The 144179-nt window shown below is 35.8% G+C and overlaps 1 protein-coding gene across 2 annotated transcripts; it reads left to right on the top strand.

Moving 5' to 3' along the window:
• Positions 1 to 36888: 36888 nt before the first annotated feature.
• MANEA (mannosidase endo-alpha) lies at positions 36889 to 106798 on the top strand. 2 transcript variants are annotated; one of them, XM_025925389.2, is made up of 5 exons: positions 36889 to 37044; positions 51638 to 52216; positions 74401 to 74510; positions 99901 to 99977; positions 100753 to 106798. In XM_025925389.2, exons 2-5 carry the CDS (start codon positions 51676 to 51678, stop codon positions 101408 to 101410), a joined length of 1386 nt encoding a protein of 461 aa, XP_025781174.2. In that variant the 5' UTR covers positions 36889 to 37044; positions 51638 to 51675; the 3' UTR covers positions 101411 to 106798. The 2 variants fall into 2 exon arrangements, with proteins under 2 accessions (XP_025781174.2, XP_086563562.1); XM_086707436.1 differs by lacking the exon at positions 36889 to 37044 and adding an exon at positions 37118 to 37265.
• Positions 106799 to 144179: the final 37381 nt, after the last annotated feature.

Genomic DNA, 144179 nt, shown 5'->3' on the forward strand with positions numbered 1-144179 from the left:
TTTCATGGACTATGACTTCACTAGATTTATTGCTAGTGCTTTGTAAAACATACATCTTATTTTAAATTTAGCGGATATATACATTAAAAATGAATTATAATAATCAATTTCACAAATAAAATTGTATTTTGATAGTACTCAATGTAGTTCTGGATACTAACATTATTTTATTTTGCTTCCTTCATCCCTCCTTCACTTCACTGTTGGATAATATGGGAGTGTTATAATCTGGAATTTGAGGTCCAGATTGTTATTGTTATTTATACATTTTATATATACAATTTCAAGAATTACTTGTATTTTTTACGTGTATTTTTTCTCATGACCTGTTTATAACATCTAATTCAACATATTCTGTATCACTGTTTTGAATGCCTAATACTATGTATTCTTTAGTCTTTCACTTGAACTCATTTCTTAGCTGCATTTATGCATGTTTTTAGTAATTTTTTTTCATGGAGAGTCTGTGTTACTGCATGTTTTGCTTTTAATGTCTTCTTTCCTCTCAATTAATGTACTTTTCTTGTCAATCTATTGCATTTTCACTTCATATTTGTACCTTATAAATCAGAGTCCTTGTTTTCTTAAATTGTATTAAGGACACAAACCAGATGCTTTAAGAAAAAGTGCTTTACCCAAGAATCATAAAATACCTAGGAATAAACCTAACCAAAGATATAAAAGATCTGTATACTGAAAACTATAGAAAGCTTATGAAGGAAATTGAAGAAGATATAAGGAAATGGAAAAACATCCCATGCTCATGGGTTGGAAGAACAAATATTGTTAAAATGTCAATACTACCCAAAGCTATCTACACATTCAATGCAATCCCAATCAAAATGGCACCATCATTCTTCTCAAAGCTAGAACAAGCAATCCTAAAATTTGTATGGAACCACAAAAGACCCCGGATAGCCAAAGTAATTTTGAAGAAGAAGACCAAAGCAGGAGGCATCACAATCCCAGACTTTAGCCTCTACTACAAAGCTGTAATCATCAAGACAGCATGGCATTGGAACAAAAACAGACACATAGACCAATGGAATAGAATAGAAACCCCAGAACTAGACCCACAAAAGTATGGCCAACTAATCTTTGACAAAGCAGGAAAGAATATCCAATGGAATAAAAGCAGTCTCTTTAACAAATGGAGCCGGGAGAACTGGACAACAACATGCAGAAGAATGAAACTAGACCACTTTCTTACACCATTCACAAAAATAAACTCAAAATGGATAAAGGACCTGAACGTGAGACTGGAAACCATCAAAACCCTAGAGGGAAAAGCAGAAAAAAAAAAAAAAAAAAACCTCTCTGACCTCAGCCGCAGCAATTTCTTACTTGACAAAGGCAAGGGAATTAAAAGCAAAAATGAACTATTGGGACCTCATGAAGATAAAAAGCTTCTGCACTGCAAAGGAAACCATCAACAAAACTAAAAGGCAACCAAGGGAATGGGAAAAAATATTTGCAAATGACATATCAGACAAAGGGCTAGTATCCAAAATCTATAAAGAACTCACCAAACTCCACACCCTAAAAACAAATAATCCAGTGAAGAAATGGGCAGAAAACATGAATAGACACTTTTCTAAAGAAGACATCCAGATGGCCAATGGGCACATGAAAAGATGCTCAACATTGCTTCTCATCAGGGAAATACAAATCAAAACCACACTCAGATATCACCTCACGCCAGTCGGAGTGGCCAAAATGAACAAATCAGGAGACTATAGAATGATGCTGGTGAGGATGTGGAGAAAAGGGAACCTCTTGCACTGTTGGTGGGAATGCAAACTGGTGCAGCCGCTCTGGAAAACAGTGTGGAGGTTCCTCAAAAAATTAACAATAGATCTACCCTATGACCCAGCAGTAGCACTGCTAGGAATTTACCCAAGGGATATAGGAGTGCTGATGCATAGGGGCACTTGTACCCCAATGTTTATAGCAACACTTTCAACAAAAGCCAAATTATGGAAAGAGCCTAAATGTCCATCAACTGATGAATGGATAAAGAAGATGTAGTTTATATATACAATGGAATGCTACTTGGCAATGAGAAAGAATGAAATCTGGCCGTTTGTAGCAACATGAATGGAACTGGAGAGTGTTATGCTAAGTGAAGTAAGTCATGCAGAGAAAGACAGATACCATATGTTTTCACTCCTATGTGGATCCTGAGAAACTTAACAGAAGACCATGGGGGAGGGGAAGAAAACAAAAAAAGGTTAGAGATGGAGGGAGGCAAAACATAAGAGACTCTTAAAAACTTAGAACAAACTGAGGGTTTTGGGGGGTGGGAGGGAGGGGAAGGTGGCTGTGGGGTATCGAAGAGGGCACCCGTTGGGATGAATACTGGGTGTTGCATGGAAACCAATTTGACAATAAATTTCATATTAAAAAAAAGTGTTTTACATTTCTGATAGTAAACTTTTTCTGAAAATATATCCTTGCAACTTAAACACCATTATACTTCTTTTATGTTGGTTTGCTGAAATACCAATATCTCTTTTATATCATCCTTTTCTGATAAGGAAGACTGTATCCAAACATATTATTTGTCCATATACTGTGGGTAAATTCATGGGCCATCCGACTTTATTATAACCTTCCTCAGATGGATTTTAAGCCACAGAGTTTATGTGCAGAACCTCTATCAAAATTTCTTATGTTCAAAAGACATTTATTGTTTGTAGCTCTCTGGTGGTCATTTAAAAAGGATCACATGTGCCTTAGCGATTGAAAATGTTCTTTGGGGTGCCCGGGTGGTTCAGTTGGCTAAGCATCCAACTTTTGATTTCTTCTCAGGCCATGATCCCAGGGTCATGGGATCAAGCACAGCATTGGGCTCTTTGCTGAGTATGGAGCTCACTGGGGATTCACTCTCCCTCTCTCGCTTTCCTCTCCGCACTCACTCTCTTTCTCTCTCAAAATAAAAATTAAAGAAAATATTCTTTTGATCTTCCCTCACTAGACAGCAACAACAACAACGCACACGGCACACCCTGCTCCATGGCCTCCCATCACAATCCTTCCCTACTGGCACTTCCACATCCCTAATGAGCACCGACACTTTCTGTGTCTGCCTCTGGATAACATAGAATTGTTCCCTGGGAACTACAAGAAGTGGGAGAAATTGGAGGATTGCGTGATCTTGTGTGTTTTAGAAAGCAGCTCTTTCCTCCACGTTAGAGGAAAACAAGTTTCATGTGTCATTGGTAGACACTGAGCTCTGAGGCCAAGAGCTTACCTGTGGCAGAACAGTGAAGATGAATGATCTTTAGGTTTACCCATTTGCTATCTCTTGTGATAGTTAATTTCATGTGTCAACCTGACTGGAGATGCTTGGATTTCTGGTTAAACATTATTTATTTCTGGATGTGTTTGTCTGTTTGTCGGGTTGTTTCCAGGTGGAATTAGCATTTGAATCTGTGAACTCAGTAAAGCAGATGGCCCTCCCCAAAGTGGGCATCCTCTAACCTATTGGAGGCCTGAGTAGAACAAAAAAGAGGAAAGAGACATATGTACCTTTTCTGCCTTACTCTGGAGCTGGGACATTTCATCTCATCTTCTATTCTTGGGCTGGGATTTAACATCATCAATTCCCCTGGTTCTCAGGACATCAGACTTAGACTGAATCATAACACCAACTTTTTGAGTCTCCACCTTGAAGATGGCATATTGTGAGATTTCTCAGCCTCCAACATCACATGAGCCAATTCTTCACAATAAATCTATATCTAAATCTATATCATCTTTATATTACCTATCTACTTCTATCTAACCTATTGGTTCTGTTTCTCTGGACAATACATCCCTCAAAAAGGCCAGGTATGTGTCAGTATCACCCATTAATTATAGTCTCTCATTCAGTTTAAAGAAAATTGTAATTTGTGTAGATAATATCAGTTGTATTGATTTGGGGGGTGAAAGAATGTTTATGTCTTAACATTTTTTCATAGATATTATAGTCAGAAGTTGGGAATGACTTGATCAAGCACTGCTAACTGAGGTGATTTTGTTGCTTTTACTCTCACTTTAAATGTGCCGCACACATTCTTAGCACATTTTAGGTTTTTGTAGTGACATTTATTCTATAATGCGCACTGTATGTACCATATCATCCAGTGATTTAAAACAGAATGTATTTGGGGCGCCTGGGTGGCGCAGTCGGTTAAGCGTCCGACTTCAGCCAGGTCACGATCTCGCGGTCCGGGAGTTCGAGCCCCGCGTCGGGCTCTGGGCTGATGGCTCAGAGCCTGGAGCCTGTTTCCGATTCTGTGTCTCCCTCTCTCTCTGCCCCTCCCCCGTTCATGCTCTGTCTCTCTCTGTCCCAAAAATAAATAAAAGTTGAAAAAAAAATTAAAAAAAAAAAAAAACAGAATGTATTTTTTACCTGGAGGTACCTACCAGCCTCTGGTCCCTGATCTACAACTGGAGTTTCCTAAACCTCAGCTAGTGCTGCAGGTTCTAGGACAAGACTGGCCTAATGACTTCTAGCCCAACCTTCTGACACTAAGCCTTGTCACCGGTGCCACTGGTCTTGCTATAGTTTTGAAACTTTTGCATTGGTTTCATTCAAACATGTGGGTTCTGAAAACTGAGCTCTGCCTTTTCCTCTGTGGGTTCAAATCGCTCTCTTGGTTACCTATCCAGTACTTTAAGTCCTCTGGGCTTACTTATCTCCTGTTAACAAAGTGAGGAATTGTAATCCTGCCCTGAAGTTCAAAGCTTGCTGCTCAATCTGAGGAGAACATCAGCTGCTGTCTGGCTGCCTTTCTGCATCTGCAGAATGCCTTTTGGAATGTCTAAACCCGTTCCTCTCACTAGGCTCCCTCGGATACCAAAGAGCTAACAGAAGTTTTTCAACATGGTACTCTACTTCCTGAAATGCATTTGTCCTAGCTCCTGGCAGCAAGTTTTATTTCACCATTATGGTGAGCCTAGTGCTAGGTCAACATTTCTCCAGGATTAACCAAACCCTATTTCCTAGCCCATACATGGTCAAACTCAAAAATGCGAAAATGTCATACGAGCAAGATCTCCTTGTCTCCAAGTTAGCTTGGTATTTCCTTTCCTTTCATTCCAGCCAACCCCACAGCTAACCCACATGCAAAATATATTTTAAAGCTAACCAATTCTCACTAATTTCACTAAGTGACTTTAAACAAGTCATCATTATCTTTTACCCAGAATAAAATAGCCTCTAATGTTCTGTTCTCCTCTTGTTTACTCTAATGTTTACATCCCTTCTCCATGGAGGGAGCTAAGAGGATCCAGTGACTCCCCTGCTTCAGACCCTTCAGGGGCTGACCATTGCTTTAGAATAAGCTTTTAAGTTTTTGTTTTCACTCCTGCCTTCACCTTCAGCATCTTTTCCAGCTACTCTCCCTCTATCCATCATTATGTTCCAGCCACACTGGACTGCTTTCTGGATTTTGAAGATACTATTTATCCTCTCCTCTGTCTGGAACACTTTCACTTTCACCGTGTGGACAAATGCTAATGAATTTAGGCCCCAGCACCTCCTCAAATAGGACACCTCCAAGAGGTCCTTACTGACCTCCCTATTAGATTACTGTGTTAATTCATTTAATTACTGTGCTAATCACTTTATTATATTCTCTGAGAGCACCCTATACTTTTTGTTGCTAGCATTTTTGACTTTTTCAAAACGTTATTTGTTTGAGGGGCACGTTTGTAGCTGAGTCGGTTCAGCATCAGACTCTTGGTTGTGGCTCAGGTCGTGATCTCACAGTCGTGAGACTGAGGCCTGCATTGGGCTCTGCACTGGGCATGGAGCCTGCTTGAGATTCTCTCTCCTTCTCTCCCTCTGTCTTTTCCCTGCTCGTACACTATCTCTCTCTCTAAAACAAACAAAAAACAAAACCCACATTTGTTTCAATACTTCTCTGATGTTTCTTTCCCGTTACCCTGTAAACTTCATGATGGTATCTATTTGGTATATCACTTCCTGAATAGGGCCTAGCAGTGACTTGTCTTAAGTAGAGACTCAAACGTATTTGATTAATGAATTAAAAAAAAAAAAGCTGAACGCAAAACATAAATTGATTTGTTAGCAATTTACCAACCATGCTAAATATTCCTTAATAATAAATGATATGCCTCGTGACAATGCTAAGTATTTTATTAAAATAGTCTATAAGGAAGTCTATCAATATTTTCTTCATATATAGAAAGAAGAGAGGAAGAAAGGGGATGGGATATATTTCAGTGAAAGGACAAAACTTGATTTAGTGACAACTAGTGGGCCTGGTTAAGAGAGCATCAGTTCTATGGACATACCAACACGCTTTGAAACATTTAATTGTTCACATAAATATTTATATGGTGTAGGAAGGGTGCATCCATTATTTTTAATTTTTTATACCTGGTGACAACATAGATGTAAAAATGTGTGTGTGTTTTTCCCCAAAATTCATACAGCAGGTAGGAAGTACACATTTCTTAACTTTTCATTCCTAAGTTTTGTCTGCAAAACCACTGATACAGCAGGTTTATGCACCCTCCACAGTCACTCTATTCTGTGCACCTGGCTCTCCTGACATCTGTCTTCCTAATGCAAATTCCAAGAACCTACAGTTTTCCTCTGCAGCTCATGAGACCTGTGAAGACAGCTGCTCTCCAAGAACCAACTAGTGGCCCTTGTCTGGCTACCCATGATTTTCCTTTTCTCCTCCTGCAGATTCTTGCCTCTCACCCTGTAAGCAGTGACTTAGAGAACTTAATTGTACAAGACTTCTTAAAGGCTTTGGTAAGGTTTTGGCAAAAATGCACATTCCTGAGTTTTACCTCAGGAATTTGGATTTGGTCATTATAAACCAGGGCTATATATCTGAAGTTTTAAAAAGCACGGCCGGTACTCCTTCTGTGGATGGTCTACAGAAAACAGGTTGAAACAGTGACTTGCTATTTTGTTGTTTTTCATCTGGTCACCTATTGTTGGAAGTAGACACGAGCATTCTATTGTTTAAGGTGGCCAAATTTTGTCACTAAAGCATTTGCTACTGTGTAGGGTGAGACTTCTTTAAATGAAACAATGTTTTCCATAAATTGGCATTCATTAATTTAGCATTACTTTTGACAACTCATAATATATGCATTTTTAGGTAACGTTTAGAAAGGTATGAGCCCTTCAATTCTTTCATTTTATCCATCTACCAATATAATGAATATAGGCAATACGGATTCAGTTTTTGAATTTTTATGTAATTTTTCTTATTCTACCTCTTTGATAGTATAGGCTTAAAGGTTTCCAAAGACTGAAAAAAGAAATTACTTAATAAACTTCAAGTGAATTTGACAAAAGTAAACATCTATTAATTAAGTTCTTTAAGTTTTAACTGCTCAACAATACAGATAAAATTAGCATTATGTTACCTTTCAGTTTGACTATCACATTGTGCTGGATTACTTCCAAAAATCCCCTTTCCAATCAAAAATGATGATAGAAATGTGATGTTTTACTTCAGACACTTGACTAAAATATCTCTACTCATCAGACTTCTAAGAGTAAAACTGCAGGTGGTCCTGAATTTATTTTAAATGTCTGCTATTTTCCTCCACTTAAAATCTCTTTCAAGTAAAACAACTTAAAGGAATATCAGGAAGCAATTTATTGGAGATTATGTATTTATTTTAATCAACATAGAGAATTAACTCAATGACTGTAATACATCATCTGGATTCAGCTACACTCTGTGTGTTTTCTTTTTAGATGAAAGACTGAAATTTTCTTCGGTTCATTAAGTGTGGTATGGTTTCCTCTCTTTTTAATTAAATTTGAATCCAAGTCAATTATTATTTTTCACATTAAGTACTATTCTTCTCTCCGACTCAAGATATATTAACGTATGCCCTACCTCATAATTCTGTACTGTCTGGCATAGTTTTTCATGCTTCTAAAACTCCTTGTAAATTCTACTACATTTATACTTTGCAAAAAACGAATTTAAAACTATACTTCTTTAATTATTTATGTCAGAACTGAAGCAGGATGTATTTATTTGCTTCCTTTTAAGATGAAAAAATCAGCATACTTGTGGTTCCACCTTCCAGTTTTTAGTTGTATAATCTGCATGTTTGAAACAGCTTGCCGTAACTTTTAAACATTGTTGTTTCTTTTCTTTCAGGAATTTTATGTCATTTGCCTTATTTTATGCCAAATTAAAGTTATTTTTGCAACTACATACAGGCAGTCCCCAACTTAACAATGGTTACACTTACAATTTTTCAGAATCATGTATTCAGTAAAACTGTACTTTAGAGTTTAAATTTTGATCTTTTCCCAGGCTAGTGCTGTGTGGTAGATACTCTCTCCTGACTCGGGGCAGCGGCAGCCATGTGATCACGAAGGTAAACAGCCAATACACTTATACCATTCTGTACCCAGACAACCATTTTCTTTCTCACTTTCAGTACAGTGTTCAATAAATTACATGAGATTTTTTTTGGGTGCCTGGGTGGCTCAGTCGGTTAAGCATCCGACTTCCGCTCAGGTCATGATCTCAGGTCCGTGAGTTTGAGCCCTGCGACAGGCTCTGTGCTGACAGCTCAGAGCCTGGAGCCTGTTTCAGATTGTGTGTCTGCCTCTCTCTCTGCCACTCCCCTGTTCATGCTGTGTCTCTCTCTGTGTCAAAAATAAATAAACGTTAAAAAAAATTTTTAAAAATTGCATGAGATTTTCAACATTTTATGAAATAGGTGGTATGTTCGATAATCTTACCCAACTGTAAGCTAATGCAAGTTTTCTGAGCACGTTTAAGTTAGGCTAGGTTAAGTGATGTTTAGTCAGTTAGATGTATTATGTGCTTTCAATCCATGATACTTTTTTTTTTAAGTTTACGTTTTTATTTGGAGAGAGAGAGGACAGAGAGCATGCAAGCTCAGGAGGGGCAGAGAGAGAGAGAGAGACAGAGAATCTCAAGCAGGCTCTGCACTGTCAGCACAGAGCCTGATGCAGGGCTCAAACTCAATGAACCGTGAGATCATGATCTGAGCCGAAATCAAGACACAGATACTTACCTGACTGAGCCACCCAAGCACCCCCATCAACTTATGATGTGTTTATTGGCATGTAATCCCGTTTTAAGATGAGGAAGACCTATATTTCAGTATCTTGATGATCACAGACACAATTAAATAGATGAATTCTTATTCATTTAAAATGAGATGTTTTTTTCTTGATCATAATAGGAATAAAAGGTCATTGTTGACAAAAAGAGTATCAAAAAATATAACAACAAAATGGAAGTTTTCTGTAATCCAGACAATAATATCTTCATATTTTTCTTTTCCGATATTTTTTATGCATATATGCAGAAAGTTTTCTACAGTTACCTGAAGCATTTCACCTTCCTTGTTATATAGCCTGCTTTACTTGGCAGTAGATCATTGATATCTTTCCATATCACTCTATATATTTATATATAGCCTATATATAAATATATATATAGATATGTATATATAGCCTATATATATATATATATATAGCGCCTATATATATATATCTATATATATATAGGCTATATATATATCTATATATATATTTATATATAGATATATATATTTTATATATAGATATATATATTTATATATAGATAAATATATTTATATATATTTATGTATATATATATAGCCTATATATATATATATATATATAGGCTATATATATATAGCCTATAGATATATATTTGTATATATCTTTTTATGTGTATATTAAATTTATATAACATTTCAAGTTAAAGTATAATTGCAGCTATATAAATATATCTTTCAATTGTTTTATGAACATTTAGATTGGTTGAGAGTTTTTGCTATTATAAACAATGCTGTGATATATATCCTTATTTGTATCTGTTGGTTCAGCTAGATCCTGTAGATCTATTTCTGGAGGAAAAATGGCTGGATCACTATGAGTTTTGGTATATGATTCTGGAGTGTTTCCAAGTGGCTGAACTAAATTATGTATAAGAGTTCTGCCTTATCTACACTCTATGATATCATCAACTTTGTTCTCTTTTTCAATCTGAAAAAAATTTAAAAATTCAAGTTGGATTTGTATTTCATAAGTGACTTATGTGCTGTAAGAATTTGGGTTGAATTCTCCTTAAGTCTTCTTCCATTTACTGGGCCTCACTTGATCATTGACAAAGAACTTAAGTTTAAGGGATTGACAGAATGTAAGGTTTTATTACCTATTCAAATGTTTAGTTGCCTGAAGAGAAGAGAGTGAGAGGAGCTACACTCTCAGGTCACCAAAACCAAAGAATTTTTATTTTTAATTTTTTTATGTTTATTTATTTTTTGAGAGGGTGAGAGAGAGAGAGAGACAAAGGTGAGTTGGGGACGAACTGAGAGAGAAGGAAACACAGAATTTGAAGCAGGCTACAGGCTCTGAGCTGTCAACACAGAGCCTGACACGGGGCTCGAACTCACGAACCTTGAGATCATAACCCGAGCCCAAGTCGGACACTTAACCAACTGAGCCACCCAGGTGCCCCAAAGAATTTTTATTTCTATAATTAATTTATCATGTACTATATCCATCACCTGTTGCAAGAGTGTGTTTTATAGATTGTTCTGCTTCGTTGTGAACTTGCCACATTGATAAGAATTTTGAAGAGATTAAAAAAAAATTCTCCAATGGCTTTGTCTTTGATGCATGGATGCATAGTTTCTCTACATTTGTACCTCTTCACCTATAGGCCTCCATTTATGATATTTGGTCTAAGCAACTTGTGTGTACCTCACATCCAGGCTTTATACATCCATCATCTAGTGAACACTTTGCTATTAGCCAACTTCCAGTAAGAAAAGCATAACAAAAAGTATCCCTCAGGGTACTTTTCTTTCTAGCTGCCTTTAACTATCTGAGGTCAATAGTCTCTTATAATTAACACGTGGCAGGGAATGAGGTCTCAATTACGGCACACATCTTCAGTCCAAATTCCTTGAAACTAAGTGATAGTAATGGTTGTTACAAGATTCAAACTTAGTATTCTGATTATCATTTCATCTTATGTTTTTTGCTTCAAGAGTTTGTGTGAAAAGAATAAGAGTTTATGTTAATTCTGTTGATTGAATAGACACTTTTATTTTTTAACCTCACTTGACCAATTAATAAGATGTTATTTTAGTAACTTTCTAAATATAAAAATATAATTCCACTGTAGAGATGAATTAAATATGTTGTGGTGTATTATTTTTTGATGTACTACTAATTTCTTTTTGCAAATTTATGTATTTATTTATTTTAAGGTATAATTGACATATAACATTATATTAGCTTCAGATGTACAACATAATTTGATATTTGTATATATTGCAAAATGATCGCCACAAAAAGTCCAATTAACATTTCTCATCATAAATAGTTACACATATTTTATTGTGATAAGAACTTTGAAGGTCCATTTTCCTGGTTACTTTAAAATATGCAATACAGTTTTATTAACTATAGTCACCATGCTGTACATCATATCTCTATGACTTATTCATTTTATAACTTAAATCTGTGCCTTTTGACCCCCTGCACCCTTTTTCCCCACCCACCTCAGTCAACCACCAATCTGTATTCTATATCCCTAAGCAAAAATTTTGTTTTTGCTTTTTTGGGTTTTTTTGTCTTTAGATTGCACATATAAGTGATATCATGCAGTAGATATCTTTTTATGAGACACACACATTAAAACAAATTTTGTTTTTCAGGGAAGGTGTCTTTTTCAAGAAGAATTTTTAGTGTTGGATTCTATTCTTTTTATTAAAACAAACAATTTTAATTTTCTTCATTCTGTTTTCTTATTCTTTAATGTAGAGAGATCGTTTATGATCCAGTATTTGTCTAAGCAGCTCATGGAAGGATACATTTTGGTGTCTTTAATTGTACACTTCATGTATTTTTCAGAATATTTTTCTAATTTTTAAACTAGAAAGGCAGTTAACATAAATTTAGTAATCCACCATTCTAAAAAGAATTGGAAGGATGCTGAGACATAGATAGGCCTAGTGGGATAAATTAATTTGTGCATAATTTCCTCTCTATAATTTATGAGGCTAGTATTCCAGGGACTAGCTTTCCCTGTCTCGTTTTCCATTTACCCCAGTCTTAAATTTACAGTTATTATGCATCTTGTTGTCTCTCCTGTATTACCACCACCCAAATCATTGGGAAGAATCAGAGTGGATCAGAGAGAAAACCACCATCTGCTGGCTTCCTTCTTGAGTAGCTTATATTCTTATAAGTCTCCCAGTGCGGGTAATTCAGAATTCTGTTGATCAGAGCAAGTAAAGGGATCTTAGAGAGGTTCTTCTGCTTATTTTATGCTGTGCCCTTGCTTTTATCCCTCTCTGATGGAAATTGTGAATGCCAGAATCTCATACATTTGTTTCCTATAATGTTACACGACGCTCTCAGGATGAAGAAGCAATGAGTTCTTGATTTGTTTCCAGAAAACTAACTCAGTTTGAGGTCTATTGATTAGTCATGTTTCCTAATACTACACAGACTTTTTACTGTTTTTCTATTTCTTCGGGGATTTTGTTATTAATTACTAGGTAGATGAGAATATTAGGTTGACAAAGATGCTACGTTTACCAATACTTAGGCATTTAGTTATCTGGTATTAAGCACCAATATCTTCTCATTCACAAATGTAAATCCTCATCAAATTGTATTTGTTTGGAGTCCTTAAAGGAGTTTTACACACCGGACTTCAGGTGCATTGTGCTTTCATCTAAAAATAAATATAGATCTTCATTAATGTTTTATCTTCAGTCCTTCTCTCTTTTTTCTGTATTTTCTATATACAGTTTCAGCTAGTTTTGTGGCTTCTGTTATCTCTACTTTGTGGACCACCCTCAGATCCTACTACTCACATTTGTATTTTCCATGAACTCTGGTTTAACCGTCCAAAGGAACTCCTGCTCCTGCCTTAGATGTTATGATGTCACTTCAAGTTTTTAAAGCGACATGTCCAAAACTGAGTTCATCATTTTCTACCTTCCCAAATCTATTTCTTTACTTGTCCATTCATCTGTTCATTTATAGATTCATTCATTGTGTATTTACTGAATGCTTTCTTTGTGTCAGTTTCTGTTGCTGAATGTATATTGGTGAAAAGAGTAGACAAGGACTCTTCTCTGCGGGAGTTTACACAGAATTAAGGGACATGCATGTGCACAGGTTAGAAGAAAAATATGAGGTGGGATGATAAGTGCCAAGTTGTGATAAGCTTGTGGTAAGATGAAAGAACAAAGGGGGTACCCTATCCTGACTTGGTGTCAGAGAAAGCTTTTTAAAGGAAGTAACATCTAAGCTGAATGTTAAAACTTGAGTAGTAATTTAGCCATGTAAAGTGGAGAAGGAGAGAGTATTACACGTAGAAAGAATTTTAAGTATGAAAGTAAGAAAGAACATGGCATACATCAAGCCTAGGAATAGAAAATAGTTTATTACAGCTAGACTACAGGTGGTATAAAGTATTGAGTTTTCAGACTGGAAAGGTAATCAATAGCCAAATTCTTTAGGGCTCTTTAAGTTGTGTGACAGAGTCTACTTTATTTCCTGAGAGAGAGAGAAAGTATTGGAAATTCATAATGAAGGAAGTTACATGATCAAATTTGAATTTTAGAAAGATCATTTTGACTGCAGTGTGGAGGTTGCATTGAAAGGCCAAAGGCAGGGGAAAGATCAATTAGAATCAAATGAGAAGTGATGAAATTTTTGATTAAGGTAGTGACATTAGAGATGGAGAAAGCTAAGAGTTTTAAAATATACTTTGAGAGATTTAGTGACTTATTTGATTGGGGCCCTAGAAGAGAAAAGAGACAAAGATTTCCAGCTTGAGTAATGGGGTGAATAAAGGTACCTTTGTGGGTTGTTTTTTTTTTTTTTTTTAACTCTTGACACTAACCAATTCTGACACTAACAGGGTGTCCTACAATTCAGTTAAATTCTGACAGTACCTACCCTGCAGGTAGCAACAGACTCCACAGTTTTAAGGGCTCTATAAGACTATAAGTCTATAAGACTGCTCTCATTTCAGATGCTAGTTGCAGGTTTTGAGTCACAAGATTGTCTGCAGTTCTGTTCCACTAAGCTAGAAAGTTCCGCTAAGCTGGTAAGGGTTCCCACACCCCCTACCCCCTCCAGTTTTCAGGTTTGAGAATTTGTTACAGTGACTCACAAGGCTCAGGAGAATATTTTACGTACATTACTGCTTTATTATAATGGATATAACTCAGGAATAGCCAAATGGAAGAGAGACATAGGTTAAGGTACAGGGGAGAAACAGGGAGCTTCCATTCCCTCTTTGAGTGCACCTCCCTCCCAGCCTCGGTGTGTTCATCAACCCAGTATCTCCCTGACATTCTCGATTAGGGGTTTTTATGGGGGTTTCATCCAAGTCACCTCAAAGAACAAAAGATGCTCCTATAACCCTTATCACAGAGAAAATGTCCAGGTTTTTAGGAGCTGTGTGCTGGAGACTGGGGACAAATACCAAGCATTTATCTTTTATTATACTGCAACCTTCCACTGAGAAAGGGAGCAGAAGAAGAGGAGCAGGTTAAAGAGGAAAACTTTGTTCCATCTCGGACAGGTTGCATTTGAGTTTTCTAAAGTATTTATAAGCATAAATAGTCAAAAAGAAGTCAATGTGTCTGCAGTTTAGTAGAAAAATCTGAACTAGAAAATTTGCTTTGGTGATTCTTAGGATACTAAGGATTATGAAAGCCAGAAGACTGGAGATTGCCGACAGTGAGTACATGACATGAGAAGAGAGAGGACCCAGAAAGAGAAGAGAAAGAGAAGAGAAGCCTACAAGGGAGACTGTGGGGTCATCAAGAAGGTAATAGGAATAATCACAGGACTGAGATAAAATATTTTGAGCATGTGTGTGCACTAACCATTGAGAGCAGTAAGCACTTTGCATGAATTGCCTTATGTAAAACTGGAGAGTGTGGAGTCAAGAAAGTCAAGAAAAAGAAAATGTTCAAGACAGACGGAGCTGACTATAGAGCTGAATGCAGCCAATAAATTAAATACGGTATAGACTAAAATCTGTTGTTATATTTAAAGAAGAAAATCACTGGAGACCTTGAAAAAAGCAATTCCTGAGGAGTATTGGAAGCAGTAGCCATTGTACAACAGGCTCAGGAAGGAATGAAAGGTGAGGAAAGGTTTCTGTAGAGTCTTCTTTGATTCTTTTCGCTCATTTGTCTTCAGATGTTAATTCTAATTGCACAATGACTCTTGCTTCTCTCTTGCTTCTCCTTGTCATTGCTTTTAGTAGGACCACTCTTTTTCAATCTTGGGCTTATACTTCAGTTCCTGTTTTGGGAAAATCATACTATATGTATTATTTAAGGCCTAATCCAAATACTGCCTGTTTGATTGAATTTCCCTAATGATCTCATACTCAAGCAATCTGCTTGTCCTAAAGTCTTATAACACTTCATTGGTACTCTTTTGATAATATTTATGACTTTCTGCCTTGAGTAGGCATGTGTGTCTTACCACTCTTTCTAGACTGCTAATTTCATTAGGTAAGAAATTATATTTATTTTTACATTATACATAGTTCCCAAAATGGAACATCTAAGTACTTATTTTGTACTGTAATTTTGAATTATTAGAACTTTACAAAGTTTTACCTAGGCCTTTTGAATATTTTCCCTTCCAAAAAGTGATGATAATATTATCTGTTCTGCCCAATGAACATTATAGAATACTTTTTAGAATTAAAAAAAAAAAAGGCATTTGAAAATGTAGCATATAGGGGCACCTGAGTGGCTCAGTTGGTTAAGCATTCAACTCTTGATTTCAGCTCAGGTCATGACCTCACGATTTATGTGAGTTCAAGCCCCACATTTGGCTCTGCACTGACAGTGTGGAGCTTGCCTGGTATTCTCTCTCTCCCTTTCTCTCTGCCCTACCTCTGCTTTCTCTCTCTCTCTCTCTGTCTCTCTCTCTCTCTCTCAAAATAAATAAACTTAAAAAAAAGATGTAGCATATAAATCACTGAAATATGGAACAAGTTATTCTTTGCCTTATTATTACCATTACAGGAGTAGTTAGTGTTGTTAGTAGTAATACTAAGAATATTTAGATATGCAGCAAATCAGCCAATTACTAGTTTAAAGCTAATCTCTTCAATTCAGAGCATATAAAACCTATGGTGAAGTGTCTGCCAATTTATTTTGATGAATAATTGAAGGAGCATAGATTTTACTTAGAGACTGTTTCTTTCCCTAAGGGTTCATATTAGGAGATGTAGCAAGTGATTTAGATCAAGTGTCTCAAGGCCAATTGATCAATTTATTTATTATTTTTTTAGTTTTTTTCAGTGCAAAATTAATGTGTGCTTATTATATAAATGCAAACCACTCATAAATATAAATATAGAAACCGAAACCCCAATTCCCAGAAATAACCAACTAAAAGTGTTTGGTATATTTATTTCTAAAAATTTGTTCTACATGAATACATATTTATCTTTTGTTGCTGTCCATATTGTCCTCCCTCTGTCTCTCTCTCTTTCCTCACCTCTGGAGAATGTATATAAATATATGCATAGATATGCACACTAAAGAATTTATATATGTACATGCATTCACACACATATATAATGCACATATAGATATAGTGGTAGGTAGACTAATGAGCCTACTAAATGTGGACTAAAGATGTTACATCCTATTCCCCAGAACCTGTGACTATGTTAGCTTACGTGACAAAAGTGCACATGAAATTAAGGTTAAGGATCTTGAGATGGGGAGATTATCCTGAGTTATTTACTTGGGCCAACTATGATCTCATGAGTCCTTAAAAGTGGGAAGGGAAATCAGAAAAATGGGTCAGATGAATGTGACATGAGAAGGACTTGACGTGCCTTTGCTGGCTTTGACAATGGACGAAGAGTGTCATGAGCCATAAAATGCCATGGCGTCTAGAAGCTGGCACCTGCCCTAAGTTTACAGCCAGCAGAAAAATGCATACCTCAAGTCATTCATCAATGAGACACTGAATTCTGCCAACAATTGAATAAGGAAGAAAACTTAATCTCTCCTAAAGCCTCCAGTAAGGAAGGCAGTCCTGCTGACACCTTGACTTTACCCTAAGGAGACCCAAGTCTGACTTCTAACATACAGAAACATGCAATAATAAAATTGTGTTGTTTAAACCACTAAATTTGTGGTAATTTGATAAGATAGTGACAGAAAAATATACAGATATAAATGCATTTCTATAGTCATCTACATAGCCTGGCAGCTTCATTTTTCTTAAAAAAAATATACATGGACGTCTTTTCATACCATTTGCTATGTGTATATCTCACACATTATGGGTGTAATTTTGTAGGAGAAACTTCTAAAAATAGAATGGCTCACACAAAGAATAAACTTTACCAGATGTACCCAAATTAGCCTTTGGGAAGGTTCTCTCAACAAATATTTCCACCAATAATATATAGAGTGTCCATATTCTATGTCCTTGCCTGAACTGGATATTATCAATCATTTTAATGCCATGGCCTTTGACTTTTACAGGAACGAAAATTGCTTTTGTGATTATTGACTTCCATTATTTATTCTTTGTCTGAATCTCACATGGATTCCAAAGTGACACATTATGATTTTATAAGAATGGCCTATTGACCTAGTAGATTTTCTTAGTGTCTATGATGAATTGGCAGTATAAAATTAGTTATTAACTAGGAAAATATTTAGACAATTTTGAATAAAAGACCCATACTCCTGAGTCCCAAAGATTTGTGTTTGGACTTATCTGACTGGGTAGCTAACTATTCACATTCAGTCAGGTACTTCATATATCTCAGTTGACGATGTTAGTAACACTTACCCAAATTCCAATGCCACTCTCCAGTCTCTTCCTACCATCATGATCCTTCCCACTCCAAGTTCTGAGAGTATTAGTTCCTAAGTAACTTAATTAAAAACATAGGAAGTGTCTTAGGATATTTTCTGAATGAATAACAGCTTATATGCAGCGAGTTAAGGTAAATCTTTGATCAATGGGGGACTCACAAGAAAATAGAATACCTCAGACAAAGAGTAGATACACTTTATCAGAGAAGACTTTTGTGAAGACTTTATTTCAAATTACACTTGCTTAGGGAGGCAGGGAAGATGGCAAAGTCCTAAAATGGTCCTAAGTTCACCTTGTCCCATGGATACAACTAGATAACAGTCACATAACCTAGAAATATGACCTGAAGACTGGCAGAACAAACTACCCAACCAAAGGTAGGGAAGATGAGATATCAAAGAAGATAAGAAGTGTGAAGACACTGGGAGAGAAGAGTACCATGACCATCCATGGTGGGGAGGGAGCTGGTGGTGTGCAGAAGGGTAGAAAACAAACTATCCCACCAGGGACCCCACATGGGGGAAACAAATCCCCCTAACATTTGGCTTTGAAAGCAAGGAGGCCAAATCTTCTGAATTCTTAACCACTAGCTGGACTTAAAACCTGGAAATTTAAAGATTAGCAGGACTGGCTCTGAGAGAGCCTGGAGGGCATTAGGAAGTGCCTAAGATACAGCATAACAAAAGGTCTGCAGGGATAAAGCCTGGAAGCAGCAGTCTGGAAAATGCCAAGGGCAAATGGGAGGGAAGTTATTTACTCATCTCCAGCTTGGCCCAGTGAGGCAGAGATCATGAGGAGACCTTCCAGGAACAAAGGAGTTGTAGGTGCCCTTTCCCTCCCTTGTCTCCTAGCATAAACACATAGCCACCTGTGAGAACCAGTGCAGATTCCACACTTGTTACCTAACTTGCTTCTACCACCTCCTCCAACCTTGCTTTGGCAGGTCCATCCTTCCCAGTCATGCCTACTTCAGTCCAGGCAGTGTGGGGCACATCCCCAGAAAACTGCTGAAATGTCACCAACACCTCATTTCTCAAACTGCATGCTTTGTGGGACCTCGGTTCCAGTAGTGGTGGCAGTGGCACGGCAGGTCTCATTTTGCAAGCAGACCAATGCACACCTTGTTAAAAAGCACCCCACCTGGCCAGGGACCAAACACTGCCCATAACAGGCAAAGAGAGCCTCTGCAAGCAACTGGACTGAAGGAAAAAATGGCCAGGACTCAACAGCATGGCACATGTAACATACAGAAGAGACACTCCTGGAAGCCACAGGTTCTGGTGAGCAGGGGACACTGCACTGCAGGACACTATAGGACCTCTTCTTCATAAAATCATTATCTTCAAGAGCAGAAGATGTCAGCAGGCTGACTTTCCTACCACATATTAAAAAACACATAAAGTTACACAAAATGAGGAGACAGAGGACTATCTTGCAACTGAAAGAACAGGAACAAACCACAGCAAGAGATCTATGTGAAATGGAAATAAGTAATATGCCAGAGAATTTAAAGTAATTTTAGTATTTAAAGTAATTAAATCATTTGAAGTAATGATCATAAAGATACTCACTGGGCTTGAGAAAAGAGTGGAGGACATCCATGAGACCCTCAACCATGAGATAACTGGCCTCTGGGTGGCTCAGTCAGTTAAGTGCCTGACTTTGACTCAGTTCATGATCTCACAATTTGTGAGTTCGAGCCCCACATCACGCTCTGTGCTGACAGTTTGGAGCCTGGAGCCTACTTTGGATTCTGTGTGTCCCTCTCTCTGACCCTCCCCCATTCTGCTCTGTCTCTCTCTCAAAATAAATATTAAAATTTTTTTTTGGAAAAACCAATGAGATAAGAAAGAGCCATTAAGAGATAAAAAAAAACACAATAAATGCAATTAAAAATACCTTTGATAAGGGGCACCCGGATGTCTCAGTCAGTTAAGCGTTCGACTCTTGACTTTAGCTCAAGTCATGATCTCACAGTCGTGATATCAAGCCCTGTGTGATGCTCTGCACTAGGTGTGGAGCTTGCTTGAGATCCCCCTCTCTCTCTCCCTCTGCTCCTCTCCTCAACTCACACACACTCTCGCTCTCTCTCTCAAAAAAAAAAAAAAAAAATTGATAGAATAAATAGTATGCTTGAGGAAGCAGAAGAATGAATTAATGACCTGGAAGACAGAGTAATGGAAAGCAATCAAGCTGCATATATGAGAGAAAAAAGAATTATCCAAAATAAGAATAGACTTACAGAACTCGGTGACTCCATCAAGCATAATGACATTTGCATTATAGGGATTCCAGAAGATGAAGAGAGAAAAAAGGGGGCAGAAAATTTATCTGAAGAAATAATAGCTGAAAAATTCCCTAATCTGGAAAAGGAAACATATATCCATATCCAGGAGGCACAGAGATCAACCAACAAAACCAAATGAAGGATGTCCACAGAAACCATATCATAATTAAAATGTCAAAAAAATGATAAAGAAAAAAAAAACTTAAAGGAGCAAGAGAAAAGAAAAGAAGACAGTTGTATACAAGGAAACCCAATAAGGCTATCAGCAGAATTTCAACAGAAATTTTTTAGGCCAAAAGGGAGTGACACGATATATTCAAACTGCTAAAAGGAAAAAATCTGCAGCCAAGAATATTCAGCAAGGCTATCATTTAGAATAAAAAGAGAACTAAAGAGTTTCTCAAACAAAAAGTAAAGGAGTTCATGACCACTAATGCAGTCCTACAAGAAATGTTAAAGGGGACTCTGAGAGGAACGGGAAGACCATAAGTGAGAGTATAAAAAAGTTGGAAGCACAAAACCAGTAAAAATAAGTATATCTGTAAAAATCAGTAAAGGGATTCACAAGATAAAAGAATGTAAAATATGACACTATATGCCTAAAATATGGGGGTGGGGCTAGTAATGCATGGGTTCAAACTTAAGTGATCATCAGCTTCATATAGACTATTATATGCAGAAGATGTTATACACAAACCTAAAGGTAACCACAAAGCAAAAACATATTTTTACATATGTAATACATATGCAAATAATAAGGAAAAAGAAATTAGAGTATACCAGTAAAGAAAGCCACCAAAGTATGAAAGAGAGAAAAGAGAGAAAGAATCTGAGAAAACTACAAAAACAACCACAAGTAACAAAATAGCAATAAATACATGTCTATCAATAACTACTTTGAATGTAAATGGATCAAATGCTCAGATCAAAAGACATAGGGTGACAGAGTGGATAAAAAAATAAGACTCATCTACACACTGCCAACAACAGATTCATTTCAGATCTAAAACACCTGCAGGTTGAAAGTAAAGGTGTGGAGAAACATTTATCATGCATATAGGATGTCAAAAGAAAGCTGGAGTAGCTATACTCACATTGGACAAAATAGACTTTAAAACAAAGACTGTCACAAGAGACAAAGGACACTATATAATTATTCAGGGGACAATGCAACAAAAGGATATAACAATTGTAAATATTTATCCACCCAGCATGGGAACACCCAAATATATAAAATGGCTAATAACAAACAAAAAAGAAGTAATTTATAGTAATACAACAATAGTAGGAGCCTTTAACACCCAACTTACATCAATGATGAGACCTTCCAGGGGCGCCTGGGTGGCGCAGTCGGTTAAGCGTCCGACTTCAGCCAGGTCACGATCTCGCGGTTCGTGAGTTCGAGCCCCGCATCAGGCTCTGGGCTGATGGCTCAGAGCCTGGAGCCTGTTTCCGATTCTGTGTCTCCCTCTCTCTCTGCCCCTCCCCCGTTCATGCTCTGTCTCTCTCTGTCCCAAAAATAAATAAAAAACGTTGAAAAAAAAAATTTAAAAAAAAAAAAAAAATGATGAGACCTTCCAAACAGAAAATCAGCAAGGAAACAGTGGCTTTCAATGACATACTGGACCAGATGGATATATTCAGAACATTCCATCTTAAAACACCAGACTACACATTCTTTTAGAGTACACATGGAACATTCTTCATAATTGGCTACGTATTAGGCCACAAAACAAGTCTCAATAAATTCAAAAATATAGATGTCATATGATGCATCTTTTATGGCTACAATGCCATGTAACTAGAAATCAATGCCCAGAAAAAAATCTAAAAAGAGCACAAATGCATGGAGGTTAAATAATGTTCTACTAAACAATGAATGGGTCAAACAAGAAATCAAAGAAGGAATAAAAAAAAAATACATGGAAACAAATAAAAAAGAAAATACAACAATCTAAAAATCTTTGGGATGTAGCAAAAGCAGGTCTAAGAGGGAAGTTTACAGCAATACAGGACTACCTCAAAAAGCAAGAAAAATCTGAAATAAACAACCTAACCTTACAAATAAAGGAGCTACAAAAAGAACAAACAGAAGCCAAACCCAGCAAAAGGAAAGAAATAATAAAGATTAGAGCAGAAATAAATGACAAAGAAACTAAAACAGAACAAAACAAAACGAAACATGAACAGATCAATGAAACTAGGAAGTTTCTTTGAAAATATCAACAAAATCGAAAAACCTCTAGCGAGACTTCTGAAAAGGAGAAAACTCAAACAAAATCACAAATGAAAGAGGAGAAATAACAACCAACACCACAGAAATAGAAACAATTATAAGATAAAATTATGAAAAACTATATGCCAACAAATTAGACAACTTAGAAGAAATGGATAAATTCCTAGAAACATATAACTTACCAAAATGGAAGCAGGAAGAAATACAATATTTGAATAGACTGGTTACTAGCAATGAAATTGAATCAATAATCAAAAAATTCCCAACAAATCAAAGTCTAGGACCAGATAGCTTCACAGGAAAATTCTACCAAACATTTAAAGAAGAGTAAATACTCATTCTTCTCAAGCTATTCCAAAAAAAATAGGACAACTTCCAAATTCATTCTGAGGCCAGTATTACCCTGATACCAAAGCAGATAAAGACACCACAAAAAAAAAAAAAAAAAAAAAGAGAAATATAAGCCAATATTTCTGATGAATATAAATGCAAAAATCCTCAAAAAAATACTAGGAAACTGAATCCAATAATAAAAGAAACTCAATCACCATGATCAAGAGGGATTTATTCCTGTGATATAAGTGTGAGTAATATTCATAAGTCAATCAATGTAATATATCACATCACTAGGAGAAAGGATTAAAAACCATATAATCATTTTGATAGATGCAGAAAAAGCATTTGACAAAGGACATCTATTCATGATAAAAATCTTCAACAAAGTGAATTTAGAGGAAATATACCTCAGCATTACAAAGCCCATATATGAAAACCTCACAGCTAACATCATGTTTAGTGGTGAAAAACTAACAGCTTTTCCCCTAAGATTGGGAATAAGGTAAGGATGTCCACTTTCACCACCTTTATTTAATATAGTCCTGGAAGTCCAAGGCATGGCGATCAAACAACAAAAAAATACAAAGGCATCCAAACTGATAAGAAGGTAGTAAAACTTTCTATTTGCACATGACATGATACTCTATATACAAAACCCAAACACTCTACCTCAATACTACTATGGCTCATAAATGAATTCAGTAATGTTGCAGAATATAAAAACAATGTACAGAAATCTGTTGAATTCCTGTACACTAATAATGAAGCAGCAGGAAGATAAATTAGGAAAGCAATCCCATGTACAATTCCACCAAAGATAATAAAATACTTAGGAATAAACTTAAGCAAAGAAGTGAAAGACCTATACTCTGAGAACTATAGAACGTTAATGAAACAAAATTGAAGACAACACAAAGAAATGGAAAGACATTCCATGTTCATGAGTTGGGAGAACAAATATTGTTAAAATGTCTATACTACCCAAAGCAATCTACAGATTTAATATAACCACTATCAAAATACCAAAAGCATTTTTCACAGAACTAGAAAAAACAATCCTAAAATTTGTATGGAACCACAAAAAAATCCTGAATAGCTAAAGCAATTTTGAAAAAGAAAAACAAAATTGGAAGTATCACAATTCCAGATTTCAACTTATATTACAAAGCTGTAGTAATCAAAACAGTATGGTACTGGCACTAAAATAGACACATAGATCAATGTAATAGAATAGATAGACCAGAAATAAATCACAAATACATGGCCAATTAATCTTTGATGAAAGAAGTGATAATATGCAATGGGAAAAAGACAGTGTCTTAAACAAATGGTGTTGGGAAAACTGGACAGCTACCTGCAAAAGAATGAAACTAAACCACTTTCTTAAGCCATGCAGAAAAATAAACTCAAAATGGATTAAAGACAAAAATGTGAGATCCTAAACCATAAAAACCCTAGAAGAAAGTACAGGCAATAATTTCTCTGACATCAGCCTTAACAACATCTTTCTAGATATGTCTCCTGAGGCAAAGGAAACAAAAGCAAAAATAAAGTATTGGGACTGCATCAAAATAAATAGCTTCTGTATAGCAAAGGAAACTATCAACCAAACTAAAAGACAATCTAGGAATGGGAGAAGATATTTGCAAATGGCATATTCCATAAAGAGTACTAAAAATATATAAAGAACTTATATAATTGAACACCCAAAAAACAAATAATCCAATTAAAACAAAGTGGACAGAAGACATGAACAGACGTTTCTCTTAAGAAGACATATCAATGGTCAACAGACACATGAAAAGATGCTCAACATCACTCATCATCAAGGAAATACAAATCAAAACCACACACCTTGTGTATCACTTCACACCTGTCATAATCGCTAAAATCAACAACACAAGAAACAAGTGTTGGTGAGGATGTGGAGAAATAGGAACCCTAGTGAACTGCTGGTGGGAATGCAAACTGTGCAGCCACTCTGGGAAACTGGATGGAGTTTCCTCAAAAAGTTAAAAATAGAACGACCCTATGATCCAGTAATCGAAATACTATTTAACCCCAAGATACAAAAACACTAATTCAAAGTGATTTATGCACCCCTATGTTTATTGCAGCATTATTTACAATTGCAAATTATGGAAACAACCCAAATTTTCATCAATAAATGAAGGGATAAACAAAGTGTGGTATATATATATATATATATATATGCACATATATATACACAATGGAATATTATTCAGCCATAAAAAACGAAGTCTTGCCATTTTTAACAACATGGATGGAGCTAGAGAGTATAATGTTAAGTGAAATAAGTCAATCAGAAAAAGACGAATAGGATGTGATCTCATTCATATGTGGAATTTAAGAAACAAAACAAAGAGTGAAGGAGAAAAAAGAGAGAGAGGAACCAGCAAACAGACTCTGAAAACAGATACTTGCCAGAGGAGAGGTGGGTGGGGGGATGGGTAAACTAGGTGAAGGGGATTAAGAGTATACCTATCATGCTAAACACCTAGTAATGTATAGAATTGTTGACTTACTATATTATATGCTTGAAACTATTATAACACTGTTAACTCTACTGGAATTAGAATTAAAAACTTAAAAAATAAAAAGTAATTTAAATAAAACTACACTCGCTTACCAAGTGACCCCAGATTCCTCTGAGATTTTCCTTAGTTGTTTTCGTTTTCTTTTGAAGTGTTTCAAGTATATTTAACATTTTAAATGACTGTACAAACTCATTTTCATATAAAGCACAGCACGAAAAAAGTGCAAAATGTTTACCATAAACATATGGTTTTGAAACTGAATACCCACAGTGGTTGCATCATCAATCCAAGTAGGCCCTTTTGCTCATTTTAAGAAACCACAGCTTTTTTCTGAAAATTTCTTGGACATTAACAGCTGCTACATCTTTGTTCACCTACTCTCTTCTGATCTGGTTCAGTTTGCTTGGCACACATTCACACGGTGTTAAGAAAGTTGTAAAAATCAGCATGAGTGCAACAGTCCTATCCACAATTTGAGGAATGGGAGGTGGCAGACTGTGGGTGCATGCATTTCATATTATTAAGTACAGTAAACATATATCCTTAATGTTTTATGTTATAAAATATTTCCATATGCTCAAAACTATGAAATGCATGTAACCACCATCCATTAAAAATTCATTCATATTTGCCTGAGTCTTGTCTTTTTTCCTTGTTTCTTTGAACAGTTTTCAGTAGATTTTCTAAAATAGTCTGTGCCTACTGGGTGGTTGCTGTTACTCATTATATTGTTGCCTTTGTTGTTTGGGTTCAAATTCTCTTTGTTTTTGACCCTTAAAAGTATTCTCTCTCTCTCTCTCTCTCTCTCTCTCTGCTCTGATATATATTAAAACCAAACAGTTCGGAATTCCATTTCTATGTTGTATGGGAAGGGGGCTATCTACATTGGTTAGTTCACCCAGCATTGTGTTCACCAGAAACTTGATATTTAAAGAAGGTGATGTGAAGAATTAGAGATTTTTTTCTTTCCTCTAGATACTGACAACTCAGGATAAGTGAGAAAAGGATACTTTCCAAAAAAGAGTATATTCTTTACTGGCAACTTAATTCTTTATTCTGCTACAAAGTCACAGAGGATTTTTAAAGGGGTCAAATGCTCCTGTCTAAAAATTTGGACAGAAAATTAGAAACATATTCATTTATTTTTAGGGCTTTCTTCTAGAAGAGAGATTATAGTATTTTCTGCAGCTCCATAAAAAGAGCTAGGATTAGGGCATCTGGGTGCCTGACTCTTGATTTTCACTTAGGTCATGATCTCACAGTTCATGAGTTTGAGCCCTACATTGGGCTCTGCACTGGCAGTGTGGAGCTTGTTTGGGATTCTCTCTCTCTCTCTCTCTCTCTCTCTCTGCCTCTCTCTCTTTCTTTCCCTCTCTCAAAATAAATAAATAAACTTAAAAAAAAAAAAAAAAAGGCCTAGGATCAATGTATGGAAGGGATAGACTTCGTTTAGACTTTGAGGGAAAATTTGCAGCAAGTTGTCCTGACTTTGTGGGAGTCTGTTGCTTTCCAAGCAAAGTATAGTTACCATGTGTTTGGAGTGTTGTAGAAGAGATTGTTCTACTAAAAACCTGCTGTCCAGCTGACTTCTGGTATCCTCTCACACTCACCAGTAGATGCACCAGTAGATGCAAGTCTGGTGTAATCAAAGGGAGAGCTAATGAGCCTAAGCCAGGTACCCCCAGTCAGAATGTTCAGAACTGCAGATTAGTTTAGGTGGGAAATATCACAGGGCTTCCCACAGCAAGAACTGGAGGGAATAGAAATCTCAGGCCTGGAGCAAAAATACCACAGGGAGAACTAGGAAGATAAGAATCATCTGGGGAGTTTGAACACATATAGGAGAAAATCAAAATCGAAAGGGAAATTTTGGAGAAAAATATTGGGGAAGCCAACGTATTATGTTCCTTGGTAAACCCAATTAAAAATTTCTTTATCTTGTTTTTTTAAATGCACTAAATATCATTGGTACTCACTTGAAAAATAGTTTTTGAAGTCTGTACTTTCTAATTCGTTTGATATTTTCTTCTATACTTTTATGAACAAGTTGTACAAAATAGAAAAGTTAATGTTGCAAAATAAAGATATTTTATACTTTGAAATGAATTTTAAACATATAAAAGCAGTTAAAATATATGTGTAAAACTATGTTTCTAATCTTTCTGGGAGCATATTATATTTTTCTAATGAATCATGAAATATTAAGAGAGTGTTTAGAGAATACATGTTTATTTGTTTTATTTGCTGTGGGATCATAAATGGTAATTTGGTAAGTTCTGCCTTTGTTTTTGCACTTTTTTAATTCCAAAAGATGATTAAACATCATACTCAAATAACTTACTTCGAAAGAAGCAGGAACATAAAAATGTTACTACCAAGTTTTTATCATACACATGAATAAATAAATGCGTGTGCTGTGTGCTTTGTTTTTTACTGAGTCATAGAGAATGAATTTCTGGCCATTAATTTCTTTTCAATTAAAAAAACATGTTTTAAGACTTGCTATCTGAAAGGCATTGAGTTAGGTGCTATAAAAATAGACAGATGAATGAAGGAAAGCCCGCCTTATAGGAGCACAAACTCTTGAAAGTATAGACATTGGGGTGCCTGGGTGGCTAATCAGTTAAGTGTTGGACTTCAGCTCAGGGCACGATGTCATGGTTCGTGGGTTCAAGCCCCATGTCCAGCTCTGCACTGACAGCTAGGAGCCTGGAGCCTGCTTCAGATTCTCTGTCTCCTTCTCTCTCTCTGCCCCTTCCCTTCTTGCACTTTCTCTCTCAAAAATAAATAAATAAATGATTTAAAAAAAGAAAATATAGACATCTACAAATATAATTGAAGTAGCCCATAGAGTGGTAAGAGGATAATTAATATAAACCACATGCTGTGTGTCTCTGTATCTTCTAGACAGCAAGTTCCTAGAAGGCAGATGTTTCTTCTGAACTGATGAATTCTGACAGTAGGCACCACCATCCCCAAAGCTGTGAATAATTGCATATTTAAATAAAATCAATTATTATAAAACTAACATACTGAGGAATCTCAACAAAATAAAACAGCCAAAACAACCGGAATAAGATTCCGGTTCGATGAATCAAAACCCCAAGTTAGATCAGTGTGATTAACTTTAACTCTGTACATACATTTGACAGATAATTCTCTCACATCCAAAACAGCATTTTAACGTCCACAATAAAAAGAAGAGTAAACAATACATCTACTGTTTTTCTTCTCACACACCATTTTTATACCAACCGGGGTATCTTATAATTAATATAATATTTACTGAATCCTCACTGTATATTGTTTTATTTATTCAACACATTTATTGAACACTGTATTAGTTTCCTTTGCTTGCTGGAACCATTTAGTACAAACTTGGTAGCTTAAAAAAAAAACATTCATTTTATTTTCTTGCAGTTCTGGAATTCAGAATTCTGAAGTCAGTTCCACTGGGCTGAAAGCCAAGGTGTTGGCTTGGTCACTTTCCCTTTGAAGGCTCAGGGAAGTATCTGTTTTTTGTTTTTGTGTTTTGTTTGCTTGCTTGTTTTTGTTTTGTTTGTTTTGTTTTGTTTTGTTTTGTTTTGTTTTTGCCTTTTCCAGATTCTAGAGCTGCCTTCCTTTCCTTCCTTCCCTTGCAGCTCCTTCCCCAATCTTTAAAGCTGGCAGCGTGGCATTTTGCTCAGGAGCCACATTGCCTTCTCGGTCAAATTTTCCTTTCCCTGACTCTGAAAAGGACACTTGTGATAGTTAGGGCCCACACAGACAGTCTTCATCTCAAGCTACTTAATCACATCTGCAAAATCTTTTTTGCCATATAAAGTCACATTCATAGGTTCAGAGGATTTGGACCTAGATCTCTTTGGGGACCATTACTCATCCTACCACATGCACCTGCTACATGCTGGATATTGGAGACCCAGCAGTGAATTAGACATCTTTGCATCTGTGCTCAAGGAGCTTGACATTGTGGGAGGCAGAAAAGATGTACAAGGCACAGACCTGCTTTTTAATTGCGTTCTCTAATAGAGGAATATTTTATCAGAGAATAAATGCATGTTCTTTCTTTTACTCTTTTAGCAAGAGAAATTGCCAGCTACTTCTTAGAATAAGCAGGCACAGAAAATCACCTTGCAGCAGACACTGCTGAGAAAAATGACTTGTGTTCTCTCTTATATAAATAGAGGATGAGTGGGCTCATCTATCTTAAGAAATAACAAGCCTTTTTTTTTCCCTTTAGTGACTTTGCAGACTGCTCCTTTTTTTTTTTTTTTAATCAGGAGATTGTGGTTTTCTGGCAGAAGAAAGGTTAGGTCGATGTGGTTTAGGAATCTATGGTATCCCGGAAAGGTAAAGAAAAACCCAAACCCTAATGCCTTAGAAAAGAACTCTGTAAAATCTGGACTATAAGTAGTACAACATTTGGGGATTTGCTAGTTAGGGTATAAAACTAACGCTCAATCACAACACATGAAACTCCTTCCCTTAAAACACTGACAGGCTCTGTACCAAGCTATATGGAGTAGTTTCCCCACTCAGGAAGTGCTGTTACCCCTTTGTCGACTCAGCTTTCAACTAAAGACATGCGTCTGTCTCAACTGCCATTTGGAATAGTGTCTTGCCAGCAGAGATGGCCCATACCCAGTCAGTACTGCATTCAATTCAGCAGCATCAATCGACCAGAAGTGAATGTTCTACTACCTCTGTATGGAAGGTAATGACACGGGAACTCTCCCATCTCCATCACTTGGAGTGCTATGACCTGGTCAAGTGCTGAAATCAGAAATGAAAAGAGTTTTGTCAAAAGGACTTAGCCTATTTAATTGGTTTCTTAGTCTGTTTAGGGATGTTATAACAAAATATGATAACCTGATGATTTATAAACATCAGGCATTTATTTTTCACAGTTCTGGAGGCTGGAAGTTCAAGATTAGGGTGTATGGTCAGGTGAAAGCCCTCTTCTGGGTCATATACTTCTTATTTTATCCTCATATGGCAGAAAGGGGCAAGGGGTCTCTCTGGATCCTCTTTTATAAGGCACTATAGCCATTCATTAGGGCTCTTCTTTCATGACCTAAGCACCTCCAAAGTCTTCACTTCCACAAGTCATCACCTCCTGGTAGCATCACCTGAGGAATTTGGTTTCAACATATTTTGAAAGGACATAAGCATTGAGAACATAGCAGTTGAGTTTAATACTGGGGTGTGAATCAATCCTAGAAGAACCTCTACTAATGAGTAAAGAAGGCACCTTAGCCCCTGTGGCCACTACAAGGTCAGGAAATTGACACAGCTCTGAGTTACAGACATGACCTTTCAAGGCCAGTTTCTTCTTTGACCTGTGTCACAATTCAGGAATTTATGTGAGAGAGTTAGACTGGATTCTTTGTTGTCAAGACTGGTAGGTACTCAAGATCTCAGGATGCACATGGTGAAATATTAGAGCACTAGGGTGATGGATAAGAGTTTAGATCTCTGAATTGCCTGCTGCCATCAGCTGGTGGAGGCTTTGGTCCTCTATTCAGGGGACTTCTTGGGAGTTATATTCTTTGCATCCCAAATGGTGTCAAGATCCTAGTTAAACCTTTATAAAGCAAAATGTGATGTAAATAATGGCACGACAATTTAATTAATAAATTATTGGTGTGTTTCATAGTACTGCCTATAAATGTAATAGAGATTAAAAATGGACCATTCAGTGTGACACAACAGTCATGGAGAAGGTAGACTTTACATGAACATTGAAGTATAACATAATAAATAATTGAACTTTTTGTTTTGGGATTAATTGCATTTGTTTGTTTATTAGGATCCAAAAATCCTTCTGGTTTTGGAGGAATACTATAGTGTGTGTCTTGTGCCCCACTTCCCATTAAGGAAGTCAAAAGAACTGCCTTCCATTCAAGGAAGCTGAGAAGATACAGACATATAGCCTAGGCTCAGCTAATCAGATTTTTCCCAACAAAGACTTGAATCTTGAATAAATAAGGCAAATAATGCAGGCAGAATTGAGAAATTCTTCATGGTGGTGTCAATGATATTGAGAGGTCAGTGCGCACTTGAAAACATCAGTGCCTTAATCTGTACTGTTTTGTCAGGCTGTGCTCCCAATAGTCCAGTGCTTCTGGGTTCCCACCCATTGCCTAATTTCCTGTCTTTACCTTCCTGCTGTATTCTATTTGAGCTTTAGTTTGCCAGATTCAGTTTCTCTTGCTTGCAAAAAAGAAATCTAACATTGAGAAGAGAGGATGTGGACAAGAACTGAGAAGAAATGTCAGGTAAGTGGAGTGATGAACAAAGGGATAAAATGACATAATACATCTAGCAGATTCTAATGAAACTTCAAGGACTGGAGGGGAAAAAGACATTAAGTATTCAGGTGACACACAGTAAAGACAGTTCTAGGACTAGAGCAAACAGTATATCTCAGAAAGTAGGATTAAATAATAATGAGTAAGTAACCTCTTAGTCTTTTCTTCTTTTATCCCCAGAATAAATTATTTGTTGTATTCTTGTTATATGTCAATAACTATTGTGGCTCTGGACATATAAAAAGGGCAAAATCCATGCTGTCAAGGAGACAGTAGTCTTTTATAGTGCAGTAAGGGATTCAAATTCCCTTTTCCCAAATTTCAGGATACAAATTCCTTTCTTGTTTCAATTTAAACACTTAGATAACTCTCTCTCTCTCTCTCTAATTATTGCCACCAATTTATCAATTTTAAAAATTGATACAAGTAGAAATTCTAAAGCAACTTAGAATCCTAGTAAATCAAAGTAAGAGAGTGTCAGTCCTGAGGGCAGCATTCTCTGTTTTAAGGCCACATACCTATTTGCTAGTTATGGTTAATGATAAATTCATGAGTTTACCATGAAATAACATAGTACAGAAAAGAGGGGAGTGGAAAATCTACATATGAAAGCAGAAAGACCGGTGAGACATTCTGCCCCACTAGTTACAACTTGACCCAGCTGCCGTTATGCACTTAATCAACTTGCACTCTCAGAAAGCCCTTCTTCCTGGAATATACAGATCTGGATTTAAATTCTATTACTACAATTCTGATAGTCCTCTTGTGACTGTAATAAAACAGAATATAGAGTTTAAAGCATGAAGTGGTGTACTTTCACTAGCCAAACATAAAAGAGACATGTCAAAACTTCTTTCTCATGGTCAAAAGGACATTGATGTCTCACCTTTTTCCATATCCCCCATTACTTCAACAGAAAAAAACAACTAGAAAGACATGCACCAGGCTATAAGATAAAATTACAAGATGCAGAACTGAGTAATAATCCTAGTCTATGGAAGACTTATACAGCACTGATAAGGAGATTGTCCAAACTTAGTCCTCTCCCTTAATGGATGACTTCTCACACTATCCACAAGCCACAGGAGCATGCACTGTGTCTTCCATCATCCCATCAGCATACTTGCTGGAACCCCAGTTCCCTGAAGACTCCTTATGTGGTGATGTGTTGTGGTGAAGTGAATTTAATTAGCTAGGGAAGAGCTTCTCATTCAGGGAGCCAATAATGTGTTACACGTATGCAGGATATTGACCTCCTTAACACCTTAGAAATTACCACATAGGGTCTGGGATAGTCACAACCACAGGGCCCACAATGTACACTCCAAGCAGGCTATTTAGTTCAGTTTTATGAAATATTTTCTCTGTTTTACAAATGTGAACTGTTATTTTAGTATTCTGTTTTATGCAACTAAAGCGTGTCTTAACTGGTATACCTCCTCACACACTGTATATTTTGTGTATTTCTGAGGCTCACTGAAATTGAGACAGGGAAAAGGATGACTGTAGGTATACAAGTTTGTACAAGCCTGGGAAATAAGGAGAAGGATCTTTACTGCTAATGCCAAAAGATAAATGGATGCTGTTTCACTAGTAGCAAGATAAGATCAACCCCGAGGATCTTGTCAGGTAGAGACTATTATAATAATAAATAGTAATTCAGAGAAGCCAAAAGCTACTATTAGTTTAATGTGTTAGAATAGTTCTCAACAAGAATTTGATAAGGAAAATTTGGATTATTTTCTCCCCATTTTTCCCGACCACCCTGATGCAATACATTTAAAATGTCACTTTACTACACAAAATCAATTTACATGCAGCTCTCATGTTTTTCCTTCTGGGAATCCATCTTTAAATGAATGGCATATTTTCCAGTGCTACTTTTTTTAGTTAAAGTATATATGAAAAATAGACAATTGAACTTGGCAGGAATTATAGCCATCCTATATTTGAGAAATTCAAGACTTATCACGTAAAAATATATGTGATCATTACGACAAAATATTGTTACCATACCTCCCAATAAGTAATCTACACAATAATATTTTGAAAAAAAAAGTGATGTGAAAAAAAAGGATAACATTGTCTCTATAAGTGATATTTCAACATTTCTTGCCATTAGCAAGGGATAAGGGACCAATAGAACAGTAAGACTTATAGGATGGGGCATTAGCTGTGATCCCAATCCAATTTATAAATATTGTTATACATTGAAACTGATGGGTAGAAAAAGTGATGCAATGAGAATCTATTTACCCTAATTTATTTATGGTGGCAGGCATAATCAAACCATTTTTAAGAAGTAGGCATGCATTGGATATATTTATAAAATAAAATAACCTTTCTTTTATTCAACATCAGAATATTAATATAATAACTCCCATAAAAATATTAGAGGAGGGAATAATTATTTCAAAACATGAAGAAAAAATCAATAAAATAACCATTCTTGATTTTAAAAATTAGCAACTATAAATAGAAACCTTAGTAAACCTGATAAAGTATCTACCAAAAGCCCATAGCAAGCATTATTTCATGATAAAATTTTAGAAACACTTCAGTAAAGTCAGGGACAAGATAAAAGATGCTATCATTATTTCCATTAACGTTGTATGGGACATCTGGGTGGCTCAGTTGGTTAAGCATCTGACTCTTGATTTTGGCTCAGGTCATGATCTCACGGTTGGGTTCGTGAGTTTGAGACCCACATCAGGCTCTGTACTAACAATAAGGAGCCTGCTTGGGATAGTTTCTTTCTCTTCTTCTGTCTCTCCCCTAAAAAAAAAAAAAAAAGTTTAAAATATTGTACTGAAGGTCCTGTTAATACAAAAGAAAAGAAAAATGAATAAGTGGTTTAAGAAATGAAAAAGAAGGGGGGCACCTGGGTGGCGCAGTCGGTTGAGCGTCCGACTTCAGCCAGGTCACGATCTCGCGGTCCGGGAGTTCGAGCCCCGCGTCAGGATCTGGGCTGATGGCTCGGAGCCTGGAGCCTGTTTCCGATTCTGTGTCTCCCTCTCTCTCTGCCCCTCCCCTGTTCATGCTCTGTCTCTGTCTGTCCCATAAATAAATAAAAACGTTGAAAAAAAAAATTTAAAAAAAAAAAAAAAGAAAAAAAAAAGAAATGAAAAAGAAGGAAAAGAATTACCCTTATTTATACATGACATGGTTATTTACATAAAATATCCAGAGAGGTAACAAAGTAACAAAGCAAACACAAAAAATTCAGCAAAATTTTGTGGATATGAGACCAATGTACAAAAATTGGTGCCCTTTTTATAAACCATTAATAGCCAATTAGAAAATGTAACTTAAAGAAGGATAGCTCCAATTTTAGGAAGAAAATCTAAGACCCTGTGTAATGAAAGTTGTTTAAAATTTTAATGAAATACAAAGCATTACAGGCTGTAAAAGACCTGAATAAATGGATAATTGTCCCATGTTCACTGATAAGACATTTTTTGCTAAGTTACTCTATAAAGTCAATTCCATTCCAATCAAAATCCAAATAGGGTTTTTTATGGATCTTAATGGACTCATCCTAAAGTTTATATGAGAGAGCAAAGAGCCAAGAGTAGCTAAGGCAATTTTAAAGAAGAATCATAAGAAAGAGGGGCTTGAAAAAATTTTCATTATGTAGAGTGCATGGGTGTTCACTATGTTATCTGTATTTTTCTGTGTCTGAAAATATTTCATAATTGAACTTCAAAAATGTAGAAAACAAAAGAGAATATCTCATGGTCTAAGGTTGGGAAGCCTCTTGTAAACACGAAAGCAAAAAGCATGAAATTATAATGTACAATTTGTTATCAGCTAGCAGTACCTTAAAATATACAGCTTTTGTTCATCAAAAGAGACCATAGAAAGTTAAAATACAATCCACAAACTGAGAGAAGCTATTTGAAACACATATAACTAACAACAGAGAAGTATTTAAGCTTTAAAAATATATAAAGATTATCTACAAATTAATTTTTTTAACAAATTAATTTTCAAAAGCAACAAGCCTATAAAAAGTGAGTCAAAATTGAGAACAGGCATTCCACAGAAACCCAAATAGCCACTAAGCATTTATAAGCTGCACAACTTCATTGGCAAGGGGTTAATGTAAATTCAAAGAGCAAATTAAAAGAGGATATTACCAGGCAAAAAATTTTAAACTCTAAAAATAACAGGTGTTATGGATAATCATGTGCCAGTCTAGTCCATGTGAAATGTATCTGTGTATAGATGAATCTCAAAACCCAAATGTGTAGTGACAAAAGAAGTTAGAGGGGGAAAATGCTGTATGATTCATTATAAAATCTACATCACCAGGATAACTATATTTTTAGGGAATTATACACATAAAACTATATTCAAAAATGCAAGGAAATAAGTAATACAATATTTAGCATAATGTTTATTTCTGTCTGGGAGGGAGATGGAAAGGGACTTCCGAGGTCTCAGAAATACTGGTATTCTGCATCTTTAGCTCTGTAGTGAGTAGCAGGGTATTCTTTTTATTATTCTTTAAAATGTGCACATACGGGATACATTCATATATGCATATTTCACAATGAACATTCCTTTTAAAAAATCTAGTCTGACTTTAAAGATAGCCCTTACAAAATTGTTCACATCAGTAAGTTCTAGACTGTGAGTCAGGATTTCCTTGTTACCATGTCACCAAACAAAATACGGTATTCTCTTGGCTTCTGAGGCTGATGTAAGATGGAAACCTTCAGCTGTAACCTGTCTCCAAAGTACTTGTTCTTCCCACCGGCCTCATTGTTTTCAATCATTTCTCTACTTCAGAACAAATGTGACTTTATACAATATATTTGCAAATTAAATGTCATCTTTGATTCTCTACTTAGGGCCTTTAAGAAAAGTTCTAGTTTTTTAAAAAAAGACAAAAAACGGTTCCTTAATTTAAAGAGCATGAAAACAACCGGTGTACATCAGTTAATGCAACTTTGGAAGGCCACATCAAGACCAGCTGCCCTCGATCAGTGGATCAGTGAGACTTTCTCAGAGAAACCTCAGAAGACCTGTTTTTAAGAGAGGGGTGGGTCATCTCTTGTTGGAGGGGGAGGTTGGGAGTTCGGCTAGAACCCGCTCCACCCCTTTTCTCCACCCGCACAGAACGCCCAGAAAAGCTCTCCCCTCATTCGTCCACGCCCCTCAGGCCCTGACGGATAAGAGGAGCCCCTGCGGGGGAAGCCTGCACCTCGCTGGCTCGCGGAGCCCGGCGTCAAAGCCCCGCCCCCTCGGGGTTGCAGGAACGCTCAGCGCGCGTCTTTGGGGAGGCGGGGCTGGATGGGCGCGCTGACGGGAGGCCGCGGGTTCTCTGCACCCGCTCTCCCTCTTCTCTCTACCCTCACGGCTCTGGCTGGATCGTCTGCTGGTGGCCGGATTCCCTGGTGAGTAGCTGGAAGATTCAGGGCCCCGCAGACGCGGCTGCGGCGGGTACGGGACCTACCCCGGGCGCCTGCGCGCTCTTCCGCCAGCCAATGTGCTCGCAGCTTCTGCGGGTGGCCTTTGACCCCGCGCCCCTCCGGCGAGCGAGAGGTGTCGCGTTGCGTGCTTCGGCACCCCCCCGGGGCAACTCACTCTGTCACTCTTAGCCCTTCTTTGTGTCTGGGTTAGTTTTATTGCCTTTTATTGCCTGCTGTTTCCCGATCCTGCCGGCCTTGTGTCCGCCACTTCTTCGGAGAGGACCCTCCCGTCGCCTCTGTTTTCTCTTCTCTCCCCCAGCAAGTTGGGAATTCCGGCAGTGACGGAAGCTGTTCTAGGCCCGGTCCTTTTGTATGCAAACCTCAGCTAAGCCTTGAGCCTGCGGGGAGAGTGGGGGGATCGAGGCCTATCGGGCTCCGGGTGTTGGCGGAAGGTCGCGGCCACCAACCTCCTGGAGCCTTTGGGCCACCGCAGCGGTGGTTTTTCCATTTGTTTGTTAAAACACTTTTGGCTCTATCTTCGTAGACTATTATCTTTTGTTAAGTTTCAGGATGCAGCTATGCCGGACTATGTCTTGTTACATTTTCTAAAGGAGCAAATTGAACTTCAGGCGTTTAGGACAGTTTTAGTTGTATTATTGTAAGACCCTCTGGATAAGTGTTAAGGGAAAACCTCGAAGTGTTTAAAGACAAATAAGGGAGAATAATAGGATATGATGTTAAAAAAGACGAATAGGACTGGAATGGGTTTATGTTCAAGTATTTTAGACAGTTTGAGAGAAAAATACAAAATAAAATCTAGGTATTGGTAATATTGCCACATTGCTTACTGGTCACTTTCACGACAATACGTTATTTCCTCCTTCTTGAGCTATATGTAAACTCCTAAAACCGGTGTAGTGCTGTGAATTTTGTGGATTTTCAGGCTCTATCTATGCATAAAACATTACCAGTGATGTTGCTGTTAGTCACGTGGTTAACAGTAAGTGTATGATCAGAAAGTAAACGGTCTTCAGATTAAATTTGAGCTGCAATTTATGAGTAGGTAACAGATAATCTTGTTTTCTAAGACCATACTACTTATTTCTTTACAATTTAAAGTTTATTAGAGAGTGAGTGAGCCAGGAAGGTGCGGGGGGGGGGGGGGGAGAATCCTAAGCAGGCTTTGCTATGACAACGGGACTCTGGCTGGAACCTTCAGAAACATGACCTCATGACCTGAGCTGAAACCAAGAGTGGGAGCTTAGCCCACTTAGCCACCCAGGCACCCCTAAGACCGTACTATTTAAATGAAAACTTGGCCACATGTTGGCAGTTTTCATCTGTGTCAAAAAATTTTTAAACTTAATTTGTCTAGTATGTTGTAGGATGGTGGAATAGAAGGCTAGAGCTTGAATTCTAGAGCCAAATTTGCCCTGTTTCTTGCTAGTTGCTTAACCTCGGACATGTTACTTAGCTCTTCACTAGCCCACAGACTGAAAAGTTACCAATTGGTTTGTACCTCTACTGTGTCATCTGTAAAATGGCGTTAAAAAAGTTTTACTTCCTAGGTCGTCGTGAAGGTTAAAGTGGAGGGATGAAATTATGCTTAACTGAATTTCTGTTAACCAGCAGGTGTGTTTCATTAAAACTGGGGTAAGGAAGCTTGGTATAGAAACTGGTTTTGAAAGTTCCAGGTGTGTTTTCTAGTATTATTTTTTATTTACAATGGCTTCTTAGAAAATGAAATTAGAAAACAATACTAAAAAGAAAAAGCACTAGAAGCCTGTAAAATTTAGTAATAGGGTAGTTAAAAGGTGTTTCTAACTGGATTGACAGCACTTTTTGAAATAATAGTTGATCTCACATTGTTCTGTGTCTGTTAGGCCTCACTAGACCTCTAAGTCAAAACCTAGAATTTCCAGAAGATGAAAAGCATAAGACACAAAAGTACAAATGATAGAGTATCTAAAAGATATTATTAGGTATAACTTCTGTGTATTATGTAATGTAAACTGTCCTTTCAGCCTTCAATAGCCAATACCTTGAGTAGATTCCTGGTTTGGGTGTCCATACATCTTCAGTTGTGATTTTATTATTTTCTCAGGAGACTTGTGAAATTTCTTGCCTTTGTTGAAGCAATATAAGTAGTTCTCCACTCTTTCCTTGCTAGATAATTAGACCCTGGGCATCTCAAGGGTCATTGTGGTTTTGCTATCTTGAACTTGGCAATTTATTAAAATGGATTTTTAAAATTATTGGATCTAGGTTTCTTCCTATGTAATATGTTCAATATAGACTATAAAGAAGTCAACTATCTGTATAGTCAGTAGAACCTATTTATACACATACTGCGCAAATATATATCAATGTCAAAAACAGAAGGGCCTGACATTAAGTTGTTTAAGCTAAACACTTAATGGTCACTGGCTGTGTATAAGATATATGGGGCTCTACTGCAGTGTAAAGAGAAGGATTCCATTTTTGGAACTTAAAAGCAATCTAGTGGATACAATATATGTAAATAGCATAATACAACACATAAATGCCACTTTAAAAAGTAGGTAATGCTGTAACAATAGAATATTTGAGAAAATGAGTACTTTTCACTGTGGAATCATTAGGGAAGGTGTCAAGAAGAGGCAACATGTCAGCGTTGTCTTGAAGGAGGAGTAGCATTTTATTTTTATTTATTTATTTTTTTTCAACGTTTTTATTTATTTTGGGGACAGAGAGAGACAGAGCATGAACGGGGGAGGGGCAGAGAGAGAGGGAGACACAGAATCAGAAACAGGCTCCAGGCTCTGAGCCATCAGCCCAGAGCCTGACGCGGGGCTCGAACTCACGGACCGCGAGATCGTGACCTGGCTGAAGTCGGACGCTTAAGCGACTGCGCCACCCAGGCGCCCCAGGAGTAGCATTTTAAAAGTGAGTCCTGTAGAGAGAGAATGGACCTTTAGAGAGAATTAACTGTGTGTTAGTTATTAATTGCTTGCTAGATGCCTGTCTTTAATCATCATCCTCATCACCATCACTCTAAACAGGAAATTATTCTAGAAGTTTTATAATACCAACTTATTTCATGCCTACAAATCTGTGAATGAGGTAATAACATTGTATAGATAAGAAAAGAAGCACAGAAAGATCAGGTCATTTGATGAGTGAAATAGCTGAAAAACAAAAAACAAAACAGCTGGGGGATACTTGCTTTTAATCACAGTGATCTGCCTTTTGTTTGAGGTGACTTACTGTTAATTGTGATGTGGAGGTTGGGAAGAACCATCTATAATGATGTAATAAATGAACATTTAAATGAGTGAAATAAGTAATGTAAAAAGAGAGGGACCAACTTAAAATTACATTTACAGGCAAAGGTGGGGAATCAACCAGGCAACTTCCATAAATGGACGGTTTATGTTTTGTGTTCTTCTGTAGATCTGAGAAACGAATCTGAGAAATGAATCTAACAAATGTACAAAAGTTTCAGAGTTGTTCAGAACTGTATTTTTTTATATTCATTTTGCACTTATTTTTTTTTAAATGTTTATTTTTGAGAGAGAGACAGAGCGTGAGTGGGGGATGGGCAGAGAGAGAGGGACACACAGAACCCCAAGCAGGCTCCAGGCTCTGAGCTGTCAGTACAGAGCTCCACACAGGACTCCAACTCATGAACTGTGGGATCATGACCTGAGCCGAAGTCGGACGCTTAACCGACTGAGCCACTCAGGTGCTCCAATTTTGCACTTATTCTTAAATCCAGTTGGTAAAATATTACCCTCTTCCACTTCTTTTGCAAACATCATCTTGCATAAGACACAGAACTACTTTGTCAGAAAACACACCTAATGTGTTCTTTCTTTAAAAAGAGATTAGGGGTGCTTGGGTGGCTCAGTCGGTTGAGCGTCCGACTTCGGCTCAGGTCATGATCTCGCAGTTTGTGGGTTCAAGCCCCGCATCAGGCTCTGTGCTGACTGCTTGCTCAGAGCCTGGAGCTTGCTTCAGATTCTGTCTCCTTCTCTCTCTGCCCCTCCCCCACTCACACTTTGTCTCTGTTTCTCAAAAATAAATAAAATGTAAAAAAAAAAATTTAAAAAGAGATTAAATGATTTAGTGAGGGTCCCACAAGGGGATCAACCTAGCTGATTGGGCTTTGGTTTTAGATGGCAAGATCAGTTTTCTGTTACATATCCTGACTCTTCTACCTACTTCACCACCACTCAACTGGTCAGTCTCTGAAAAACCAATGTCTTACTAATTAATGCTGTAGTTATTGCTCCCATTCTCTGTGACTTAGCAATATTCATTACCATTATTTCCTAAAATTTTCTTTCTTAGGAAGTATTAAGTTCTAATTTTAGAAGGTAGAGTAAGAAAATATCACTATTATGTTATCACCCAGAGGTAATCATTATTTATGTTCTCCTTTGTATATCTTCAGTATTGTTGAGATATTATGTTCATAATTGTTTTTTCTACTTCATTGCTTGTCAGATTTCTCACTATCTTTAAGGGAAGGATTTTTTTATTATCAGTTATCTTGATAATTTGTAAATTTCAGTAAAACAAATCCCTATATACTTCCCCTGCATTTCACCAAATGGTAATATCTTAACTGTATTTGCTTTATCATTATATGCATGTACACACTTCTGTATTATGTTGTACATAATTATATACATTACATGTAACATGTATGTGTACATAGGTGTATATATATGTATGTAATGTATGTATGTATGGAGATGTGTGTGTCTAATGTCTGATGTTTCCTCATGATTAGATCCAAATTAAATTTTGACAGGAATACCATAGCAGTGATTGTTTCCTTTTTAGGGCATCCTCTCAGGAAACTTCTATCTACCTAGCCAGAATTAACTGATGAAGTTCAGTTTGATCACTCGTTTAAGGTGGTGTCTGCTAGGTTTTGCACTGAGTTACTGTTGTTCCCTTTGTAGTTAATTAGGTGTCTTTTGGAGAGCTAGTTTGCCAATATATGGATATCCTGTTTCTCATCAAACTTTTATTTCCTCATTTAAAATCTGTTGATGATTTTGCCTAATAATAGTTGTTATTATGGTGGTTGCCAAATAGTGGTATTCCATTATTCTATCTAAATTTATTAGTTGCGGGGGTGCCTGGGTGGCTCAGTCAGTTAAGCGTCCAACTTCTGCTCAGGTCATGATCTCACGGTTCATGAGTTGGAGCCCCGCGTGGGGCTCTGTACTGACAGCTCGGAGCTTGGAACCTACTTTGGATTCTGTGTCTCCTTCTCTCTCTGCCCCTTCCCAACTTGTACTCTGTCTCTCTATGTCTCTCAAAAAATAAATAAATGTAAAACAAATTTTTTTATTAGTTGGCATTCTAATATGAGTCTTCTCTAATCCTTTTATTTATTTTTGCATTTTAAACATCAGTATGAAAATAAAAAAAATCAAAAATATCAGCATGGATTCATGAATTCTTATTTTAATACGTATCATTTATTACTTATTCCCTATTTTGGTGCTGAAATTGTCCTGGATTTAGCCAGTGATTGCCCCTCAGTCTGGCTTTTGTGTCCAATGGACATATCCCCAACACTTCTTGAGTACTTTACTTTCTGGTAAGATGATCAAGGCTCATTTTGTACTTTCTCAGCCACAGTCTGGGAATCCACATTTCTCCAAGGTAACTACTGCTGCTTCTAAGTAGAGAAGGAATATTTAAAAATCAAGAATCTTAGCATCAGATGTGTTCATTGCTGCTGGGGTTTCTTTGGTCCTAGACTGCCAGTGGGCAGAACTAGGAAATAATGTGGTTATGTTAATGTGTATATACACACTTCCCCCATTTACTGATAAAAAACACACATCCATACTAATACTGCTAATTACTGTCTGATAACACAAGTTTCTTTCTAGCCTTCACTTTATACATAACTCAACTTTTTTGTCAGTGAAAAACCTGGGCCCCAGGTTCCAGCATATATTGTTTGTTGGCTTACTTGTAGAATACACATTAAGTGTTAAGAATTGCTAACCTGTACCAATGCAAAAACAACTTACTAACTGGAGTTTAACATTTTATATTTGTTAGAGTGTGTGAAATATAACATGGCTCAAAAAAGAACTATACAAAAAGAGAAGTCACTTCCATCCTCCAATTCTTCTACCCATTCTCATTCCCCTTTATTCTGTCCTGTTTCTCCTTACCCCCATACGTAATCCACATCATTATCTAATGTTTATTCTGTTTCTTTGCTCACTTGAAAAATGTATATTTCCTTATTTCCATTTTCCTTTTTTCACTTAAGAATATATCCAGAAAATCAGTTTGTCATTTCCAAGATCTCTTCCTCATTCAGCTGAACACTCCAGCATTTTACAGTTACAAATGGTGCTGTATATGGATTTATGTACTGTTCATGTGGTTTTGTATTTTTTGTGTATGTTGTGTATTTTTAAGGTAATTTCCATGAAGTAGGACTGAGTCCAAAGGTAAATGTATATGTAATTTTGTTAGTGCCAAATTCACAAAAAGGCTGTACCAATTTGCATTCACTAGCAGTGTTTGGAAGTGCTTGTTTTCCCAGTTTTACCAACAGCATATATTTGTGTTTTTGTTTTGCCAGTCTCCTAGATAAGAAATGATTTTATTTGTGTGTAGTTTTTTTTTTTTTTTTAATTTTTTTTTTCAACGTTTATTTATTTTTGGGACAGAGAGAGACAGAGCATGAACGGGGGAGGGGCAGAGAGAGAGGGAGACACAGAATCGGAAACAGGCTCCAGGCTCTGAGCCATCAGCCCAGAGCCTGACGCGGGGCTCGAACTCACGGACCGCGAGATCGTGACCTGGCTGAAGTCGGACGCCTAACCAACTGCACCACCCAGGCGCCCCTATTTGTGTGTAGTTTTAATTTGCATTTTTAAAATTTTATTTTGAGAGCGCAAGATTGGGAGTGTGTAAGCGCACATGGGGCACGGGCAGAGAGAGAAAGAGAAAGAATCCCAAGTATGCTCTACACCATCAGCGCAGAGCCTGATGCAGCGTTTGATCTAACAACCATGAGAGCTCATGACTTGAGCGAAAATCAAGAGTCGGATGCTTAACCACTGAGCCACCCAGGTGCCCTTAATTTTCATTTTTAAAAATTTTGAATGAGGTAGAATATCTTGGTATTTTCAGTTTGTCAGTTGTCCTTTGTTGACTGTATGTTCTGATATGCATATTTTAAAAGTTATGGTTAATGAAAAGACAAATTATGACTTCTATTGAATCTGAATTTTGAGTCCCTTCTAAAGCGTTTCATTACGCTCAGGTTATAAGGAAATTCAGGTGGAATTACTTATTTCAATGGCTCTGAGCCCTACATCATGCATTATTCTTTGGGAGATTGTGGGGGAGATAGGAAGGGTTATTCAAAATCCCTCATTTGAAAGTAGCAGAGAAGCTAAACATATAGAAAATAGAAAGTTGAAGGATCTTGGTAAAACCCATGCCTTTAATTTCAGTACCCATATGTGTAAAGGAATAAGGATTAATTAGAAATAGTCCAAATAGTCACAAGGACTTAAACCCAGTTTTGAAGATTTTGCTCTTACTAGATTCAGATAATCTTCCTCTTCACATTTCATACACAAGGGCTGGCATTCAATAATAAATTAACCCACCTTACAGAAAGACTGTGACTGTCCAGGTACTAAGCAAGAACAAAACAACAAAAGACGGGCAATAGAAACAGAATCCCTAAGGTCTAATTCAGGTTATTAGAGGTGGACTTTAATAAATGGGATTAACACATTCAAGGAATTAGAGAAGGAAAATTTTAACAGAAAACTGATACCTTTGAAAAGAGTCAAATGGAAATTCTAAGAGTAAAATTATAACTGAAATTAAGAAATGACAGCTGAAGAGAAATAGGAAACTAGAAGATATTTCAGAAGTACAGAGGCATGGAGAGATATGGAGGGAAAGTTTAAAAAAATGTTATAAATACATAGGATATAGAATTCTAACATGTGTAATGTATTCCAAAATGAGCAAGAAGGCAATAATGGAGCAAAAGCAATATTTGAAGAGATTGTGGTCAAGAATTTTACAAGGCTAAGGAATGCTATTAACCCCAGATTGAAGAAGCACTTTGGACCAAAAGCAGGATAAGTATTAAGAAAACCATATTCCATGTGTATTATTCCATAGGGAAACTGCTGAAAACCAAAGAAAAAGAGAAAAGTATTAAAAGAAACCAGAGGAAAAAAATACCTTTAAAAATCCTTAAAATCAAAGAGAAAAGAAAAAACAGTGGTTGAGTTTTCAACAGAAACAAAGGCAGAAGATAATAGTTTGTGCTGAAAGAAAATAATTGCCAATATAGAAGTCTATGTATACATGTTAAGTTGAAGGTCACATATATTTTCAAACAAACTAATATGGAGTTTATGAGCAGCAGACTAATACCAAAATCCCTGTTAAAGGGAATTGTTTTTTCACCATGAGGAAAATTAGTTTGAATGGAAGTAGGCGAATGCAAGAGGAACTAAAGAGGAAAGAAAAGGGTAAATGCAATAATGTTGACTGTATAAAATGATATCCTAGGGGTGCCTGGGTGGCTCAGTCAGTTAAGCCCTGGACTCTTGATTTCGACTCTGGTCATGATCTTGAAGTTTGTGAGATTGGGCCCCCCCAGCTGGTTCTGTGCTGACAGCATGGTGCCTGCTTGGGATTCTCTCTCTCCCTCTGTCTCTACCCCTCCCCCCTCTCAAAATAAATATTAAAAAAAAATGATATCTGGTGGGGTTTAAGATAATGTGTAAAAAAAAAATAATCTACACCAAAATAGGAGCTCAAAGTTGGGGCAGGGATAAAGGAACTAAAGTCTTCTAAGTGTGCTTTTATTGTTTGAGAAATAGTAAAGTTCTAATTCATACCAGTTTTTGAGAAGAATGCATGCTCTTAATTGCACCGAGAATGCATAATAGAGAAAAATGAAACCATTAAAAAGATAAGAGAGAGGGGGGAAAAAAAAGGAAGAGAGAAAATGGAGCTTGTAAGAAGGCCAAAAGGAAAAACAAGGGCAAGAATTAGATTTAAATATCCATATTTATAGAACTGTAAATGTAGTGTATACTACAACTATTAGACAAAGACTCTCAGGTTAAAAACAGCAATAATGTCTTATTTCAAAAATAACCATTTAAGGTGACAATAAAATGATGAAAATGATACTCTGTTCCAGTGTCAACCAAATGAAATCTGTTGTAGCTATATTAATATTAGGTTTTGTCTTACACTGTACTCTATCAGAGAAGAAAAGGAACATTTCATATAAAATAAGATTTAATATTTCAGGAAAATCTAGCAGTCTCAAATTTGTCTCTACATAATACCATCAATTAAAATTATATAATATAAACATGTAGATCTAAATATAGGGGATTTTTAATACTGATGATATGAACGATATAAACAAGATAGCATATTTGGTACGTAGATCTTGTAACCACTAGCTGCAGAATATGCTTTCCTGATGTATATGGGACACTTAATGAGATTGATCATAGGCTGAGCCTTAAAGCAAGTCTCCACATATTTCAAAGGACTGAAACCATGCAGGCGATGTTTTCAATGGATTCACACTATAAATCAATAACAACAACAACAAAAAACTAGGAAATCTCCCAAATATAATACATCTATAAATAAGTTCTCATGGGAGAAATAATGGAAATTTGAATATATTTTGAACTCAGTGGTCATAAAAGTACAGAATACAGAACTTCTAAGATACTGCTAAAGATGTAATTAGCAGTAGAGTTATGGTATTAACACATTTTAAGGAAAGTACAAAGAGTTGAGGAGTGATGGCAACAGCTTTGGTATAATGTTTAAATTATCCTGAAATCATAAAAGCAGACCAGTAAATAGTAAAACCAAAACAAATAATCTGTAACAAAACTGAAAGACAAGTTATCCCCCATGGACTCAAAGTATGAGTGGAAGGGGACAGCTCTCTAATAACTATAAGACTTGTTTTCTAACTCTGTGCAGGAGGAAACCGAGGAAAGCAGTAGTGCATCTGCTTGAACTGAAGACAGGAACATTTCTAACCATAGATATTAATTGAAAGAGTGACAGCCCACTTTGAGAATAGTAGCTGCAACGGGGGAGGGAGACTTTGAAGCCTAACATCTGAAGGGGCTACAACATATTGGTTTTCAGGACAAAACCCCATATTGAAGAGTAACTTCTGGAAATAGCTTTCAAATTGAGCAGGGTAATAATAGCATACAAGCCAAGGAAATAAAAAATGTCAGATAAATGTGGGAATGGAGAAGAACCCAGCTGATCTCAGAAAGACATTCAAAGCCATTGTAAGATTTCCCCAAAACAGCTTAAGTTCTATAGAGCATGAATCTAGAAAAACTATCATGATAAAGCATTCACTTCCAAAAATTGAGAGAAAATTATTTCATGTAATATTTGTCGATAGAAAAAGATCAGTCAGGTTCCATACAAAGTCCTTATAAGCAAAGAAGTGAACATACTTGTAGATACTGAAAGCATGCCAGAGAGACATGTTCATAAAATATATGACAACCATAACCTAATATTTTAATAGAAATAATTAAAATAGCTATATGAGATTTGGATGAATAAGCAAATTATGACTATGAAAAGTGAAAAATGAGCAAATTTTATAAATGAAGATTACAAGACAAACACAATAGATAATGCCCTATGAAATGTAAAGGGTACAAAAACTTAAAAATTGAAGAGATAATACAGTTGTAAAAGTTGAGCAAAATTGAATAAAAGTAATAGAGCTTTGTATAGAAGAAAATCAAAGGAGTGAAACAACAAATATTAAAATTGGAAACCTTTGCTGACAATAAAAACAAGTTGATATTAAAGTTAATTTCTTGGGGCGCCTGGGTGGCGCAGTCGGTTGAGCGTCCGACTTCAGCCAGGTCACGATCTCGCGGTCCGTGGGTTCGAGCCCCGCGTCGGGCTCTGGGCTGATGGCTCAGAGCCTGGAGCCTGTTTCCGATTCTGTGTCCCCCTCTCTCTCTGCCCCTCCCCCGTTCATGCTCTGTCTCTCTCTGTCCCAAAAATAAAAAAAAAAAAATAAAAAAAAAAAATAAAGTTAATTTCTTAATGGGAAGATAAGGGAGTTTGTGTAAAATTATTTTTGTTTATGAAGTACTGTTGACCCTTGAACACTGGAGGTTAGGGGTGCTGATTCCTATGCAGTTGGAAATCTTCCTGTAACTTTGGACTCTCAAAAACTTAACTACTAATTACCTACTGTTGACTGGAAGCCTTCCTGATAACACACACAGTTCATTAACATATGTTATTTATATATGTCCTTTATATGATATTTGTATTCTTACAATAATGTAAGCTAGAGAAAAAATGGTATTAAGAAAATCACAAGAGAAAATGCATTTTTAGTACTGCACTATATTTATTGAAAAATGCACATATTAATGAACCTGCATAGTTCAAACCCGCATTGTTCAAGGGTCAGCTGGATAAGACATAGATATCTGAAGATAATAAAGGAAGTTGGTGATGTAGCCGTAGGTTTGATGAAAAACAAAAATGAATAAAGTAATTCTGAGGTTAGAAAAGTGAACATACTGGAGTTTAGTGACAGGATTGTTAAGCATCTTGAGTATGAATTCATAGTGAAAGGTCAACATGGTTGTGTGTTTTGTCCAGTATAATTCTGTGGTTCTGGATCAAGGTCAAGGCACACATCATTTATTTGGGGTTTTACCAGTATGTATTAAGAAAGGAGAGAAGTGAGGAATTATAATGTTGGACAATGGACTATAAACTGTCACTAGAGGGGCGCCTGGGTGGCGCAGTCGGTTAAGCGTCCGACTTCAGCCAGGTCACGATCTTGCGGTACGTGAGTTCGAGCCCCGCGTCAGGCTCTGGGCTGATGGCTCAGAGCCTGGAGCCTGTTTCCGATTCTGTGTCTCCCTCTCTCTCTGCCCCTCCCCCGTTCATGCTCTGTCTCTCTCTGTCCCAAAAATAAATGTTGAAAAAAAAAAATTTTTTTTAAACTGTCACTAGAGACAAAACATGAAGAAAAGGAAATATAGCAAAAAAGCAGTGGACTCAGTGGATTGGACATCTCAATAAGGTCAAGGAATTGCCAGAATGAGAATACTAAACTAGAGGGGCTCAAGGCACGGAAGGTTATGTTTGGAAATGGGAAAAAAAAAATAAAGATTTTGGAGTAATAAATGTTTGACAATGTCAGGATCAAGAGTAGGAGTATGACACCTGAGTTAGTGAAATGGAGTGAAAGAAAGAACAGATCTTTAGAAGTGAGGCAAAGAGTTGGGGCGGCTAAACTACGGGACTGGATCATCCATATTGGTGGAGTCACTAAAAATAGTAATAGAAGTAGGAAAGGAGTAAGTTGTTAAAATGATCAGTGAATGGGAGATTATTAGATTCAGAAAATTGTGGAGTTTGATGCCTTGAACATTATTTTTTTATAAGGGCTCCATTCTTCTAATCTGAACTCTTATTATGCCAATATTTTGTTTACAAGCCTTTAGTGGTCCCTTGTTTACCAGAAAAGTTTTCTTTCTTTGGTGTAGTATGGTTCCAACATAGCACTATAGCTTTATTTTTCCTCCTTATCTTTTACTGGCTGCAGCCTACAGAGGCCTTTGTGTTTCACAATGTGTCTTTCATGTCCGGTATATCTTTGGGCACATCCTTTCTCTGACACTAGGGACATTCTTTTTTTTTTTTTTTTTTCCTTCTCTTTTCCACCAGCCTATGCATATTGTACTCCTTCTTCTAAGATTTTACATTTTTTTTCATAAAGAGTTTTTTTCAACTCCTTAATTTATATGGTATTTTATTGCTTTATATATGCCTTTCACTTCTCTTTTAGCACTTTTTTTCTTTGAGTTATAGTTTATTTGCATACGTGTCTTCTGCCTTCCTTGGGGACTCCAAGCATCTTGAACATAAGAACTGTGTCTTACTAATCAATCTGTTTCATGTGGCGCTTAGCATACTATTTTTACACAATTTAGTTGCTCAATTAAACTGAGTCTAGAATTTGTTTTGATATTCCAACCAAATGAAACATATTTTTGTTCCTTGAACAACAGTAAGGATTCACCTGTTTCTCATCTAAAAGTCAACTATTTCTACTTTCATAATGCTTGTTTTAGTTTATGTCTAGTGTTAATTGGTTACATGATCTACGTTAATGAGTCCAGCTTGTTGGTGTGGTCATAGTGTATCCGTGTAATAATATTAAAATATTATAACTTGGGGGGGGTGTCCCTAAATTAGTCTTAGGAACAATAAAGTGTTAACTTTTTACTTCCAAAAGTTTAAGAAGGAGAATATTTGACATGAAAGCATTTTCATAAAACCAGTGGATTATTATAGTTGTAAAACAAAATCTCCAGACCTATCTGCCTATGCCTTTCCATTTTCATGACTTTTTTTATGAGAGGAAGAACTGATGCAAATTAGAACATAGGGATGGAAAAGAGGTAGGATACCATGTAAAGTGTCAGAGAAGGTTTAATAAAGTTTCTCAATATTTTTGTGTAACTTCTGTACATCTAATTATATATGTAATTATACATATTTATAGTATATCTAAGTATATGGAAGGCATACACATATATTTGTATAAGATTAATATGCATATTCTCTATTTGTATGTATGTACATATCGATAATACCATATCTACTTAAGTAAAATTTTGAAATGGGCAAAACAAAATGAATATTGGTTAGATACATGTATGTTTTAGAAAACCTACCAAGAAAGGTGAGGGGATGGTAAATACAAAAGGCAAGTGGTTATTGTTAAGGAGAAGGGGCAGGGCTGGTGATTGGCAAGGGTCACAAAAGGTGGAGATGAATTTTTAAGCTGGCAGCCTCCGTTTTGAATGTTTATATGTTTCAACCTAGATGTATGTCTTTTATATTAATCCTTAGGTATGTTATATTTCACAATTAAACTTTACTTTGAGAAGACTGATTTTAGCCCTAAAAGAAATATGCTTGCTCATCTTAGTAATTCTTGCATATATGCATAATGGAAGTAACAGTTTATAGAAAGTATTTGTGTATGTGTGAGACAGAATTACTTGCTGATTATGTTTAACTTGTCTGTCTTTTCTATCAGGATTAGTTGTTATGAACTTAATTCTTTGGAATAACAACAGCATGATTTATCATAGAAAGTCGTATTTTATAAATCAATGTCAACTTTTCCCCAAGCCAGAAATTTGTACATAAAGATATTTTATTCATATGTGTGTATATACCTATGTACATATACACACATACCTATACATATATGTATATACATACTTAAACATAAAAACATAAAATGTAATTGTGATATTTCCAAATAAATACTGCTATTTAATCTAGCCATATATAGACTATTTTGTAGATCTCAGTTTTTGATTATACAACTAATATGATGAACTTTTAAAATCTTTCAATGTAATGAACTTTACAGATTTTTGTTTTCATTTTGAATACATTGGGTAATATTGTCAATACTACTTACTAATTACCACTTTTCAATAAATTACAGCTAAACACTTACCATTTTGGAGTTTAAAGTATGTCATCATGGCAAAATTTCGAAGAAGGACTTGCATCATTTTGTCACTTTTTATTCTGTTTATTTTCTCCCTGATGATGGGTTTAAAAATGCTGAGACCAAATAAAGCTACTTTTGGAGATCCTTTTGGACTTGAACTTCTTCCAGAACTTCATCAACAAACTCACTTAGGGAAAAACCTTGATTCCCAAAACAATGACAAAATCAACAGTGAAACAAGTATCAAGAATTTAAAAAGTGTCGAAATCACTCTGAAACCTTCCAAAGCCTCTGAACCTTACGTGGAAGAGCTGCGACCTCTGAATTATTATTTGCATGTCTTTTATTACAGTTGGTATGGAAATCCGCAATTTGATGGTAAATATATACATTGGAACCATCCAATCCTGAAGCATTGGGACCCTAGAATAACCAAGAATTATCCACAAGGGAAACATAATCCCCCGGATGACATTGGCTCCAGCTTTTACCCTGAGTTGGGAATTTACAGCTCTCGGGATCCTTCTGTCATTGAAACTCACATGAAACAAATGTACTCAGCTTCAATTGGTAATTACTTTATGTGTGTGTGTTTAGGCATGTGATTGTGTGTATGTATAAATAATTTTTTGTAGAATATTTAAGTTACTGATTAGTCTTCACATTGTTGTTAATTATAATTTTAAACATGGATTCTAAATTAAGCTGTATATACATACATATGTTCTTAAACATCTGATAAACCACCTTTTAACACTACTCTAAACTGTGTTTAATTTCTAACTTTTGGAACATTTCTGGATATAGTTTTGATTCCTAATTTAACATTCTTAATTTTATTAAATTATGGTTAACATAAGATGGCAATGAATTCTCCCACTTTATGTATATAGTTCAGTGATATTTCTCTAAGGTATACAACTGTTTAAATATTACCCCAACATGAAGTAAAATATTCTATAGCCCAGAAACTTTTGTCATGCTTCCCTTATGCACACCCACATTCCTCCCCAGGAAACTAAATCTAATTTCTATCACCGTAGAATAATTGTGAATGTTCTACCTATGACTCTATGAAATAGAATCAGCCAGTGCGCACATGTGTGTGTGTGTGTGTGTGTGTGTGAACTTTTGCCTAGCACATCATTTTGAAATTTACTCATGCTGTTAACTGTATCAGTAGTTGAGTCATTATTGCTGAGTAGTATTCCATTGTATGATTGTGGCAGTTTGTTTCTGCATTCATCTTGATGGACATTTGTACTGTTTCAAATTTCAGACATGTAGTATACAATTTGGTCTCGTTTTTCTGTTTTTTAAAACTAGCCTAACAATCTCTTTTTAACTTTCTGTGTTTATTTCTATTTCATGTAATAGTGATATGGTTAATTATGCTTTCTTTGCTATTTTGTATGTCTATTCCATCTGTTTTGTTCCTTTTTCCTCTTTTTCTGCCTTCTTTTGTATAAAATATGTTTATTGCATTTTATTTTTTCTTCTGACTTACTAGATGTCCCTTCATTTTATTTATTGTATGATTGCTTTAAAATTTACAATATACACTTTAACTTAACTGATAAGAAGTCTGTAGTTATTTGTATTGTTTTTTCCCTGCAGCTTTTTCTTCCTTCTAACTTCTGGCACTCCAGTTGCACACATTTACATAGAGTCAGATTATCTCACAAGTAATTCATAAGAAAAAATTAAAATGGGATGCCTGAGAATTCTTCAATTTGTTAATCTACCCTTAAAAAAAGACAAAAACAAAAAACAAAACTTCTCTGTTATGTTTCCTGTGTCTTCCCAGTCTCCATAGCACTGGGACCACAAGAACAGATTGAGTGTTTTCACATTTTTATAGCTGTACAAAAGGCACAAACTTATTGAGCTGAAACGTATATGGAGATGTGCAAGGCTTTTTCATGAGCATAACAATGTAGAATTCTGTGAATCTGCATCAACTGTGTGCAAGATGACTTTCTTCTGTAATTGATTTTTTTTCCAACTGGTTTTAAAAAATCTAGCTTTCTGGCCAGCTCCAGTTTCTGTGTTCTAGGATATAAAATATGACATAAAATAGGATTGGTACATTCAGACAGCATTGACTGCTATCTCTGCTTACAATTTACTTTTGTGGAGAGGATCTTGCAAATGACTTTTTAACTATTTTGTGCAAAGAATTTATGTCACACTTGAGGCTTTTTTGTTATTACAATGTTGATTTGTTTATGACTATACTAGTAGTTCTTGACAAAAAATTGATATCCGTGGAAGTTTCAAGGTTTTTTTCATGCAAACTGAACAGAACGCAATGAGTGTTTTTCCCCCCAGATACTTTTCATATAAAGAAATAATATATAAATGACATACTTTGTATGTTATAATTTAATTGTGATTAGGAAGAAAACTTTCAGTTTATATTTAGTTTTATGCCTATCTTAAGTTTATGAAGACCTTTTTTCCCCGTATATTATTTTACTACTACGTAATATGTGTGAACATGAATTGTTTCAAAACAAAAGTCAGTACAATTAATCTTAATTATAAATGTTCACAGTTTCACTATTGATGCAAATCCTTTTTTTCTTTGGTAGATTTTCTGGGAAAAAAAAATCATTTGATAGTAATAAAAGTGACATCATAATCCATCTGTAAATAAATTATTTTCTTATCAGTTAAATTATTTTCTTATCTTGAATTATAGTCTTTGTTATTGAAATATTATTGACATTTAACATGCTGTAAGTTAAAGATACATAGCACATTGATTTGATATACATGTTTTCATACGATTACCGTTGAGGCATTAGCAAACCTTTCTATCACATCTCGTAATTATCATTTCTTCTAGTGGTGGAAAAATTAAGATCTAGTCTGTTAGCAAGTTTAATGTCTTTAATACAGTTTTGCTGTCTGTAATCACTGTATGCGTATGAGATCCCCATGTCTTATTCATGTACTAGTTGCAAGCATGTACCCTGAACAACATCTCTTCCATTTGTCCACTCCTGAGCCCCTGGCAGGTACCATTTTACTGTGTCTTCATTTGTTTTGTTTTGTTTACCTTTCACATATAGGAGGTGTCTGGCAGTATTTGTCTTATCTTAACATAATGTCCTCAAGATCCATCCATGTTGCTGCAAATGGCAGGATTTCCCTTTTTCTTGTGGCTGAAGAGTATTGTTTTATTTATATACACACACATATATGTATATATGTATAATTCTGTTTTATGTATATGAATGTGATATGAATGTAAATAAAATGTGATCTGTCACACTTTATTTATATATTTGTATGTGTGTGTCACCATGTCTTTGTCCGTTCACTTGTTGATGGACACAGTTTGGCTGTTGTGTTAATGCTGCAGTATACAGTGTATATCTTTGATAATTTTAAATTCCTTTTGATTTATACACAGAATTGTGATTACTGGATCATATGGTAGTTCTATTCTTAACTTTTTTGGGGGAAACTATGCAGTTCTCCATCGTGGCTGAACCAATTTCATTCCCACCAACAGTGCCAATACTTGTTATCTCTTGTTTTCTTGATAATAGCTATTGTTACAAGTGTGAAATGATATCTCATTGTGGTTTTGACTTGTATTAGTGATGTTGAGCACCTTTTCATGTATCTATTGGCATGTCATCTTTGGAAAAGTACCTCTTCAGTTCCTTTGCCCATTTTCTAATTGGATTCTTTGTGGGTTTTTTGTTTGTTTGTTTGTTTGTTACTGAGTTCTAGGAATTCTATGTATATTTTGGATATTAACCCATTATCCATTTGTCTTTTATTTACCAATAATTCATTTGCGTTTTCATTTTCTTAATTTCTTCATTTTCTTAATTTCTTAATTCTTCTGCAGTGTAGAAGCTTTTAAGTTTGATGTAGTCCCACTTAAGTTTTGTTTTGTTTTGTTTTGTTTTACATTTGTGCTTTGGATATCCTATCCAAATGTTTAAGTCTGATCCATTTCTAGGTGATTTTTGCGGGTGGTGTAAGTAGGGGTCCAATTTTCTTTGCATGGGTTTATCGAGTTTTCCCAGCATCATATATTGAAAAGCTATCCTTTCCCTATTGACTGTTCTTAGATCCCTTATCATTTATTAGTTGACAGTATATGTGGGAGTTTAATTCTGGGTACTGTATTTTGTTCTGTTGACCTAAGTACCTGTTTTTAGGCCAGGGTTGTACTATTTAACTAGTATAGCTTTGTAGTATACTTTGAAATCAGTAAGTATGATGGTTCCACTTTTGATTTTCTTTATCATCATTGCTTTGGCTATAAAGGGATCTTTTGTTGTTCCATACAAATTTGAGGATTGATTTTTCTATTGTGAGAAATGCTGGGGCACCTGGGTGGCTCAGTCAGTTAAGGGTCTGACTTCAGCTCAGGTCATAAACTCATGTTTCATGAGTTCCGTCCCTGTTTTGGGCTCTGTGCTGACAGCTCAGAGCATGGAGCCTGCTTTGGATTCTGTGTCTCCCTCTGTCCCTCCTCTACTCGCACTCTGTCTCTTAAAAAATAAAAAAAAAGATTTAAAAAAAATTTTTAATTAAAAAATAAAAAATAAATTTAAAAAATGCCATAGGAATTTTGATAGTGATTGTGTTGAATCTATAAATGGCTTTGGTAGCATGGACCTTTTAACAATATTAACTCTTCAAATCCTTGACATGGGATATCCTTCCAATTTTTTTATGCCATTTAGAAAAGCCTTGTAGTTTTCATAGATCTTTTACTTGATTAAATTTCTTCCTAGGTATTTTATTATTTGTGTTGCTAGTGTGAATGGGATAGTTTTTTTTTTTTTTTAATTTTTTCCAGATGCATTATGGTTAGTGTATGGAAAACAACTAATATCTGTGTTGTGATTTTATATCCTTTAATTTTATTGTATTCATTGATTAGACCCAACCATTTTTTTATTTCAGTATATCATGTCACATCATCTGCAAATAGCAACAATTTTAATTCTTCCTTTCCTATTTGGATGCTTTTTCTTTGTCCTGCCTGACTGTCCTAGGTAAGACTCACAGTATGTTGAATAAGAGTGGTGACAGTGGCACCTTTGTATTGTTCTTGATCTTACAGAAACAGCTTTCCATTTTTTCCATTGAGTATGCTGTTACCTGTGTGTTTGTTGTATATTACTTTTATTATATTGAGGTATGTTCTGTATGTACTCAATCTATTGAGGAATTTTATCATGAAAGAATGTTGTATTTTGTCAAATGTGTTTTTTTGTTACATCTTTTGAGATGATCATATGATTTTTATTTTTCATTCTATTAATCTGGTGTATCACATTTATTGATTCATATATTGTTGAACCATCCTTGAATCCTAGGGATAAATCCCACATGGTCATGATATAATCCTTTCAATGAATTCTTGAATTTGGTTTGCTAATATTTTGTTTAGAATTGTTGCATCTGTGTCCATCAGGGACATTGGTCTGTATACAGTTTTTTATTCTTGTAGGATCCTTATCTGACTTTGTCATCAGAGTATTGTTTACCTCATTAAATAACTTTTTAAGTGTTTCCTTCTCTCCAACTTTATGGAAGAGTTTGAGAATAATTGGCTTTAATTCTTCTTTAAATGTTTGCAAAAATTTACCCGGGAAACTATCTGGTCTGGATATTTTTGTGTTGGGAGGTTTTTGATTACTGATTCATTCTCCTTACATGTTATCATTCTGTTCAGACTCTATTTCTTCCTGGTTCAGTTTTGGAAGGTTATGGGATTGTAGGAATTTACTCATTTCTTCTGGGTTCTATAATTTGCTGGCATGTACATGTTTATAGTAGTCTCTTATGAGTCTATGTATTTCTATAGTCAATTGCACTTTCTACTCATCCATTTCTGATTTTATTTATTCGAGTCTTTTCTGTCATAAGTACTCGCTAAAGGGTTGTCAGTTTTGTTTATTTTTCAAAGAAAATAGCTCTTTGTTTTGTTGATTTTTTTTCTATTTTTCTGGTCTTTTCCACTTTGAACTTTATTATTTCCTTCCTTCTACTAACTGCGGTCTTGGTTTGTTCTGTTTATTCTACTTCTTTGAGGTATAAGATTATGATGTTTATTTGCAATCTTTCTTAGTTCTTAATGTATGCATATGTTGCCATAAATTTCTGTCTCAACTGTTTTTGCAGCATCTCAGTGGTTTTGGTATGTTTTGTTTCTGTTTTCATTTGTTTCAAGATATTCTTTGATTCCCTTTTTGATTTATTCTTTCGCTTATTGGTTGTTCAGGAGTTTGTTTAGATTCTACATATTTCCAAATTTTCTAACTGTTTTGATACAAGTATGGCTATCCCTACTTCTGTTTGGTTTCCACTTGTATAGAATATCTTTTTATCCTTTTACTTGGAGTCTTCTGTGCATCCTTAAAGCTGAAGTGGATCTCTTATTGGCACCGCATAACTGGGTCTTATTTTTTATCCATCTAGCTACTTGCATGCCTTTTGATTGGTGAACTCCATTCATTTACATTTAGAGCAATTATTAATATGTAAGGACTTACTAGTGACATCTTGTTAATTGCTTTCTGGTTTTATTTTTCTGTTTCTGCCTACCTTTATAAATTATTTTCCATGGTGGTATGTCAGTTTCCACCTTTTTTTCTCTTTTGTGAATCTGCTCTAGGTTTTTCTCTTGTGGTTACTCTTGGGCTTACATAAAACATCTTACAAACACATGCATTTTAGGTTGAGAGTAACTTATCACTGATTGCCTGTAAATTTCTCCATCCTTTTTCTCCTACCTTTTATATTGGTATTACAGTTTATCTACTTTTTGTTGTGTATTTGTTAATTTATAGTAGCTATAGTTTTCCAGCTTTCTGTTAGCCTTGGTGCTATAGTTGAGTATTAATGCATCATTCTAATACAGAGTTAGAGTTTTCTACATCTGACTGTATAATTTTCAGCTTTACCAGCATGTTGTGTGCTTTCATATGTTTTTATGAGGCTGATTACCCTGTTTTCATTTCAGCTTGAAGAACTCCTTTCAGTATTTCTTGCAAGACAGATCTAGTGATGGTGAGCTCCTTCCGATTTTGTTTGAGAAAACCTTTACTTGTCCGTCATATCTAAGGGATAACTGTTGGAGATGTTCTTGGCTGGCCATTTTTATCTTTAAGCTCTTTGAATATGTCATTCCATTCTCCACTGCCATGTAGAGTTTCTGCAGACAAATCCACTAATAGCCTAATGGTGTTTCCATTTTAGGTTACATTTTTTCCCCCTGTGTCTTTCCTTGTGGCCCTTGATTTCTTTTAGCAATATTTTGTGTTTCTCATTGTACAAATCTGTCACCTCCTTAGTTAATTCCTAAATATTTTATTCTTTTTGATGCTATTGGAATTATTTTTGCAATATCCTTTTCAGATTTTTCATTGTTAGTATAGAAATGCAACCAATTTTTGTATGTTGACTTGATGTCCTGCTACTTTGCTGAAATTACTTATTCTTTTTTCTTTTTAGTACAACCTTGAAAGTTTTCTATATATAAGATCACTTCATTTGCAAACAGATAATTTTACTTCTTTCCAACTTGGATGTCTTTTCCTTTCCTTTCTTAATTGCTCTGTCTAGATCTTTCAATGCTATGTTAAATAGAAGTGGTATAAGGGCCATCCTGTCTTGATTTTCTAGGAAAATCTTTAAATCTCACTGTTGGCACTGTGGGTTGTGTGAGGTGTGTGTGTGTGTGTGTGTGTGTGTGTGTAGTTTTTGTTGTGTTGTGGTAGTTTCCTTCTAAGTTTTTGAGTATTTTTATCATGAAGAGTCGAATTTTGTCAGATGCTTTTTCTGTATCAACTGAGATCATTTTTCCCCCTTCATCTGTTAATGTGCATACGATTTCCACATATTATATCATCCTCGCATTCCAGGAATAAACTCCACTTAATCATTGTGTGTAATCCTTTTACTATGCTACTGTATTTGTTTGGTAATAACAGATCTTCCTTATCTTAGGACGGGTTTATTTCCTGATAAACCCATAGTAAGTTGAAAATATCATGAGCCGAAAATGCATTTAATACACCTCACGTACCAAACATTGTAGCTTATTCTAGCCTACCTTAAATGTGCTCAGGACACTTAAATTAGCCAACAGTTGGGCAAAATCATCTTATAGGAAGCCTATTTTATACTAAAGTGTTAGAAGTCTATGTAACTAACTGAATACTGTATTGCAAGTGTACATTGTATATTACATATACATTGTAAATGTATTGGTTTTTTACCTTTATGATTGCCTGGCTGACTAGGAGCTGCAGCTCACTACTGCTGCCCATCATCAAAAGAAAGTATGTTACCACGTATTGCTAGCCTGGGAAAATTTCAAAATTCAAAGTATGGTTTCTACTGAATGCCTATCACTTTCACACCATCTTAAAGATGAAATATCTTAACTTGAACCATCTTATGTCTGGTACCATCTGTATTTTGTTGAGCATTTTTACATCAGTGTTCATTTGCGATAGTGCTCTAGTTTTTTTGTGTCTTTGTCTGCTTTGGTATTAAGGTAATGCTGACCTTAAAATGAGTTAGAAAGTATTCCCTCTTCCTTAATTTTTTGGAATAGTTTGAGAAGAATTGGTTTAATTCTTTATGTATTTGATAGAATTCACTTACAAAGCCATTGGGTCTAGGGCTTTTCTTTTTTGGGAGGTTTTTGATTACTTATTCATTTTCCTTACTAGTTACAAGTCTATTCTGTTTATTTCTTCATAATATAGTCTTGGTAGCATTTGGGCATCTAGAATTTTTTTTTAAATTTTTTTTTAACATTTATTTTTGAGAGAGAGACACACAGTGTGAGTGGGAGAGAGAGAGAGAGGGATACACAGAATCTGAAGCAGGGTCCTGGATCTGAGCTGTCAGCACAGACCCTGAGGCGGGGCTTGAACTCACAGTCTGTAAGATCATGATCTGATCTGAAGTCAGTCACTTTACTCACTGAGCCACTCCAGGTGCCCCTGGGCTTCTAGAATTTGTACATTTCAACCTGGGTATCCAATATTTTGCCATGTATTTGTTCATAGTACTCTCTGATAATCATTATTTTTGTAGAAATTATTAGTAATGTCCCCACTTTCATTTCTGATTTTAGTAATTTGTATCTTCTTTTTTCTTAGTCCATCTTGCTAAAGGTTTATTAGTTTTGTTCATTTCTTCGAAGGGCCAACCTTTAGTTTCATTGATTTTTCTCGGTTGTTTTTTAATTGCCTATTTTATTTATCTCTGCTCTAATCTTTATTATTTCCTTCTTTCTGCAAGCCTTAGGATTAGTTTTTTTCTTCTTGTTCTAGTTCTTTAAGTTATAAAGTTAAGTTGATGAGATCATTCTTTTCTTTTTTTTAATGTAAAGCATTTATAGCTGTCAGTTTACTCCCTTAGCACTATTTTATCCATATGCCATAAATTTTGGTATGTCATGTTTTTGTTTTAGTCATTTCTAAATGTTTAGAAACATTTCCCTCATGATTTCTTCTTTTATCTATTGGTTGTTTAATCATTTAGTCTCTAATAGGTTGACTTATGTTGATTTATTTTCAGATACCGACTGTTATTTTTCATTACTGGAATAAACTCCATTTGTTGTTGGCTTATTATTTTGTTCATATATTACTAAATTCTATTTGCTAATCTTTTAAGAAAGATTTTGTATCCATGTTCAGCTGGTATACTGATCTGTAGTTTTTCTTTTCTTGAGATGTCTTTTGTCTTTTTGTTATTAAAGTAGTGCTGGCCTCATAAAATGATTTAAGAAAACCTCCCTCTTTTTTTTTTTTTTTTTCTGGAAGAGATTGAGTAGAGTTGGCATTATTTCCTATTATGTATTTGATAGAATTTATCAGTAAAACTATCTTGCCTTGGTGGTTTCATTATTTAATTATAAATTCAGTTTCATTATTAGGACTATTCAGGTCATCAGTTTTTTTTAGCAGAAAAAAAGCATATATATTTATTTAATATTTTCGATGCTTATATGAAAGTCCTCAGAAGAGAAATGAAGACCTGAAGAAGATGGTAGGCTTAAAAGTTGATGGACCTTTTTAAACAAAGAACAATAAATTGTGGGGATGTGACCAGACAAAGGGGTTTGGGCTCAGGGCAGTAGATTGTGGGACAGTGAACAGGAAATGTAGGAGGGAAGCTAATAGAAGTTCAAGGGTTATTTTAGTAGGTTTGTTTTTGCAGGTCCATTGCAGGGTTGACTCCCAGTCTCAGGAGATAAGATACTCTCTTTCTGGTACAGGGACGGCAACTTTCTCATGGGAAATTTTATGATCAACCTGCTTTTAGGTAGAAAGGGGAAAGTCAGCCCTTCTGCATCTGCAGTTTCTCAAGTACCTTCAGCTCAAAATAGTCAATATGCCAGAGCGGCATATTTTGGGATGGCATGTTCTGATCCCCTTTACTACCTTTTTTCTTTCCTCTTTTTTTTTGAAGCTGTGCTAGCAGAACATGGTTCAGCCAGTTATGTTTGATTACAAATAAGTAAAACAATGGTCAATTCAGGGTTTCAGCAGAATATTTTAAAAGGCAAGCAAATAAAGAAAGCTAGCCTGCTTATTAGCTTTGCCAGGTGTTCCCTCCCCCTCTTTTTTTCTTCCAAGAACATTTTTATTTTTATTGATTGATTTCAGGAATAGAGTTGAGTGATTCAACACTTACATATAATACCCGATGCTCATTTCAACAAGTGCCTTCCTTAATGCCCATCACCCATTTTGCCCATCTCCCCACACATCCCCACTCAGCAACCCTCAGTTCTCTTTATTGAAGAGTCTTAATGGTTTGCCTCCCTCTCTTTTTATCTTATTTTCCTTCACTTCCCCTATGTTCATTTATTTCTTCTTGAGTGAGTTTTGGTCCTTATATTTTGTAAATAACTGGTCAGTGTCATCATATTTGTCAGTTTTATGAGCAGAGTTGCTTGTGTTATCCCTTTATTATGATTTTAAAGTGTACGAAGTCTGTATGTTCTGTATGTTTTACCTCTTTCATCCATGCTTTTGCTAATATTTTTCTCCTTTTTTTCTTGGTCAATATATCTAATTAATATTTAATATTGATCCTTTCAGTAAATGAACAGTTGGTTTCATTATCTGAAAAAGGTTGTTGTGCTGCTGTTGGATTGTCTTATAAATGTCAGTTAAAGTTCTTGATAGTATTCAAGTCTTCTGTATCCTTGCCAATTATCTACCTGTTCTATCAATTATTGATAAAGCAGTGTTAATCTGTCTTCAAGTATAATTGTAGATTTATTTATTTCCCCTTTCAAGTCTGCCATTTTTTGCTTTCTATATTTTGAAGGTCTTTTGTTAGGTACACAAACATTTAGGACTGTTATTTAGACAGAGTCCTTTATTATTATGAAGTATCTCTCTTTAGTGCTGGTAATATTCTTTGTTCTGAAATCAACTTTGATGTTAATATAAGCAATTCCAGCTCTCTTTGATTAGCGTTTGCCTGGTGAATCTTTTTTCATTATTTTACTTTTAACGTATCTGTTGTGTGTGTGCAAGGAAATAATTCTTTTGTCAGGTCTTGATTTTTTTTTTTTAATCCAATTTGAAAATTTTGTCCTTAAAATAGTATGCTTAGACTGTTTGCACTCAGTGTGATTATTTTTATGATTATATTGATTGAAATCTGCTTTATTAGCCACTTCCTATTTACTCAATTTCTTTGTTCTCCTGTTTTGTTTTTTTTTTTTTTTCTGTATTCTTTTGGGTTAGTTGAACATTTTTTATGATTCCATGTACTCCACATTTGCTTAGTGTTACTTCTTATCTCTTTAGTTGTTGACATAAGATTTACCAAATAAACCTTTATATGATCAGGGTACTTGCAAATAATATATACTTCATATGTAGCAGAAGGACCTCTCCACATATTATTCCTGGTTTTTTCCTCCCATATCTTTTGCTGTTATCATTCTAGTATATAAAATGGTGTACATTACTGTTCTTTTTCTTGTAGACCAGATATTGGTTAACATCTTCTGTAAAGGACCAGCAATATTTTTGGTTTTGTGGCCCATATTATCTCTTTACAACCACTCAACTATGCCATTATCGTGTAAAAGTTGCCATATGTAGACAAATGTATACAAGACTTACAGAGGGCAAGATTTGGCTCATGGACAATAGCTTGTTGATGACAATTTTAAGCAGTCATTCATCTTATAAAGTAATTAAGGAACCAATATTAATCTTTCAAGTATTGTTTATATCCTTTGTTTTGAATGTCTCCTTTGCTATACAATTGTCAGCAGGAAGAGTTTTGTAGGTTTATGTTTTCTTTTGGAACTTTAAAAATGCTGCTCCATTGTCTTCTATCATGGTTTCTGATGAGAAGTATACTGTAAGTTTTACAAAACTTTTTATATCTTTACGTCCTGTATGTTTCCTTTTTGCACTGATTTTAAAATGTTTTTTCTTTGTTTATGAATTTTAGTAGTTTAAACGTGTGTATCTGTTGGTTTTGGTATTTATTCTGCTTGATATTCCCTGAGCCTCTTGAATTTGTTGTTTTGTGTCTGTCATCAACTTTGCATAATTAGCAATTATTTTGACATATATACCTTCTACCTCTTCTGAGTTTTCAGTTACATGTGTGTTTTACCTTAGTCTTATTATATTTTAATGTAATTTTATGTGACTGGAAATTGACCCTTTCCTCAGCTCTGTTCAGTCCTTTCATGAGTTTGTTGAAGATATTCCTCATCTTTTAACATGTTTTTCATTTCCAGTATTTCTATTTGATTCTTCTTTTTATTGAAGTGTAATTAACATCCAGTGGTGTATTAGTTTCATGTGTACAACATACTGGTTCAACAAATCTTATATATTACTCAGTGCTACTATAACTGTAGTCACCATCTGTCATCTTACAATGTTATTACTATATTATTGATGATTTTCTCCATACTATACCTTTCATCTCTGTGACTTATTTATTTCTTAACTGTAAATTTGTACTTAATCTCCTTTATCTATTTCACCCATTCCCCCCACATCCCTCCCTTCAGGCAACCACCAGTTCTCTATATTTTGGGGTTTGTTTCTTCTTTGTTCATTTATTTTTTAGGTTCCACACATAAGTGAAATTTTATGGTATTTGTCTGCCTGACTTATTTCACTTAATATAATACCCTCTAGGTCCATCCATGTTGTTGCAAATGGCAATACCTCATTCTTTGTATAGCTGAATAATATTACATTGTGTGTGTATACACATGTATACACCATAAGATTCTTTAGTGATTCATCTGTTGATGGACATTTGGTGTGCCTCCATATTTTGGCTATTGTAAATAATGCTGCAATAAACATAGGGTGCATATGTCTTTTTGAATTAGAGTTTTCATTTTCTGTGGGTAAATACCCAGTAGTAGAATTACTGGATCATTAGGTATTTCTTTTTTTTAAGTTTTTAAGGAACTTCCATACTGTTTTCCACAGTGGCTGCATCAATTTACAGCCCCACCAACAGTGAACAAGAATTCTTTTGTTTCCACATCCATGCCAAGACTTGTTACTTCCTGTCTTTGATTCTAGCCGTTCTCACAATAGTAAAGTGATATCTCATGGTTTAAAGTTGCAATTCCCTGATGATTAGTGGTGTTGAACATCTTTTCATATTTTGGCCATCTGTGTGTCTTCTTTGGAAAAGATATCTACTCAAGTCTTCTGCCCATTTTTTAACTAAATTATTTTTTTGTCAGGTTTTTTTTTTGTTGTTGGTTCTGGTATTGAGTTGTAAAAGTTATTTGTAGTTTGAATACTAAACCCTTATATGATGCATGATTTACACATGTCTTCTATCAGTAGGTTGCCTTTTCATTTTGTTCATGGTTTCCTTCACTGTGCAAAAACTTGTTGTTGTTGTTGTTGTTGTTGTTGTTTTGGTATACTCCTAATAGTTTATTTTTGCTTTTGTTTCCCTTGTTAAAGGAGACGTAACTAGAAAAGTTTTGGTAAGGCCCATGTCAAAGAGATTATTACTATTTTCTTTTAGGGATTTTTGGCTATTATAAATAATGCTGCAATAAACATATTGTGGGATACAATTTCAGGTCTCACATGTAGGTTTTTAATCCATTTTGAGTTTCTTTTTTTTTGTATACTGTGAGAAAGTGGTACAGTTTCATTTCTTTGCATGTAGCTCTCTAGCTGTACCAGTGCAGTTTATTGAAGAGATTGTCTTTTACCCATTGTATATCCTAGCCCCCTTTGTTATAGACTAATTGACCATATAAGCATGGGTTTAGTTCTGGGTCTTCGATTCTTGTATGCATCTTATTTTTTGGCTAATACCATGCTGTTTTCATTATTACAGCTTTGTGTAGTATACTTTGAAATCTGGGATTGTGATACCTTCAACTTTGTTCTTTTTTAAGATTGGCTCATTGAGGTCTTGTGGTTCTGTATAAGTTTTAGGATTATATATTGTAGTTCTGTGACAAATTCTGTAGGTATTTTGATAAGAGATTGCACTGAGTCTGTAAATTGCTTTAGGACATTTCAACAATATTAATAGGACATTTCAACAACATTAATTCTTCCAAACCATGAGCATGGAACATTTTTCCATTTATTTATGTTCTTTTTAATTTTTTTCATGAATGTTTTAGAGTTTTCAGTGTATAAGTCATTTACCTCCTTGGTTAAGTTTATAGATAGCTATTTTATTATTTTGGGTGTGATTGCAAATGAAATTGTTAATTTGTCTTTCTGCTACTTTGTAATTAATGCAACAGATTTCTGTATATTAATTTTATATCTTGCAACTTGACTGGATTCATTTATCAGTTCCTAGTAGTTTTTTGGTGTAGTCTTTATGGTTTTCTATATATAGTATCACATCATCTGCAAATAGTGACAGCTTCTTCCTTAACAATTTTGATACCTTTTATTTCTTTTCTGATTACTGCAGCTAGGACTTCAGTACTATATTTAATAAAAGTGGTGAGAGTAGACATCTTGTTTTATTCCTGATAGAGGAAAAACTTTGTTTTGCACATATTGAAACATCCTTGCATCCCTAGAGCAAATCCTACTTGATAGTGGTGAATGATCTTTCTAATATATTGTTGAATTGTATTTGCTAGTATTTTGTTGAGGATTTTGCATCTATGTTCATCAGAGATACTAGCCTCGTTTTCTTTTTGTGAGATGTCTTTGTCTTATTTTGGTATCAGGGTAATGCTGGACTTATAGAATGAATTTTAGAAGTTTTCCTTCTTCTGTTTTTTTGGGAATAGTTTGAGAAGAATAAGTAATAACTGTTTAAATGTTTGATAGTATTCACCTGTAGATCTCATTTGCACATTTGATTTTTTTTTTTCATAACCAGTGCAATTTTATTACTAGTCATTGGCCTGTTCAGATTTTTCTATTTTTTCCTGATTCAGTTTTGGCAGATTATATGTTTCTAGAAATTAATCCATTTCTTCTAGGTTATCCCAATTTGTTGATACATAATTTTTCATTCTGTTCTCTATAATGCTTTACTTTTTTTGGTGTTGGTTGTTCTTTCTCCTTCATTTCTGATTTTATTTTTTTGAGGCCTCTTTTTTTTCTTGATGAGTCTAGCTAAAAGTTTATAAGTTTTGTTTATCTTTTCAAGGGACCAGTTTGTTTCTTTGATCTTTTTTTTTTTCCTGTTTTTTTTCTTTTTTATTTATTTCTGCTCTAAACTTTATTATTTCTTCTACTAGCTTTGGGCTTCATTTGTTCTTTTTCTAGCTCTTTTAGGTGTGGTTTTGGTTATTTGAGATTTTTGTTTCTTGAGATAGACCTGTATTGCCATAACCTTCTCTCTTAGAACTACTTTTGCTCTGTCCCAAAGATTTGGAATGGTATTTTCATTTGTCTCAATGTGTTTTTTGATTTCCTCTTTGATTTCAAGGTTGACTTCTTCCCTGTTTAGTAGCCTGTTGTTAGACCTCCATAAATTTGTGTTCTTTCCAGATTTTTTCTTGTAATTGACTACTAGTTTCATACTATTATTGAGACTTGTTTGTGGCCTAATGTGTGATCTGTCTTGGAGAATGTTGCATGTACATTTGAAAAGAATGGATATTCTTACGTTTTTGGATAGAATATTCTGTATATATCTGTTAATTCACAACTGGTCTAATGTGTCAATTCAGAGCTACTTTTTCATTGTTGATTTCTGTTTGGATTTTCTATCCATTGATGTAAGTGGGGTGTTAAAGACCTCTACCATTGTAATACTGTCAATTTCTCCATTTCTGTCTGTTAATATTTGATTTATATATTTAGGTGCTTTGGTTGTATAGATATCTACAATTGTTATATCTTCTTGTTGGATTGGTCCCTTTATCATTATGTAATGCCCTTAATTGTCTCTGGCCACAGTCTTTGTTTTAAAGTGTTTTTTGTTTTTTAGTTTTGTTCATGTTGTTTTGTTTTTATTTCATATTAGTATTGCTATCCCAGCTCTTTTTGTTTTGTTTTCAGGATGGCATATGTTTTTCCAGCTGTTCTTCACTTTCAGGGTGTATGTGTCTTTAGGTCTGAAGTGAAGCTCTTGTGGGCAGAATATAGGTGAGTCTTGTTCTAAAGTAATGATATGTGTGTACCTATTGCCATTTTGTTAATTTTTTTGGTATAGTTTTTCTCTATCTTCATTTGGTTTGATGGCTTTCTTTAGTGGTAGGCTTGGATTGGATTCTTTGTGTATGTGTTTGTGTGGGGGCGGCATTATAGGTTTTTGATTTGTGGTTTCCATTGGATCATATGTAACATGTATGCAGTTGTGTTAATGGTTGCATTAAGTTTGAATACATTCTAAAGCACTAAATTATTATTCTCCCTTTGTTTTATATATATGGTGTCATATTTTATCTTTTTATTTTATGTATGTTTTGAATGATTTTTGTAAATATAATTGATGTAAAATCAATTTTTGTGTCTTAACCACTGTATTGGCTTTATAAGTGATTCATCTCCTACCTTTATTATATATGTGCTTTTGCCTGTGAAATTTTTTCTTTATTAATTTTCCTACTTGTTATGGCATCTTCTTTCCATTTGAAGAATTCCCATTATCATGTAAGCCTGGCTTAGTGGTGATGAACTCCTTTAGTTTTTGTTTAGGAAAGAACTTCTTTTTCTATTCTGAATGATAACTTTGCTGAGTAGATTATTCTTGGTTGCAAGTTTTTTTTTTTTTTTTTTTTTTTTTTTTTCCCTTTCATTCCTTTGAATAGATCATGCCACTTCCTTTTGGCCTGAACAGTTTCTGCTGAGAAATCACCTGTTGAGGTTATGGAGTTTCCTTTATATGTAATTGTTTTGTTTTGCTTGCTGAATTAAAAATTTTCTATTGTTACTTTTTGCCATTTTACTTATATGTCTTGGACTCATCTTGTTATGCACTGTGTGTGCTTTCTGAAACTGATGTCTATTTCCCCAGATTAGGGAAATTTTCAGCTTGATTTTTTTCAAGTAAATTTTCTCTTCCTTTCTCTCTCTCCTTTTTCTGTTATCTCTATAATGTGGATATTATCACGCTTGATGATGAGTTTCCTTAACCTAGTCTTACTGCTTTTTATTAATCTTTTTTCTCTTTGCTGTTCAGCTTGGTTGCTTCCCATTACCCTGTCTTCCAGATCACTGATCTGTTTTTCTGTGTCTTTTTAATTCGCTGTTAATTATTTTTTATTTCAGCTATTGAGGTGTTTGTTTTTAATCTCTGACTGGTTCTTTTGATTTATACGTGTATTTTTGTAAAAGTTCTGAATTCATCCACTCTGTTCGTAAGTCCAGTGACTATCTTTAAATTTTTGTAAATATTTATTTATTTTTGAGAGAGAGAGAGCATAAGCAGGGGAGGGGCAGAGAGAGGGAGACATAGAATCCAAAGCAGACTCCAGGATCTGAGCTGTCAGCACAGAGCCCGACGCGGGACTTGAACGTATGAACTGTGAGAATCATGACCTGAGATGAGGTCAGACACTTAACTGACTGAGCCACCCAGGTGCCCTTCCAGGGACTATATTTATGACCATTACTTTGAATTTTTTTTATCAGGCATTTTTGCTTATCTCAGTTTCATTGAACTCTTTTGCTGTGATTTTTGTCTTTTTCTTTCATTTGGGACATCTTTCTCTGTCATCTCATTTTGCTTGACTCTCTGTGTCCATATATTATGGAGGTCAGCTACATCTCCTGATCTTAAAAATAGTGGCCTTCTATAGAAGAGGTCCTGTGATACCCTGTAGCTCAGTCCCTCCTGGTCACCAGAAACAGGTGCTCCTGTGGTGTTTCTTTTGCAGGCTGTGTGCACCCTACTATTGTGCCTGAACCTCATTTACCTTTGGCCCAATCAGCTGCAGTGACTGACTTTGCCTGCTGTGGGCACACTAGGCAGGGTTTGGTCCCAGTGCAGTTGAGAAGTCTGAGGCCTCTGCAGGCTTGTAGGTGGGCAGGGTCAGCAGTCAGGCTGTCTGCTCTTAGCCTGTCTGCCACAGCTATGGGATACCAAACAGCAAAACTTCTTTCTGCTCAGTGAAGAGGCTTTGCTGCTGGAATTGTGGGCATGCTGGTGTGTGAGATTACTTGGCCTCTTCCCAGGGCAGGAGTCACTTTGTGGTTGTGTGGATCCCTGCTGGGGCTGCTTTCAGGTTATGGTGGGGCAGGGAACCACTTTGTTGTTATGCCTGCCAAGGCAGGAGGGTTGGATTGGCAGGTCTGCATGGGAATGTGGGGACATAGCACACAGTGCTAGAAAGATAAGTAGAGCATTAGTACTGGCTCCTGCAAATGTCCAGCTATCTAGGATGGGGGAGGGGAAGAGAAATGGCACCCCCTAGTACTTTTGTTTTTGGAGAAGTCTTCTGATCATTCCCACTCCTTTAGCATGTGTTCTGAGATTAGTAAGTGATTCTCCTTCACGTATACCCCAGGCACTTTTCAAACTGCTACTATTGTGCTGTGTCTTTGGTTGAGTCATTTACTATGCTGGCTTTTTAGTATATGTGCTGCCGAAGCGAGCACTATGCTGGCTTTTTAAAGGCAGAACTCAGTTTCCTATTGCTATCTGACTCTCTTGGAGTTAAGCCCAGTTGACTTGTAAATTATGTGGAGTTAAATCTTGGTGATATTAAAAGCTTCTAAAGTTCAGCCCCATAGGTTTTCAAGGCCAGATGGGGACTCATTTCCTAGTGCATATCCCAGTACTTCTGGTGCCTAGTGTGGGGTCTAATCCTCTCCTTTCTCTTTGCTTGTGGTGTAAGTCCTTTTTGGGGTTAATCTCACCTGGGTGGTTGGTTCCCAACCATGTGTCCACCTCTCCTGCCCTTTTTGACGTAGCCTCCTGTCTATGATTGACTGTGAAAGGTCTTCTGCCAGTCTTTAGGTCATTTTCAGAGTTAGTTACTTAGAGTTAGCTATAGTCTCAGAGCTGTGTCCATGGGAGGAGGTGAACCTGGGATCATCCTACTCTGCTGTCTTCCCTGAACTTCTATTTGATTCTTAGAATTTTCATTTCTGGCATATTTCCCAGCCGATTCACATATGGTAGCTGTCTTTCCCATTAGATCTTCTAATGTTTTGATAATAGTAATTTTACATTGCTCATTTAATGATTTCATTATCTGTTTCATGTCTAGTTTGGTTCTGTTGACTTCTTTGCCTCTTGACAGTTTTTTTTTTCTTTTTTGTATGCCTTATACTTTTTGTTGAACATGGGTCATCCTATATAGTGATAATAGTGTTTATGTCTGAAACTGGGCTTGCCTTTGTTTCTGCTAAATCTTTAGTTTGAAGGAGTGTTTAATATGTTTGAAAGAAACAGTAAGTTCTCTATATCGAAGAGAAGCTATCATAAGTTCTGTGGAGTTAAATGTATCCTAATTTACTTGCCATTGTCTTTTTATTATTGTTTTTATAATCACTTTTGGGGGTCTTATTCTTTGTAAGGCATTTTCTATTTTTAAAAACACTTTTAGGGAATGAACTGCGCTTATCCCCAATTTACAAGTATGGAAACTTTAGTAAAATTAACTAAAGATAAACACCTATCAAATAAGAGAATGAGAACTTGAATCTCCAGGTCTGTCCGATTTCATATCTTCTTAACTATTACCCTGTTTAGATTCATCATTTTACTTCATAAAATAAATGGTTGGGTACCATTTATATTGAAGACCCTGTAATAAGTGCTATGGAGGGGCACCATGATCAATATGACATGATCTGCATTTAATAAAATGCTAGTGTGCTAAGAATAGACCTCAATATCCCTTTTCACTATACAGTTGAAATAGTAGAAATACTCAGTAATCTTATTTATAAATGATACTTAGATTATGTGTGTTAGAGAAAATTTTCTGGTTGCTGTGAAGGTTCATTACCATTGTCAGTGGCTCAACTCTCCTTGTGAGGAAGACCATGATTGGCTTATTTCCCAGACTATTACTTGTGTTCAGAGCTCATGAGGGATACAGTCCAAAAGATATGCTGCAAAGATAAATTAGACTGTGGAGCACAGTAAGGGTATAGAATTAGACATGTGGAAATGATAATTTGACAGAATAAAAAAGCTGAAGCGGAGTAACGAGGAGGAACAAAGAACATTCTTCTCAAGCCTTAGAGTAGAACTTGAGTGAGGATAGGGAGGAAGAAAACTCAGCAGACAAGAATGAGATGGTCAGGTATTAGGAGGATCAGAAATCTAGGAATGCTGTCCAGTAGAACTTTCTGTAAGAATGAAAATGTTCTTTATCTATGCTATTCAGTACAGTAGAAAATACTAGTCACTTTAAATTTAAAGCTAGAGGACTTCCCAAGCTTGTCAACCTGGTACTTAATCCACTGGTTTTGAGGGTTAGTTTACTTCTGCCAATTATGTTTTGAGCAGACCAAGTTCTTGCTCAGATACTTCTCTTCTTTGTGTTTTTGCCTCAGTTTGGACAGATAATTCCTTATTCTCCAGCTCTTTGGCTTTGAGAAGTTTTTTTTTTTGTTTTTTTTTTGTTTTTTTTTTTTTTTTGTAATCCGTATTTTGTTTAGTAATTGTTTGTCATTGGAAATGTTGGTCTATGTAACCTAATCTTTATTGCTAGGAACAGGAATCTTTTGATTTGAATTTCATGGGAGAATGCTGTGCTTAAAATTTTCCTAGGCTTCATGGATAATCTTTTATATATTCTTCCTTTATTATTTTGTCTCATGCTTGTTTTCTTATTTTTTGCAGGATTTTTTCATAGGTCCAGTGTTGAAACTTTTTTAATTGTGACTCTTCATTAGTGGTGTTTTTTTTTTTTTTTTCTTTTTATAAACTAGGCTAGTAGGCAGCTTAAATGTTTGATCAATTGTTTCCAGACCATTTTCTTACCATCATTTCCCTCTATATAATAGATTCCCTTTGTAACTAGCCATAAGCTTTCCTAAAGCCTATTATAGGTTCTTTTTCTACCTCTTGTGTTCTTAATGCTATTCTTGTTTTCAGAGTGGATAGAGGACATAGACGACCACTTCTTCTTTTTCTTCTTCTTCTTTTGGAAATGTTAATGAAAGTTCTGTTTTGTTTCCCTAGATGGGGCTGCTCTGTACATGGCATGTCTACTCTAAAGTTTAAATCTTATAATTTAGTTCTCTGCTGGTTTCTAACCTTGCAGTTTCTGCATTTCCACATGCTTCTCTTTTGGTACCATTGTATTTCTCTCCATGCCTTAAAGAGTATGTTGATTAATTTAGAAATTAGTAGCATTTTTCTAATGGCCTGTTATAGCTTTATATATTAATGTGGGTTTGAATTACTTGACTTCAAATATTCCATCAAAGTGAGTGATTTTTTTTTTGCAGGCTTATGTTTCTAATACTTATTTTGTAACTTATCATTTCAAAAGTAAGTACTACAGGAAGAAACTGTAATTTTTTTCTTGAATGCTCATAATTTCCCCAAATAAGCATCCATGGTATCCTCTAGTAGTTGAATGGATAAACTGGCACATTCATACAATGAGATAGTATGTGGCAATAAAAAAGAATGATTTATAAATCCACAAAAAGACATGAATGAACCTTAGTTATGTATGTATGACTAAATTTCAAAAGCCAGTCTGCAGAAGTTACTGTATGATTCTACCTATGTAACATCCTGGAAAAGACAGCAATAGGGATACTAAAAAGATCGATTATTGTCCAGGGGATTGAGAGAGGAGGGATGAATAGAGGGATGTCAGAGGATTCTGAGGTCAGTAAAACTATTCTATATGACACTGCAACAGTGGGCAAATATGCTTTTGTCAGAAGCCATAGAACTGTACAACACAAAAGGTAGACTTTGATTAATAATGATGTATCAGTATTGGTTCATTATGTGTAACAAACATACCACAGTAATGCAAGGTATTAATAACAGGAACCATATGTGGGTTGGAGAGGGGGTGTGGAAGAGAATGTATGGAAACTGTACTTTCAGTGCAATTTTTCTGTAAACCTAAATTCTATAAAGTAAAACTTATTAAATATATTCATACCTGATAGAGTTTAAATATGACTATACAAAGTAATTAAATAGACATAGGTAATATTTAAGTAACAAAATAATAACCTATATGGGAATAATGTTTCTTTTTTATTGTTGCCAATTTGGTCTTTGTTCTGCCTTTTAAGAAAAATCTGTGTGGAATACCTCCAATCAGTCCTGTTCCTGTATTTATTTTTCTTTTTGGTTTTTTCTATTAGGTGTACTAGCCCTATCTTGGTACCCACCTGGTACAAATGATGAAAATGGAGAAAATACTGATGATTTGGTACCAACTATTTTGGATAAAGCTCATAAATATAATCTGAAGGTATTTAATTTATTTTTTATTGAGATAAAATTGACATGTTAATTCAGGTGTTCAGCATAATGATTTGATGTGTTTATTTTGTGAAGTGATCATCAAAATAAGTCTAGTTAACATTTATTACCACACAATTAGAAATTATTTTTTCTTGTGATAAGAATTTTTAAGATCTATTCTCTTAGCAGCTTTCAAATACGTAATACAACATTAATTATAGTCACCATGCTGTACATTATATACCTAGGTCTTTATTTTGTGACTAGAAGTTTGTACCTTTTAACCATCTTCACCCATTTCACCCCTCCTCACACCCACCTCAGGCCAACCACACATTTGTTCTCTGTATCTATGAGGTTGTTTTGTTTTGTTTTTAAGATTCCACATTTAAGTGCGATCATAGGGTATTTGTCTTTCTCTGATAGACTTAATTCACATAGCATAATGTCCTCAAGGTCCATCCATGTTGTAGCAGATGGCAAGATTTCCTTCTTTTTTGTGGCTGAATAATATTCAACCAACTTTTTGGTGCTGAATATCAACACCATTTTCCAACAGTATTTGCTTACTTCATGTTCTTTGCCACATTTTGGTAATTCTTTTAATATTTCAAACTTTTGCATTATATTTATTAAGGTAATCTGTGATGAGTGGTTATGACTTGCTGGAAGATGAAATGATGGCTAGCACTTTTTAGCAGTAAAGTATTTTTTAATTAAGACACATTGTTTTTTTTAGACATAATGCTGTTGCAAATGTAACAGACTACACTGTATGTAGTGTAAGCATAACTTTTTTATGCACTGGGAAGCCAAAAAATTCATTTGACTCACTTTTTTGCAATATTCACTTTATTGAACTAGTCTGGAACCAAACCTATAATGTCTCTGATATGCTTGTAATGATGCAATAAGCATAAGTATTTTTTCAAACTTGTTTTCGTTTCCTTTGGATAAATACCAGAAAGGAAATTGCTGGGTCATATGGTAGTTTTATGTTTAATTTATTTAAAGAACTTCCATAGTGTTTTCCATAGCAGCTGAATCAATTTATATTCCCACCAACAGTGCACAAGGGTTCCCTTTTCTCCACATCCTCTACATTACTTGTTATTTCCTGTCTTTTTGATAATAGCCATTCTAACAGGTATAAGATATACCTCTTTGTGGTTTCATTTGCATTTCCCCGTTAAGTAAGTGATGATGAGCACCTTTTCATGTACCTATTGGCTGTCTGGATATCTTAGAAAAAATGTTAAGAACTTTAATTGGATTGTGTGTTTTTAAAATTTATATTGGATATTAACTCCCTATCAGATATATGATATGCAAATATTTTCTCCCAGTTGCTAGGTTGCCTTTCACTTTGCTGTGCAGAACCTTTTTAGTTTGCTATAGTCCCACTTGTTTGTTTTTGCTTTTGTTGCCTTTGCTTTTGGTGTCAAATCCAAAAAAAAAAAAAAAAAAAAAATTAACATCGCTAAGCTCTGTGTCACCTATGTTATCTTCCAGTTTTGTAGTTTCTAAATTTATAAGATTTTAATCCATTTTTGGTTAATTTTTTGTATGGTGTAAAGCAGTGGTTCAGTTTCAGGTTTTTGCATGTAGCCGTCCAGTTTTTCCAACACCATTTATTGAAGAGACTGGCCTTTCTCCATTGTGTGTTCTTGTCTCCTTTGTTGAAGATTAATTGGCCATATCTGTGTGGGTTTTGGGGGAGGGAGCTTTCTGTTCTGTTTGTTCCATTGATTTATATCTCTGGTTTTGATCTTGCCAGTACCAACCACATTGTTTTGATTACTGTAGCTTTGTAATACAATTTGAAATTAGGGACCTTGATACTTCGAGGTTTCTTTTTCGTCCTCTGTTTTGGTTCTCTTGTGGTTCCATACAAATTTTAGGACCGTTTGTTCCATTTCTGTTGAAAATGCCATTGGAATATTCCTAGGGATGGGATTTAATCTATAAATTGCTTTATATAGGATGCATGTTTTAACAATATTAGTTCTTTCAGTTTATAAACATGGAGTATCTCTCCATTTGTGTCTTCCTCAGTTTCTCTCAATGTCTTCTATTCAATGTCCAGATCTTTTACCTTCTTGGTTAAATTTATTTTTAGGTATTTTATTATTTTTGATGCAGTTGTAAATGGGATTTTCTTAATTTCTCCTTGTGATAGTTCATTCTAAATTACTTTGTATCATAGAAAAAAATCTAAAAGTTTATTGAGCATATCTTTACATAGCATCAGATTTCACCCATTACTTCTAGTCAACCTTTGAGAAACAGCTGATTCTTATGATACTAAAATACAGTGGAGAGTTTACCCGTTATCTATTGCTACATAACAAATTGCCCTAAAATTCTGCAGTTTAAAGGAACAAACATGTATTATCTCACACATTTTCTAAAAGTTGAGAATCTGGAAGTGGCTGAACCTGGTGGGTCTGGTTCAGGGTCTCCCAAGAGGTTGTAGTCAGTTTCTTTGCTGGTGCTGCAGTTATCTGAAGGCTGTAGGATCCACTTCCAATCTTCTTATGTAAAGGTTGACAGGCCTCAGTTCCTTTCAGCTATTGGAATGGGAGTTCTGGTTCTTCATCACGTAAGCCTTCCCACAGAGTTATCTGAGTCCCCTTAACACATGGCAGCTAGTTTCCCCTTAGTGAATGATCTGAGACAGAGTCCAGTGTTTTCTTGACCTAATCTTAGAAGTGACTATCACTTTGACTTCTATGGATTTATCTACTGGTAGACCAACTAAACAAGTACAGCGTGAGAAAGATTTATAGACTGATCTCACTAATGAAAATATATGCAAAATTCCTAAAGCAAAAATGCAGATAAGAAGTGTTCATTAGCAAGAAGCTAAAGAATGGTTTCAAGAGTATGAAATCTGAATTCAAATCTCTGCATTCAATCCCGACTCAGCCACATAAGAACTATGTAACACTTATGCCTGAGTTTTCTCATCTTTCAAATGGAAAAAGAAAATCTGCAGAGTGGTTGGAAAGATTATATGAAGTAATATATGAAAAGTGCTCAGTGTCTGGCACAGAGTAAGCGCTATATGAATGTTAAGTAAATAAAGTTTACTGGAGAATAAATATGTCATAACAGATACTGAAATCTTGACTACATAAAAACTTATTAGTAATCTTCTAATGCAAGTTTTTTAACTTGATAAATGAGGTCTTCTACTAACCTATATCAAACATTTAATGGAAAAACAATGGTAAAACTTGTTCATTAAGCCAAGATCAATCAAGAATGCCTTCTATCGTCAGTATTATTTAATAGTGATTGAATTCTGAACAAATCATTTTAATTAAAAGTGTTCCAAGTAAAATTACCATTCTTTACAAGTGGAAAATACCTATAAAACTCATGAAAACTGTCTAAAAACTATTATGTGTAAAGAGTCCAATAAGGTGGCCAAACCCAAAGAATATACAAGTCAAGAGGATTCTTGTATTATAGGGAAAAGAATGGAAAAAATGTACATTGAAGATAGCATAGCAGTAAATATACAAAGAAATCTTTGGCATTTTATGAAAGGATATAAAAGACTTGAATAAATGGAGAAACATGATTTTTTTTTTTTTTTTTTTTTTTTTTTAGTATTTATTTCATGGAGACAGAGAGACAGAGTGCAAGCAGGGAAGGGACAGAGAGAGAGGGAGACACAAAATCTGAAGCAGGCTCCAGGCTCTGAGCTATCAGCACAGAGCCTGACACAAGGCTTGAACCCACTAAGTGTGGGATTGTGACCCGGGCCGAAGTCAGACCCCTAACCGACTGAGCCACCCAGGCACCCCTGGAGAAACATGAATTTATTGTGAAGAGTCAAAATTGCCAAGTGGCCATTCTTTCAAACATTTGTATTTTATATATTAATATAATTAATTTGTAAATTTAGTGCAATCCAAATGAAAAATTCTGATGAGATTTTATAGAACTTAACCACCTAATCCTAAAGTTTATAACTATGTTAGAAAAAAGTAAGACTTAAAAAATGTTTATTAACGAAGGGAAAAACTTGTTTTTCCAAATAACAAAATGTACTATAAAATGACAGATATTTGAAGTATGGCATTAGCATTACTATACAGAAAGAGATCAGTGAAATGAAACAGTCCAAAAACAAAGCACTTTATGTGGAATTCTAGTATATAATTGAAGAATCATTTAGAATGAAGTATAAAAGGAATGTTTTTAATAATCTTGTCTTCCTGGTACTGGTTTAGTTTTTTGCATTATTCACTCCACTGTTGTCCTTAAGCAGTAATTTTCATGTCTAATAATTCTTCTCAGGTTGTTCATTTTTCTTCAGGTTTATTCTTGTTTTTCTAAGGCAGTGTGTTAGCAAATCTTGATGAAAATGTGAATCAGTATCTTTTCACTAGAGACTAGTTACTCTGAATTTTCAGGTTGTTACCACTCTTAAAAATCACTGAGGGTTTTTATTTGCTCTGAAACTTCTTCCAGTTTATATATCCTAATTAAATACAGGTGGTTTGTCTGGTACAGGTAAAGTATTTCCAAATAAAAAGAGGAAACTTAGTTTAATACTTCTTTCACAGCTTAAGGATTTAGTAGTTTATTGTGGAGTAGAACTGGAACTCTAGGGAAACAGGCGGGAGCAACTAGATAGGCAAATTCTTTTTTCTGTCTTTTTTTGTTTGTTTTTAATTCCTGTCCATAAAGCCTTCTCCTACTTTATAACCCTAAAGCTCTTAAGGCAGCAGCTCCTAAATTAGGTGACCGGGAAGAGCTGTCATTTGCCATGTCCCCTGTACCATTCAGTTAGCCTTCATTGGCACTTGAAATCTGCAAATATACAGACCTTGCAAATTCTGGCACCAAGTCTGAAACTGGATAAGTGATATGATTTATCTTCTACAAAACAGGTCCAAGGGCCACTCTTCTTTCCCTGTAACTATAGATATTATAATCCTGGGACATGAGAGGGAAGGGGCCTTCACAACCCAAGAAAGCTGGCTTTTTAGATTGTACTTTCAGAGTTTAAAGGTACACTGAGGGTGTTCTGATGAATGGGGATAGGTTTGGATTTCTCCTGTTTAAAGCTTATTGTTTAGGTGAATGTGGCAAAGATGTCTAATTGCCAACATACTTAGTCTTTCTGCATCAGATTTTTTTTATTATTTTACAGTACTTTTTTAATTTAAATTTTAGTTAACATACTGTGCAATATTGGTTTCAGGAGTAGAATTCAGTGATTCATCACTTACACACAACACCCAGTGCTCGCCCTTAGTACCTATCACCCATCTAGCCCAACTACCAACCTTTTCCCTCTGTCAAGCCATAGTTTGTTCTCTATCATTAAGAGTCTCTTGTGGTTTGTTTCCCTCCCTTCTCTTCTCCCCTTTCCCATATGCTCACCTGTTTCATTACTTAAATTCCACATATGAGTGAAATCATATGGTATTTGACTTTCTCTGATTGACATATTTCATTTGGCATAATACATTCTAGCTCGATCTACATTATTGAAAATGGCAAGATTTCATTCTTTTTGATGAATGAGTGATATTCCATTGTGTATGTATACCACATCTTTTTTATCCATTCATAAGTTGATGGACATTTGGGCTTTCTCTGTTGTTGGCTATTGTTGATAATGCTGCTATATAAACATTGGGGTGCATGTACCCCTTTGAATCTGTACTTTTGTATCTTTTGCATAAATACCTATAGTGCCATTGCTGGATTGTAGGGTAGTTCTATTTTTAGTTTCTTGAGGAACCTCCATGCTCTTCCTCAGAGTGGCCTCACCAGTTTGCATTCCTGCCAACAGTGCAAGAGGGTTCTCCTTTTTCTGCATCCTCACCAACACCAGTTGTTTCTTGTGTTGTTAATTTTAGCTATTCTGACATGTGCCAGGTGGTATCTTATCATGGTTTTGATATGTATTTCCCTGATGATGACTGATATTGAGCATCTTTTCATGTGTCTGTTAACCATCTGGATGTCTTCTTTGGAAAAGTGTTCATGTCTTCTATGTTATTTTGAGTTTGATAAGTTCTTTATATATTTTGGATACTAACCCTTTATTAGATATATCATTTGCAAATACCTTCTCCCATTTTTTAATGAATATAATTTATCGTCAAATTGGCTTACATACAGCACCCAGTGCCCATCCCAAGTGCCCTCCTCAGTGCCCATCACCCATTTTCCCTCTCCCCCATTCCGCATTCACCCGTAGTTTGTTCTCTGTATTTAATAGTCTCTTGTGGTTTGCCTCCCTCCCTCTCTGTTTGTATCTTTTTTTTTCCCCTTCCCTTCCCCCATAGTCTTCTGTTCAGTTTCTCAAGACCCACATATGAGTGAAAATATATCTATCCTCTGACTGACTTATTTCACTCAGCATAAAACCTTCCAGTTCCATCCACATTGCTGCAAATGGCCAGATTTCATTCTTTCTCATTGCCAAATAGTATTCCATTGAATATATAAACCGCATCTTCTTTATCCATTCATCAGTTGATGGACATTTAGGCTCTTTCCATAATTTGGCTGTTGTTGAAAGTGCTGCTATAAACATTGGGGTACACAGGCCCTTATGCATCATCACTCCTGTATCCCTTGGGTAAATTCCTAGTATTACTATTGCTGGGTTATAGGGTGGCTCTATTTTTAATTTTTTGAGGAACCTCCACACTGTTTTCCAGAACGGCTGCACCAGTTTACATTCCAACCAACAGTGCAAGAGGGTTCCTGTTTTTGCACATCCTCGCCAGCATCTATAGTTACCTGATTTGTTCATTTTAGCCACTCTGACTGGTGTGAGGTGGTATATCAGTGTGGCTTTCATTTGTGTTTCCCAATGATGAGTGACATTGAGCATCTTTTCATGTGTCTGTTGGCTGTCTGGATGTCTTTAGAATTCTGCCCATTTCTTTGCTGGATTATTTGTTTTTCAGGTGTGGAGTTTGGTTAAGTTCTTTATAGATTTTGGATACTAGCCCTTTATCTGATATGTCATTTGAAAATATCATTTCCCATTCTGTTGGTTGCCTTTTAGTTTTGTTGATGATTTCCTTTGCAGTGCAGAAACTTTGATGAGGTCCCAATAGTTCATTTTTTCATTTAATTCTCTTGCCTTTGGGGATATATCAAACAAGAAATTGCTGCGGCTGACATCAAAGAGGTAGCCTGCTTTCTCCTCTAGGGTTTTCATGGTTTCCTAACTCACATTTAGGTATTTCATCCATTTTGAGTTTATTTTTGTGCATCATGTAAGAAGGGGAGCTAGTTTCATTTTTCTGAATGTTGCTGTCCATTTCTCCCAGCACCATTTGCTAAAGACACTGCCTTTTTTCCATTGGATGCTCTTTCCTGCTTTGTCAGAGATTAGTTGGCCGTACATTTGTGGGTCCAGTTCTGGGTTCTATTACATTGGTCTATATGTCTATTTTTGTGCCAATACCATACTGTGTTGATGATTACAGCTTTGTACTAGAGGCTAAAGTCTGGGATTGTGATGCCTCCTACTTTGGTTTTCTTCTTCAATATTACTTTGGCTATTTGGGGTCTTTTGTGGTTCTATACAAATTTTAGGATTGTTCATTCTAGCTTTGAGAAGAATGCCTGTGCAATTTTGATTGGGATTGCATTGAATGTGTAGATTGCTTTGGGTAGTATTGACAAATATTAACAATACTAACACATATTAATATACAAATATAACAAATATTAATATACAAATATATTATTAACAAATACTAACAATATTTATTCTTCCAATCCAGGAGCATGGAATGTTTTCCCATTTCTTTGTGTCTTCTTCAGTTTCCTTCATGAACTTCCTATAGTTTTCAGCATACAAGTCTTTTACATCTTTGGTTAGGTTTATTCCTAAGTATTTTATGGTTCTTGGTTCAGTTGTAAATGGGATCGTTTATTTCTCTTTCTGTTGCTTCATTATTGGTGTATAAAAATGCAACCGATTTCTGTACATTGATTTTGTACCCTGCAACTTTACTGAATTCATGTATCAGTTCTAGGAGTCTTTTGATGGAGTCTTTGGGGTTTTCCATGTAGAGTATTGTGTTGTCTGCAAAAAGTGAAAATTTGACTTCTTTGCCAATTTTGATGCCTTTTATTTCCTTTTGTTGTCTGATTGCTGATGCTAGAACTTCCAACACTATGTTAAACAACAGTGGTGAGAGTGGACACCCCTGTCATGTTCCTGATCTCGGGGAAAGCTCTCAGTTTTTCCCCATTGAGGATGATATTAGCTGTGGGCTTTTCATACATGGCTTTTATGATGTTAAGTATGTTCCTTTCTTGATGGTTTTTATTAAGAAAGGATGTTGTATTTTGTCAAATGCTTTTTCTGCATCTATTGACAGCATCATATGGTTCTTATCCTTTCTTAATGTGATGTATCACATTGATTGATTTGCAAATATTGAACCAGCCCTGCAGCTCAGGAATGAATCCCATTTGGTCATGGTGAATAATTCTTTTTATATGCTGTTGAATTTGATTTGCTAGTATCTTGTTGAGAATTTTTGTATCTATGTTCATCAGGGATATTGGCCTGGAGTTCTCCTTTTTCGTGGTGTCTCTGTCTGGTTTAGGAATCAAGGTAATGCTGTTTTTCTTCCATTTTTATTTTGTGGAACAATTTGAGATGGATGGGTATTAACTCTGCTTTAAATGTCTGTTAGAATTTTCCAGGGAAGCCATCTGATCCAGAGCCCTTATTTGTTGGGAGATTTTTGATAACTGATTCAATTTCTTCATTAGTTTGGGGTCTGTTCAAATTTTCTCTTCCTGTTTGAGTTTTGGTAGTGTGTGGGTGTCTTGGAATTTGTCCCATTTCTTCCAGGTTGTCCTGTTTGTTGGCATATAATTTTTCAAAGTATTCTCTGATAATTTCTTGTATTTCTGAGGGATTGGCTGTGATAAATCCATTTTCATTCGTGATTTTATCTATTTGGGTCTTCTCTCTTTTTGAGAAGTCTGGCTAGGGGTTATCAATTTTGTTTATTTCTTCAAAAAACCAACTCTTAGTTTCATTGATCTGTTCTACTGTTTTATTTTTATTTTTATTTTTGGATTCTGTATTGTTTATTTCTGCTTTGACCTTTATTATTTCTCTTCTTCTGCTGGGTTTGGGGTTTTTTGTTGTCCTGCTTTTAGTTCCTTCTGGTGTGCTGTTAGATTTTGTATTTGGGATTTTTCTTGTTTCTTGAGGTAGGCCTGGATTGCAATGTATTTTTCTCTTAGGACTACTTTTGCTGCATCCCAAAGGGTTTGGATTGTTGTGTTTTCATTTTCATTTGTTTCCATATATTTTTTTAATTCCTTCTTTAATTGCCTGGTTGACCCATTCATTCTTTAGTAGGATGTCCTTTAACCTCCATGCATTTGGAGGTTTTCCAAACTTTTTCCTGTGGTTGATTTCAGGTTTCATAGCATTGTGATCTGAAAGTGCATGGTATGATCTCAATTCTTTTGTATTTATTGAGGGCTGTTTTGTGAACCAGTATGTGATCTATCTTGGAGAATGTTCCATGTGCACTCAAGAAGAATGTTTATTCTGCTGCTTTTGGATGAAAACTTCTAAATTTATCTGTCAAGTCCATCTGCTCCAGTGTATCATTCAGGACCATTGTTTCTTATTGATTTTCTGTCTAGATGATCTGTCCATTGTTGTAAGTGGAGTATTAAAGTCCCCTGCAATTACCACATTCTTACCAATAAGATTGCTTAGGTTTGTGATTAATTGTTTTATATATTTGAGTGTTACTGAATTCGGTGCATAAACATTTCTAATTGTTAGCTCTTCCTGATGGATAGACTGTGCCCTTCTTCATCTCTTGTTACAGCCTTTAATTTAAAGTCCAGTTTGTCTGATATAAGTTTGGCTACTCCAGCTTTCTTGATAGTTCTCCATCCCCTCACTTTCAATCTGAAGGTGCCCTCAGGTCTAAAATGAGTCTCTTATAGACAAAGAATAGAATGGGTCTTGTTTTTTTATGCATTCTGATACCCTATGTCTTTTGATTGGAACATTTAGTCCATTTACATTCAGTGTTATTAATGAAAAATATGCATTTAGAGTCATCATGTTATCTGTAGGTTTCATGCTTGTAGTAGTGTCTCTGGTCCTTTGTGATCTTTGCAGTACTCACAGAGTCCCCCTTAGGATCTCTTGTGTGGCTGGTTTAGTCCTGATGAATTCCTTCAGTTTTTGTTTGTTTGGGAAAACCTTTATCTGTCCTTCTATTCTGAATGACAGGCTTGCTGGATAAAGGATTCTTGGCTGCATATTTTTCCTATTCATCACTTTGAAAATTTCCTGCCACTCCTCTCTGTCAATTTTCAGTAGATAGATCTGCTACTACCCTTATGTGTCTGTCTATCCTTACAGGTTAAGGCCCATTTATCCCCAGCTGCTTTCAGAGTTCTCTCTTTATCTTTGTGTTTTGCCAGTTTCACTCTGATATGTCTTGCAAAAGATCAATTCAAATTACGTCTGAAGGGAGTTCTCTGTGCCTCCTGGATTTCAATGTCTGTTTGCTTCCCCAGATTGGGGAAGTTCTCAGCTATGATTTGTTCAAGCACATCTTAGGCCCCCTTCTCTCTCTCTTCTTCTTCTTCTTCTGGAACTCCTGCGATATGGATGTTGTTCTGTTTCATTGAGTCACTTAATTCTCTAATTCTCCCCTTGTGATCCAGAATTTTTTTCATCTTTTTCTCAGCTTCATCTTTTTCCATAATTTTACTATTCTCCCCTCTGCCTCTTCAATTCTGGTTTTTGCCGTCTCTAGTTTATTTTGCACCTCATTACAGATTTTTTTAAATACATCATGACTATTTTTTAGTTCTTTGATCTCTGCAGCAATAGATTCTCTGCTGTCTTCTATGTTTTTTTCAAGTACCAGCAATTGATCATGACTATTATTCTAAATTCTTGTTCAGTCATATTGTTTATATCTGTTTTGAGCAATTCTTTAGCTGTCATTTTTTCCTGGAATTTCTTTTGAGGAGAATTCTTCCATTTTGTCATTTTGGCTAGTTTTCTGTCCCTTATGTGTTTTAAGCTTTGTATGTGTCCTGTACCTGCAAGCACTGCTATATTAAAGGGCGGTCATACATTGTCCAGGGCCTGGCCCTATAGGAGGTGTTTTTTTGGAGAGTGCTACTTTCTCTCTATTGTTGTGAGTTTGGCTACTTTGTCTCCCTGCTCTTAGTGATATTTTGAACCCTTCACTAGATGTGCTTTGATTTGTTCCTTGAAGTAGCCCTGGAAAGGAAAACAAACAAAAACAAACAGAAAACAAAAACACTTGAACACACAACCCAAAAACAAAAAACCAGAAACACCAACTACTAATAAACAACAGGGTGGAGGTGGTGCTGATGGAAGAGGCCTTATCCCATACAAAGAGAGAAATGACAGGAGTAGGGAAAAAGAAAGAATAAGAACTGACCAGAGAAACTGTATGGCTTAATCCAGAGAGAGAGAAGGGAAAATAAAGACGACACTTGGAAAAAGAAAAAGAAAATAGTTACCCAGACAGAGAAACTATATGGTTTAATCCAGAGAGAGAGAAAGGAGAATAAAGAAGGAAGTATAGAACATGTATCAAGAGAATAGATTGGTTTTGGTTTGTTTAAAGACATATTTAGAGTAACCAGAGTAGAGGAGGGAAGAGATGAGAAGGAGAAAAGGAAGGAAGAATATATCTATATAATAAATGTCTGAGAATTAGATCAGGCAATGCAACAGCGCTGGTCTGGAGAAGAGGCCGTCTGGTTCATCAGTATCAATCCTGCTCCAGTAGATAGGCAGTTAGCAGGTGCAGAGGGGTGTGGTTTGGTGTAGGCGGGTCCCGCCTCCTCTGTGGGCCCCAATGGCCCTTTGCTGAAGTCCCCCCTTGTTGGTGATGGGGAGAAAAATAGTGACATCCCAGTCTCTCCTCCATGGACCCAGTGAGCCAAACCACTCTGTTCGAGCCGTCCTCACAGTGCCACGGGCAAAAACGAGTCAGTTTGTCCTGCTCCACCGACTCCCAAGCCCCAGTGCTTGGCTGGGGTTCAAACTCCTGTCCGTGTGCCCTGGTACTGGGGAAGCACAGCTGTGCGCCACCCAATATGTGGTCCCCAGCTGCGGGTGCAGGGGGACCTGCCCTGTCCCACAGCACTCCAGGGGGAGGATTGCTTTCTCCTACTGAGGACTGCACCCCTGACCTAGCCACTGAGCCTGGGGCTGGCTCCCCTTTTCCCCAGGTGCACCATATGGGCAGCCAGCCCCAGTCCCCTGTCTGGAGAAAGCCCCTCAGTTAGAGATTGGCTCTTTCTCCTTCCTGATCCATGTTTTTGTTTTGTTTTGTTTTGTTTTTTTCTTGTCCAGATACAGTCCTAAGCTTCCTCAGCCACTCTTGCTCTTCCCTTTGTCTCTCCGCAGAAGGGGATCCCTCCCCTCCTTCGTTTTCTCTCTCCGGGTTTGCAATCATGCACCTATGGCCCATCGGATTGTCCCAGTGGGTGCCTGGAAGCACGACTGTCTCTTTTCCTCCCAGACTCTCAGAGTTCAAAGTCCTTTAGCTTCAACACTGGTTTGTTTGTGAGATGAGGGAACTTCGGATCCCCGTTTCCCTACCATGTCGGCCCCTCCCCTCTTTTCTCCCATTTTGTAGCCTGCCTTTTAGTTTTGTTGATTGTTTCCCTCACTGTGCAGAAGCTTTTTATCTTGATGAAGTCTCCATAGTTCATGTTTGCTTTTGTTTCCCTTGCCTTCAGCAACGTGTCCAGTAAGAATTTGTTGCAGTGGAGGTCAAAGAGGTTCCTGTCTGGGTTTTCCTCAAGGATTTTGATTGTTTCCTGTCTCACATTTAAGTCTTTCATCCATTTGAATTTATTTTTGTGTATTATGTAAGAAAGTAGTCCTGTTTCATTCTTGTGCATGTTAGTATCCAGCTTTCCCAGTACCATTTTTTTCCGTTGGGTATAGTTGACCATATAGTTGTGGGTCCATTTTGGGGGTTCTGTTCTGTTCCATTGATCTGTGTGTCTGTTTTTGTGCCAGTACCATACTGTCTCAAGGACTACAGATTTGTAATACAGCTAGAAATCCAGAATGATGATGCCTCCAGTTTTATTTTTCTTTTTCAGGATTGCTTTGGCTATTCAAGGTCTTTTGTGGTTCCATACAAATTTTAGGATTGTTTGTTCTAGCTCTGCAAAATATGCTGGTGGTATTTTGACAGGGATTGTATTAAATGTGTAGATTGCTTTGAGTAGTGTAGACATTTTAACAGTGTTCTAATCCATGAGCGTAGAATGTTTTTCCATTCCTTTGTGTCCTCTTTAATTTCTTTCATAAGTTTTCTATAGTTTTCAGAGTATAAATCTTTTACCTCTTTGGTTAGGTTTATTCCTAGTTATCTTATGTTTTTTTGTGCAATTGCAAATGGGAATGATTTCTTGATTTCTTTTTCTGCTGCTTCATTGTTGGCATATAGAAATGGCAAGAGATTTCTGTACGTTGATTTTATGTCTTGCAACTTTGCTGAGTTCATGTATTCTAGCAATTTTTTTGGTGGTCTTTCATGTTTTCTAACAGAATATCATGTGGTTTGCAAATATGTGTCTCAAATTTTATATCTGATGATCAGAAAAATTTGGAACCAGAGAGTCTAATATTTTACAAACTTTTTAGGACAATTTTTTTGATTTGTATGTGGGGAGCAATTATGCAGTGCTTTAAAAAAGTAGACCGGGAACCATGAGACTGGGGTTCTTAGCTCTGGAGTTTTATGTTACTTACTTCATCTTCTTGGCTTATCTTCCCCATTTTAAAATGACATCATAAGATGTCATGAAATGACATGAAACCATAAGATGGTTTTATTTATTGGATTTTTGTGTGATTTCTGCAATATTGTTGAAAGGATATTTTTGTAAATAGATAAAGTGTAATATATCCTGTTTTTATAAAGAATGGATACTTTGCTTTCTAGTTCAAACAAAAGTTAATGCTTAAATAATGACAGTAATTTACTAAAATTAAAATTTTAAGGCAATATGATACAAAGGAGGAGTAATTCTCTGAGTTCTGTGCTAATAAACTAGGGCCCACAATACACATTTGTCACCAAACCTGAAGCTTTAAGGGTAAAGTAAATGGGTTTATTAGTAAAAACTTTTTTTGCTTGCTAATTTTCAGCCCCAGGAAGTAATCTCCCCTTTTCTCCAATTTGATTAGTATAGAGTTAGTATTAGTCCCTTACCCCTAAGAAAGCAGCTCTTCAATTTATCAGTTTTATTTTTAAAATATTCAATTTTTTTTAGTGTTTATTTAGAGAGAGAACACATAAGTGGGGGAGGAGTAGAAAGAGAGAGAGGGACAGAATCCCATCCAGGCTCTGCACTATCAGTGCAAAGTCCTGTGTGGGATTCAATCCTAAGAACCAGATCATGACCCAAGCTGAAATCAAGAGTTAGTCACTTAACTGACTGAGCCACCCAGGCGTCCCTAAAATATTCCAGTAGTTTTAATGTATTAATTGTATTCAACCTTGATTGATATTTTTCTCATTCTTTGCTTGGGTTTATTTTACTCCTCTCTTGCTACTTTCTGAGCTGAAAATGTTTTTCCTTTATTCTCTTTTTTTATTGTTGTTTAGGAAAGAGAGTTTGCTCAAAAATGAGTTTGTCTCATAGTTAAGCTTTTGTCATAGCTCATTAGTTTTCATTACATAATAGTATAACTAGTATTAGTCACTAAGTACTTAGTAATTGCAATTTTTACTGACTTCAACCAAGAGTCATTTTAGGTTAGTGCGTTTTAAGTCAAACAAGCAAGAATAATAAAAATGTTTGACACTGTAGTTACTTGTTTTGCATTATCTTTAGCAAATGTGGATTAATTTCTTCAAGGGGGAGCAAAGTAAATGAGTAAAACTAAAATATAAATCATGAGTTTTCAAAGAGAGGTATCTGCTCTCTCATATATTTGTCAGCGTATTCACTGGAATAAGAGCTATATCACTTTTAACTGTCACTGAGTAGGTTGGTTTTGTAAAAACTGTAAAAATCAGGGGTGCCTGGGTGGCTCAGTCAGTTAAGCCTCTGACTTCAGCTCAGGTCATGACCTCATGGTTCATGTTTGAACCCCACATCGAGCTCTGTGCTGACAGCTCAGAGCCTGGAGCCTGCTTTGGATTCTGTCTTCCCCTCTCTCTCTTTTCCCCCTGCCACCTGCTCATGCTCTGTCTCTCTCTCAAAAATAAACATTAAAAAAATTTTTTTAAAGGTATAGGAGGGCAAAGACAGGGTAGAAAAAAATCCAGCTCTGATCTTTAGTTTTTTAAATTGTCTTTAATATTTATTTATTTTAGAGAGAGAAGGAGGGAAGGTGAAAGGGGGAGGGGCAGAGAGAGAGGAAGACACAGAATCCAAAGCAGGCTCCAGGCTCTGAGCTGTCAGCACAGAGCCTGATGCAGGGTTAAAATTCATGAACCGTGAGGTCATGACCTGAGCTAAAGTCACTTAACTGACTGAGCCACCCAGGTGCCCCATGCCCTCCTGTATCTTCATGAACATAGCAGTGAAACAGTACTTGAGTGAGACATGTTTTGGTATATTTGTGTCATTGTTTGGCCAATATTCCTGTTTCCTTTCCCCTCCATGGAAAAGAGTAAGGGAACCTCTTGCCCCACTGATGTTGGGCTTGACCTCATGGCTTACTTTGGCTGATGAGATGTGAAGAAACATAATGTATACCATGTCTGAGCATAAGCATTGTCCATGGTCGTCTTCCTTTCTCTTCAATGAGAACAGCATGCACCAGGTGCTCTTTGTGCCTAGGACCCTGAATGGTAAGGCACACAGAGCAGACCTGAACCTGATCCACAGTCTAGAGCATTGTTAGGTATGATCCTTCTATATCAGATTTGTTGAGGGTTTTATGATGAAAGGATGTTGTATTTTTTTAAATGCTTTTTCTGCATCTATTGAGGTGATCATCATATGATCTTTATCTTTCATTCTGTTAATGTGATGTATCTCATTGATTTAAGTATGTTGAACCATCTTGATTCCCAGTGATAATTTCTACTTGGTCATGGTATATAATTTTTTAAATGAGTTCTTGAATTCAGTTTGCTAATATTTGTTGAGAACTTGTGCCTGTCTTTTCAGAAGGTCCATAGTTTTCTACCCATGTAGCATCATTATCTAGCTTTGGCATCACGGTAATGCTGGCCTCATACAATCAGTTTAGAAGTGTTTCCTGCTCTTCTATTTTTTGGAAAAAAGTGAAAAGTATTAGCAGTAACTCTTTAAATATTTGGTAGAATTCCCAGTTAAGTAAGACATCTGGTCATGGGGTTTCATGAATCAGGAAGCTTTTGATAACTGATTCAGTCTCTTTATGTGTGCTTAGATTTTCTTTTTCTGTGTCTTTAGGAAATTATCCAGTTCTTCTAGGTTATCTAATTTGTTGGCATATAATTATTCATAGTAGTCTCTTATCCTATTTATTTTGATAGTGTCTGTTGTAATTTCTTTTTTGAGTCTTCTGTCTCATTCTCACTTAAGAGTTGTAAATTTTGTTAATCTTTGCAAAAAAACAGCTCGTAGTTTCGTTACTCTTTTCTATTGCTTTTCTGGTTTCCATTTGATCTTTGATCTTTATTATTTGATCTTTATTATTTCCTTCCTTCTGCTAACTTTAAGCTTAATTTGTTCTTTTTCCAGTTTCTTGAGGTATAAAGTTAGGCTGTTTATATATGACCTCTCTCATTTTCATTTTTTAATATGTGCATCTATCATCTATAAACTTGTCTCTGAACTAGTTTTGAAGCATTCCGTTGGTTTGGGTGTGTTGTGTTTCCATTTTCATTTGTTTTGAGACATTCTTTGATTTCCTTTGTTTTTTAATGGGGTATAATTGACATGTAACATTATATTAGCTTCAGGTGTACAGTGTAAAGATTTTATATTTATATATATTGTGGAATAATCACCACACTAAGTCCAGTTAACATCTACCACCACGCATGATTATAAAATTTTCTTGTGATAAAAATTTTAAGGTCTAATCTCTTAGTAAATTTCAAATATGCAGTGCAGTATTAGGAACTGTAGTCACTATGTTCTACATTACATCTCCATTTCTCTCTCTCTCTTCTCCTTCTGGGACCCCTGTCATGCAAATGTTTACTTGATGTTATCCTATAAAAATCCCTTAATTTAGGTTCACTATTTTTCCATTCTTTTTAATTAATTAATTTATTATTTACTTACTTATTTTTTGCTGTTCTGGTTGGTGAGTTCCTATGCCCTGTGTTCGAGTTCACTGAACCTTTCTTCTGTTTCATGCTATTTAATCCCTCTTGTGTATTTTTCAGTTCAGCTATTTAATTCTTTTTTTTTTTTTTTTTTTAATTTTTTTTTTCAACGTTTATTTATTTTTGGGACAGAGAGAGACAGAGCATGAACGGGGGAGGGGCAGAGAGAGAGAGGGAGACACAGACTCAGAAACAGGCTCCAGGCTCCGAGCCATCAGCCCAGAGCCTGACGCGGGGCTCGAACTCACGGACCGCGAGATCGTGACCTGGCTGAAGTCGGACGCTTAACCGACTGCGCCACCCAGGCGCCCCTCAGCTATTTAATTCTTTAGCACTGACTTTCATTTCGTACTTTCTAATATTATCCCTTTGTTGAAGTTTTCACTTTTTTATCCATTCTTCTGAGTTTTGTGATCATATTTAAGATTATTAATTTCAGCTCTTTATCAGGTAAGTTACTATCTCCATTTTATTTGACTCTCTTGGTTTCTATGCATTAGATGAAACAACCATCTCTCCCCATCTTGAATGGTTGGCCTTATACAGGAGCCGAACCTTAAAACTCAACCCTGCCCTAGCTTTTGGCTGTCTGTTAAGATTATTTTTAATGTTTATTTTTTAGAGAGAGAGGGAAAGCAGGAGAGGGGCAGAGAGAGAGGGACAGATGATCTGAAGCAGGCTCTGCACTGACAGCAGTGAGCCCAAGCCCAATGTGGGATTCAAACTTAACAAACTGTGAGATCATGACCTGAGCCAAAGTCGGATGCTCAACCAACTGAGCCACTCAGGCACCCTCTATTTTATTTTTAATAGATCCCTGTAGTTGGGGTATTCCAAATAGTTATACAAAGCAAGGGAGAGCCTCCATCAGCACCTAGGTTCAGGCTGATAAACCAGAGCCTTAGTTAGGCAGTAGCTTTAAGAAAAAAATTTTTTTAAACATTTATTTATTTTTGAGATAGAGAGACAGAGCATGAACGGGGGAGGGTCAGAGAGAGGGAGACACAGAATCTGAAACAGGCTCCAGGCTCTGAGTTGTCAGCACAGGGCCGATGCAAGGCCTGAACTCAGGGATGGCGAGATCATGACCTGAGCCGAAGTCGGCCGCTTAACTGACTGAGCCACCCAGGCACCCCAGGCAGTAGCTTTTTTTTTTTTTTTTAATTTTTTTTTTTCAACGTTTATTTATTTTTGGGATAGAGAGAGACAGAGCATGAACGGGGGAGGGGCAGAGAGAGAGGGAGACACAGAATGGGAAACAGGCTCCAGGCTCTGAGCCATCAGCCCAGAGCCTGACGCGGGGCTCGAACTCACGGATGGCGAGATCGTGACCTGGCTGAAGTCGGACGCTTAACCGACTGCGCCACCCAGGCGCCCCGGCAGTAGCTTTTTAAAGAATACAAATAAATACAGTCCAGTGGGACCACATACGTGAGACCCACCAGCCATCAGAGCCAGGCAATCTGGATGTGTTGCCTGCATGGCAGTTGTGAAAATTGTAGCACCAGACAAGTTTATTAGCTCCTTTCTGGGAGACTCCACAAGCTGTGAAGCAGAGGGAGAATGCAAAGACCACATCCTCTGGCCTACATTCCCTGAAAGCACTTCTGTATGCTCCAGATGTGTGCCAAACCTGAAATCTTTCCCTAAGGCCGAAGCTCCAGGACAAGCAAGTCTGCCTTTTTTTTGACAGAATGGGGCTGTGTTTCAGTCTGCTGTGTGCTGTGCCACGAAATACCTGTGCCACCAAGTCTCTGGTTAGTGCATTTCTGGGAGACTCCAGAACTCCAGCACTGCTGCTACCAGAGCCAGGTATTCAAGGGTTATCCTCTTGGTTGCGGCTGCAAAAATCAGGGCACCAGACACATGTAAGAGGCCCCCTCCAAGAGATGCTGATGCTTTGAAGTGCAGCAGAGGGAGAACCAGAGATAGTGCATGGCCCTCTGAGGGCCCAGGAAAGGTTTACAGTCAGCCCGTAAATGTGTTTAATTAGAAGCCTGCCTCTCAGATTGCAATGATGACAAACTATTAGGCCTCTTTTACAAAAAGACTGAGCTCCTAGTTGTTACCTGTTGCTATGCCAAAGAGGTGGTATCTGTTTAAGAATTATTTTTCTGTGTGTTACAGTCCTGTGGCATTTGTGAGCATTAACTCCACTGGCCAGCAGAGCCAGGTGATGTGGAGGTGTCCCCTGGAAGCAGCTGTACAAATCAAGGCACCAGAACTTAAGTTCCTTTCTTGAAGATAAGGGCAAGTTTAAGCAAGGCAGATGGAGAATGTAAATACTGCATCCACTGAGCAATTCTCTGGATATCTATAAATGTGCCAAATCAGAAGCCTTAGGTCAAATCCTCTGGTCAGAGCTCCTGGACAAGCAAATAGGCCTCTTTCTCCATTTGGGACTGGGTTTCAGTCTGCTATCAATTCTCTCCCAGGGGAGTGCCAGTCTGCCAAGAACTGCCTCTCTGATTGTTGTGTTCCTGGGTCCCTTAAGATGATAAGCTCCTTGTTCTTGAGAGCCAGGTGATCAAGGGGTGTTTCCTGAGTGGCAGACACAAAAACTGGGTCACCAGACATAAAAACCGGGATACCAGACATGGGTAAAAGCTCTCCTTTAGGAGATCCTGGTGTTCTAGAGCACAACAGAGAGAGAGATCAGGAAGAATTCACCCACCGGCCTTCTTCCCCAGAGAGTATTCCCGTAGGCCCCTGCCTCTCAGATCAATGTTTTAACATTAGCAAATGAGTCTCTTTGACATAAAGTCTGGGCACCTTTCAAAGAACTGTTTCTGTGCTGGGCCCTGGGGCAGGTGAGTCGGCACATGAACCTTTTAAGAACCATCAGTCTGATGGGTATGAACCCTGTTGGTCTTCAAAGCCAGATGTTTTGGGGACTCCTCTGTCAGGTGGCAGTCTTAAAAGTGGGATACCCAATGTGGGATCAAATGCTCTGCTTCTCTGGGAGAAGCTCCAGCTTTTGAATCCCCTTCTGATTATGGATCGGGGGTGGGTTTATCATAAGATTGTCTCAGTCTTTCCTATATACTTTGATATGGTTTTTCCCATGTTTGCCAGATGTGAAGAGCTCATGCCGCCAGGTTTTAGGGTTTTTTTTTTTCCAGAGGAAATTATTCCATAGATATAGCTATAGATATAGTATGTCCATGTTAGGTGAGTGTAGGATCTTCTTCCTACGTCACTATCTTGAATTGGAACTGTTTTTTATTTTCTTTCCCTACTAGAGTTAACATTTATATCAAATAAATTATAAAGTAAAACTACAAAGAAACAAAAATATTTAACACTCACAGAGACACAATTTTGTAAAGAGGAAAGTTAACCATAATTAGCATAAGTACAATAAATTATATCTGTTGATATTTTAGGGGAAAGTATTACCAGAAGAAACACAAAAATACTTTTAAAATACAGCATCATTGCCACAGCACATGGAAACATTGCCATAAAAAAATTAACGATTTTTGCTTAATTTTTCAGCCCTCTTTGAATTTATATTCTGAAATTTGATGTTCTACTGCAATTCCACTTGCATGGAGTATCTTTTCCATCTCTTCAAGTTTTACATGCATCCTTAAAGCTGAAGTGTATCCATTGTTGGTACCAAATACTTGGGTCTTAGTTTTTATCCAGCCAGCCAGAGTGCCTTTTGATTGGTGAATTCAAACCACTTATGTTTAGAGTGATTTTTTAGTAAGTCCTTAACCATTAATAGCTTTTATATTTCCATTATTTCTTTTTACCTCTCTTTCTGCCTACCTTTGTAAATTGGTTATTTTTCATGGTGGTATGTTCTGTTTCCTCCTTTGTCAATTTGCTGTGGGTTTTGTCTTATTATTGATGTTCTAATTGACCTCCTGTTTTTTCTTTAACAACTTATTGTTGCTGTATTTATTTTTCCTGCTTTTCCTCTGACTTTTATACTGTAGTTGAAGAGTTGACACACCATCCTAATACAGAGTTACAGTTTTCTAAGGTATATTTTTACTTTTACCTAGTGTGTTGTGTACTTTTGAATGTTTTTATGTGGCTTATTAGCATGTCTTCGTTTTAGCTTGAAGAACTCTTTATCAGGTTGCTTGCAAGGCAGATTTAGTGGTGGTGAACTTTATTTCATTGGTCTGGGAAAGCCTTTATTTCCTCTTCATATCTGAAGGGAAACTTTGCCAGATTAAATATTCTTGGCTGACAATTTTTTGTCTTTCAACACTTCAAATATGTCATCATGCTCTCTCCTGGCCAGTAGATGTTCTGCAGAGAAATACACTGATAGCCTAATGGGAATTCCTACGTAAGTTACATTTTTTTTTAATTGGATGTCTTTAATATTCTTTATTATTTGTGACAGTTATGTCTTATAGAAGGTCATTGGGTATTGAGATAAAAGGGTGATCTATTAGTTGGTAGACTTGGACATACATAACTTTCCTCAGGTTTGGGAAGTTCTCAGCTTTTTAAAAATTTATTTATAAACTCTGCCCCCTTCTCTGTCTCTTCTTCTGAAATCCTGATTTATTCTGATATTTGCCTTCTTTATGGATAATCACCACTCACATAGGCTTTCTTCACTTTTTTTTAACTCTAATTTTTCTCTTTTGTGTTATTTCAAAATTCTTATTCTCCGCGTCAATTATTCTTTCTTCTATGTGATGGGCCTTGTTATATATGCTCTCTGTTTTATTGAATTATCAGCTCCAGAATTTGTTCTGTTTCTATAATTTCATTCTCTTTGGTAAAAAAAAAAAGAAAAAAGAAAACTCATTTTGTTTGTATTTTTAATTCCTGACTTCATTGAATTGTCTTTCTGAATTTTCTTAGAACTTGTTGAGTTTCTTCATTATAGCTATCTTAAATTCTTTATCAGTTAGATCAGAATACCCTGTGCCTGTGAGCTTGATTGCTGAAGAATATAATTTTCTCTTAGTAATGCCCTATTTCCTTGAATTTTCATAACCTTTGTAGATATTTATTGGTGCTTTCACATTTGAAGTAGAAGATACCTCCTTAATTCTGCTTACTGTCTTCAGATGGGGTATTATGTTCTATAGTATTGTTACCATATTTTTCCTCTGTGTTTTTGAAGAAACCTTCTCGTCATCTTGTTCCTCCTTTGGGGCAGTTTTCTAAAGCTTTTAGGTTTTCTCTGGTTCTTATACTTTACCAGACTACAAGCATTTCTTTTGTTTTCTAGAAGGTGGCACTATAGCTCAAGTTTGTGCTGTCTACTAGAGACTACTCTCACGGTGGCACTTGAGAATCCTGCACAAGGAACTAACAGACCTCGAGGGGAGGTGTGGGTTTAGCACTGGGTGCTCCCACAGACCCAGTAGGATGATCCCAGGAGTGGTACTTCTTGTTAAGAACAGTCCTTCTCACACCATTTGAAATTCTTACCTGCTTCTTTTCCAGTATCCTCCCAACTTCCAGTTATAGAGCTCCCACCTTAGTACTCCATGTGCTGAGGCAGAAAATGGATTTCTCTAGTTGCCATAAGTAGGCAGTCACTGATTTCTTTTCCCTTGCAGGAGAGGTCACTGCCACCAGATAAATCAGCACCCTTCAGTGTTTTCTTAGCCTGGAACGTTTCTCTTACTGCTTCTTCTGCAACCAAACTCCTATATTTTTCCCTTTAGGGTAGTGTGCTAGAGTCTGCCTTAGGGAAGTCTAGACTCAGGAGCATGTTCTCTCTCTGATGTGTGAGTGCCTGTTCAGATCTGCACTCACCCGATTTTTGTCCCATAGTGGCAAGAGGGGTCTAGGCAGTTTGGCTACCTTCTCTGGTTCCCCAGCTCTTACAGAGGTTGGTTTGTCTCTTACTGGCTGCACTGGTGGGTGAGACTCCTGCCAGGTTCTTTGGAGTAAGGTGATAGGTCTGAAAACACCCACGAGGGTGCTTTGGTTTATGTATGAATGTCAAATCTTTTGATTAAAAAGGGGGATAAGTAGGAGAAACATTTTATGCCAGCATGTTGCTGACCTCACCAGGACTGTCAGATATTCACTTTAGAATGTTCACTTTGGCTGCAGGGTGGAGAAGAGCTGGAGAGGTCAGAAGTAGAAGCCTGAAATGAAGAAACATTCATGATTCTTACTCCATAATCTAAAGCATTGCATTTCATTTTATTTATAGTATTCTATCATTTATAAGGTTATTTTAGCATTGGTCTAATAGGATTTTCCCATTGAATGAGAAATAGTAACTAGGTTACATCATTAAACCTACAAAGTGATATTATAATTAAAAAGTTTGAAATATATGAGGGAAAATGAAAATATTATATATTTATCAATAATGGCTTTTTTAATTACTGTAAATATATTGAGCTATACTTTACAAAAGAAGGAAGGATGTCATTTGTATCTGACATAGGCTGTTTGCTTAATATGGTACCCTTTATTTATAAAATGAAACTTAGAAAATATAACATTCCATCTAAAGGGAGAATTACCCAAGGTAACATTACATAAGAATACCTATATCCTTACCAATCTGCTTTCATTGAAGTTAAAAAGCAAATACCAGAGCTACTGAAAACTATGACTATCCTAGCAATACTTACAACACACAGAATTGAATTTGATCTTAATGATAAAACTTCCTATTAATAAAATGAAGTCTCGATAATATTATACAATGTAGGGAATATTTTCATTAAATGCTATCTGACTTTAAACTTCTGTGACAATTGTTAGCACTGATTTATGTAAAATTCATTTTACTTTAATTGAGTAATTGAAAACAAAGGCACTTTATATTGCAGTAGCATAGAAATTTATTTTTATTTTTACATAGAGAACGAGAAGCTCAAGCAGACCCCATGCTCACTCAGCATGGAACCCCAATGTGTAGCTTGACCCCATCACCCTGGGATCATAGCCTGAGCCAAAATCAAGAGTTGGATGCTCAACTGGCCAACCCACCCAGACACCCCCTAGAAGTTTCTAATTACGTGCATGCTTCATAGAGACCAAACCCTAAAGTTAAGATAAACATTTTGTTTTTCGATTGTCATAAAGATGTTTAAGGACTACTGATAAGTCAGTAAAATTAGTAATGAAAGTGAAAATTTTCACATTATTTGATACTCACATCTTAAGTACTAGTTGGAAGTAGCATTCAAAATGGTTTTGCTAGCCATAATTAGTTTTTTTAAATTTGTATATAAGTAATGTTTTTCAGTTTAGAAATTGATTGTTCTGTGCACAGTATTTAAAAAATACTTTTGGTTACTGCTTTCTACAATTATGGTTGAGATCTATCTATAAACCATTATCAACAAGCATTCATAGTACTAGCACATATTATTTTTTCAGTAATTTTGGAATAAATCCTTTGAGTAATAGTACACATATGTAGATTATTTTGTGAAATATTGTTTTAATGATGGAAGACTTTGTCATTTAAAGATACCTGCTATTAGGATGCTTGGGTGACTCAGTCGGTTAAGCATCCGACCCTTGATCTCTGCTCAAGTCATGATCTCATGGTTTATGAGTTTGACACCCTTGTGGGGCTCTGCGCTGACGGCGTGGAGACTGCCTGGGATTCTCTCCCCCTCCCCCACTCTGTCTCTCAAAATAAATAAACTTTAAAAAGATATTTTCTATTGACTCCATTTAAATGTAAACTTAGTTGGTCATACCTGGGAACAGAATCCATCCAGATTTTTCTGGACCATGTTCTTTTAAAGAAACCTATGTCTGGATGTAGAATATATCCCTATTCTTTATAAGAAATATAGGAAGACATAGTGGATGGTGGTCGGACATTTGGGTTCTGAATTCAGATTGCCCATTTTGACTCCAAGTGTCTGACTCACTTAGTAACTACTTTAGAGAGTCATGAGAATGGAGGTAAAAAGTATAAACTGTTGAGCATATTATTTCACAGTAACAACATTGACTAAGAGCTTTCTCCCTTAGAATTCTCTGTGGACTACTTATTGAACATAAACGTTATCTTAAATTAATGAAAGTATATTCCACGTTTTAATAACCTTTTTTACATTATAAATAATTTCTCTAATCAATTTTTTGTTTTAGGTCACTTTTCACATCGAGCCATATAGCAATCGGGATGATCAAAGCATGTACAAAAATGTCAAATATATTATAGACAAGTGAGTTTCTTCTGTGTTTATAATTATTTTTTATGAGCCAGTCATAAGTACAGTTATAAGAAGAGTAAATTTAAATGTATTTGAGAGATTTGAATGAGTTATGATCTGATACATTAAAACTAATCATTTTGAGGAATATTTATGAAATTCCTTATAATTCACTTTCTGTGTAAATTGTTCACTTATACTGTTTGTGTTTATTAAGCTGTTTATGATTTCTCATATCATATAAATGATATAAAATATTTTAAATTGATGTTATTAAACCACAAATATTGAGTTTTGTCTAATTGTGAAACATGAACTGCTTCTCTATCAGTGGACTCACATCTAATATTTATATTTAATCTGATTATAAGGAAACATTTATTAATTTTGTTCAAGGATTTTACTGGTGAGAACTGTGACAGATTCTATATACTCTTAAAAAGAAACTCATCAGCAACAGGGAGACATTGATTAGTAGGAAGAAGTTGACATATTCATATAGAAAATGGGCTTTTTATGGTATTGGTCATTATTTGTAAATCTCAATATAAGATAATTAATTTGTTGTTAGGTTATGTCTTGATGTATCCAGTATCTCATTTTTCTAATCTGCAAAATTGAAAATACTTTTTTAATCATTACCCATAATACAACTGATCCCCCTCAAAGAAAGTGAACAATGTGCTTATTAAACTGCATGCATTACCTTCATTTTCAATATAGAAACAGTTATGGTCTATGGAAAATGAGTTGCAGATATTCATTTTTACATATTTTTGTATTTTAGGTATGGAAATCATCCAGCCTTTTATAGGTACAAGACTAAGACTGGCAATGCCCTTCCTATGTTTTATATCTATGATTCCTATATCACAAAGCCTGAAAAATGGGCCAATCTGTTAACCACCACAGGGTCTCAAAGCATTCGCAACTCTCCTTATGATGGACTGTTCATTGCACTTCTAGTAGAAAGCAAACATAGGTATGATATTCTACAAGGTGGTTTTGATGGAATTTACACATATTTTGCCACAAACGGCTTTACTTACGGCTCATCCTATGAGAACTGGGCAGGGCTAAAATTTTTTTGTGATCAGTTCAACCTACTGTTTATCCCAAGTGTGGGCCCAGGATACATAGACACCAGCATCCGTCCGTGGAACGCTCAAAATACTCGGAACCGAATCAGCGGGAAGTACTATGAAACTGCCCTGGGTGCCGCACTCCATGCCCACCCCAGTGTAATTTCCATCACCTCTTTTAATGAGTGGCACGAAGGAACTCAGATTGAAAAAGCTGTTCCCAAAAGAACCAGTAATACAGTATACCTAGATTACCGACCTCATAAACCTAGTCTTTATCTAGAACTAACTCGCAAGTGGTCTGAAAAATACAGTAAGGAAAGAGCTGCTTATGCCTTCGATCATGAGCTGCCTCTTTCTTAATGCATTTATAATTCTAGAAATCAATAAATATTTTAGGAATAACTGTCAATCAGTATACACTGATACACTTAATAAAAAGAATTTGTTCTTTTTTAAAAATGGTAATGTCATCATTGCCACCCTTCACAATGCTGCACTGAAAAAATGAGAGAAAAGTGCACAATGTTCTGAATTTGCAGTTGAAATTCTACTTTGATACTTTCATTTCACAGTAAATGCTTGTGTTACATAATTAGTGCACAGTTACATCAAACTTGTATTCTGGGCCCAAAGAAATAGATTGTGTGCATATTTGGTATGTCTACTGAGGAAAATAAGGCTTAAACGATAGTGTACGTGTTTCATGGAGAATTTTTTCAGTGATTCAGTCATCCAGAGTTTGAACACTAAAGTCTCCAATAAAAATACTTAAGGGAATGTAATCATAACATCAGTCTTACTGTGAATCCTATTGTGTGAGGAAGGCCTGCATCATCCTTTGAGGAATTTTGATAAACCATAGCACGCTTGGTGTTTTGTCTGTCTAATGTGTCTGCTTCACATCGATGAATTACAGATTTTAGAAGCTGTGGAAAGTTGTTTCATAAAAGTTAACAATTGCTTATCAGTTATTAAGAAAACATAGTTCACAATTGTTATTCATGTTTTTAAAATTCAATGTTAATCAGAGACCAACTGTTAGTATCAATTTTTTTTCTTTCTTACCTGTCATCGGATTTCCTTCTTGTTTTTAACTATTTTTACCAAAATAAAGAAAATTTACTTAGCATTTTAAGGCCATGGAAGTGAAAATATTTTTATATCTTAAATCCATTCCTACATTTTACTTTTACCAATTTAATGATTGAAATAATCTCATTTAAAATACTTTATTGTATGTAATAACATCCCCATGTAAAAACATCATACATTCATGGTACCTATCACGTTTAATGCTTGTGATCAGTTGTTTGTCATATTGTGACAAATTAATCTACCTGTATGCTAATAATGAATATTTTTTTTTAATGTTTATTTATTATTGAGAGAGCACGAGCAGGGGAGGGGCGGAGAGAGGAGACTACAGAATCTGAAGCAGGCTCCAGGCTCTGAGGAATTAGCACAGAGCCTGACACAGGGCTCAGACTCACAAACCATGAGATCATGACCTGAGCCAAAGTCGAACACTTAACCGACTGAGCCACCCAGGCGCCCCAACAATGAATCTCTTTAATAATAGAGTGTATGTCATTCTCCAGTTCTTATAGTTAATATTTGTAATTAGAAATATAGTAAAAAATCTATGCTTACATGAATATTATTTATTAAAGAGAAGCAATTGGGCAGTACTAATCAAAAATACATATAAATCTTCAGGGTTTAGAGATGCTCATACAGAAATAAATTAACAACAGTAGAATTAACAGTAAATTAACAATTTATCATAAAATAGTCCATCAGGTGATGAAATTTATTTTCAATCAGTGATTTTGAAGTAAAATTTCTTTGAAAAGAGGCAAGACTAGTGTTAAACTTACAACTTAATTTGCCATTTCTCAGAATGATCAGACGATGGGAAATTAGTACAATAATAGTAATCCACTTTCTCAGAAAATGACAAGAATAAATTACTATAATGATGTAAGCAAGCATCTTCATAGGACCACTCATACAGATAGAACCTGTGGATTTTTTTTTCTTCTATCCAGTTAGCCACTGTATGCTATCCTAGGGATGAATTCTAAATACATCATGCCTAATAATCACACTGTATTAAATTTTGAAGAATACTACAGAGGAGTTTTTGACATTGCTTGTACTATATATTTGAACCTACTGTGACAGAAAAGTTTTGTGAAATGGTTCTGATTAAGGGAAAGTGGATAAAAACAAGGTCAGCAAATCCTCAACACAAATACCATCACTTCCTATTTTGCTCTCATTGCAATCAACAGCATGCTTTACCTCTGAACTTGACCCCATCCAGCCAGTAACAATCAAAGTAAGATAAAACAGATTCTGTCTTCAGTGCAGAAAGTTATTCTCAAGGGAAGAATGTTTGGAATCTGATATAATGGTTTAAGAATTTATATGAACATCGTGAGTCTTTTCACCTGTTAAAAAAAAATTAGGAGGAATCATCTCCAATAATTATTCTCAAAAATGCTCTCAAAACCCTTCCTCAGGTATTCATTACAGCTGCCTGCATCATTTGACTTACAACACAGTTTATATCATTATAATCACAAGTAAATGAGAGCAAAGAACTGATTGCCTAAACTATATAGGTGTAAATTCAATAAACAGTGTAATATATGCAATGCATGAATCATAATTCTTTTATGGTTTAATCAGTCTGTTTTGACTGTATAGAAAATCTTTGTTTTATTGTCCCCTTAAGGACTAATATTGTCAAAAACTGCTGTTATTAGTGTTTAAGTTGTACATTAACTTTTTTGTTTTGAAATTAAAAATGATTATTTTGTTATATTAACTTTCATTTAATAAAAGCATACATGAAATAATATATATAAAAATGTTTCTACTTAATGAAATATTTAATTTCTGATGATTAACAGATGAAAGTAGTATTCATTCAGCACTGTTTATTTTCTGTTTGAAATACGCAACACTCACAAAGTCTATCTTTAACTGCATATACATTTTAAATGTAAATTTGCTAAACATGTTTTTTTTTATTTGGGAGATGTTTTATTTTTTTTATTCTTTAGGCATAATCGTGTTCTCTTATGAAATTGGTCTTACCGTAACAAGCTACCAGAAAGTCTACCCAGTTTATAACCATGCACTTTTCAAACTAATCAGTTACTCAGTTTAAACACGATGACATGTGTGAACTCTATAGTCCCTACAGAAACAGCTCTTAAAACTCTGTATCTAAATTTTGGATTAAGGTCAAACACCCTCATGTCCCATAGTGTAGAAGCAATACTTTATTTATTACTATTAAAGTATAAAGCAATACTTTTAAAGTATAAAGCATATAGTATAAAGTATAAAGCATTACTATTAAAGTATAAAGCAATACTTTATTACTATTACTTTGTTACTTTATTTAATAAATAATATTTATTTAGAAAAAGTCCAGTTACTTTCATAAATATCTACAATTTCAAAATGAAAAATGGACCTAGCCACAGCCACAGGCAGAAACGTTTTTTGGCTCACATGTTCTCTGTTTAAAAATAAACTCCAAATTGAATTTTATACTGACTTTGTTACATGTCCACGTAAAGTCTAAATGTTATTGTATGCTTACTGTAAAATTATCATTGAGAATTCAGGTACTACATTGGCTTAATTACAAAGACTCACTTATCCTTAGTCTAAAGAACTTAGTAGTAGTGCTGTTACATTTCAATTATCCGTGGAGAGAGGAACATTTTTCAATGCGATTAGTTTTTGTTGGTTTTACATAATTTAGGATATCAAAAGAATTTAAAAACTAGTAAGCAAATGATCATACATCTAAAATTTACTGAAATTAAAAGAGTAGCACTTTTTATTCTTAGTGTTCTAGATCCCATTTAAAAGCATCTTCTATATTAAATTGTAAAAAAAATTAACCATGAATTTAACCATAAAGAGACTTTCAGAAAATACCCATGAAATAAATATCTCATGACATAAAACAATAGTGTACTATTATAATTCTATATACAATTCAACTTATGGTATATGATTGGATCCTCATGCTTCGTGTTTTTGACTTGAGAGAATTGGTTAAAAATCCAAGAAAAGATTGTAAACAACATAAAGTGACACTCTTTAGCTATTCAATCACATTTAAAATACATTACAATTATATTCATGCATAAAAGTATGTGTGAATCAGTTTTATAAAAGCCATTATGAAGACACTCACTCTTTTGATAATATCTAATGTAATGCGATCTTTACCCTGATTTTGAAAATACAAAAAAAAATTTAGAAGAAATTCAATTGTAATAAATGCAATAAAGTTTAGAAATTTATATATTTAAACAGTCATCTAAATGTAGTGTGCCAGAACTTTTTTTGTATGTAGTAAGTTTATTTTGAAGACTGCCATTCTATATATTGTTTTTTACTTAGATTCATTAGCCATGTGGCACACTATTAAGCCATTAATATTAAAGTAGAGCAATCTGATCTTTGGCTTCATGTAAAAAGTTAACTGTAAATCTGCTAAATTCTTACTTGAAAATTGGTGTTATATTCATTTTAATTAAAGTACACGTGTCTTGAAAATACTCGACTTTTTAGCCATCTTGTAAAAAATGTTGAATGATAATCACTTTATGAATAAGTAGCTGAGTAGTATTATTAGTAGTAGTATTATTTTTCATGAGTAGTATGTATTTTCAGCTAAAGACTTAATCTCCAAATATTCTTTTAATGTACACTATTTCACTATTTTCACTTGAGTCATTCTTATATAGGGTGTAGGTAATATTTCCTTTTTTTCAAATATGTGTACTCTTTGAAAAACATAACATTTTTTTCTGCAAAAAGGGGGGGCCTGAGTGGCTCAGTCAGTTAAGTGTCCAACTTTGGCTCAGGTCATGATCTCACAGTTCATGAGCGAGCCCTGCATTGGGTTCTGTGCTGACAGCTCAGAGCCTGGAGCCTGCTTTGGATTCTGTCTCCCTTTCTCTCTGACCCTCCCCCACTTGCTCTCGCTCTCAAAAATAAACATTAACATTTTTTTAATCTGAACAATGAAACATGAGATTTTAAAAAGAATATACATATACAGTGCTAGCATACGTGGTTGACTACATATTTGGTATTGAGCTTGAGTAGTTAATATAAAATGTTACATGTTTCTTACTGCCAGAAAAGAAGCACCTCCTTTCCTCTCCAAGGTAAAGTTCACCTTGTCAACACAATTTAAAATAAAAGTTATAAGGAATATAGTCAATAGTACTATAATAGTATTGCATGTGACAGGTAGTAACTACATTTATGGGGAGCACAGCATAATGCATAGAGTTTTTGAATCACTATGTTGTATACCTGAAACTAATGTATATCAACCATGCAAAAAATTTCAGAAAAATAAATTTCTCAAATGGCCATTATACCTCGTGTCAAAAGTGTAAAAACCTACAGGAATCTGTCAGGTAATAAAAATAAAATGCATCAGGTCTAAGACCCTAGAGAGAGAATCCTAGGAACTGTGGACCACTCCTAAAAGGAATAGCTGCTAATCAGCTCTGTCAATGTTCATTTTGTCAATGTTCACTTTGTAGTTAGGCATCACTAAAATGAAGAATTAGGTACTATGTCCATGTGTGTGTAAGTTTTTCTAATTATAACATGTTGGCAAATATCAGATGATTTTAAAAATATTTGTTGGTTGGGGGTCACTAATATGTGACCTCTGATATAAAGAATGTAAAACTATTGAGAATATTTGTCATAATGTTTTATTACACTTAAGAGGATTTCATCTATCAAATTATTGTGATGATTATTGGATAAATTCCAGGTATATAACAATAAAACTCAGGGAAAGTGAATCCATGAGGGTTCTGATTATATGATAGCTTTTCCCAGATCTTATCCAGTGCAAGATCAGAAATAAAGCACCTCAAAATGAGTTAGATGTGTATCTCTTCACCAGTCTTCTCTATTATTTAACCTAACTTGATTTTTGAATAGCTGATGTGAATTTTATTTACTAAGGTCCTGGAAGGCTTTATTCTATTGTTTGTTAGGTATGGATCTATTTTTGAAACTTCAAAAATAAATAGAAAACACTATAAGTAATTGCATTTAATTATAGCCCCACTTCTGACTTTTTGATGCCTGCCATTCAGTCTTATTCTCAACTTCCTGTTCGTTTTAAGTTTTTATTTAAATTCTAGTTTACATATAATGTAATATTACTTTCAGGAGAATTTAGTGATTTATCACTTACATATAACACAGTGCTCCTCACAAGTGCCAACACCCATCACTGATTTAGCTCAACCCCCTCCTTTCTCCCCTCCAGCAACCCTGTTTGTTCTTTATACATAAAGTCTTGTTTTATGGTTTGCCTCTCTTTCCAACCCCCCCCCATGTTCATCTGTTTTAAATTCCACATGAGTGAAATCATATGGGATTTGCCTTTCTCAGACTTATTTTGCTTAGCATAAAATATTCTAGTTCCATTCATGTCATTGCAACTGGCAAGATTTCATTATTTTGATGGCTGAGTAATATTCCGTGTGTGTGTGTGTGTGTGTGTGTGTGTACATGTGTATTCAACTTCTTTATTCATCCATCAGTTAATGGACATTTAGGCTCCTTCCAAAATTTGACTATTGTTGATAATACTGCTGAAAACATCAAGGTGCATGTGTCCCTTCAAATTAGTATTTTTGTATCTTTTAGGTAAATATCTAATAGTACTATTGTTGGATCATAGGGTAGTTCTATTTTTTAACTTTTTGTGGAAGCTCCATACTTTTTTCATGACTGTACCAGTTTGCATTCCCATCAACCACCAACAGTGCAAGAGGGTTCTCCTTTTTCTTCATCCTCACCAACACCTGTTGTTTGTGTTGTTAATTTTAACCATTCTTATAGGTGTGAGGTGACATATTTTGAAGTTTTGATTTGTATCAGTGGGGCACCTGGGTGCTCAGTCAGTTGAGCGTCAGACTTTGGCTCAGGTCATGATCTCACAGTTCGTGAGTTTGAGCCCTGCATCAGGCTCTGTTCTGACAGCTCAGAGCCTGGAGCCAGTTTCAGATTCTGTGTCTCCCTCTCTGTCTGCTCCTCCCTTGCTCACACTCTGTCTCTCTCAAAAAAAAAAAAAAAAAACATTTTTAAAAAAAAATGAAAAAACTGATGAATGATGTTGAGCATTTTTTCACATGTCTTTTGGTCATCTGTGTGTCTACTTTGAAAAAATGTCTATTCAGGTTTTGTGCCCATTTCTTAAGTGGATTATTTGGTTTTTGGGTGTTGAGTTTTTTTTTTTTTTTAATAGATTTTGGAGACTAACCCTTCATCATCATTTGTCATTTGCAAATATCTTCTCCCATTCCAAAGTTTGCCTTTTAGTTTCGTTATTTCCTGTTTTGTTTCAAAAAGGATACTAGTGATTTGTTAGAATATGTAACATGTGACAAAAAGTCTCCATTGAAATGGAGCAAGAATAGGAATATACATGAAGCTAGCATTGAAAGGAAAACAGTATTAATGTAAATACACTGCTATACTGGTGGTTACAAATTTAACTTTAAGCTTTTGAGTAGCCAATATGGTAAAGCATCTAATCATCCACATATTGGGTAATGTCCATAGCATAAAATACAAATAAATTTCTCAGGAAAAGTAGAGCTATCTTAAGGATGTCCATTCTCAGGGCTCCTGGCTGGCTTACTCAGTTAAGCCTCCGACTTCAGCTCAGCTCTTGATCTCATGGTTTGTGAGTTCAAGCCCCATGTCAGGCTCTGTGCTGACAGCTCAGAGCCTGGAGCCTGCTTTGGCTTCTGTGTCTTCCTCTTTCTCTGCCCCTCCCCTTCTCACACTCTATCTCTCTCTCAAAAAATAAATAAACAGGGGCTCCTGGGCGGCTCAGTTGGTTAAGCGTCTGACTTCGGCTCAGGTCATGATCTCACGGTTCGTGAGTTTGAGCCCATGTTGGGCTCTGTGCTGGCAGCTCAGAGCCTGAGCCTATTTAAGATTCTGTGTCTCCCTCTCTCTCTGACCCTCCCCCATTCATGCTCTGTCTCTCTCTGTTTCAAAAATAAATAAACATTAAAAATTTTTTTTTAAAAAATAAACATTAAAAAAAAAAGATGTCCACTCTCACCACATTTACTCAAATTAGTACTGTAAGTTCTAGCCACAACAATTAGACAACAAAAAAGAAATAAAAGGCATCTAAATTGGTAAGAAAGAAATAAAACTATTTGCAGATGACATGATACAAGACAAAACCATAGACTCCACCAAAAAACTATTAGAAATAAAAAGTGAATTCACTAAAGGTGCAGGATACAAACCTAATATATAGAAAATCTGTTGTCTTTCTATATGCAAATGACAAAGAGCATTCAGAAAACAATTCCATTTAAATTGCATCAGAAAAATACCTAGGAGTAAACTTAACCCAAGTGGTGAAAGATCTGTACTCTGAAAACTCTGAAACACCAATGAAAAAATTGAAGAGACACAAACAAGTGGAAAGATATACCATGCTCATGGATTGGATTAATATTGCTAAAATGTTCTTACTATCCAAAGGAGTCTATAGGTTTGCTGCAATCTCTATCAAAATACCTAGAGTATTTTTCATAGAACCAGAATGACACTAAGATATATATGGGACCACATAAAGCCCCAAGTAGCAAAATCAATCTTGGAAAAGAAAAACAAAACTTTCCCAGATTTCAAGATATACTACACAAAGCTGTAGTAATCAAAACAGTATGGCACTGGCACAAAACTTGAAACATTGATAAATAGAATAGAGAGGTTAGAAATAAACCCATGCTTATATGGTCAATTATGACAAAGGAGGCAAGAATACAATGGGGAAAAAGACAGTCTCCTCAATAAAGGTGCTGGAAAAACTGGACAGCTACATGCAAAAGAATGAAACTGGATAACTATCTTACACAATACAAAAAATAAAATGGATTAAGGAAAGACCTAACTGTGAGACCTAAAACCATAAAACTCCTAGAAGAAAATAGGAAGTAATCTCTTTGACCTCAACTCTAGCAATGTAATTGTAGGTATGTCTCCTTAGGAAAGGACTATTGCCTGAAAATTAAACTGTTAAACTAAATTAACAAACTGTTGGACTATACCAAAATACAAAGCTTCTGCACAACAAAGGAAACCATCAGCAAAATGAAAAGGCAGCCTACTGAGTGAGAGAAGCTATTTGCAAAAAAAATCCAATAAGGGGTTAACATCCAAAATATATAAAAAACATCTATAACTCAACATCAGAAAAATCTGATAAAAACATGGGCAAAAGACCTGAATATACATTCTCCCAAAGAAGATCTACACATGACCAGTAGACCCATCAACATCACTAACCATTAGGAGATACAAATCAAAACCACAATGAGATATCATCTTACACCTAACCAAAGGACTAAAATTGAAAAAAACAGGAAGTGTTGGCAAGGATGCAGAGAAAAAGGAACGCTCATGCACTGTTGGTGGCAATGTAAATTAGTGAGGCCACTGTGGAAGTTCCTTGAAAAATTACAAGTTGAAATAGATATGTTCCAGTAATTTCCCTACCTATTTACCCACAGAAAATGAAAATACTAATTTGAAAAGATATATGCACCCCTATGTTTATTCAGCAGTCGCCAAATAAGGAAGCAAAGTGTCCATCTATAGATGAATGAGTAAAGAAGATGTGGTAAATATATATAATGGAGTATTACCCATAAAGAGAATAAAATCTTACCATCTGCAACAACATGGCTGGACCTAGAGGGTATTATGCTAAGTGAAGTAAGTCAGACAAAGACTAATACCTTAATTTCACTCAAATGTGGAATTTAAAAAACAAAAATGAATAAATAAAGCAGAAACAGATCCATAAATAGAACGAATTGATGGTTGCCCGAAAGGAGAGGAGTGGGGGAATGAGCAAAATGCCTAAATGAGAATGGGTTGGAGATATAGACTTCCAGTTAGGGAATAAAGAAGGCACAGGGATGAAAGGTACAGCACAGGGAGTATATCAATGATATAATAGTGTTGTATAGTGAAAAGATGATAGTTACACCCGTGGTAAATATAGCATAATGTATAGATTTGTCAAATCACTATGTTGTACACCTGAAACTAATGTAACATTGTATGTCAACTATATTTCAATTACATATATATAATTGTGTGTATGTGTATGTATATATATATGTATGTGTATATATACATATATGTGTACATATACATATATGTATACATATATGTGTGTGTATATAGAGAGAGAGTATACATATATATATATATAGAGAGAGAGAGAGAGAGCTTAGTATTGAAAGAGGAATTTCTTTTGGAGGGTTCTTATAAAGAGGATACTGTAATATAATGAACAATATACTTTTTAAAAATTTTTTATGTTTGTTTACTTTTTGAGAGATACAGAGCACGAGTGGTGGAGGGGCAGAGAGAGGGGGAGACACAGAATCGGAAGCAGGCTCCAGGCTCTAAGCTGTCCGCACAGAGCCCGACACAGGGCTCAAACTCACAGACCAGGAGATCATGACCTGAGCCGAAGTCAGATGCTCAACCAACTGAGCCACCCAGGCACCCCTAATGAACAATATTTTTATCAACACTCTCCTTATAATATGTCAAGACCAAATTTCATAGGGCTTTTTCTTATAAATGTCTTTACATATGTGATTTCAGTATCATGCTAGAGCACAGTCACTGAAAGCATTTAATACCTATCCATCCATTTATCTCAAAAAGTGGATAGTCCATGTATCCTTCAAGCAATTCTTCCCATAATTTTTTGAGTTATTTGTTAATTAAAATTTCTTGAAGTTTTACCAGAAACTGGTGATGGGGATTATACATGAATAAAACAGTAGCTACCTGCTTTCAAGATACTTAAAGTTTTTAACAAAGCATTATGTTTTAGGTGATGCAGTTTATGTTTTTTGATTCCTCATGCCTAATCAGCTATATTCATAACAGAAACTTTCTGATAAATAATCAAAATAAAAGGCTGAGTCAAATATATATTAGTTCCAGGAGGGAAAAAGAAATTATATAGAATTTTATACAGAAAAAAAATTGACATTTGCTGAATTGGTTGTACATTAGCCATAGATCACCGTTCATTTACAAAAAAGGAGACCAAAATGGTTACTGATAACTCATCTGCCCGGTTTCTATATCTTTAAAATGGAGGCATTGGGCTGAAAAACAACTAAGACCGCTATCTGGAACTAAAATTATTTTTATGTTATCAATAGCATCAAAACCGAAAAGAGAGAGAGAGATAAGGTCTGCATATCTATAATAAAGACATAAATGGTAGCTGGAAAAAAAACGATTTGATAAAATCATACAAACGCTAAAATTAATATCTGTCATCCACTCTGGATTTTATTACTCTCATGTCTGCCTTTCAAATAATATTGTTGTAGATACATGGTAATATTCATAAATGCTGGACATTCCTGTAATTTTTATACTCAAGAACAATTCAAATGTCTGTCAGTGAGCGAAAGGATAAATGAACTCTGGTACATTCATTTTTACTAAGCATTAAAAAACAACAAAACACTGATACATGCAACCATGTGGATAAATCTCAAAGGCATTATGCTAAGTGAAAGACGTCAGCTGCCACTTACAGGTTTTCCCCATTTACCTGAAAGCAAAACATTCCTATGAAATCTTTTATGAGCTAAAATCATGTAAAGCAAAGAAACAATTGCCATTTCACAAAAGCAAAAATCCTCTTCGGATTTCTTTTGGTTAGCAAAAATAGATGCTATTATAGCTCTTTCCTGAAACAAAAATGGCATAAAGCAAACTTTTGATAGCAAGAGAAGCATTTGTATACATTGTGATTCTACTTATATGATATTCTCGAAAAGGCAAAATTCTACAGGCAGAATACATTGGTGGTCACCATGGTTTAGGTGTTGGGGACAGGGGCTGGATTACAAAGGAGCAGCACAAAATAATTGTTGATTGCTCAATGCTATACATTTGTCAAAATTCACGGGGCTATACAACTGCTTTCCACTCAACAAACACATACACACAAAAGAAACAGGTTAATTTTCTGTATATTAGTATTTTTAAGCCTATAATGTGGTACTACTAGATATTCATACAAATGACAAAAATTTAAGAAGACTTAGAATGCTAAGGCAATCATCCTTTTGTGGTGCCAGTATAAAATACTTCACCAACTTTCAAAAACATTTGGCAATTTCTTACATAGCTAGACATATCTTTACACTACGACCAACAATGTCACTTCCACTAGCAGAATTTCTCATCTTCAATCCTCATTTTCTTTTCCCAATCTCAAATCATGCCATTGTCATTCATGCCACACAACCAGAAATGTGATCCTTCTGTGCCTTACCACACTCTCTCAGTGCCCTAAACCACATCAGCCATTAAGTACTGCTACCTTTTTCCCCTAGATATTTCCTAAATATTTATGCTATTCTCCATCTGTATAATCTCTGATCATACTTAAGACATCATCATGTTTTCACTTAGCCTATTAGATCTTCTCAACTAGTTTATATACTTGGAGCAGTATCTAATTCAAATCACTCTCTAGACCCAGAGTCTAGGTCATTCTCTTGCTTCAAATCTTTTAAGTGATTGCCAATTTCCTACAGAATAAAGCACAAACGTCAGAAGGTATGTTAGATGTCTCATTACTCTTCAGTGCTTATAGGAACAGTCTCATCTCCTGGGTCGTTTTTTCCCTCAAACTTTTTGCTACAATATTTTACTTTTAGAGAGATTGTCAAACACAACTTGCTATTTCATAATCCCATGAAGGTGTGTGTGTGTGTGTGTGTGTGTGTGTGTGTATGATGTCTTTTTCATTGTTCCTCACTTATTTACTCCTACTTGAAAGAGGTTAAGAATGGAACAGGAAAGCATAGGTAGAAAGGAAATAGACATTTCTAACAAGTATCTAATGTGTGTCAAACACTGCATTAAAGTTTTGTACATTTTATTTCATGTGATAATCGTCTAACATTCTGAGGTAGCTTTTATTTATTTTATAATTGATACTATATTACAAAATTTGTCAATGTCCTACAGCCACTTGAGTAGAGATGGGTCTGAACAAACTATGTCATTCTACTATAGGGCCAACTTACCTAGAACTATTTGCCAACACTTTCCCTACTCACATAGGTTAGATACTCCAACTACACTTCTATCCTAGCACTTACTACTTTGTATTGAGATAAGCTTCATGGGTGATATCTTTCTAAAATAAGCACATTGGGGGTGGGGAATATCTTTGGTTTCACTTTTTTTTTAAGAATATAAATATGTCATACACAGAAAAAGAACATAATAGATATTTAGTTTTTTTTTTTTAAAGGCTGTCATGGACCCAGCACTAAATTTAATGAAATGTAGCATTCCTCATAAATCTGAAACCTCAGGGAGTGTGTCTTTTCCATCTTTACACTTCCAGTGTGACACAGATTAGGTGCAAATTAAATACTTGTTGAACTGAAGACAGATTTATATGAAGCTTTGCATATACAAAACAATGTGTTACACAAAGGTTTCTTCTCATGAACATTTCTTATTATTATTCTTGTCCTCTTAGTTACTGGCAAGAAAATTATAGATGTGTTCCATGAATTGATGGTTAAACCAAATAATATTGGTATATATAATTTATTTTTATAATCACTAATTAAAACTTTAAAAATAAAATTGTAGTTGCGGGCTACCTGGCTGGCTCAGTCAGTTAAATGTCCGACTCTTGATTTTGGCTCATGTCATGATCTTATGGTTCATGGGACTGAGCCTCCACATCAGGCTCTGTGTCTGGTGTGGACCGTGCTTAGGATTCTCTCTCTCTCTCTTCCTCCACTGCTCATGCTCACACATTTTCTCTCTCTCTCTCTCTCTCAAGATAAATAAACATTTAAAAAATAAATAAATAAAATTGTAGTTGTATCTCACAAATTTTATTTTGTTGTTTTTCTGACCCTTTCATACAAAGTCAATTTCAGGAAAGCTCTGTAATGCAAACAAAAACAATAAACAAAAAACTCCATTGCTTACAGAAAAGTAAAGGTATTTTGTTAATTAAATACATTAGTGGCAGAAATTCCATAAGTGTCCCAATTAAACAGATTTATAATCAGTCATTTTCTCTAACAGTATAATGTTTGAGATAGTCATAGCTTCTGAGGTATTTGCATAATCCCTGTGCTCTTCCCACTAAATGTTTTGCTAAATTTAACACAGCTATTAAAACATAACATGCACCAGAAATTTTTAAAAAGTAAATATTGACATGCTTTTCAATCAATATTAAGATTTAGAAAACCATGTGTTGAATATTAACCTCATTTCTCCATTAATCATAATTCCTCCTAGATCTTTCAATTTTAAGTAAGACAGTAGAGTGAATTCTTTCTTACTGTGACAAAGTCCCACAGATACCATACAGCATATTTAGCAATTTATAAAGTATGATGATTGGGTTGGATAAACAGTTATCCTAGGAAACCACATTCTGGAAAAATCTTGAGGAGGTTGTTGAGTCAAAAGGTACACATTCTTAGATATAGGTCAGCCCTTTTCCCACTTCCTGAAACCTCCACTACCTTCTCTGTCCAATTTGTGATCTTGCTTCCTACTTAACTAAGAAAGTAGAAGAAATTGAAGATGATGCCCAATGAGCCATTCCTTTATATAATCCCCTCCCCATAAGTGTGAGTAGGATCTATAATCTATACTCATTTATTTCCAACAGACTACATCAAAATTAACGTGTTAGCATTTCTGCAATTATATGGCAAAGGTGAAATGATTTTGAAGATGTAATTGAGACACCTAATCAGTTGACCTTAAGTTAATCAAAAGGTATATAATTCTTGGTTGGCTGCCTAATCAGTTGAATGCTTTTTAAAAAAGGCCAGAGGTTAAAGACAATACATTAGAGACACTGTCTTACTGACAAGAAGCAAACCACCATGAATCTTCAGCTTCAAAGAAATGAAGTCCCCCAACAACTGCATGAGCTGAGAAGACGACTCAGCATTACATTTTCCTCAGCACCAGCTGACACCTTATTTACCACCCTGTAAGACCCTGAGCTGAGAATCCAGGTAAGCCGTGCCAGGTATCCTGACTCAAGGAAACTGTGAGATAATAAAATATTTATTGTTTTAAACTGCTAAATTTTTAATAATTTGTTACATAGAAATAGAAAATTAATACACAGTCAAAAGAAAATGTGCATAAGCTGCCACCACCACATGCATTCTCCTGCACACATCTGGGCTCATCAACTCTGTCAGCCTTTCTCTTAATTATGAACAAACCATCCTTATTTCATCTAAGTCCAGTTTCTCCCTCTGGGTTCTAAAGCTTACTTCCCCTTTGTGATCAAAGGCACGAAACTGACAGTGGTACTCTCTTACTCAGAAATCATTAAATCTCCCCCTTCTCTACTGACTCATTTCATCATCAAATAGGATCTAGTTTCTTCTGGCTTCACAAAACATACCACCTCTGTGGTTTCATCTCCAAGAAACAATAACCCCAGTCTAGTCGTGAGAACAAAAAAATCAGACACGCTCAAATTGAGGGACCTTCTGCAGAATACCTAACCAGAATTCCACAAAACTGTCAAGATCATGCAACAAGGAAAGGCTGACTGTCATAGGCCAGCAGAAACAAAGGCAACATGGCAACTAAATTCAGTGGTTTCTGGGACTGGACGCTGCAACAGTAAAAGGACATTAAGGGAACAACTGTTGAACTCTGAACAGTCTGAAGCAGTCTGTGTTAGTTTCTTAGGCTTGACAAATATACCATGGTGGTCCCTCACCTTCTTTAGGTCTTTGCTGAAATATCAGTGAGGACTTTCCAGTGAGTCCTTCTTTGACGATTCTATTTTATTTTAGATTACACTTACTATTTTCATGGAACACAAGTTTATAGCATACTTACTTTTAGATAATAAGGAAATAAAATGAAGGTAATATCTCCATGCACAAGTAGTTCACAGGCTAGAAACAAAAGAATAATTTCTTCACAAGGTAATCATTGTTTCTGCTTGTCCAGTGTCCCTTAAGTTTTTATGATAAAAAGTCTGTATTTGAGGAACAACCTTTCCCTATTCTATGTGGTCCTGGTGGGATTATTAATCCCAGAAACTTTAGATTGGACATATGGTAGAAACTACCAAATGAATCTACTCCATTTGCAACAGTGATTGCTCCAGGGCTAGACATGTGAACCAAGCTCAATTGATCTCTAATAATATAGCCTTGGAGCACTCCCTAGATACATTTTTTCCCCCACATGGAAATCTGTCTGAGAAAAATCGAATATACAGGAGGAAGTAAAAAGCAAGAGGTGGAGAAAAAGAGTCTTGATAACATATCTGGACCCCTCAAATTCTACCCTAAACTACATCCGCCTTTTGGCTCCATTCCATTAGCCAGTAAACCTTTCTTTTGGATTAAGCTAATTTTAGTTAGATTTAATTCATGGAACTGAAAGAGTCATGATCGATACAATTGCATATAGTATTGTAAATCTCAATGTAGAGGTAGATATGGAAAAGACATTACAAAGAGTGAGTCCATCCTCTCTGAAAGGCTAAGGAAACATTCACAGAGGAGTCACTCTTAAATTTTAAAGTCTAAGAACCCAACATTTGGGCAAACCAAGAAAATATGTTAATGATTTTCTGAGTTCTTACTATGAGATAAGCATGGTCTTAAGCATATCACATATATTGTGAAATCGATTCTGTTATTGTCTCCAATTTTTTAATGAAGGGAGAAAGCAATTACTAATTTGGCCAAGTTTACACAGCAGCAGCCAAATTCCATTGTATGATCTTTTTGGGGAAATGGGTTTTATGATATATAATTTTTGAAATGTTTCCCATATGTTCTAAGAAATCACTAACTAATACATAAAAACTTTATTTGCGATGGGGGCACCTGGATGGCTCAGTCAGTTGAGCGTCTGACTCTTGATTTTGGCACAGGTCGTGATCTCACTGTTTTGAGATCCAGCCCCACATTAGGCTCTGTGCTGACAGCATGGAGCCTGCTTGGAATTCTCTCTCTGTCTCTGCCCCTCCCACACTGTGCTAGCTTGCACACACATGTACATGCTCTCTCTCCAAAATAAATAAATACATAAATAAACCTTATTTGTTGTGGACCGGATTTTCTATAAAGGTGAACAATATACTAAGGACCAATGGGTAAAACAGACCAGTGGTTTATTACCTGTTAGCTACTAACCCCTGAGTGGAGCTGTTATTTCTAAGCATATACAATTATGAACAACTTCTTATGGGAATCAAGTATTTCCCCTAGTGCAGCTGAACCACTGAGTCAAGTAGAGCTGGAGACAACTGCTTGGATGAGTTAGTGGGTGTTCCCTCCAGGAGTGCAACTTAGTCAAGCAAACAAAAACAGTTGAGACATGTAAATGTGATACTTCTAAAATGCTTTAGCTCCGAGTGGTAGCAAAATATTTTTTACAAAAAACATGTTAATTTCTATGAGGAAGAGTGACAAATATTTTTGAGTATGCATAAATAGCCCTATAAAAACTGACAGTTTTGAGAGAACTTCAGACTTATTTTATTTGCTAACAAAATCTAATACCATCCAACACCAATTGATCTAGAATTTTCTATATGCTGCAGCCTCTTGAACTTTTTCTTATGAATATTTCTCTTATAAAACCATTTTAAGCTTAATATGTAAATTATGCATGATATATTTATATAACCATTATATATTTTTACATAGAAGAAAAAACATATTATTTAAATTAAGTATGTTGATTTTGCTGCCTCAAGTAAGTATGTCTTGTTTAGTTTCAATAGGGACATTCTTTCTTAATACACTACACTTACAATATAACCCAATATTTTCTGCCTATATTAAAAGGGGACTGTATTGATGAATATTAAATTAATTTGCTAGTAAGGACTGAATAACAAAATCATACCGTAGATAATTTGCTTAAGTTTGTGTTGTTTTATCATTAAAGTCCACACGAAATTAGCTGTTTCTGTAAAGTTTCATTCCATAATTTATAAAATTGAGAACATTAAAAAATAAAATATATTTGTGCAGAGATGCCTAATAAATGAGAACACATTATTTTCTATTTTTTCTCAATGCCAGCTGCCACAGACTCATATTTGGAAATTTTCATGGTTATTACAGTATTTGAAAATTATATGAAATCACATTGAATAACTTATTTTCAGATATATTTACTGAATTTTCTTTATCTGTACTTATTACATTACCTAAGTGTTCATAAACTTAAAATTCCATACTGTTATGATTAAGACCTGGATTCACTTAAACATGGCTCTATTCTATTTTATTTCATTTTAATTTTACTTTTATTGACATATAGCTAATATACAATATGACATTAGTTTCAAGTGTTCTTACTTTGGTTTAATGGAGGTAATTTAAATACTTTAGAAAATTATGGAGCTTAAGTCTAGTTACCATCTGTTATATAAAATTATTATAATATTATTGACCATATTCTCTATGCTGTACTTTATATATTTATTTTATAACTGGAAGTTTGTACATTTTAATCCCTTTCAGCTATTCCACCCATTCTTCATCCTCTCCAAACATCAATTTATTTCCTATATCTACGTGGCCTGGTTTTGTTTTATTTCATTTGTTCATTTTGCTTTTTTAGATTCCACATGAAAGTGAAATCATATAGTATTTGTCTTTTTCTGACTTATTTCATTTAGCATAATACCCTCTAGGTTCATATCATAACAAATGGCAAGATGTCATTGTTTTTTATGGCTGAGTAATATTCGTGTGTGTGTGTGTGTGTGTGTGTGTGTGTATTACATTTTCTTTCTATCGTTATCTATATGGACTATAGATATACCCATATCTTGTCTATTGTAAATTATACTGCAATGAACATAGGGTACATATATCTTTCTGAATTAGTATTTTTGTTTTCTTCAAATCAATAGCCAGAAGTGGAATTGCTGGATAGTATGGTAGTTCTATTTTCAATTTTTTGAGAAACCTCCATGCTATTTGCATAGTTGCTGTAGCAATTTACATCCCTATCATCAATGCACAATGGTTTCCTTTTATCCACATTTTCATATATTCACTTTATTCAAATAATATCTGACATTCGACAGATGTGATTGTAACACCATGCAGATTGATCTCAGTAATCTATCATTGGTGAAGCACACAAAACTTTTCTTTAAATAAGGTATCTTTCACTAACTGACAACTGTTCTTTTGTTGCTCAGCATTATGGCATCGTATATTATTAAGATAGCTGAGAAAATATTGATTTTCTTTAATGATGCCTTGCAACATTTCAGTCCTTTTGACTTTTTAACTTTTGTAGGCATTAATCCAAGGATCCTAAACTGAAATATATCTTCTTTACTGTGCACTGACTTCCAACAGCTCCAGAGAAATGTATTTTTATTCACCATTTATAAGCATCATTAAGCATCATGCTTTCTTAATGGTAATTACTATGCTCTAAGAAATAAAATATTTCCAACTATGAATTTGAGAAACCTATTTTACCTAACTAGCTTCAAGTGAGCCAACAATTTATAGTGACACTTTCACGAAAAACTTGATAATCAACTTGGAAATAAGCTTAAATCTTTCATTTTCATATTTTTAAAAATTTCTCTAGTGTATCTTTTTCTTTCTTTTTTTTTTGTTTTTTTCTATCTTCATTTCTTCCTTGCTTTCTATATTTCCCCCTTCCTTCCCCCTCCCTTCCTTCTTTATTTCCTTGCCAGTTTCTTTACTTCCTTTCTACAAAAAAGCTAACTGCTCCAAATAACATTTCTTCAGACCAGGTTTTTTAACAGGTAGAACTATTGGGATACAAAGTATATGATGATGTACATTTTAAAATTCTCTCTTCACTTTTTAAATGTAAATTCCAAAGTGATTTTTACATGTTATAATCTGTCTTGAACTTTGTAGACTTCAAAAGTAAGTTTTAGTGGAGATGGTCATCACGTTTTTCATAAATTACAAACCCTCAATTATATAATAGTTGAACTTGCATCACTCCCTACATATATTTTGATTATAGCACGTTGATTCATCATAGATGAGGATGATATTTATGACTAATAGTTTTTGAATATCTACTGACTATGTTTTAGGTTGGTGGTTTCATGAACCTTCAAAACAGCCTTGTAAGGCAAAGGAGCTAACTTTAGCTCCAGTTTTAGTTTCCTCATCTGTAAAATGCAAATAATAATAGCACACAACTCCTGGAGTTATGTGCCATTAGTTGAGGAAAATGTTGCACAGTAACCTACACAGGGTTGCAGAGCTAACAGATTAGGACCAGGATTAAACCTTTCCTGTTCAACTCTATAGTTTATGTGCCTAATTGTGCTATAATGACATACTGAAGGCTAACTGCTCCTGGAAAGAACCCCTTCCACTAGCTCCTGCACTGCTCTCCATTGGATTGGGAAGTGGTGAGGGGAGGGGAAATGACAGAGTTTGGCTTTACTTTCAGTCTGACTGTGACTTCCCATCCTCCAATCATCTCAAACTTATCTTGAACCAGTTCCAAGATGGGTCTATAATTAGACTTAATCATTCATATCCCCATAAGATACCATCAATACAAATAGCTATTGTGTCCTATATTCTTGTTTATCTTAGTTCCCTGACAAAAAGTCCAAACTTCATATCCTTTATCAATTTACCTTCACATGGCACTAAACATTATTTTAATCTGACTCAAGCTCCCATTCTTTCCTGTGGCCTACAGACTCTAAGACAACCTCAGTTACCCCACCTTTCTGGTGCTCAAGTTTTTGTGTAATTTCTTCCTTTTGTGTGTGGGTTGGGGGGGGGTGGTGCTGGGACTTGCTTCTAACTAATAAAATATGCAAAAGTGACTAGATGTCACATCCGTGGTTATGATCTGAGATTGAAATTTCTGCTTTGCTAGAAGAATCTATCGCTTGCTGGTTTTGATGAAGCAAGTAGTTTTACTTGAAAGGTCTCATGACAGGGGCGCCTGGGTGGCGCAGTCGGTTAAGCGTCCGACTTCAGCCAGGTCACGATCTCGCGGTCCGTGAGTTCGAGCCCCGCGTCAGGCTCTGGGCTGATGGCTCAGAGCCTGGAGCCTGTTTCCGATTCTGTGTCTCCCTCTCTCTCTGCCCCTCCCCCGTTCATGCTCTGTCTCTCTCTGTCCCAAAAATAAATAAACGTGGAAAAAAAAAATTAAAAAAAAAAAAAAAAAAAAAAAGAAAGGTCTCATGACAAAGAACTGAGAGAAGTCAGCTGACAGCAGCAAGAAACTAAGACCCTTAATCCATCAGTCTGCAAGTATCTGAATCCTGCCAACAACGACATGAGTTTGGAAGTGAATCCATCCCTAGTCAAGTGTTGAGAGCATAGCTTTGGCTGACACCTTCACTGCAGCCTTTCAGAGGACCAGACAAACCATGCTTAGACTTTTGACTCACAGAAATTGGAAGATGATAAATCTGCACTGTTTTCAGCCGTTACGTTTGTGATATTATTGTTAAACAGAAATATGCAACTAACACACCCCTGAATCCCCCCAAACTCTTTATCTATGATCTCTAGAATTCACTGAGGAAATAGAGGCCATCAGAAGAGAATTTCTACATCCATCAAGTATTCCAATCTACCTACAGTTTGTTCTTCATTATTCAACTGTCTCTTCTATTATAATATATAGACTTTCTGTGTTCCTAATGCCATTTTTTGAATTGTGCATTTAATCCAATTACCTCTCTTCACATCAAAGACTCTGTTTCTAGAATTATTTCCTCCCTCTTCATCATCAATTTTTCTCTATCTATTGGAGAGTTCTCATTTGTATAGAAGAATGTGTAATATCCCCATCATAAAACAACAACAAAATCTTCCCTTGACTTTATCTCCCACCAGTTACAGCTCTCTATTCCTTTATACAGCAAATATCTCTGGAGAGTTGTTTATACTCTCTACTCCTGCTTTTCTCTTTCGGATCCAGTTAAATCTTTCTTTCCTATCACTCCACTAAAAGTGCTCTTATTAGGGTCTCTAATGACCTCCAAATTGCCAAATTTAGAAGGTAATTCTCAGTCTCCATCTTATTCAAACTCCCAGCGTGAGTTCAGTTCATCATTTCATCCTCCTTGAAGAACTTTCTTCCCTTAGTTTGGTGACATCACCCACTTTAGGTTTTCCTTCTAACATTCACTGCTCTGTGTTTGTGTCTGTGCTGACAGCTCAGAGCCTGGAGCCCGCTTCGGATTCTATGTCTCCCTCTCTCTCTGCCCCTTGTCTACTCACGCTCTGTCTCCCTCTCTCTTTCAAAAATAAACATTAAAAAAATTAACATTCGAAGTTCTTTTTCAGTCAACATTGCTGCATGCTCCTGCCTTTTGTAACCACTGAAGGTTACAAGGCTCTGGGCTCTGTCCTTGCTTATCTTCTCTTTTTTATCGACATTCTCTTTCTAGGCAACTTTGTCTAGTACCACGGATATGCAAGTAACTTCCAAAACTATATCTATAGGATATAACTTCCAAAAGTGTGTTTATAAGCCCTGACTTTTCATCCAAATGTCTAGGCTTATATAGCTAATCTGAACTTGGGTTTCTAATAAGTAATTTAAATTTAACTTTTAAAAAACTGATTTCCTACATCCCACCAACATTTGCTTTCCCAGCAAGTGGTATCAGCATACTTTCTGTTCCTCATACCAAAATGCTTAGAATCAATCTTTACTTCACATCCTACATCCATTCCTTTGTGGAGCATATGCCAGTTCTGCTTTTAAAATGTGTCCCAAATATGAAAGTTTCTCACTCCATTCACTAACTAGGACTAGTTTGGTTGTAGCCACCACCTTTTCTTCCCTGACTGTAACTTCTCATCGTGTTTCTATTTTTGGAAACATATAGTCTATCTCCTTCTTAGTAGCTAAGTGATTTTTTTAAGTTTATTTTTGAGAGAGAAATAGGGGGGAGGGCGAGCATATGAGTGGAAGAGGGACAGAAAAAGGGGAGACAGAGAATCCTAAGCAGGCTCCCCATTGTCCTGAGCCGAAGTCAAGAGTTGGACACTTAACTGACTGAACCACCCAGATGCCCATGAGTGATTATTTTTAACATGTTAAATTATACATTATGATATTTCATAAAATTATCCAATGACTCTCCTCAACAGTAGGAATAAAATCCGAAGTATTTGCAGTAGGTGCCCAAGCCTGCATGATCTAGCCCCTGCTTCAGTCCTGATCATCTTTCCTTCGTTATTCTTTGCTCACTCCACCCCAGCCACAAAGACCTTTTTGCCTTCTCTACAGCACTCTATGCAGGTGTGTTCCTCAGGCTCCTCCTTTCTTTGTCCCTCTGTTTCCTCTTCAAAATGATCCTCCCCAAGATATTTGTAAGGCTCCCTGCAACCATCATTTCATTTTTGCTTCTGTCCAAAAGTCTCAAATTTTTCCCTGACTATACTATTTAAAATAGCAGGCATATCACTCTCTATTCCTTTGTACTGTGTCACTTTTCTTCAAGGATCTTTTACCAAAAGACAATATCATACAGCTGTTTTTACAGTCTGTGATCCTTTCTGGAATTCAGGCTCCGTGTCCTGGTACATCCTCTTTGTTTACTCACTGCTGTATTGAAGTGCACACAAGTTCCTGAGGCGAAGGTGAAGTGTGAACAGAGCAGCAAATCGTAAAAATTAAAGTATCAAAATATCACCATTTGTTGAATTATAGAAAAGTCTGTCTTTCATTAAAATTTTTATATCGTGATGAAGAATTTTCTGTCATGCAATAGATTCATCGCATAGTGCTACAATTTATTTGTAGCTATTTATGTGGTTTTGATGATCTTATCACATTTCTGATAGATTCATTTTTCTTCTTTCTGGGAAATAGGGGATCTTGTCTCCATTTTCCTTGTTCAACTCTCATAGCAGTCTTTATTGTCTAGGCTTTTAAGAAATTCTCATTAACTGAATCTTTTCTGCAAATTTCACTGAGAAAAAGAGAATTATTTAGGACATTTTATAACATTAATTACCTAATCAGTAATCCTCTAGTTAGCTTTGATCTTTCACAGATGGCAAAAACATTCAAAAGAGCGTTCAAAACTTTTGAAAGACATTTTGTCTTAGCTAGCAATGCCTCATATCTCCTTCCAACTTACTTTTTAAATGTGCCAACATACCTCTGTATGTTTTTGAGACCATCACAAAGCTTTTCCTTTTTCCCATCTTTTTCATTATAAATATTATAAAAGAATCCTACTCCTTTTTTCTGAGTCTTTATTTAACATGCTTCTCACACACCTGCCCATCCTCATAATAAATTTTTAACACATAGCCAATTTGTCATTTAGTGCCTAAGAATGATGCTATATTTCCAGAGATGAGTCTGTGCCAAACTTTCATAGCCTCATCGTGCATGACTGCAAAAGTATTTGTCCAAAGAGTTCTTCCGTTTAAACAGCTTTCTCAAATTCCCTCCAAAATTGAAGAGGAGAGTCTCATACTAAAAATGCTTCATTTCAATGCACTTGGACCTCTGACAAAAATAAACATGGATGCACTATTAGTAAACTATGTACATACAACAAGTATGACTTTTGGATGAGGTTTTAAATTTGAAAACAATCAAGCAAACATACAAACAAAAACCCTGTCACTCTGTGCCTTCAAATTAGCATTTCTTCTATCACTCCATTCCTCTTCTCCATTTAGAATATGTGGTTCTGTGCTTCTTGCATTTGAGATTAAAATCTGGCTCTAAGAGTTTTTCTTAAAACTGCAAGTAGTTTCCATGGAAACACAGCATGACTTCTCAAATGTCAGCTTTCTCAAACTAGCACTTGCAGTTTATGAAGGATCCTTCATTGAAGTGTGACAATGTCTTTCACCTCTGTGAAGTAGGTAGGGAATATTGTAACAAGAAGAGATACCATGGGCATACTATATAGTTAAATATTATTTCCACACCTAAAAATACAAAGTAAATACCTCTCAAATTAAAAATTGGTGTTTTCAGAAAAATTATCTTCCTGCATTCTAATAAAGAAGGAGTAACAGAGAAACAAACACAGGAAGCATATTGGTTTCTTTCTCTACAAAATATGTTAGAAGAGCTGTGTTCTGCCTCTTGCGCTGCTCTCAAATCTACTTCACACAGCATAGCCTCCTCTCTTAGCTGGGAGCTCCTGGGCCTGGCCAAGCACTGGGTTAAAACATGGAAACTGGACACAGACAAAGTTGAGAGAAAAGTAGGCAATTCAGCTTGTGAATTGCACATACCAAGTGGTCTCCTATGATGGATTAAGCACAGAAAGTGCTGAGCTGAGCTGGGGCTCCTGGTTTTCCTTGGATAATGCCATAGGAAAGAAGATCAAACATATGGATCAATGTACATGTGGATTTCCTTTCATGAGCACAGCCATGAGCTCTCCACAGGGGTCCCAGACCATTGAGAGTTCCTCCTTTCTACCTGGTGACTGTTTCAGATAGATCTGCCTCAATCCCTTCCACTTCATACTCTAACACAGACCTCTACTGCAATGTGCTGAGAATGACAGGAGCAAATCATTGGTTCCCCCCGTGTACGTGTGGCTCTAGCCTCTGGGATTGCCCTTGTAGGTCCCCCAGAGGACCTCTAGAGATGTGAAAGGGTTGTTCGTGACTTCCCTCTGAATCAGTTCTAAAACAAGCAAGAAGAAAACATTCAGCATGTTTCTGTGACTACAGTCAGAATTCAGCTAGGAAAACTGAGTAGAAAATTGAGGCAATGAATGCAAACAAACACGACTAAAAGAGACTTTTAGATAAGAGGTCATTGTTAAGTTCTCATTTTAGGAGTTTCTTTGAATAAAGACTGAATTTACCTCTTGATTTCTTCATATTAAAGAAAGAAGTTAATTGGTGAATAACTTACAAAGTTTTCTTTCTGGGTATTGGTTGGTTGAAATTTGGCTCAGTTAACTGCATCAGTTATCCACAGAGTGGCTCTTCCTTCTTCTCCTCCTGCTCTTCATCCCTCCATCCCTACCCTTTCCCCTCATCTTTCCAAATCTTTTTGGTAATTCTTTGTCACCTTGCTTTAAAAAAATGGCTCCCCCCGCCTGGGTGGCTCAGTGGGTTAAGCGTCCGACCTCAGCTCAGGTCATGATCTCACGGTTCGTGAGTTTGAGCCCCACAGAGGGCTCTGTGCTGACAGCTCAGAGCCTGGAGTCTGCTTCTGATTCTGTGTTTCCCTTGCTCTCTGCCCCTCCCCTACTCAAGCTCTCTCCCTCTCTCTCTCTCAAAAATAAAGAAAACATTTAAAAAAAAACACTTAAAAAAATGGTTCTCCCACTTTACCCTCCTATACTGTTTTTTGTGCACCTTTGGCCTTGTCTTTCATATTAAATGCATGTCTAAAATGCATGATTACCTTTGGCTGTCCATTTACATTTTAGTGTAGACAATAAAACAGTGATAGGAACATCTAGGTAAAGTTGTATTGAGTGTAGTTTTAATGTGGGTTGTTCATCTGGACTATTTATTTATTGAAGCATTTTCTGTCAATGTCATTGGGTCTTTCCTCTTGACTGATTGATTCAGAGTACTTGAGATTTTTTTATTCTGTCTCCTGACCTGGCTGCTGGCATTCTATGGGATAAGTGAAAGAGAAGGTTTGAAGACTTAAGTAGTACGTGCACTTCAATTTACTCCTTCTTTTCTGTATGGACTCTTTCAATTTGGTCTGCTGTGTCCTAGTTCAAGAATCCTCAGTTTGAGTCAATCCAGAAAGAGCTCCAATCACTCTCTGGATAGAGGAAGAGCCATTGCTCAGTTGCAAAACTGAGATGGATATGTGGAGGTCTACCAATACCTTAAAGGGATCTTCAGTCAGCCTTGTATAACCCTACTTTCTGCCCCGTTTCCAGAAGTAACTAGTAAAGTGAATTCTGGAGCCTTTTGAAGGGTTGTTGTTCTGCTTTCCCTACCATTGGCTCCTGTTTTCTTGGGTGCACCAAGTCTGTTCCTCCTTTTGCTTCAACATTCCAGCTCCCAAATTTGGTCGCTATTGGGTCTCCTCCCATTCTCACTGTACTTGTCATTTTCTTATAAAATTTTCTCTCCCAATCTTCAAATCTCCAAAACTTATAAACATTCTTTTGGTGTCATTTAATGGGATTTTAGCAAAAAGTAGAACATAATACATACATTCAACATGCCCTTATTTGTGGTTTCATTCTTTATTTTGCTGCACTAGTAATCTGTGATCCTTAAGGTTATACTTGACAAGGCCTACAGATATCAGATACTTTCTTTGTCTTGTTTCATAGATGAGAAGCCTGACTCTAGGGAGATTAACTGAACAATAAAGTTTATCACAGTAGATTTGAGATTTGAACATAAGCCTTCTATAATTTTCAGTTCTCAGAATCTCAGAATTTTAAAGCATGTAGAGCCTAGAAATTATCTCAACAAAACCCTCATATTTTGAACCAAATACCAGAGAAGTTAAGAGACATGTACCTGGTCAAACTTCCAGATAAAGCTTTGACTGCCTGACAACCAATCCATATTGTCACATGTTCTTTTCAGAGTATTTCTTCACAGTTACTTAAAGATGGATTTAGAGGAGGAAATAGATGTGGCTCCATGTTTTGGAATGTAGATGAAAAGTAAATGATATCTGTACTTTGAGGTTTTCCTCGAGTGTCTAAACTTAATAAGACCAGCTGACTCAATAGTGGTGTTAGCGCTTAGCAAAGTTCTGGTAGAATCTATTTCCATTACAAAAAGACACTCGTATACTTAGATTATTCAGAACCCCCACGAATCGTAAGATGGTAGGATTGATTTAATACAAAATGTTTTGATATAGGAAATGTTGCATCAATATATGCAACCCAAACTAATGTAGCAATGATAAAACAACTATTAATGGAAATGTTCAATCATGAAACTCGAGTAAACTTTAACTTCAGGCTAAGAAATGAAAATAAAACAAAAATGCAAAACTTTCCAAGCTTTTACCATTCCCACACTTGGGAAAACACACACACATACACACTCACAAACACACACACACACATATCTCAATACATAAAAAGGAGCTGCAATAAGTGGGTAGGTTAATATTAGCTTCAGGAAATATTTACTGTCATGCTATAAAACTTAGAAAATAGGATTTTATAATGAAGTGCTAACTTTAATTATAGCAAAGAGATTAGCAGCACAACAATTAACATGTAAAGCATATGCAAATAGCCTATTATTATGTAAAAGTCAAGCTGAGGTTCAGTGCTAAAAATCTGAATGTTTAGTGAAAACAAATAAAAAGTAATGATTAAGTCACTTTAGCCACAGAGTAGCTTCAGAGAATATCCTAGAGGATCATAGAAATGGAAAGAAAATAAATATGCTTGATGATTTTAGGAACAGGAGTAATTCTAGCTTCTGAATACAACATGTAAAACTGACCCAAGTACAGCTTAAGAAATAAAAAATGACTTCTCAAATTGATTAAGCCTTTATATTGGGATCAATCTTCTAATTACATCATTATTTCTTGCTAATGGCAAGTTTCCTATTTATTCATTTTTTTTTTTTATTCCAAGTGACTTGGAAACCATTTGTACTGAAAAGAAAAGGAAAATATTAGGGGGTCACCCAGACTGGGCCCTGCAGGGAGTCCTGCTTTAGCACAACCTGAGGCTCTGGAGAGACCAGTACCCAAGTCCAGACTGATACGAGAGCAATGTGTTGCCCATCTAGCTGTTTACTGAACAATGTTCTATTGGCACTTGCCAATACATATGTGGGTCCCCACGCAGGACTGACTCTGTTTTCCCTGGATCTGAGATCAAGGTGCTGCTATTTAGAGTGAAGTACAAGTTAGTCCAAGAAAGCATTTAGGGCAATTCTGATTCCTTTCATCCCTTGGATCACTCTCTTTTTGTTCTCTATCATTGGTTTGGTTGCTATTTGAAGTGGTCAGGACAGTTTCTTTCTTTCTTTTTTTTTAACTCTCTCTCGTCAGGCATTCTTATTTATAATCTTTTCCAAACTCCACATCAGGAAAACTTTCTGGGTCATTTCTGTGTGTGTGTGTATTAAAAATCTAAAGCCCCAAAATGATGGTATTAGGAAGTGGGGACACTGGGAGTTGCTTAGGTCATGTGGGTGGAACCTTCCTGAATGGGATAGTGTTCTTATAAAAGAGTCCTCAGAGAGCTCCCTTGCCCCTTCCACCAAGTGATGACACAACAAGAAGTCTGTGCTCTGGAAGAGGGCCCCCACCTGACACTAAATTTCTATTGTTTATAAGCTACTCAATCTGTGGCATTTTGTTATAGCAGCCCAAACTAAGACAGTCATCATTATAGTGTTGATTATGATTAGATAATAACAAGTCTGTTATTAGTCCCTTACTAGTGTCAGGCATGAGGCTTTGGGTGTTCTATGTATGGTGGAATTATATCCTGAAGTATTAATTAATATAGCTATCTTCCCGACTTCTCTAACCTCTTCTCTGGCATTTGTAACCCAGGGGCTATTTTCCTTCTGTGTATCTTATACTAAAGGGAAAAGAAAGATTGAAAGAAATTGCCAATATATAGGGAAAACATGGTTTTCTTTCCAGAAAAAGACTTTTTCGTAGACGAAATAGCCTGTGGAAATGAGAGGAAAAAATGATGTTACATGTAAAATGTAAAGGAGAGACTGGATGGTTTGGAGACACTTCTAAGATGAAACTGTGATGGGTCATGAATCTCCCCTACCCTCACCAATCTATCAAGGGCAAAGAACCTGATTTTCCACAGTTTGGATGCTTGTAAGCTCCTTCTTGAAAAAATGGTAGGAAATTTGAAGATTCTAATGGAAATAGGGCTGAGGAAAGAACTTCATCCCTGACCAAAGCAGCACTAAATTAAACCAGAATATATCCCTGTGAGTATAGAGTCACTATCATTATGTACTGCATACATTAGGAAACTGAGATTAAGAAACTTGTGCAAGATCAACTATTCAGTCATTAAAATTTTTTTAATATTTATTTATTTTTGAGAGCATGCGTGTGACAGAATGTGAATGGGGGAGAGTTGAGAGAGAGATGGAAACACAGAATCTGAAACAGACACCAGGCTCTGAGCTGTCAGCACAGAGCCCAGTCCTATGGGGGCTTGAACTCAGGAGCCATGAGATCATGACCTGAGCCAAAGTTGGAGGATTAAGTGACTGAGCTGCCCAGCCTCCCCTATTCAATCATTTTTGGAGCTGGGATACAAGACCATGTAGTCTGGCATCAGAGCTTTCATTTATCATAATGTTCTACTGCTTCTAAATATCTACTGCAAAATAATTCAGAATAAGGATTTATCAATATAGTGACATTCCCTTCCTCTAAAAAGTATCCATCTTCTCAGAGGATAATGCTGGGCTTCATTTTTTTTCTCTACCATATACTTATTTTCCTCATAGAGAGATCTGGAAAAAGGGCATTTCTGACAATGAAAAATAACCGCCCCATCCTTATGCAGTCAGGGCTTTAGAATGTCAATATCACTTGCAGGTGTTCACATTTTAGATTTGTGGGAAACCTAACACAATTTAGATAAATGGATTTTTAATTAACAAAAACTGAATTCCAACCCAAGGGAGAGTACTTCAACCTTAGAATTAGCTGTATAATAAATCTAGTTCTTAAAATGTCAGCCATGCCCACCCGCCTGCATTTCTGATAACTGTACTATGGTTTCCAAAGAGCTATCAATCTGACCTCCCGGTATCAGTTTCTGAAATAAGACTTGCACAAGAACAAAGTAATTTTAGTTTATATAATCAAGTCGGGTTACTGTGTCTTTTCTTTAGCATAAAACACATTACAGGATCCAACATCAAACATGGCAACTAAGGATATAAGAGGATGCCAGGTACAACCCACCACTACCTTCTGCCCTTCTTCTCCATAATACGTTCTCAAAAATTCAACCTAAGATTTCAGGAGCCTTCAAGTTCACCCAAGATCCAGAGCTATCTACACCTGGAAGTATGGAAAGTGAGTAACACACTAGAACACTACATACCATAGCACCAAGGTAGAGCTTGATCTTGGTAGCCACTAGAGCTATGGCATGTGGGGGAGTGGTTACCAAAGTGTTGGCCTATCTAACTGAGGCCAGGCCACTTCAGGACACAACTTTTCTTTAATCCAGCTCAGGCCAGTGGGTGAACACTTGGCAAAAATATCTTGGAATAGAAGATTCATCTTGACAAAAATACAAACAAAAACAAAAAGAGTTCTTCACTGATGTATGTCTTACATATAAAATGCATATACCAAATGTAAAATGAAACAATTTAAAACTGCCAGAATATATGAGAAAACCTAGGTGACCTTAAATTTGGTGATCAGTTTTTGATGTAACACTTAAAGCGTGATCTATAAAAGACAAAAATGTGGTAAGTTAGTCTTTAATGCAATTAAAAACTTTTGCAAACCATACTATTAAGAGAATGAAAGACAAGTTACATACTAGGAGAAAATATATGCAAAACATATATAGGATAAAGAACCTACCAAAATTATACGAAGAACTCTTCAAGCACAAAAATAAATTAAATCAGTAAATAATGAGCACAAGAACTGAATAAATACCTCATCAAAGAAGATATAATGATAGCAAATAAGCACCTGAAAAGATAGTCAATATCACAGGTCATTAGGGACATACAAATTAAAACTATAAGGAGATACTGCTATACACATATTAGAATGGCTAAAATCCAAACAACTGACATTTCCAAATGTTGGTGAGGATATAAAGCAACAGAATCTCATTCATTTCTGGAAGGAATGCAAAGTGGTACATCTACTTTGGAAGACACTTTGGCAGTTTCTTTCAAAGCCGAACTTAATCTTCACTTGGGATTCGGCAATACAACTCTTAGATGTTTGCCCAAATAATTTAAAAACATACATCCACGCAAAACCCACACACAATTTTTTTTATAGCAGCTTCATTGATAATCACCAAAGGCTGGAAGCAACCAAGATGTCCTCCAATAGGTAAATTGATAAACGAGCTCGTTTACATCCATACAACAGAATACTACTCAAAAGAAACAAAGTATCAAGCCACACAAACACAGGGATGGATCTAAAATGCATATTACTAAAGAAAAGAAGCCAGTCTGAAAGGCCACATACATATACTTTCAATTATATAACATTCTAGAAAGGGCAAAACCGTCAGGACATCTAGCAGATCAGTGGCTTCCAGGAGTTCAGTGGTTGTGGGGGAAGGATGACTTAGAGGGAATGGGAATGTTAGGAGCAGGCAAAACTGTTCAGTATGATACTGTAATGATGGTTATATGCAACTATGTATTTGTCAGAACCCATAGAACTTTCCAGCACAAAGAATGAACCTTCAGGTATGTAAACTTTTAAAAAGTCAATTCAAATATTTAAAAAGATACCACAGGACAGACTACAAGAGTAAATGAATGTGAAACAACTTCACCAAAGGGGAGGGAGTGAAAGGTGCTGACTGAAGTAATTTGGGAGATGTGTGGAGTCTGTAAGACTAAAGGCAGATGAAACTGCTTATAAGTACTATACCCTGGTTGATAAAACTGTTTTGCACAGCATAACTGGTTGACAATTTTGCTAATGTTTTACATGTCTACTGCAACTGAACAATTAAATTAATGGGTTGCATACCAGGTTTCTTGTTGTTGGAGTGGGGGGCTACAGAGAAGAAGAACTAGAAGGATTCATGGGGTGATGGAGTAGAGTTTGTGTAAATTTTTTTTTTTTAATTTTTTTTCAACGTTTATTTATTTTTGGGACAGAGAGAGACAGAGCGTGAACGGGGGAGGGGCAGAGAGAGAGGGAGACACAGAATCGGAAACAGGCTCCAGGCTCTGAGCCATCAGCCCAGAGCCTGACGCGGGGCTTGAACTCATGGACCACGAGATCGTGACCTGGCTGAAGTCGGACGCTTAACCGACTGCGCCACCCAGGCGCCCCAAGTTTGTGTAAATTTATATTCAGCTTAATATAGAAGCAGGTGATGACATATAGAGATATGTATAGATATTTAAACATACATGAGCTAGTATATACACACATATTTTCTTGATCTGTCAGCTGAGAGGGCATAGAATCAACAACATTCTAGTGGCAGTGATCACACTCAGTACTCAGATCTTGGTTTTCTCATTCTCCAATAAAAAGAGCCAGTTGCTCCTTGAAGAAATGGCTGATTCTAGGCCTGAAGTAGGAAATGTGTAGGAGGAGCCTGGAGCATTTTGTAGTGCCTGAAAGGAAGGGAATGTTTGCCAAAACGAACAAATACAACAAAAACAAAACAAAAAGGCACTGTGTGTGCATACATCAAAAGGACTCAGGAACTCAGGAAGTAAAATGGTTCCCAGTGACCAAGGCTGGTAAAATTTGAACAAATAATGAAGCAGTATTAGTTCAATCCAAAGTAAAATATAAATATTTATTAGATCATATTAATTAACTACAAGAATAAATAAAGAGGAGGAAACAGAAAAATTCTCCTGTGCTGAAGAATTCCAAATAATTTATGTAGGTATCCTAACCTCAAGTAGGTAGAGCATAACTTCCTACACATTGAGTGTGGGCTGCATAAGTGATTTCCATCCATAGAGCAAAGTGCAGAAAGGAAGAAGAAAAAACAGTAACTTTACAGTGAAGAGATCTGACAATAACTACCTTAGACAGGTGATGAATGTTAACATCAACGGTGTTAAGTCATGTTGATAGTATGTACTCCAGATATGATGTGATGAGAATGCCACTTCCTCTCGCAAACCCATAACCCCAGTCTAATAATGAGAAAAATATCAGACAAATCCTAATTGAGGGATAGTCTGCAAAATACCTGACCATATTCTCAAAACTGTCAGGGTCATCAAAAATTGATGATACACCATCACAGCCAAGGAGACATGATATCTAAATGCAGTGTGGAATCCTGGATTAGAATCCTGGAACAGAAAATCTGAATAAACTGTGGCAAATGTAAGATGTTAATAATAGGGGAAACTGAGTGTGAGGTATATGGAAATTCTCAGGACTATCTTTACAATGTTTCTGTAAATCTAAAAGTATTCTAAAACAACAACAAAAACATTTTATTTTTTAACTTAATTTTTTTTTACAAAAAGTTATTTCAAAAGGTACATGTCCTATGTATATAGCTCACTGTTGTTTAAACTCTTGTATATCTACCTCCCAGATCATGAAATAGAGTATCACCAGCACCATCAAAACCTCCTCATTTTCCCCCAGTCCTCTATCCCCAGTCCCTACCACTCCTCTTCCCTCAATGGCAACTACAATCATGACCTTTAACAGCATGGATTAGTTTTGCCTGTCACTGAATGTAATACATAGATGGAACCACACAGTGGGAAGAAAATTCTTTTTTAAATGACATATTGGCTCAAGCCACTTGAGACTCCAATGGGAATGCATTTGCCCTTGATTATCAGCATTTAAGGGTATAAAATTAAGGGTACTTGTCAGCAGTTGGCACACCTTGTATTTGACTTCAGGTATAATTTAAGCTATTTGGAAATGAAATAATTAGGAAGAGTAGAAGAATAAATGAAATTTTGTCTTCATTTCTGTGTAAGACTTTTTTTCCCCTAACCTTTTTAATTATACAGAGTTTGCATTCCCTAAAGTATTTTATATTATTAGCACCACACTCTAACCAACTGAGCTAATTGGCCACTTTAAAGTATTTTTTAAAAACGTATTTCAACACTTTCTGGTTATCAGTTGATAAGGCCAATGATAGTTATTAGGTTTTCAGATTATGAGCAGATAGCATTTGTATTTTCAATGACTTACTCCCCCTCTTTTCATACAATCTAAAGTCTGGGCTTGTTATTTCCTTATGGACTAAGCCCTGTGAAAGTGTGTTCTTAATTTGCTGAAACTACCAGTCTGACAAGTCTTTAAAGCAAAGAGTTTTATTGAAGTTTATTCCTCATGCAGCCTGCCACATGACTGGTCATCTATGAGTTTTTTAAATGCATATCTCCAGGCCCGCCCAACCCTACTGAATCGGACTCTTTGGAGTTAAAGACTGAATATCTGTAATTGGATAACATCACCATGCCAATTCTTTTTTACACTCAAGTTCAAGGACTTTTTCCTTGGCGTCAGACACGGCATAATTGATGAATTTTTTCATAGTATGTTTTAAAATATTATTCAAAACCATTTTAAATGAGTGTGTATGTATGTGTCTGGAATTTCAAAAGGTATACACTATAAGTCAAATTCACAGAATTTGTAATTTTATTTCCTATTACTGATTTCATCTTACTACCTAACCCTAGTTTCAAAAGACTGGAATAAAGAACAAAAAATAAACCTTAAATTTAGCTTATCCATTTCTCCTGGTTCAAAATAGTGTTTTTCATCTGTATAAAGTCTCTTTTGGAAAATTATTCAATCTTTTCATGAGTTAATCATAGGAAATTATAGCATTTACCCACTTTGCCTGTTCTGAGAATCTTTCACGTCATTATGTGTAGTACTCTATGAAAAACAATCACTGCCTCCTAGACATTTTTCCTAGCTGGCTAAGTCACCCCATGCTTGTGGCCTGTTTTTTCAGGGATATGCTAATGGAAAAGTTTTAAATTTTCCCTTTCTACATGAAGGGAACAAAGTCCACTACCAGTCTCCTTTCCTCTAAATATTAGGGTTCCTAATTTTAAAAATGAGTGGTGGACATATAGGCAGTTTCCTTCTCTTTAAATAAGACCATGTTGCTTCCCACTCTGATAAAGCTAATGTTTATTAAGTATGTTTTATGCTTAACTGTGTTCTAGGCATTTAATCTCCACAATAATGTAGAGATTGGCTTTTCATCATTTCTGTTTTACTGAGGCATAATGAGATCAACTAAATTGCTCATGGTATATAGCTAGTGGGCAGTGGGGCTGATATCCAAAACCAGTCAATCTGACTCTAAGGCCCTATGCTCCTCCCACCATGCTATATAATGTTCTCACTCATTTATTCAATAGAGATCTATTGAATACCACCTGCTATGGACAGATCACTAGGGATATAGCAATGCATGCAAAAGACAAGGTCACTGTTTTCATGGACCTAATGGGGGAAGAGCGAGATAAGGAAAAAATAATAATAATAAACAAACATATAATTTAATGTTGAATTATAAAAGGTGCTATGAAAGAAATGTTCACATATGGTTTCATTAGATAGGATTATTAGGGGAGAATTATCTTAAGAAGGTAACATTGAACTGATACTGAAGGGTAATAAGGACTCACATAAAAAAAAAAAAAGAAAACAGAACAACATTTCAGATAGAGGGAAGTAGGGTGAAGACCTCAACATGAAAAAAAAATTTTTTTGAATGTTAGGGAGTGTTGGACTGTGTACTGAGCACTGTAATCAAGAGTGAAAGTGGTAAGAAAAGTTGGAGAAGCAGGTAAGAGCCATAATATATAGGGCTATGTAATTCAGGGTAAGAAGGCAGATTAATCCTAACATCTCATATTTTAAGCAGGGTGATGACATGATCTGATAGGGATTTTCAAAAATATTTTGGCTGTTGTGTGTGGGAAATTAATTTTAAGAAAGTCAAATAGGAATGGGGACAACAGTTATACTTTATAACTCTTTAAAATGAAATATGTTGACTTTGTGAAGATTTGGGAAACTTACCAACCAAATAGATAAGAAGGATTTTTTGCTAGTCTCCCTCAATGCTGCAGAACATTATGAAATAAAGGCAAAGGGAAATGTTAGGGCTGTTTTTTATGTTAATGTAATGCTTTTCATCTTACATTAATCTGACTATTCTGTAAGTTATTTTCTTTTTCCTGATATCATACAACATAGCCTCAGATGATCCTCCCAAGATGCTTGGGTTTTATTCAGTCCTTAAAATTGATGAAAGTTCCCCATAAATCTATAGCTATAATTTGCTAAAAGAGATGCCTCACAAAATCCAAATTGGCAGAGTTTGCATCTGTTTTGAAAATTTAAACAAGTTGAAATTGATTTGTCTCATTGACCAAATGTTATAGTGCACATTTCACAGAGATGTTACTTATCTGGTTTTGTGGACAACATGCATATGTAATCACTATGTCATCTAGTTTTTAGGAGCTTAAAAGATATGTTTTCATTCAAGAAATGATTGAAAGGGGCATCTGGGTGGCTCAATAGGTTAATCATCCGACCTCAACTCAGGTCATGATACTGAGGTTCGTGAGCTCGAGCCCTGCATCAGGCTCTGTGCTGACACAGCCTGGAGCCTGCTTCAGATTCTATGTCTCTCTCTCTCTCTCTCTCTCTCTCTCTCTCTCTCTCTCTCTGCTCCTCCCCCACTTACTCTGTCTCTCTCTCCTTCAAAAATAAACATTTAAAAAAAAAAAGAGATGATTGAAAACCCATGATGTGAAAAACTCTGGGGTAGGCATCATGGCCAAGAAGATAAATAGCACACTGTTTTCACTTTAAAAAATTGTACAGCCAAGTACAAGGAGGCATAATAAAGACAACATAGAAGACCTACTATGATAAACAAGAAAGAAGTGATTGCTTTTAATCATGATCAGAGAGAATGTCTTCCTCAAGCTATTGACCTGGAATCAGAGACAGAGAATATTGCTAGTAGGCAGGTAGTTTATTTTTAGAAATAGTTGCAGGGAAAAGGAGTGGCAGATGAGGCTGAGGGATATAGGGGAGGAGAAAAAAACCAACTCCAGGGTATATTCTTGAATAGGTCACTACTAACAGCATCTTGGCTTGATTCTCCCTGGACCTTCTATGGAACCATGGAAGTGTGTTCCAGAACTGCCTAAGGACAAAAGAGGTCAGAACTTAATAACAGCAATTCTCTTTCTACTCTATAAATAGTCGCCCACTGGGACATTAACTCTCCCACACTCCCAGGTTGCATATAAGTGGCCATATTGGTTCCCACAAGTGTCCTGTGTCAGTGAAGCTCGGGACAGAAAGCAAAAAGATCACTGGTACAGCTAATGGGAGGTGCTGTCTGGTCACATCTGTACAAAGCTGCTTGCCTCAGCAATGATTAAATCAAAAGATGAACTGAAAGAATGTAAGAGGATGGGAAGGGGAGCAAGATATTCTTAATAAAGAAAACTTTAACATGAGGTAGCATTTGAGCTAGAATTCAGAGATACATTATGATTTTTATATGCAAAGACTAAGAACATATAGTAAGATGAGGAAATTATGTAGAAATGTATTTCAGAAATCTGGTGGACAAATATACAGATCTGGAGAGCAGAGAGTATGTTGGTAAGGGGATTATGACAGGTAAGTGTATCTATAGCTTTTGGGTTGGAGAGTAAAAGATAATAGACTCTGTACCATAATTGTCCAGTGGATGGAAGTTATTGGCCTGATCTGGTTACAGACCTCTGGGTCCAGGAAAGTCAGATGTATTATTATGGTAGAAAAGAAGTTCTCTGTAGGAGGATGTTGTGATGTTAAAATACATCCACGAATTATCTTACAGTGCTTTCGAGAGGTAAAGCTTAATTCCCCCCATATTAAAAGTGGGCTGGATTTAATAACTTGCTTCTGACAAATAGAATATGGTGAAAGTGAAAATCACAGCCAGTCTCACAGTTCCAAGACCAGATCATAAAAGGTATGCAGCTATCTCCATGTCAGGAGAACACTAAAGCTTTCCTATGGCCCATATGGTGAGGAATGGAGGCCTCTAACAGCCAGCAAGAAACTAATGCTTCTTACAGTAATCAGGTAGACAATCAATAAGCAGACATTAATAGAATCCTACCACACATCGAAAAATGGAGTATTATAATTTTGTTTTTTCATCAGATACTGGATCATCTCAGAGTTATGGGTTCTCAAGGATAACTCATGTTTACATAGGGAATCCATTTCCGATTTGGCCTGAGGAATGTGTGGATAATAGGGAAACAATAAAATATAAGCCCTGCTCTCTTGGTTCTCTCATTTCAAAGGAAGTTAGTGGAAAGCCTGGAGGAAACTGGTAGATAATAGATTCCAAATTCAAATAAATTCTAGCATAATTCTACAGTTTCCTTTTTAAATATAAGGAATATGATATTTTGAAATATATTAAGGCACCTTTTTTTTTTTTATTTAATGGGTTTGTGATGGTCTCACTAGTCCGTCAGAATTAAGGCATCCTTTTTCAGTGTATATGTGGAGAGTGATAGTTGATGGAGCAGGAATGAAAGGGAGCTTAAGAGTTAATGCTGTACTCGGTTTATAATGCTAGAAATAGTATTTTCATGAAATACAATTACCTAGATATCTAAGCTTTTCCAGAGATAGGATTTTCTAAATCTTTTTAGTATATGAAGAGATAAGCCTAACAGACTCTAGTCATATATTTTCTTTCATATTGCAGAGAAGACACTCCCATCTGTTTATGATGATTAGGTCATAAGTATTGCTCTCCTAAGGTAAATAAGGTAGTTTCAATGTCAAAACTCCTTTCTTCTTTATCACTGAGCACCAAAACTTTAAGGTGAGGGTTTTGAGAAACATCCATATTTGTAGTTTAGAATTTGGAAACGTAGTGGCAAGTGGCATAATTCTATGGAAATTGTGATGGCATTTGCAAATCCCTAGGAAAATGCTCTGGATCCAATGTGCCAATGGTGATGTCCAAAGGCATGTGGATAGGCTTGAAGATGTGCATGCATATGTTCCTCTAAGCCTTTATTTGTTGTGCTATGGCTCTGGGCCTACAGATACACCCTGAGAGGAAAAGTAGATGTGCAAAGTGGGACAGTAGGCATCCTGTCAAACTTGCAGTTTCATGACAGAGCTATTACAGATTGGAAATTCGAGACATAGGACAAGTATCTGTAGCCATAGTCCAGAAGTGGCTGCCAGAACAACACAAGTAGAGTAACATATGATTAGTCATACTTAACCAGAACAGAGAGGTGACCAGTTCAAGACTCCCCACAGCCAAGATCATAGAAGATGCATGGAGCATTCTTAGAAGGTGGAGGAGGGACAGTAAAGTATCCTCCAGACTGCAAAGTCACTTTGGGACCAAAAAATGAATCAAGCCACACCATGCCATTTACAGAGTTTTGTTCAGAGTAACTTACTAATGGGGGAGTTGGATGGACAATAATCCAGGCAAAACACAACTATGCAACACAGCATTTGTACCTTAATACCCAAATGTGGAATTTAGGAATTTATAGGAAGGGAAAAAAAAGAAAGAAGCAAGCCATAAGAGGCTCTTATTGATAGAGAACAAACTGAGGGTTGATGGAGGAGGGGGTGGGCTAAATCGGTGATGGGTATTAAGGAGGGCACTTGTTACGATGAGCACTGGGTATTATATACAAGTGATGAAACATAAAATTCTACTCCTGAAACTGATATTACAATATATATTAACTAACTTTAAATAAAAATCTGGAAGAAGAAAAAAATGCCCAGATTTTATAGAGCAAGGGGCATTATGATAAGGTCAAAGGGTAGTTATCTAACGTGGTATCATCTGTGTGCCAAAGAGAAAGAATCTGTTATCTCTACTAGTTATCTAAACTTTAGGGAAAATCAGAACAAGCCTACCTGCATTCTGGTCAGGCATACATTAACCTCCGAGGGGTCTGGAACACTTAGCCCAAAAGGAGGTCATTGCTGGGATATGAACAAGATGGAGTCAGTATTGTTAGCACTCCTACATACAACATGTGGGTTTACAACCTGAGTCTCTTCTGCTGACATGAGAATTCATAAATGGTCACCTTCTCTCAAAAGGTAAGAGATAGACATCTGAAAGAAAACCTTTTATTCCAAAGAAATGGAATTAAAGAGTCATTTGTGGACCACCTGAGTGGCTCAGTCAATTGAGCGTCTGACTTCGGCTCAGGTCATGATCTCGCAGTTCTGGAGTTTGAGCCCCACATTGGGCTTGCTGCTGTCAACCTGTCAATGCAGATCCTGCTTCATATCCTATGTTCCCCTCTCTCTGCCCCTCCCCAGCTTTTACTCTCCCCCCTTCCCTCCCCCTCCCCCAAAAAAAGGATCGTTTGACATTATCTACTCAAACTAAGATTACTGGATCAGGTAAATTTAGTTTTCCTTCCTTCAGTAGTCCACTGGGGTTGGAGGCTTTTCAGGAAGAGCAGATCAGATAGAAAGAATAAGAGGTCAATGCACTCTTTTATTCCTTTGAACTGCAATGGAAGTGAATATGTTACCCTGCCAAATTTATCTCCTTGTGAGTGTGATTATGTACCAAATTTTTCTGAATCCTATGAAACCATAGATAAAAAATCCACTTATCTATTTTAGTTACATTATCTTGTAATGGAATGAGAACAGGCAACATGGGCACAATATAATTTTTGAACCTGGATCCTACTACTATCATTATGTAGACATGACCTCATGAGTTTTCAGACTTGCTGACTCTGCTGTGATTTTATACCATTTAGTGTGTCTATATTACAAGAACATAAGAGGCTATCTTTCTTAATGGGAGATGTCTGTAATTTTTTCCAGTTTAAAATGTGTTCTTATGAGTGAACAGCATTATTTACCACTTTCTGAATGCATATCCACTGAGATAATTTATTTTTATGACAACAATTTCCATGCATTGAGGCATGTTGTATTTTCAGTTAGCTTGCATTTTCTGAGACATAGATAAATCAACTTTAATCCTTTTTTTAAGGTCTATTTTTTCTTAGTTTTTGTAATAGCAATTAAAGAATTCCTTCGAAACAAATTAGCTTTCCTAAGGCTGTGTATATTCAGCCTATTAAAATTTGCAACAAAAGTTTATAATGAAAACCACTCAGATAATTCAAAGATGAGACATTGTTACAGAATTAAAATAACCCCTTAGCTCTTAATGTGGTTTATTATGTGAACAGGGCCACTAAGAGTGACAGGGAAAAAAAAAAGATTACTTTTGTTAATGTCAGCTGCCTGATATTAGCTCATCTCCCATCCATTCTTCAGTGAAATTAAACTACTTTTCTTTATTTGACAAATCCTTGAAACCTAGTGTTAGCATTGTTTCTTCTTGAAGCACAAGAACGTTCCATTCCTATTATCTCTCCAGCATTCCACCAAACACATCTTTAAATACAATTACCTATCTTCAACCTCTCATTTGTTGCTTCCTCTTAAACCTACTCAATGCCACTATTACATTAACTTCTTTTTTCTCCATCATTTCCTATGTGTTTGCATTACTAGTAAGCTGGAGCTGCACCACTTTTATTTTTTCTATTGTGGTGAGAGCACTTAACATGAAATCCCCCCTCTTAAATTTTTAAATGTACAATACAGTATTGTAACTATAGGAACAATGTTGGATAGCAGATCTCTAGAATATAATCATCTCATATAATGGCAACTCTATACCATTTGAATAGAAACTTCCCATTTCCTACTCCCTTAACCCCTCATGACCAGTATTCTACTCTCTGCTTCCTTGTGTTTGACCATTTTAGATACATCACACAAGTTGCTAAGTAAAATCAGTCAGTCAGAGAAGGACAAACACTTTCCTTTTTTTCAAGATGGCCTAGCTACCTACTTTAATGAAGGTTGAAACCAATGGGCATATTCAACTTCTCTCTCCATTACTTAAAAAAAAAAATCTTGCAAATTAAATCCCCCTAACACCTTTTCCTTCTAATCTATTTCCTTCCAACGTCCTTCACAATTTTTTTTTCCATCAACCATATCTATTACATCATGTATCATCAACTTTTTCCATTCAACTGAAAGTGCACAGATCTTTGCACTTGAAAAAATGGTCCTTCCATTCTTGTTATACCCTCAAATTGCAATATCTGTCTTCAATGCCCATTCAAACACTCAATCCTAATCCTTTACATTCTGTCTTCTATCCATTTCATACTATTTTGTTTATGAATTCCACAGCTCATGTTTTGTAATCTCTCTATCCTCACTCTATAGTTTA

The sequence above is a fragment of the Puma concolor genome, chromosome B2, assembly GCF_028749965.1.
Source record: "Puma concolor isolate L17-30 chromosome B2, mPumCon1.1.hap2, whole genome shotgun sequence".
NCBI classification, from domain to species: Eukaryota; Metazoa; Chordata; class Mammalia; order Carnivora; family Felidae; genus Puma; species Puma concolor.

Excerpts from the sequence above, each read along its gene's own strand:
- MANEA (XM_025925389.2), top strand. The coding sequence starts at position 51,676 with ATGGCAAAATTTCGAAGAAGGACTTGCATCATTTTGTCACTTTTTATT. Across the intron at positions 74,511-99,900 it reads CTCATAAATATAATCTGAAG|GTCACTTTTCACATCGAGCC; the intron begins GTATTTAATTTA and ends TTTTTGTTTTAG. Across the intron at positions 99,978-100,752 it reads GTCAAATATATTATAGACAA|GTATGGAAATCATCCAGCCT; the intron begins GTGAGTTTCTTC and ends TTTGTATTTTAG.